Genomic DNA, 121,896 nt, shown 5'->3' with positions numbered 1-121,896 from the left:
CTATCCCCGGACCCATTTTAACAGGCTATTTCCTGCTCTCCATCTTGAATGACTTTCTTCATCTATTTGCATTGACCTGCAGCAGATGAAGTTGAAAGAGATAGAGAATGACCCTGATTACCAGCCCCTGATTTGGCTCCACACCAGATGAACTGGTCATCCAAGGGTCAAGGGAGGTCATATCCATCAGTCCAGCAACGAAAAAGGTCCTCGTGCCAGGGTTCGTCCTCTTTTTCCAGCTGGAGAGTGATGACGGCCTTGTTCCAGATAAGGGACTGATCCATTGGCCTGATTTGTGGCCAGCAGAGCAATTTCAATACCCGTCTTTGCACTGATAGATGAGGCCTGCCTTTGATAAAGGGCCAATTTACCTTAGGGGCAATGGGGATGAAATTGCGGCAGTTGCCTTTATTTGTCTCAACCACAATTCAAAGTGAAGGAAGAAATGGTAGAAAAGAGGAAAAATAATGTAAAGAGTCAAAAGTGACACTGTTTTGACTGGTATCTATGACAGATCTTTCAAGTGTCTACTGCCCAACAGTGTTTCATACACAGCTTTGGTTGGAACAAAGTGTAGAAGTGTAAAGGGGTCCAGTTCACTTTTTTTTAATTAATGTGATTTTTAGCAAAAATATTTATTTTATTATTATTATTTTTTATGTTTACAATTAGAAAAATGTCACAGGCTCAAAACACGTATTTTAAAAACGAATATACTCTTTATTAACATTTAATTTGATGTAATTATTTTGTTTTATTTTATTATATTATTTCATCCAAAGATTTTTGTCTACTATATGTTTACAGTGAAAAAAAGTCATAGGCTTAAAACACATATTTTTTAAAAACTAATAGATTTTTATTAACATTTAATTTAATGTCATAATTTTATTTTATTTTATTTTATTTTATTTTATTTTATTTTATCTAAAGATGTCCGTCTAGCATGTTTACAGTTAAAACATTGTCACAGGCTAAAAACACATATTTTGAAAATTAATATGATTTCTTATTTTATTTTATTCTATTTTATTTTATTTTGATTTGATCTGATTTTTATCTGAAGATTTCCATGAAAATGTATATGATTTTTTAAATTTCATGTAATGTAATTTAATATATATATATGTATATGTATGTATACATTTTATCTAAAGATTTGCATCTAGCATGTTTACAATTAAAACAATTTCACAGGCTCAAAACACGTTTTGAAATTTAATATGATTTTTTTTATTTAATGTTTTATTTTATTTTATTTTATTTATATGTATTTTAATAATGAATGTATGTATTGTTAAAATGAAATTTTATGTAATTTAATAGTTCATGTATTTTTTACAAATTTTATTCTGTTTATTTTATTTTATTTATCCAAAGATTTCCGTATAGCATAAATTTACAATTAATAAAATGTCACAGGCTCAAAACACATATTTTGAAAATGAATATGATTTTTTATTTTATTATTATTTTTTTATCTTAAGATTTTCATCTAGCATATGTTTACAATCAAAACAATGTCACAGGCTCAAACATTTTTGAAAATGAATGTGATTTTTTTTAATTTAATGTTTTATTTTATTTTATTTTATTTTATCCAAAGATTTTCGTCTAGCATAAGTTTACAATTAATAAAATGTCACAGACTCAAAACATGTACTTTAAAAATAATTATACTTTTTATTAAAATTTTATGTAATTGAATATTTTATTTTATTTTATTTTATTTTTATCCAGAGATATCCATCTAGCATATGTTTCCAATAATTTATTTTATTTATCAAAAGATTTCCATCTAGCATATGTTTACAGTTAAAAAAGTAATGTAATTAAATATTTAATTTTATTTTATCAAAAATTATTTATGTAGAATGTTTACAATAAAACAGCATTCTTCCTGTGTGAATGACCTCTAAACTGAGAGTATGCACTGTAAAGTGTAATTTTTGTAGTGAAGAAACAAAGACTAAAGTAATTTCTCTCTAATGGAACCTTAGAGATCATCATGACATTCAGAGTTTCGGTGCAATCTCTCAAATGAAGATGGAAATGACAACTGAGAATTTTCCATGTTGCACTTGATATTTCCTCTGTAATTTTAGATGTGTTGATTGAGCATGATGAGAAACTATAAGATTTACTTCTTATAGGAATGGTGTAAGAGAGAAGAAAGATCAGTAGATCACGTTTTGAACACTTTTGCAACTCAAAAAGCAATCTCTTCCGAAGTGCAAGTTCTCTTGAAATGATTAACAAATTCATCTCAAGACTCAACCGATAATAAAAAACCGAGTGGGATACAACTCACATACTTCTTCACATTAGTGACATTGTTTCAATACAGGCCTCATTATTTTGTTGTATTTCAAATGCAAAATGAGCTTTATATAAAACCAATTACTAACCACATTCACTTGGCACAGACACGGCTCTGAATTAGAGACGAGAAGTTCACAGCTCTTCGTTATTTCTGAGTTTTGCTGGCGCAAGATTAACATTTATTTCAAAAACGGAGCAAATTTGAGAGCTCATATAAAGCAATTTTTACTGATTAAAAAAAAATAAATGATTATTGTTTTTCTAATATTACTGTTACTTATCTAGTCTGTCACAGTGTGTCTGCTAGATGGCAAAATTCTTACCCAAACTGAATAAAAGCATTTGATAGACTGAGACGTACAGAAATATCTGCACAACCCTTATGGCTGATGGACATGACACACTCTTATTACATTAGGCTGCTGTTTGGTTTGTGCTATCGATGCTACTCTGCCTCAGGTTCTTTCTGAAGTCTATTCAGTTTGACAGATGTTTTCTATAGGCTTGCTTTTATTACTCTCTGAATTCCATATCATCACATAGATTTGACATTAATTTACATCCAACTTTGTGAGTTTTATGACTAACATAGTCTTATGTTCCTCTGAATCCTCCCACAGCTGGGCCTGTGGTTCATCCAGCACATTTTCCTCAGATAAACCTAATAAAAGATTTAGGATTTTACAAATTCATAGTTTATGTGAGATGTATAATTCACATGTCGGACTTTGGGAGTAGAATAACAGTATTTTCTAGAGGTATCTTCACTAGAATATTTACACAACAGGTTTAAACCTGACACGTGTTAGAACCAGGAGTTAAATTGGGCTGGAACAATCCGCCACCTTTAGTTCAGATGTATTTATTTTTTATAGATACATTTCTTTTTTAAATTTCTTGTGGGGAAATGTCACTATGATCCAATGAAGAAGGCTTATTGCCAAATTGTCTGATTGTTGAATGCTCTGTTGAAAGATTTAAATGGATTAAAAGTGATTGAGAAGATTGGATCCCTTACTTGAATGTGATATTGTTGATTGATCTACGCACCCGAGACTAAAGTTGAGTGCAGTGAATTTAATTTTTTTATGAATACATATTTTAAAAATTCATAAGTAACTACTAGATTGAGTGCAACAGAAAGCAGGAATTTAATGTAAAGTAATTAAGCAGTAATTTATTAGTCAGTTTGATGTTTTGTCATAAAAAAAAAAGTTGTCTAACTATGCTGTTTGTATGTTAAAATAAAATAAATTCAAATAATTATTAGATTAAATTTTAGTAAAAAGTATATTAATATTGAAAAGTATATTAAAAGTATATTAATTTTGTTACTTTTTAATTAATTCAAAAGTAAAATCAGTTTTGAGACTGTGACATTTTTGAATTGTACATTTTGAATTGTACATTTAATTGGACATCTTTGGATAAAGTAAAATAAAACAAAATAAAATAAAATATTACTTTAAATTTTATAAAAAGCATATTAATTTTTAAAATATGTGTTTTGAGCCTGTGACATTGTTTTATTGCAAACATATGCAAGACTGGTGTGTTTGGATAAAATAAAATAAATAATGTAAAATAACATAAAATACATTTTTAGAAAAAGCATATTAATTTTTAAAATACGTGTTTTGAGCCTGTGACATTGTTTTATTGCAAACATATGCAAGACTGATATGTTTGGTTAAAATAAAATAAAAAATTCAAATAAAATAAATAAAATGTATTTCAAATAAAAAAAATTAAATAAAGTAATTAAATTAAATTAAATTAAATTAAAAAATTCAAATAAAATAAAATGTATTTCAAATAAAAGAAATGAAATAAAGTAATTAAATTAAATTAAATTAAATTTTAATATATTAATATTAATTTTAATATATGTTTTTTTTTCATAAAATATGCGTTTTGAGCCTGTGACATTGTTTCATTGCAAACATGCAAGATGGATATGTTTGGACAAAATGAAATAAAATTTAATTTAATAAAAAAAATAAATGATATACCTGTAGAACAGCAAGTTTTTTATATTTATATTTATTTATATTTATATTTATACTAAGAATTTATATTATATTGATATATTCTATTTAAATCAAGAGATTTGTTTTTCATTCCTTTTTTTTTTTTTTTTTTTTTTTTTTTTTTACAATTAATATTAAAAACGTATATTACAACTTTTTCCAGAACAGTTACAATAATATACAATAATAAATAAATAAATAAATAACATCAGAATCATGACATCTGGAACATAGAAAAAAAATTTAAGTTTTACAAAAAATATATAACATGTCAAACACAAACTCACATACACAGGGAAAGCACCTAAATATTTCTTCATAATATTTAAGATAATATTTATAATGGGATTTGTAAAGGTTTCATAATATATATCTAAGGATTTGTTCTCTATAAAGCAAAAGGAAAATAGAAATGAGTCTAATTCAGTTTTAGGAAGGAGAAAAGATGGGATTCGAATTGCTTGTGAATGAAATATTAAGCATGTACAATAAAAAAAGAACAATATGAGTTTACTTTTAATATCATTATAATAAAAAATAATGTTTTTTAAACTAAAAGAGTGTAACATTGGCGGCGTCGAATATAAAAGAGCCAATGTTGGATCAAAACTGTCTGGATACAGGACATCTATTTTTATTTACATTAGGAAGTTCATTTTTATTCGTGACGTCATTCTCCGCCCTCAGCCTATAGACGGCGCTGTTACAGCGCGAGGCGGACATGACATCATAACCAACGCATTTGACTCTTCTTGGCTCTAAGCGCGGTCTATTGGAATTTACTACAAATATTGGTTTTGTCTTTCTTGCGTGTGAGGTAATCTACTCAGAAACTAGTCAGGCATGTTTAATATCTGTTTTAAGTGGACATGAGATCGACTGAGCGTTTAGTTCTTTTGCAGACGAAAAAAAATAGTGTGCAGGCTACGCAGTTAGCTCATAGTGGAGCTAACGTTAGCTGGCTAACCACTAAGCTGTTACAGAAAAATATATTTTGGCAAATTAAAATGTTATGTTTAAGGATAAGCTAATATGTGTTAGTTAAGCAAACATGAAATACGCTGATTTTTTTTTTCATTGAAAACGTTCACTGGTACTGGAGTGCTAGAAGTAACTGTTACCTCACTAGTGATGCTGAATGTTTTGAAATTGGACTGTTTTATACATTTCAGGTTTGGTGTTGATCTGTGGTCTGATTTTTCATGGCTGCACCCGCCCTGCAACAGCCCAGTTTTCTTCTGGTTAGTACTAGAGCTGTTTATTTATTATATTTATAGTCTGCTTATGTTTATTTCTCTTTCTAACTGTTGTGTCATGATGCCTGCAGGCCAATTTAAAGGCAGACTGGACCAATAAACCTCTTTATCAAAGATGTCACGACTTGAGCAAAATAATAGACGATTATCCTGCAAAGGTACGGTTCTCTGATTTTAATGCATATAGATGTGCTCTTCTTTATTAGTACATTTATGGTTGGTGTTATTATTTACAGAGTTGTGATACACTTTATAGCCTTACACGGAGGATCCATTTATAAAGTTCTTATTCTTGTACCCAACGCAGGCGGCTTTTTGTTAGATTCTTCAGAGAAATCTGTTGAAGCAACTGTGCCGTTGCCCATGTATTAGAGATTAAACGCAGTGTCATTTGCTTGGCACATGGCACTGGACCAGCTGCTGTCCTGCTGGCGCCATTTCCCCCTCACCCTGACTCAACTCAGTGCTGTCTGAATGAATGATGTTTGTTTAGTGCTGAACTCTGTGACCTCCTTTCTCAGATTTATTTGAGCATTTGGGCAGGCCACACATGCCTGTTCTGTCACTTCATTTGTTGGCTTAGTCACTTGTGAGGCCCATGTTTACTTGGATTGCTTAGAGCAGGGGTGGCGAACGTCAGTCCTGGAGAGCCGCAGGCCCTACATAGTTTTGCTTTAACCCTAATCAGATGCACCTGAACAAGCTAATCAAGGGTTGAAGGGTTACTAGAAAGCAACAGGCAGGTGAGTTTTAATTAGGGTTAGAGCTGAACTCTGCAGGGCTGCGGCTCTCCAGGATCGGAGTTCGCCACCCCTGGCTTAGAGGATGGCATGCATGCATGCACCCCTGCTCTTTGTATCAAGAAAGTCATGAAAAGTCTTTTTGGGTTTTAATGGCATATGTCTGATTAGGAGCTGCATGCAGTCTTTCCCTGGTTGGTGGAGAGTGTGTTCGGGAGCCTGGATGGAATCCTTAGTGGCTGGAATCTGCGGTTTCTGCAGGCTCGCTTGGCTGAGTACAAAATTGCCATGGGCTTCCTGGACCCAAGGTTCTTTTTGTTTTGTTTTTGTATTATTTTGTGTATTTGTATGTGTAAGTACAAATCTGATATATATACTGCCATTTGAAATAATTGCACTAAAGTTTTTGAACAGTAATATTTTTAATGTTTTTAAAACAGTCTTTTCTTCTTACCAAGCCTGCATTTAGTTAATCCAGAGCACAACAAAAATAGTACAATTTTGAATATATTTTAAAATATATTGAGAATATATTTCAATAAAATATTTGTGAATATATTTTAAAATAGAATTTATTCCTGTGATTTCATAGCTGATTTTTTTTGTGTCAATACAATGTATCAGTCACATGATCCTTTAGAAATCATTTTCTATTTCAGTTTTCTTTGATGAATAGAAGTTCGGAAGAACAGAATTTCAAAATTGATCTGAAATAGAAATCTTTTGTAACATTATAAATGTCTCTGTCTTAAATTTAAAATTTCAATGTAATTCAAAACACTAAATAAAGGTATTAATTTCTATCATTTCTTTACTTAAAAAATATACTGACACAAGCATTTGAATAGTATAGTGTACAAAAGTATAAAGTTACAAAAGCTTTTATTCTTTCTACTCAAAGATTCCTGGAAAAAATGCACTCAACTGTTTTATATATTATTATTAATAATAATACTAAATGTTTCTTGAACAGCAAATCAGCATATTAGAATGATTTCTGAAGGATCATGTGACACTGAAGACTGGAGTAATGATGCTGAAAATGTAGCTTTTATTACAGAAATAAATTACGTTTTAAAATATATTCAAATAGAAAACAGTTATTTTAAATAGCAAAAATATTTCAAAATGTTTGCTGTGTTATGGATCAAATAAATGCAGGCTTGATGAGAAGAGACTTCTTTAAAAAAAACATTACAAATCTTACTGTTCAAAAACTTTTGACTGGTAGTCAAAGTGAATGGTTTTATTAAGTAATATTGCATGAAATTGACCAAAAGTGACACTAAAGACTTTTGTAATTTTACAGAACATTTCCATTTCAAATAAATGCTGTTCTTTTAAACTTTTTATTAATCCTGAAAACAAAATCCTTAATCCTGAGTAAAAAAAAAACATTGCATTGAAGACTGGAGAGTAATGGCTGCTGAAACTTCAGCTTTGCCATCACAAGAATAAATTACGTATTAAAACAGAAATCTTTAATTTGTTAATATTCAAATGGAGTCTTTTAAATTGTAATAACACAATATTTCTGTTTTTACTGTATTTCTGATAAAATAATTGCAGCTTTGGTGAGCATAAGTGCTTTTCGAAAATATTACAAACTCTTACCAACCCAAACTTTTTAATGGTAGTGTTGATACTAAACTGTTGCTGTGTTTTAATCTTAATTTTAAATGTTTATTTAACAGTGGTCCTATGATGAAATTGGTATACAAACTACAAGCCGAGGAATACAAGTATGAGTTTCCAGTCAGTTATCTGCCAGTAAGTGCATTCATTTAGGTTTTAATGCATCATCCCTAATTAATTTCAAAGTGGAAAAGGTGTTATTACCCGTGTCTGCGTTAACATGTATATTTTTTGCACAGGGTCCTGTAAAGTCATCCATTCAGGCTGGGGTTCTGCCAGACTGCCCACTGTTTCACAATAAAATCCAGTTCCCCATGTCAGGCCTTCTGTTGCTCAGTACGTCTTGGCTCTTTGCACCTTCACTTTTGTATTATGCTATAAAATATATTATATAACTGTTACAAGACTGTTTCATCACTCTGTGTCTTTCTCTCACATAACTATCTCTTTTTAATCTTTCACAGATCCTTTTGAATATTACATGTTCAACTTTGCCTCAAGTCTCATTACACCAAAGGTAAGAGCTCTTCAGCTGTCATTTTCCAAGAACAAATGTAGTTTACTTGATTTTCACACCCCGATGGTTATTTAACAGAATTGCAGGATTTTATTGCCTCATTATAAGTTAATTTAAATGTTGTTTAATAACCTTTTCAGATCTACCTTCCCGGGCAGCATGGGAGTTGCTCAGATAGCGCATACTTTGTGCTTGTCGACACCTACCTCAAGTACTTTCTCCCTACAGAGGGCAATGTGCCTCCATCACCTTTCTCAGACACCAGGGGAACCGTGGCCTCTCCTGCTCCAAGGTATCCTGGTGTCTTTTAAAAATCATTTTCTCAGCAAATAAGCTAGTGTTTTATACGGTTGTATATTCTTACCATCTCAGGTCTCCCAGTGTGCCTTATGTTGGATATGGTGGACACAGCACCAGTTTGTTGAAGCGTCATATTACCCATCAGCCCTCAGTCAACGCTGACCCTGCAGCTCAAGAGATCTGGAGGTCAGAGACGCTTCTGCAGGTAGGAACACGTGTTAATTGTTCTTCGAGTTTACTTTGTTTTGACATGATTTTCACAGTTGTGTGTGTTTCTAAAGGTGTTTGTGGAAATGTGGCTCCATCACTATTCTCTGGAGATGTACCAGAAGCTGCAGTCTCCTCAGGTGAAGGTAAGAATATGATAAGGGCCCTCGGACCTACACACTCCCTTCCGCCTCTGCGCACGGCTGGCTGGCTCCAATCCTTCACTCCCTGCACCGCATAGGGACCGCTGCACGACACCCACCCTGACTCATGCACTTCCTCTCCCTCTGTGAATGACACACATGTGCTCTGTTTACAAATATACCCTTTGTCCTTCATAGCTGGAGTGGTGGTATTTGCATTTTTGCAAGCTTTTTTTATGATGGGAATCAAAAATATTGGAATTTAACAGATATAGTATAAATACCACAATGCCTTTTAAAGCTGGGACTGAATCTGAACTAGTCCTCCACATTTTCACAGGTGTGTTATTTCTAGTGTTATTACACTGCTAATGTTCTTTATTTGACATAAAATTAATAGAATTTTTAATAGGAAATAAAAAATTGTCATTTTAAAATAGTTTATATAGGGCATTATGATTCATGGAATGCAACAGAAAAATTGAATTTACTGCATAACGCGGAATGTTACAGCAGGAATGTAGTTCAGTAAACTTAAATCAAAATGCGATTATGGACTAGCATCTGTGAATATAAAGCTGTAAAAATACCATTTAAATATGAATCATACATGTTCTGCGTCTCTGTATAAATGAATGGTGCATTTTAATGTTTCTCTTGAGAAAAACTATCATCATATTACATAAAACAGAAACTTAAAGGTCTTCACAGCAACCTGTCAAAATAAAAGTTTGGTTTAACTTGAAGAAACTGTGACAGAAAAATATTACTTTATGTAATGATAGTACTACTACTACTAATAAAATTATTATTAAAACTGTTTTTAAGGAATACTTACCAGAAGAAAATATTTACCAGAATTATTTATCATAAAAATGTGAATAGACAACACAGTATTGCTAAAAAATAAAAATAAAATAATTTATTTTTTCATAAAATCAATTAAGTACAGATGCGTTTGGTTGTTAAAATTGAATGAAACCATAAAAATGGAATCCAGAAAAGTAATGGAAAACAGTTTGGTAAAAAAAAAATAAAACTGAATTTGAGTGTGGAAAACATATTTCGTAGATCCTTAAAAATGTAGTTTTTGTTAAACTTTTTAAATTTCTGTAAATTTGTGTTTTATTTTATTGATTTTAGTTAATTAGATATGCTTTTTAAGTAATATTTTTAATTTAACCATTAAAACGGAGTTAAAATTAAAAAACAGAATAATGGTGTGTGTATATAATTTTTTTTTTTTTTTCATGTATATATATACATGAATATAAAGCATATATACTACATAATATACTACAGACAGATAGGTTGAAGTATATTATGTATTATATACACTTCTGCTTCCCTTCTAAAAGGTTTTACATTAAGTTTTTTTCTTTCTAATATATGTCTTTATTGTCTTTATTATGAATAGAATTTTATGAGTTTTCTGACTAATCCAGATATCAGCTTCATTTCAGTTTGCACAAGCTTTTGATTTTAAATGTTAACCTAACATTAATGTCTTTTGTAGCTGGTTGTGGGTACTTTATCATATTCTCGATCCAGCGCTAACATGTTTTAACCATATTGCTGATGTATTTCATGTGATTTTGATAATCTTGAAGGTTACTGAGGCCCCCTAGTGGTTTCTGAACCCTGCAGTTGAGAACTATTTGTGTAAAACATGAATTTCCAATGAAATTTTATTTCCTCTGTGCTCAAAGACTTGGTTAAAATTAACCCAGCATCATATGATTGTTAAACATAGAAGGGGATGAAAGGGAAAAAGCTACAGCTTTTTAATTCATGTTTGCTTTGTTCGCTGTTGTTTGATGATTTGGGCAGAATAAGCATAGTACACACTGGGCATGTGATTGAAGTGGTCGAGTTAATGCTTTATGTTCGAGTCTGCATGATGCAGCCCGCTGGCTCCTTGATACGTCTTCTGTCTTTGTTCTTTGGCTGTGGGGTGTATGTAAGCTTTTGGTGTCTCTGGCTTCGAGTTTGTCTCCCTCTCTGTGTGTTATTTACAGTCAGTAAATCAGTGCAAGTCTCCCTCCAGTCAGCCCAGAGCATATTAAGTCTGGCATCATTTATTTAACATCTTTGTTGTGGAGATTATGAATTGGAAGTCACCAGTTTACTGAGAAGTAGAGAGAGTTCACCCCAAAACTAAAAATTCAGTCATTATTTAGTCACCCTCATGTTATTCTGAACCTGTATGGTGTTTATTTTAATACAACAAAAAAAAATATTTTTAAATTTATTTCTCATTCAGTATTATGCTTTTTTTTATTATTTGAACAATATATATATAAAATATACACACGGGTAGTTGACAAATAAAAGTTTGGCACTATAGTGTGATTATAACAAAAATGTAGAAAAAAAAACTTAACATACAAATAACATAAGAAAAATGTATCTTCATTCTTAGTTACAAATAGCATTGTTAGCATAGTTTTTTTTCCCATCACACCATAGGACACATTGATGCATCAACTACCCACATACATGTACACTACTAAAAACTTTTGAATGTTTTTTAAAGAACTATCTTCTGGTTACCAAGTCTACATTTATTTGTAATATTGTGAAATATTTATATATATATATATAATTTTTCTTTTTCTTTTTTTTTTTAATAACTTCTTTCTTTTTGAATATATTTTAAAATGTAATTTATTTCTGTGATCAAAGCTAAATTTTCAGCATCATTTCTCCAGTCTTCAGTGTCCCATCACAGGATCCTTAAGAAATAATTCTAATTTGCTGATTTGCTGTCCAAGAAGCTTTTTTTAAATATTATTCTTATTATTATTATTTGTTATCAGTATTTAAAACAGTACATTTTTACAGGTTTCTTTCAGTAGAAAGATCCAAAGGTCGGTGTTTATCTAAAAATGAAGCTTTTGTAACATTATACACTATACTGTTGAAAAACTCAGTATAATATAATTGCTGCTTTAAATTGATCAAAAGTGATGAAGACATTTGTTACAAAAGATCTCTATTTCAGATAAATGCGTTTTTGAACTTCTTTATCAAAGAAACCAGAAAAAAATTATACTCAGCTGTTTTTAACATAATAAATGTTTTTTTTAAGCAGCAAATCAGAATATTAGAATGATTTCTGAAGGATCATGTGACTGGAGTAATGCTGCTTAAATTTAGCTTTGAAATCGCAGGAATAAATTACATTTTAAAACATATTCAAATAGTAAATGGTTATTTTAAATGGTTATTTTAAATGGTAAAAATATTTCAAAATTTTTTTTGCTGTACTTTGGATCATATAAATGCAGGCTTGGTGAGCAGAAGAGTCTTATTTTAAAACAATATTTAAAAAAATCTTACTGTTCAAAAACTTTTGACTATATATGTTTATGTAGGAATGAAATGAGGATGAATAAATACTAATTGGATGCAAGTTCACAAATATATAAAGCCATTTGCATGAACTGAAATTATTTAGCAAAAATCAATAATTTGTCTGAAAAAAAAAGTAAATTGGTGACTCCTATCAGTGTATTTCATGGTAGAAACTTTAACGATGCAGTGTCTCCTTTTCTGCTTTCATAAGCTCCATTTGGTTTTATTTGAAATCATAGAGATTAGACAAAATTGCAAAGCCGAAGGTAATATAACATACTTCATCAAAGAGACACTTCACTTGAGAATCAAGGCCTATATTACAAATAATATTCCTTGGTTGTCTTGACTACATTTCCTAGGTGTCCTGGGACAAACAGTCCTACAGTTTTCTGTAGTTTATACTCTAGTGTCATTCCCAAATTTGTGTTGCTTTAGAAAATGTCCATAACTGACACTATTTTCTTAGGAATATAGCCTTTGGTGATACTTCAGTTAGAAAATCCAAAGCATGTAGCCACGTCACTCAACGTTACACTAGAGGTTCGCAATTGGTGCGAAAAGGACAACTGCATCATCTTCATGTTCATTGCATTTCTCTTTTGTGGTCAATATCGATTTGTCTCTTTCTTTCCTTTTTGTACACCCCCATTTCGGTCCTGACTATGTCCAACTATTTTTCTTGGATTGCACTCTGTCCTTTTTTCCTTTCTACTCTCATGTTCACTGCCCTGCTCCTCTCCTCTCCCCTTTTTCTTCCTTTCCTTCCCCCCACTGTGCTCCTCTCTTCCCTCTCCCCTCCCCTCCCCTCCACCCGTTTGTGATGGGTCCTTCAGCTGGCGTTGTTGCAGTACCGCCTCAGTATGTCCAGCATGCTGTGCCAACCCCCCGCCCCACCAGGCTCTGGGACCCTCCACACATACCAAGTACTTTTACCTTTTCATTCAGTTCCACGGGCTTCCTGGAGGTAACCTAAGATTAGACAGGAGTTAGACTAGGGATTGGTTTTAACAGTAATGATTTAGGCCAGTGTTAAATTGGGAGATTTGGTCTGATTATAATGTGTGATTGAATTAATGTGACTAATAAGTCTTGGGATTTACTAAAATATTAGGATATATTGTGATGTTAACAGCTTGTAAATGTGAGAAATGTGTGTCATTTTGTTTTGTTTTAAAGCATGTCTTTTTATTGAGATTTAACACGTTTTATGTGATTTGCACTTTTTTATTTATCTTTACCTTTTTGGGGTGTTTGTTCTTGTGCCTTCAACTATGCAAACACTACTACACTACACAGAATATCCAGACCAAATTGCCCAGACATCTTTTGTTTTATTGTTGAAAGTACTTTGAAGTCATGAAGTCTCAAGTATGATGGTACTGCACAGTGGATGTCATGTAAGGTGTGGTTGTCAATCAATATATGCTGCCTGTTTACACCTGGTATTGACATCCATATTTACACCTGAAGGTGACAAACACCATGAATGTGTTTACTGTTAATTTAATGTTCATTTCTATTTATTTATTTAAACTTCATTTAAACTTTCTTTTTTAAATAAATTCTATTTATTTGTGACCCTGGACCACAAAACCAGTCATAAGTAGCTCGGGTATATTTGTAGCAAAAGCCAAAAATACATTGTATGGGTCAAAATTATTGATTTTTCTTTTATGCCAAAAATCATTAGGATGTTAAGTAAAGATCATGTTTCATGAAGATATTTTGTACATTTCCTACCATAAATATATAAAAACTTCATTTTTGATTAGTAATATGCATTGCTAATAACTTCGTTTGGACAACTTTAAAGGTGATTTTCTTTTGGACCCTCAGTTTCCAGATTTTCAAATAGTTGTATCTTGGCCAAATATTGTCATACCCTAACAAACCATATGTCAATAGAAAGCTTATTTATTCAACTTGATGTATAAGATGATGTATAAATCTCAATTTTAAAAAAATTTACACTTGGTTTTGTGGTCCAGAGTCACACTGTTGTTTAAATAAATACTACTTTTTTGTTGAAAGCAAGCTTATAAAGCAGTTAAAAAAAACAAAAAAAACATTATATCTTAACCTCTCATTAATGACTGCATGTGCAAACATTTAAAATAATTTATAGTTAGTTTATTTTAATAAATAAAATAATAATTATTATATGTAATATAAAATGTTGTTTTAAAATGTATGTTTAATGAAAAAGTTTCGTGTACTAATAATATTACACTTACAAAAAAAAATAAAAACACATTTTATCAATATTTATGTGAGGTTATAATTGAATAAATTGCTGTATAAAATTTGTTAGAACATCAAAAATTAGCAGTACTACTCTGTCAGAATCAATGGATTTAATCAGGCTCCTTATAGGATTAGTTTACTAGTCGAAATAAAACCGTTAGGAAAAAAAAAAATACAGTTTTTGAGGATTACATTCTAGGATTTTTCTTTATATAGTGGACTTTAATGGGGATCAGCAATCCCAAGGTCCTAATTGCAGTTTCAGTGCAGCTTTAAAGGGCACTACACAATCCCAGCTGAGGAATAATGGTCTTCTCTAGTGAAACGATCGGTCATTTTCTAAAAAAGATAAAAATTTAAAGACTTTTATAACCATAAATGCTCATCTTGCACTAGCTTGACTCCACACATTACGTAGTCACGCCGGAAAGGTTGTGTGAAGTAGGCGGAAATACCGACCGAGTGTTTACAAAGCGAACGTGCAAAGAAAGTCAAACGCCCTTTACAAAAAAAGGTAAAACAACGATGTCGGACAATTTTGAAGTTGGAGGAGAAAATGAGATGGAGTGTTTTGCCCTACTTTACATTTTAGAACTGGAGTAGACAGACAAAGAGCTAGCTACGCGTGACTTTTCCAATGTTATTACGTAATGAGTGAAGTTGTAGACGGACGTGCATCGCAGAGCTAGTGCAAGGGGAGTGTTTGTTGTTAAGTATATAAATTGTTTTTGTTTTTTTAGGAAATGACGGATCATTTCGCTAGATAAGACAATTATTCCTCAGCTAGGATTGTGTAGAGCCCTTTGAAGCTGCATTGAAACTGCAATTTGAACTTTGAACCAGTTGATTCAACCCATTGAAGTCCACTATGTGGAGGAAAAATCCTGGAATGTTTTCCTCAAAAACCTTAATGTCTTTTCGACTGAAGAAAGACAGACATGAACGTCTTGGATGACATGGGGATGAGTAAATAATCAGGAAATTTTTATTCTGGAAGTACACTAATCCTTCAAATAAACTTCTCTGTCACGGCATATAAATGTCAGACAAACCAGTTAATACCAGGTATAAATGGGGTCTCAAATGTTATTCTTCTTAAAAATCTGAATTGTGTTTGGATGATGTCGTAGGAGCCCTTCACGCCTTCGGAGGAGCACGTCCTTGTTGTGCGTCTCCTGATCAAGCATCTGCACGCCTTCTCCAGCAGCCTGAAGCAAGAGTCAATCTCCTCCTCACCCTCTGCACACTCCCACAGCGGTCCTCTGGAAGAGCTCAAGCGGTGGGTTTTTATAGCCTGCAAGTCTCTGTCAACTCTTGCAGAGAATCAGGCTATAGAACTAAAACATCTGTAAATCTAAGCTGGCATGTCGTAAAGAGGAGCTATTCGCCCGATCAGGCGCCGGGGACTTGATTGAGCTGTCTTCTGTTTTACTGCTCTGTCAATAAGCCTCCACTCTCTGTCTCCCTTAGTGTGGTGGTACAGAGGTTTGTCCAGCAAAAGCTGTACGTCTTCCTACAACACTCCTTTGGTCACTGGCCTTTGGACGCCTCATTCAGAGCGGTAAATGTCCTTGAGTGCACACTGATGTTTGGAGCTTACTTTTATATATTGGCAGTAAACATTATGCGCTGTTCAAAACATAGTGAGAGCTATGATGCTAAATAGATGTATTCAGTTTCAAGTAATGTGTTTGTTTTGTGGTTTAGGTACTAGAGACGTGGCTTAGTTACATACAGCCCTGGAGATACACTGGAGAAAAAAACAACATGCAAACAGATGGACAGATCAGAACTGTTCCCGATAAATGGTATTTTATATATTGGTTGTTTGTTAAAGATAACTGTGTTAAAACTTGTCACTAATGTTGTAGTTAGTACTGACCTGAATAAGATATGTTACATCCCCTTGATTCTTAATACTGTGGTGTTACATGAATGATCCACAGCTGTGTTTTTTTTGTTTAGTGATAGTTGTTCATGAGTCCCTTGTTGGTCCTAAACAACTAAACTGTTCTTCAGCCAAATCCTTCAGGTCCCACAATTTTTTTGGTTTTTCCAGCATTTTTGTGTATTTGAACCCTTTCCAACAATGACTGTATGATTTTGAGATCCATGTTTTCACACTGAGGACAACTGAGGGACTCATATGCAACTATTACAGAAGGCTCAAATGCTCACTGATGCTTCAGAAGAAAACAAGATGCATTAAAGGAGAAGTCCACTTCCAAAACAAAGATGCACATATAATGTACTCAGCCCCCTGTCATCCAAGATGTTCATGTCTTTCTTCAGTCGTAAAGAAATTATGTTTTTTGAGGAAAACATTTCTGCATTTTTCTCCATATAATGGACTGGTGTGGTGCCCTGATTTTGAACTTCCAAAAGGCAGTTTAAATGCGGCTTCAAACAATCCTAGAAAGAAGGGTCGTACTAGCGAAGCAATCGGTTATTTTCATAAAAAATAATACAATTTATATACCTTTTATTCTCAAACGCTCATTTTGCCTTGCTCTCCCTGAACTCTGTGTATTCTGACTCAAGACAGTTAGGGTATGTTGAAAAATCCAATCGTGTTTTCTCCCTCAACTTTTAAAATCATTTCAAAATCATCCTACATCGCTGCAGAAGTACCAACCCAGTCTTTGGAAAGTGAACATGCAAAGATCATCAAACACCCTTAACAAAAAAGGTAAAACGGCAATATAGGATGATTTTGAAGTTGAGGGAGAACATGAGATGGGAGTTTTTTGACATACCCTAACTGTCATGAGCCAGGCAGAGTAAGACAAGACGAGCGTTTGCCATTAAAAAGTAGATAAATTGTATTATTTTTTTTTTAATAACCGATCATTACGCTAGATAAGACCCTTCTTTCTCGGCTGGGGTCATTTACAACCGCATTTGGGATCTTTTGTAGCCGCATTTAATATGCCTTTTGGAAGTTCAAAATCGGGCACCATATCAGTCCATTATATGGAGTAATGCAGAAATGTTTTCCTCAAAAAAACATAATTTCTTTACGACTGAAGAAAGACAGACATGAACATCTTGGATGACAAGGGGCTGAGTATATTCTATGTGAATCTTTGTTTTAGAAGTGGACTTTTCCTTTAAAAGCTGGGGGCTGAAAACATTTTAAATTTGAAGATCAGGGTAAATTTAACTTACTTTCTCTACTGGGAAAAATCTTCTGTGGCCTCTGAAGGGCAGTACTAAATGAAAAAAATATGATTAGGCAAAAAAAATGCTCTTAATGCATGATTTTTCCTTCTGGAGCATCAGTGAGTGTTTGAACCTTCTGTATTAGTTGCATATGAGCCCCTCAGTGTCAAAAGAAGGATCTCAAAATCATATAATCATTGTTGGAAAGGGTTCAAATACAAAAAAATGCAGGAAAACCAAACAATCTGTGGGACCTGATAGATTTTTCTAAAGAACAGCAGGCAGTTTAACTGTTCAGGACAAACAAGGGACTCATGAATAACTATCACCTTAAAAAAAAAAAAGAGAGAGAGAGAGTTGGGTGTCATTCAGGTAAGAACACAGTATCAAGTGTATGTAAACTTTTGAATAGGGTCATTTTTATAAATTTAACTTTTTTAAATTATTTTCTCTTGTGGACTACATGTAAACATCTTTTATATGAAATATCTTATTCAGGTCAGTACTAAATAAACAATAACATGCATTTTGTATGATCCCTCTAATGTTGGTAAAATAATTAACATTTTTAATAATTCTGAAAGGGGGATGTAAACTTTTGACCTCAGCTGTATATAGAAATTAGTACTTTTATTCATCACGAATGCATTAAATGAATCAAAAGTGACAGTTAAAACATTTATAATTGTACACTAAGTTTCCATTTCAAATAAATGCTGTTATTATTTAGGTTATTTATTTATTGTACTGTACTAATCAAATAAATGAAACCTTGGTTAACATCACATAGAGCATTTAAACATGATTTGTCAGTTTGTGCCATTTCAATCAGTGCTTGCCAACAGGGTTTTTGTCATTCACAGGGCCTCATTTGTCCAAGAGAATCTGCTTATGTACACAAAGCTTTTCCAGGGCTTCTTGAATCGGGCCATGCGCACCGACTTGGTCAATGCCAAAAACGCCCTGATGGTCTTTAGGGTCGCCAAAGTCTTTGTTCAACCAAACCTGTCTGAGATGATCCAGAAGGGTATGTGAGAAAAATTTTATGATTATATGATGTATTGCTTTATTATGCGCAAATCATTGAGAATTTGTATCTCCAGCTGAGCAGTTGTTCTTGGAGCCAGAGCATGCCATCCTGCAACGACAAAACCGTGTCTTCCTGACACCTTCACATGGTGGCAGCTTCCTCTCTTCTCGTCAGCCTGTGGGGACCGACAGCGTCTTCAAAGTCAAAAGTCACGTTTACAGCCTGGAAGGACAGGACTGCCAGTACACCCTGATGTTTGGTCCTGATCTACGGAAGAATGTAAGCTGAGAATTAAAGGGATAGTTCACCCAAAAATGAAAATTATCCCATGATTCACCTTCAAGGCATTCTAGGTGTATATGACTTTCTGCTTTCAGATGAATACAATCGTAGTTCTATTAAATAAAATGTCCTGGCTCTTCCAAGCTTTATAATGGCAGTGAATGGAATTTAAGATTTTGAAGCCCAAAAAAAGTGTCAATCCAACATAAAAAGGGCTCCATATGGCACTGGGGGGTTAATAAAAGCCTATAGATGCGAAAGTGAATAGATGTATTTGTGTAAGGAAAAATATCCATATTTAAAACCCTATAGACTGTAATCTCTAGTTTCCACTAACTGTCATATGTGCGTTCATGAGAGAGTGACGTTCCAGCGGATGACAAAGCTCCGGTGAGAATATGCTAGTCTCACAAGAACCAAGTTTTGTTTAAGTCGAAGGAAAAACCAGCCTCCTCTTGGCTTGTATCGAAATCCTGCGTCATTTTTCTTTACAAATCTTTTTGTACTTGTGACTGGTGTTTTGTTTTGCTATGCCTACATCCTCCACTGGAAAGCCACTCTCTTTTTAACCTGAGTACGACAGTTAGCGGAAGCTAGAGATTACAGTTTATAAAGTTTTAAATATGGACATTTTTCTTACAAAAACATCATATCACTTCAGAAGGCCTTTATTAACTCCCCAGAGTTGTGTGGAGCACTTTTATGATGGATGGATGCACTTTATTGGTCTTCAAAATTTAAAACCCCATTCACTCCCCCAGGAAGAGCCAGGATATTTTTAATATAACTACGATTGTATTCATCTGAAAGAAGAAAGTCATATACACCTAGGATAGCTTGAGGGTGAGTAAATCATGAGATAATTTTTATTTTTAACGCTATCCTTTTAATGCTAGATCTGCTTAGTGCTGAAATCAATGGTGGATGTATTTGATAAGCAGTCATGTTATCATATTATCAATTCCAGGTGCTAAAGCTCATCCAGATTATCGCCCAAGCCCGACAGACAGCTAAACGGATTTCAGATCATTCCGCTGAAATTGCTGCAAACAGCTCGTTTCTCTCATGGTTTGGCGTTGGCTCGTCGGATCATAACAACAGCTTTACCGGAGGAGAGATGGACGATATGGGAGAGGGTGTGAAGAAAACTCATGAGTTTCTTGAAAAAGCCCTGGACTACCTTTGTCAGATATTCCGGGTCAGTCTATAACTGCTTTTATTTAGGATGCATGTCATAAGCTACCATTCGAAAGTTTGGGATCGGTTAAAATTTTTAAAATGTTTTAAAAGGTTCATCAAAACTCCACTTATTTGATCCAAAATTCAGTAAAACTGTGTTTTTATTATAGTTTGAAAACTTGTTTGCTTTAGTGTCACATGATCCTTCAGAATTATTCTGATGCTCATTATTATAGTAGAAAATGAGATTCTTTGATGAATAGAACGAATAGCATTCATTTGAAACAGAAACATTATAAATGTCTTTACTGTCTTTGATCAATTTAATGTCTTTGCTTATTGTAAAGGGATAGTTCACCCAAAAATGAAAATTGTCATTAATTACTCACCCCCTCATGTTGTTCCAATCCCGTAAGATCTTCATTCATCTTTGCAACACAAATTAAGATATTTTTGAGAAAATCCGAGAGCTTTCTGTATAGACAGCAAGGGAACTACCATGTTCAAGGCCCAGAAAGGTAGTAAGGACATCGTTAAAATACTCCGTATGACAACTTTAGTTGCGTTGTGATACTCTAATGAAAGTGTGGCAAAGACTGACGCGGAAGAGAAGAAATTGTTAAATAAAGTCGTTATTTTTGTTTTCTTTCCACACAAAAGTACTCTTGTATCTTTGTAAAATTAAGGTTGAACCACTGATGTGACATGGACTATTTTAACAGTGTCCTTACTACCTTTCTGGGTCTTGAATGTGTCAGTTGCATTGCCGTCTATGCAGGGTCAGAAAGCTCTTAAGTTCCATCAAAAATATCTTCATTTGTGTTTCGAAGATGAACAAAGGTCTTACGGGTTTGGAACGACATGAGTGAGTAATTAATGACAGAATTTTCACTTTTGGGTGAACTATCTTTTTAAGTATTCATTTGTTTAAAAAAATAAATCTTTCAGATCTTTTGAACAGAAATGTTTTTTTGTTTTGTTTTTTTTGTTTTTTTCCCTGTTTTGTTTCATTTGTTGTACAGTTGAATGCTGGGCAGGTGTCTCAGCTGCTGGTCAATGTGGCATCTCTAGATGATGAAGGAGCGTCTAAACAACTGCCAGACTGTATCCCGAGTGAAAATGGGCTTGTGTTAACAGACTTGGGCAGGTTGCAGGTGAGTTTTAGTGTTAATAGTGTTAATTTAGTGTAATAGTGTTAATTTAGCCAGTCTTAACAGTAATATTCTACAAATTCAATTGGATATTTTACAGATCATCAATGGGCTTCGCAGATTTGAAATTGAGTATCAAGGAGATCCAGAGCTTCAACCGATAAGGAGCTACGAAAATGCTTTTTTGGTTCGACTCATGTTCCAGATCTCATCCTTTATTAATGCAAGAGTAAGAATATTGCTTAGCCTACAGTTTTATCCAAACATTAAACTTTATTATGGTCATTAATTCATTTCTTTCTTGCATTTCATTTCAATTAAACGTGACCATATTGGTTGTGTCCTATAGTTTGGAGACCACATGGAGGCGCTGTGTTCTCGACAGGACCTCCTGGGCAGTATAGGACGACACTACCTGAGCAGTTTCCCAAAAGTAGTGGAGCAACGGCGGAAGAGTCCAGTGACGCAGCAGATGAGGGAACGTCCTCAACGAGCCCGTCTCAGCCTGCGGGTGCTGGCCAGCTATCGCACCCTCCTCATCCTCCTCCTGCTCTACATGCTGTTTACACTACTGTCATTCGGTGTTCTCTCCAGCACTGGACTCATTCTCATCGTCAGCTTTCTATATGAGCTCCTGTTGTGTTTCTTTCATGAAAAACTAAAGACTCAGTAAAGGAGGATTCATGATGCCTTTTTTTATATTTTATTTTTTTAATGTCAATACTAAACTTCTAGCAGCCTGTTCTCAAAGGTGCATGAAGGTTTTTATATACAGTATTTGCACTGCGAGTGTATTGGTACGTTTAATGACAGAAAATTGAACGAAGAATGTCGTATCCAATGCACAGTGTTTTTTTTTTTTTAATCCGTGAGAGGTGGTTAATCCAGCTTTTCAGTCATTAAGTTCATTTATAATGGTGTATTTTTGCCAATGTGACTGTCAAAAAAGTTTGCACTTAACTGACTGCATTTCATTAAATGGACATAATGAATGTCTACATTGTGTACTGAATTTTGATTGCTATAGAAAAACTGTGTATCACCTTTTTTTCTGTAAGAAATTTGGCCATTTGTGAATTTTATGGGTCAGGCTTCCAGTCTCATCCACGTCCAGCTATTTTTTTAGCTGTGCATAACGGCTTGTTTAGCTGCTTGATATTGCAAATTGGTGTATATTACCATTTATTTTAATGTATTATCTTAATTATGAGCACAATGGTTTGTAATGCAAAAAGTTTTACTGTACTGTATGTTGTTATTCTTCTCCTCATTTCCCTAACCGGAAGTCTTACCCATACAGGGTTGCCAGGTTTTCACACCAGAACCGATCAATTGCTACTCAAAACTAGCTTAATCACTTCGAGTGGGGTCCCCCATTAAAAATCGCTTCCGGGGTAATTAAAAAATACGTTTTAGCCGGGCTTCCGCTGGCAAATTTACATTTCAGGGGCAAAATATGGTTAATATGACCCCGACATCAAAACTACCCACGGCAATAGCGTAAAAATAGCCAAATTCTGCGTTAAAACCGCGGACTTGGCAACACTGGACCTATAGCATTTCTTAGCGTTTTACGAAAAAGGTGAACATGATCTCCAGGTAATTCTACACTAATTTAAGTATTGAATTGACTTGGTTAATTCTGTTACATTTCAGCAGCATTAGAGGAAGTAGTTCTGTTACCATAGCAGCCACTACAGTATTTAAAGTTCCTGTGGGAGAGGAGGAGTGTACAGTCTTTGAAAACAAATAAGAGAGCCTTTAAAACATGTAAAGGCTGGTGTTTAGATAAAACTTGAGTTATGACGCAACGTAGCAGTGAAACGTCATCCGCGTGAGTAGACGCATGTGACGTAGTATCAGTGCGGGAATCCAGGGAACTTGTTTCACAGCGAAATGGATGTGCGCGTCGCTTCACTGCAGAGAAATATTGACTTCTTACAAAAGCAGCACAAAGAAACTTTGGAGAAATTACACGGGGAAATAGATATTTTAAAGCGGGAAAATAAAGGTACATTTATGATACATTTCCTTACATGTTACAGAAATAATGTTTGGGCCTTTAAATGAACGATACTGATAGGACAACTATAGTTTGCCTTTATTATATATAATTTTCTTATGTTTTATATATAGTATTTGTCCTTGCACCTACAACAAACTTTGTCATTCATATTATATTTGACGTAATTTCATGAAAATATGACTAGGTTAATTAATAATGTCGCCTGTTTTGCTGTTATATTGTCTCTGCTTGCCTAAATGTATCATTTAAAAGCATATTTCAGCCCATTTCGTCTTTTACTCACAGTTATGTGGTTAAAACCCTGTAGCATTTTCTTTATTTTTGAAATGTTGGGCGGAATGACAGCGTTAGTCTCCATTCACTTTCACTGTAAGAAAAATTGCAATGAAAGTGAATAGAGACCGAGGCTGTAATTATCTCTTTTTTTCTGCGCATAAAAGACATGCGGGTTCGGAGACCTAAACCTAAAAAAGGTTGAGTAAATGATGACAGAATGTGCTTTTTCAGGTTTAATGAGGATGGACACTTGCTGTCAGGTGTATCAGAGCTGATAGTCTAGTACAGGTTGCCTGGTGACGTCGAGTTGCTGAATGAGGAAAATGAAAGACTGGCGTTTGCAGCCTCTGTGGGTGGCAAAGTCTCGGTTTACACAGACAAACGTGTCGGTGTTTTGTTTCTGACTGTCAAAAGGAGATTTGTTTGATCAGAGGTAAAGGTATTTTACTTACAACAACGTGGAAGAAATATACCAGAATTACAGTTTTGCTGATGGTAGCTAATAGGCAATACCGGGGCAGGTTAGTTGTCAAAAATGCGATATTAGAGTCAGTTGAGTTTTAGCTCTTGGGTAAACAATGGAACACAACTATGGATAAATGTCAGGTTGGGTTAAATTGTCAAAAGTTTAATCAGTTCTTACTTTATACCGTTTGACAAAACAGTAGTTTGATATTTAGTTGAACATTTTCAGTTTCATGATTTTTTATATAACGTTACTTGTTTCACTGTTTTTTTTTAAACATATTCTGATTGTAACAACTTATCCCAGATAACGGGGCACATTGTCACAAAAAGTAGAAAGTGGAAAATAAATCAAAATCAAATCAAATCACCTTTATTTATATACCGCCTTTAACAATACAGAATTGTGACAAGGCGGCTGTACAGTATTAAATAGGAAATAGTACATCAACAATGCAATAGGCAACGGTAAACACTCAATTTTCAGATAAAGGTAGTTAATCAAATACAACAAAATAAAACACAATATTGTGTGAAGATAAAGTGAAGATAAAGTGTCCCCAACTAAGCAAGCCAGAGGCGACAGCGGCAAGGAACCAAAACTCCATCGGTGACAAATGGAGAAAAAACCTTGGGAGAAACCAGGCTCAGTGGCCAGACACAGAGGACTCGCCAGGTCCCGTGGTCCTGTGCCGACAGCCGTCTAGGTGACGAGGTCTTCACTGGGGATCCGTCTCTGGGGCTCATCTAGTCGATGTGGTCTCCGCTGACATTCAGTGCTGTAGAGGTCGTCTCTAAGTGCTGATCCACCGTCTGGGCTGGGTACGGACTGGATCCAGAGGACTGCAATGACCATCTGATCTGGATACGGACTGGATCTGGTGGTTAAGGTGACCTTGGAATAAGAAAGAAACAGACTAATATTAGCGTAGATGCCATTCTTCTGACGATGCACTGAGTACATCGGGTGTTATGGGAAGTGTTCCCGGTTCTGGCTGACCTAATTAGTGCAGCCTAACAATCCTTTAACGGATTTGAATAATAGAAATGTGTTTATGTGTTATGTGTAAGCAAGGTTAAAGAGATGGGTCTTTAATCTAGATTTAAACTGACAGAGTGTGTCTGCGTCCCGAACAGTGTTGGGTAGGTTGTTCCAAAGTTTGGGTGCTAAATAAGAAAATGATCTGCCGCCCGCGGTTGATTTGGATATTCTAGGTATTATCAAATTGCCAGAGTTTGAGAACGCACCGGACGTGAGGGACTATAATGCGATAAGAGCTCGCTCAGGTACTGAGGAGCTAAACCATTCAGGGCTTTATAAGTAATTAGCAAGATTTTAAAATCTATACGATGTTTAATAGGGAGCCAGTGCAGTGTTGACAGAACCGGGCTAATATGATCATACTTTTTGGTTCTAGTAAGAACTCTAGCTGCTGCATTTTGGACCAGCTGGAGTTTGTTTATTAAGCGAGCAGAACAACCACCCAATAAAGCATTACAATAATCTAATCTTGAGGTCATAAACGCATGAATTAATGTTTCAGCAAAATAAGTAAGTGGAAAGAGTTTCGAAGCTATTGACTTACACCTATAGAGGGCTTGCACTTACGTCACGGTTTGGTCAGTTACACGGACGCGCGGCCATATTGGAGATACTCGGTTGTAAACAACAGCATGGATTTAAGGTTTAATGTACTACTGAATACGTTGTTCAGCTAATTTATGCTGTCTAAACCATGGAAAAAATGTGTGGAAGCTGTTAAATCATATAGAGAAAGACTTAGTAAGCAGGAAATGGCGCAATATTTGAAAAACTAAATTTAATAGGTGTAAAGATATGTACTTGCAGTATTAATTAAGATATTAGCCTAATATCTGACTGGAAATTAATAGAACAAATGATAAAAATGATAAAATCCTGGTTTAAGTCGGCCAACCACAAACACCTTGTTGCTCAGTTTTTTGCACACTTCTTTATTTGTTGTAACTTTTGGGAGTCTATACTCCAAATGTTTTTCCCAATCTGAGCGATTAGTACAGGCCAAAACATGACAATAATTGACCATTTTCAACAGCAGAGATCAGCAAAATTTGCCAGTATTGTTCGGTTCAGTGGCATTGTTTATGTTTAGTGCCACTAATATGGCAGATCGGTGACATATCATGAAAAAGCTATTCTGAGAAATATTCAACGAAGTGAAAAGTATGTCATCTAACTCTGGTCTATCAACAAAGAAACATAAATTTGATATATCATAATTAAACATCATTCTCCACTGTGTATTTGTTATGTAATTATGTGGTTACAGAGTTGCAGTATAAGCTGATAATGGAGCTTCCGAAGTCCAGCAGTAAAGGTTGAGTGACACTTGTAATCATTCTTACATCTACATCTCAACAAAACCATTGGACAGCTATATTTGTAAATACTTAACTTGCACCAAAATTCCATGACAGCATCCAGACGTAGAATCAGTAAGCACCATACAGGAAGAAACAAGTTCCAGACAGAGAGAAGGAACTATCTGGAACATACTTTGGAGGAAACCTGCTCACCACAAGCCACAGAGATCAGGTGCTTACAAGATAATAAGATATTATTATAAACAAGTAAGACGAAACATAGATTTGTAACATTCTTTTCATACCTACAGCAGTTGTGTACAATGTAGAGAAACCAGGTCAAATTCCCTCACGGCTGACAGAATAGAAGGTCCTTCAGAACCCAAAGCAGGGTTCATCACTTCTCTACAGCCTCTGATGATCCAGTGTAGTATATCTCAGGTCCCTCGAGCTCCAACCATACAGGAATGCGAGGTCATCATACGCCAGCTGTACAATGCCAACAGCCTGCAGTCCCAGGAGGTGAGATCATATATTTCTTAATGTCTCTCAACATATTATAAAATTACAATTTTTAATTTCTCCTCTCAGATCCTGCGTGTGAAAGCGGTTCTCAAAGACATTGTATTCAACAAGAAAATAACTGCAGAGAATTACATTTTGACCAAGGCTTTTCTTGCCGATGGTAAAAGGTAATTTCATTTTCGCATCTCAATCCAAAATCAAAGGAACGTAAGAAATTACTTTCCATTAAAGGTTTTAAGTATTACTGTAAACATAAATATAATTTTGTACAATTATTTACTTAAAATCACAAACTCACACACACTCACTCAAAAACACGATACACATACTTTGAAGTGTATCTCTTACATTATAGTAAAAAGATTATGAGAATGATGTCACATAAAAGTTTGAGCAAATATGACATTTTCTTGTTTTCCGAGATACATCCAGATGACCTCTAACCCTTTACCTTCATTTTTTGGCAGAGCTGACAATTCAGACACATTTCCTCAGCTTTCTCTCCAAACACTGCCTAAAGGACTGTAAGTCATTTCTTGTAAATATCTGTATATGACATGTACAGTGGAGATCAAATGTAGAGAACAACCTATAATTTCCGAAATTTCAAGGTCAATTCTTAGTCATATTTGAACTTATCCTAACAGGAGTAGCAGGGCAGTTTATTAAGCATATTTTAGAAGCACAGTATAAAAATTAAATGAGATATCTTAAGATTTCTGATCAAAATTAGAGAACAATTTCAGATACCTCCAGGTTATTGGTGTTAATCTGGCACCTAGTACTCATTTCCTTAATTATATGACAAACCCTATTTAACTGGCAGCAGTCCTCCAATTTTCACTGAGATTGCAAGATGGTGGGCTGCTCTAAGGTGACTGAAACCCTGCAAAAGCAAGTTGTCTAGATGAAGGCCAAAGGGATGACACTTTCAGCTGATGCAAGAGAAGTTGGTCATTCCAAAGCTGTGATTTCTCGAATACTGCAGATTTACAATGACACTAATTCATTCAAGAATTCAGCATGTTTAAGAAAAGTCAGACTGAAAGTACACTCTGCAGTGACCAAAACTCTCATCAATCATAAAGAATCAAAAAGCTAAGCTCACCTTTTTCTGAGAAGCATGTTGTGTGTAGAGAGGAGAACTGGTCCAAAGTTCATTTTAGTGATGAGAGCAAGTTTAATTTACTTGGATCTGATGGGAAACATTTGGTTCGGGGTCAAACTGAGTAAAAACTGAAGCCCAAGTGCGTAAAGAAGTCAAAGGTGAAGGAGGAAGTGTCATGGATTGAGGGATGTTTTCTGCAGCAGGAGTTGGGACTTTTATACAGCTATAAAGCAGTGTGAATGCAAATGTTTTATCAGAAGCTCCTTCAGCAACATGCGGTTCCTTACCTGCAAGTACCTCCCAATCAGCCTGCAATTTTCATGCAAGAAAATGCCCCCGTCACACATCAAAATGGGTAAAGCAATTCCTTGAATCCAAGAACACTGAAAACCCAAAATCCTAACATAAGCTTGACTGAAAATCTCTTGAAAAACTTTGGTGACAAAGTTATGACTACATTTACCAGACTATGGAAGAGAGTGAAAGAAGAGTGGACCAAAATCACACCAGCGCAGTCTGAGAAACTAGTGATGTCCTGCAGCCGCAGATGTCCTGAAATCATTCAAAGCAAGGGCCTCTACACTTCCAACTAATTTTCGACAGTTGTAACTCTCCAAAATTTAAGTTGTAATCTTCCTTCGTGCTACAGTGGTTACTGTTCTCTAATTTTGATTGTGTTTTCCACAAAATAAAGGTTTTTGTTGAAACACCTTGGATATTGAACAGTGGTATAGCCACAGCTAATATTCCTTCAGATTTGAGCAGTGAAGACAATATTTAAGAAAAAAATTAAGTATTTATAGATTCTTTAATTTTGTTCTCCACTGTATATATTGTTTCCCACCTGTCTGACATACACATCAATCTTTGCTTTATTACTTTTTGAACAGACCTGTGTCTCAGGCTAGTAAAGCAGAGAAGGTGATCCTCCCTGCCCTCAAACAGACCCTCAATAACATAGCAGACAGACACAGGAGGACTCAAGCTGTGCAGAGACGTCGTCTACAGAGCACTATGCGCTGACGGACCAGTCATGTGGTGACAACTTATGTGCCACACATTTCAGTTTAAATGTCTTTATTAATGAAGCAATGCGCAAACAGTTAAGGCTTTAGTGTACTGAACTAAACAAACCGATGATAATTCATGTAAATAAAAAAGACAAACAAAGTATTAATATATTGCCATCATTCCATAGAGGTGCAAGGATTATACTAGTGCTGATGGGAAAACATTTCTAAGCAGCTGAAAGGCAAGCCTGCCTCACGCTTTGAGCCCAGGTGTTCAGCAGCGCTGTCACTGAGTGCTTGTCAGGAAGCTGAAGGAGTTTAGAGGTCATGTTCTTATGCACAGTCTGCAAGAAGGGGTTGGCCTCTGAAAACAGAGAGAGGAAGGTAAGGAAGTGATGAGTTAATGTTATTTAAATTGGGAGCTTAAGAGTGTTTGCATTTTAAAAGGCAGCCTAAGATAGTATGCTGACATTTAATGCACAAATCAGGCTTAGACTCACCATACTGCTGACCGTCATCTTCCCAGTGGGGGCTCTGATCAGGGTAGTCTGCTGGAATGCTCAGCTGAAGAGGGGGGACACTGGGAAGATTTTTATCATCTAAACAAAGACAATGACAAGAGTAATTAGTCCATTTAATTTTTTTTTTACATATCCACCTTAATTTTCCCGTAAGAGTGGACATGGCCATTTGTAAATTTTATGTGTCTGGCTTCCGGTCTCATCTGCGTCCAGCTGTTTTTACCTGTACAAAACGGCTAATTTTGCTGTTTGATATTGGAAATTGCTGTATCTTACCATGTTATTGTAATGTATTATCTTAATTATGAACACTCAAACAGTGCAAACAGTTTTACCGTTTACTGCACATCGTTGTTCTTCTCGTTATTTCCTTATAACGGCTAATGAATTAAAGTCTCGCCCATAGGCTTACTTCCGTGCATACAGTGGACACGGGGTTTGAACTGACCTAGTTTACATATGAGATGCACCGTTCCATTGTTGCTGCAAAAGGACGGGTCCAGATTGACCAAGAATTTGGAGTTGAGCCGAGCCACCTCCCCTTGAAGTATGTTAGGGATGGTCTGGCGCTCGTCGTCCTCCAGCTTCCGTTTACGGGAAGGAATTGAAGGGCCCCTGGAATAAAAGAATATGTATTTTAATGTTTAAATTTAGGAGTTAAGGCTAGGTGGTATATACTGTACATTGTTTTTCCATTTTTAAACTCAATATATATTGTAAAAAGCTAAATGGGATTATTAAAAAAGCTTTAACATGTATAACATGGCTACGTAATATAAAATGACTACTATGTTGCTGTACTCCATTACTACTATTGTGATATTTATAATAGATATCATTCAAAAGTATTTGGTCATGAAGATTTTTTTATTACTGTCATTCAGCAATGACACATTTTATCAAGTGTCAGTAAAGACATTTACAATGTTACAAAAGGCTCAAAAAGCTCTCAGATTATCAAAAATATATTAATTTGTGTTCCCAAGATGAACAAAGGTCTTACGGGTTTGGAACGACATGAAGGTGAGTAATTGATGACAGAGTTGTAATTTTTGGATCAACTATCCCTTTAAGGAAGATAACTGATTTAAAGGAGAAGTTCACTTCCAGAACAACAATTTACAGATAATTTACTCACCCCTCTTGTCATTCAAGATGTTCATGTCTGTCTTTCCTCAGACGATAAGAAACTTGAGGAAAACATTTCATGAATCATCTCCATATAGTGGACTTCAATGGTGCCCCCAAAATTGAACTTCCAAAATGTAGCTTTAAATGGCTCTAAACGACCCCGGCCAAGGAAGAATGGTCTTATCTAGCAAAGCGATCAAACATTTTCGAAACAAACTGACAAAATTTATATACTTTTTAACCTCAAATGCTCGTCTTGTCTAGGTCTGCGTGTTTTTTCCGGTTCAATACAGTTATGGTATGTCAAAAAATTCCCATCTCATTTTCTCCCCCAACTTCAAAATCGCCCTACATCGCTGCAGAAGTACCGACCCAGTGTTTACAAAGTGAAAATGTAAAGAAGATCAGACGCCCTTTACAAAAAAAGATAAACCAGTGATGTAGGACGATTTTGAAGTTGAAGAAGAAAATGAGATGGGATTTTTGACATACCCTAACTGTATTGACCCGGATTACACAGACTACGCATGTGCATCGCACAGAATAGACGAGCATTTGAGGTTAAAAAGTATACAAATTGTCCAATTGTTTTGAAAATTACCAATTGACACTTCGTCCTCAGCTGGGATTGTTTAGAGCCATTTAAAGCTGCATTTTGGAAGTTCAAACTTAGAGGCAAAATTGAAGTCCACTATGTGGGGATAATTCCTGAAATGTTTTCCTTAAGAAACAATTTCTTTACGACTGAAGAAAGACAGACATGAACATCTTGGATGACAAAGGGTTAAGTAAATCTTTAAATTTTTGTTTTGGAAGTGAATTTCTCCTTCAAATGAGAGAAAATGTATATATTTTCAGCTGTCAGTCTTACGTGATTGGGGGTCCATGAATTGCTGTCATAGCAGGAGCAAACGTGCGGTAGAGTGAATGGTTGAAAACCGGTGAGCGGATGTTGGCCAAGACAGCGTCCAGCAGCGGCTGGCACAGGTACTGCTTTTTGGTACAGGGCACTGGAGGAGGGGGAGGAGTCGGCTGCAAACCAAAGTCATACGTTATTGTAGAAATTGGATGAAGAATACAACTTAAGTTTGACTCTAAATCTTGAAATGAAAGTTACTTACCACTGCCATGTCATTCTTTAGTTTCTCCAAAGCTATTTCACACTTCTGTAGTGTTTTAAGTGGGCATCTAGTGAAAGAGCAATAACACAAACTTAATCACAAGACAAAGATCCAACACAGGAGATGATATTCAACATGTCTGGTTTCTTACCTTGTGTTGGGATCAGTCAAAATGTTGAGCAAACTTTTCATTTTGCTCAAATCCTTCTTCCTATCTGTAAAGACCAAACATAGACTATGAACTTTAATATCAGGTGGAGGGAAAAATAAATAAATAAATAAATAAATCAGCATCAACAGAGAAGTCGTCTCCAGTACCTTCATTTTTGTCTATTTTGTTAATCATTCTGCGCAGCGGCTCAATGTATTTTGACAGCTGCTTCAGTTTGTCCATGTAAAGCTGGTCCTCAGATTGTGAGGCCCCCGCTGGGCTCATGACAGAGCTTGGATTGCCTGCAATCCAAAAAATAAATAAATCAAATCATTATGGTTGCAACTAAATTAAAATTCTGTATCAACAATCTTTTTTTTGTAGCAAAAATATATATTTACAAATGTAGATGTAAGCAAAATCTTAATAGGTCAATATAACCCTTCTGATTGAATTATATATTACTGTTTCAGTAGTCAAATTTGGGGAGAGGACAAATATTCCAAAACTTTCTGAATTAACTGCACAATTACTATAAATGTGTACCGTGGATATTATACAATTTGCATACATACAAAGGCGTTCCCAACTCTAACATTGGTACAATTCTGTAGAATTGCCCATATACATAGATTGAAAAGAGTTCTGAGTATAGAAAGCTGTTCTGTACCTGGTGTATTGAGAGGTCCAGGTGAAGGTACCTGGAGGGGGTAATTCTGGGGGGTGCGTGCAGATGCAGGACTCTGGGAAGGCTGAGGAGAGGGACTGGGTTGGAAACCTCCTGGAGAAGGGGTCGGACCAGAGCTAGAGCGAAAAAGGTTAAATTAACCCTTTGTAGTTACATCAATAGTTGTAGAAAAACTAAGCTATTTCACTGTACCTCACAGAGTTGGGCTGAGAGGAAGGAGCCTGGGGGGACGGTTGAGGCTGGGGAGGAGGTGGCATCGACTGGGGCGTCTGCACCTGAACTGGGGAGGGTGATGACATCATCTGCTGACCCTGCTGAAGAGAGAGAAAAAATGAAAATGCGTTCAAAGTAACCACGTGAGTGGAGGAAAGCTGGCACTGCATTGTTGAAGCCAGTTACCTAGAGATAACAGACATACGGTCAAGATCAGCTTGCTTTCACTGTACAGCACCAGTAGATGGCGCTATATAACCAGTAGATGTTTGCTTCCTATTAGCTTTCCTAGCAAGTCACATTAAAAGAATCACAAAATCCAGTCTACTTACCTGTGCCACACATTTTTCATTTCAATTTTTTACGCTGCCTGGGTCATTCCTGACTAAATGTTTCTGATTGTCAAACTACTTTGGGGTGGGAGTGGTGGGGGGTAAAGAGAGGCAGATGAGTGTGGATTATGGACAGCCTTCGCTCTAGTGTAAGGCCACAGACGTACGGACCCACTGGGTTGCAGCGCTGAGACCCAGCACTCAGCCCTGCGGTAAATACCTGTGGCATTTGCTGTCCTCCAATGGCAACAGGGTTTTGAGGAATGGCAGAGTTCGGGGTGGCGCGGGGCAACCGGGGTGGAATTTGCATCCCAGGACGGGGCATCATCTTTGAGGAGGACAGAGGGGACAACAGACATGTCACAAGCAAAACAATAAATGCAGTGCATCAGCGGACATGAGGAAGCACATGCAAGAATGCAAACAGAAATAGATTCGACAAGTCTGCAAGCACAGATGCACATACAATCACATTCAATTATGCAAAACAAGGCTCTTCAAAAATAAAAAAGATGTGGCAGTACAGTGAGCTTCCTCTTGTTCCTCTCAAGCATGTAAAAGAATATCCTGGGTTCAAAACAAGTTAAGCACAACAGCAACTTATGCACAAGTAAATGGGGGTAGTTAAAGGGATCGTTCACCTCAAAAATTAAAATTCTGTCATTACTTACCCTCATGTCATTCCAAATGTGTAAGACCATCGTTCATCTTCAGACAAATAAAGATATTTTTGATGAAATCCAAGAGCTTTCTGACCCTGCATAGACAGCAATGCAACTGACACGCTCAAGGCCCAGAAAAGTAGTAAGGACATTTAAATAGTCCATGTGACATCAGTGGTTCAACTGTAATTTTATAAAGCTACAGAAATACGTCTTGTGCGCAAAGGAAACAAAAGTATTCAGAATTTCTTCACACTCGTGAACAATAATTGTTGATAAAACAGCATTTTACTGCCAAGGTTCCAAAAAAAAAAACATTTAAGTATTCAAAATCTTAGATGTTTACTAAGATCCTTCTATTATCTATTGAAACAAATGTCTCATTGTAATCAAAAAGACGACTGATTCACATGAATACAGCGATCTGTCCCGCCACATTAAAGAGCGTCAAAAACAAAAAACATTGCGAGACACATTGTCTGTATTTCGCTATAAAACTGACAGAAGCTGAGACTTTTTTTATGATCTATACTGAAAGTACCAAAAGCACAAAGCTTATTGCTATTACTGGGTGGCTGGCGCACTACAAATAGGCCTAACAAATGCGATCGAACTTACTTCAAGCATACTGTCCCTGTGAGTATAACACATGGTATGATTTCTGCTAATAATCCTACAAATTTTCAAATAAATTCCGGTGGCCTAGCAACTTTTTCAGGTGCTCCCAATTCGGGCCATTTGTACACGCAGTCGATATTCTCAAAATATAATAACTTATAACTTTAATTGCTACAATTTAATTCTCAAAACATTCCGACTTTATTCTCGAAACACTGACTTTAATCTTAAAACATTACAACTTTAATCTCATCGTTTTAGAATTTTGAAATGTTTTATAGTGGCACAAAACGATGCCGTCGTTTAAGACTGACAGGGAAAAGAAAAAACCTGTTGAATAAAGTCATTATTTTTGTTTTGTTTGTGCACAAAAAGTACTCTTGTCACTTCATAAAATTATGGTTGAACCACTGATGTCACATGGACTATTTTAACGATGTCTTTACTACCTTTCTGGGCCTTGAACATGTCAGTCTGTTGCTGTCTATGTAGGGTCAGGAGGTTCCAAAGATGAACAAAGGTCTTAGGGGTTTGGAACGACATGAGGGTGAGTAATTAATGACAGAATTTTCATTGTTGTGTGACCTATCCCTTTAACTTAGTGTGAAAAAAAGTCACTTAAGTAAAGTTACACCTAAAATGGCTATAAAAAGGACATAATAATACAGAAGTTTTAACAAAATAATTAAATGCTTTTACAAAATTATAGGTTTAACATTTTAAATCCTGCAAAAAAAAAAATGGCTCGTTTACTTTTGCTGTAAAAGGCTCACGGTAACTTTTTTTTGGTTGTAGCCAAAATAATGCAGACTGAGCTTAAATTGTATTGAAACTGGAATGTTCCTTTAACAACATTGGTTGTCAAGACAAGGCAAGCCACAGGCCAATGGATTTCATGCTGTCCTTTCATGTACCAGAACCATGCAAGGCAAGAAAAGATGCAATGGGTTGTTCTGCATCTCCAACAAGCCTTTTGACTGAAAATTAAAGCTGTAGTTGAGCTTGCCATCTACTAATGGCTTTCGAAGGGGTCGAACAACACATGGATGCTATCAATACCTTCCTTCAAATACATTCAGGAAATCATTCAATGGCCCGAAGGACAATATTAGATTATGTTACCAATCATTGCGAATTTACACAGCTAACCTAGAAAAGAAATGCATTTCTTGTCAGCTGCATGCAGAAAGTGCTTGTGGATTCAAAATAGCAAGCATGCAGTCAGGCTGTTAGCTGCACATACACGCATAATGCAAATGAGATTAAAAACTAACACTCCTACTCAAACTTAAACTGACTGCTCTGTTGGATTTCACCGCTCTGCTATATAGAGATTTCCATCTCTGGATTTTGTATAAACTATGGCCACATATACGGGACAAGGTGAATGAAAGCAACATGAAGCAAATGTTATCATCCGCCGAATGCTCACAGATGGGAGGGTCACCCTTGAGGGAAAGATCTGACTAAATGTATTTGAGAAAGTAAGAAAGGCAGCTAGTTTAGCTGATATATAGATAAAATGAACTTTATATATACCTGCTAATGACAAGCGCTAATATAGCAGAAAAAGCCTCCAGAATGCATTTGTAGCAGGAAGTGTTGGAGGTTTATTAAGTAAGATTAGCTGTGGAACTAACTACGCTTTCAGCAGTGAATTTTTTTTTTTTTTGTATTAGAATCAGTACCTGTATACCTAAATTTAAAAACACACATATACACACAAACACACATACAAATATATGGGTCTAAGATGAGACATCCGATTTGATGTCCACATCAAATTAAACTTGCAAAAATAATTTTATATACATAGACAACATTAAAAGAATAAGAGAAACATTATCGTTCTTAATTTCTAAATGACTGAAAACTTCTTGCTGAACAATAGGTAAAACCTAGTGGTTTGAAAGGTGTTGGAAAAATTGGTAAAGAAATAAAATTACAACTCATTAGTTTTTGAGGGCTGCACTGTGATCCTTAAATAGAGTATTTTAAAGTCATCTAATGATTCCCTAATTATGTCTAACTTATTGGTGTATGAACTATTGTTACATTTTAGTGGGTGTCTTATGTACACTGCCATTTAAAAGTTTGGAATCGGTAAGATTTTTAATGTTTAAAAAAATCCAATTTAAAAATTCTTTTCTGCTCATCAAGGCTCCATTTATTTGATTAAAAATACAGAAATATTGTGAAATATTTTTGCAATTTAAAATAGTGGTTTTCTATTTTAATATACTTTAAAATAGAATTTATTCCTGATGCAAAGCTGAATTTTCAGAATCATTACTCCAGTCTTCACTGTCACATGATCCTTCAGAAAGGACAGCCAATTCTTTCTTTCTTTCTTTCGTTTGAAAGAAATTAATACTTTTATTCAGCAAGTATGTGTTAAAGTGATAAAAACTGATAGCGAAGACTTACATTGTTAGAAAAGATTTCTATTTTGAATAAGTGCTGTTCTTTTTAACGTTTTATTCATCAAAGAATGCTGAAAAAGTATTACATGATAATAAATGAGCATTTTAGAATGATTTCTGAAGGATCGTGTGACACTGAAGACAGGGGTAATGGTTGAAGAAAATTCACAGAAATAAACTGATTTTAAAATATATTAAAATAAATTTTTGGGGGGATTATTTTTTGATCAAATAAATGGAACTTTTTGAGCCTAAGAGACTTATTATCTTATTAATCCATTACTAAAACATTAAAAATCTTACTAATCCCAAACTTTTGAATAGCAGTGTAAATCATAATAAAAATGTAGAATAGTCATTAAACAGATTAAACAAAATTAAAAAGAAAACATTCTAATTCACTGAAAAATGTTTAAAAAATAAAAAAGGAATAAAGATATGTTCCACATAGTTTTGATGCCTGAAAATCCCTTTTTGTCTGACCCATATTTTATGTATATATATATATATATATATATATATAGACCAGAGAATGAGGTTCATTGCTGTGGCCAAAAACTAAATCTCTGTTGATAAAATATTGATGTACAATCCTTCTGTTGTTATTAGGACATGTGCATTTCACTACAACCCACCACCAGGCAAGGAATAAACAGTTTTGACATCCAAAAGAAATTCAAGTGTTGATTTTGGTAGCATGCAATCACTCCACGCTCAGTCTCTGATTTCAATCCTCACCGCAACTTGCAATTGGGCTTACCTGGCCAGCAACTGCGCCGAGCTGGTTTGCCTGCTGGACTTGTTGAACCTGCTGCTGCTGTTGTTGTTGCTGCTGCTGTTGTTGTTGTTGTTGTTGTTGTTGCTGTTGCTGCTGCTGCTGCTGCATTACTCTCGCCTGCTTGTATAAACACCAGCAAACAGGAAGGTGTATAAGACATTAAAACAAAAAGGTCTCATGTGAACACTTACAATCCCATCAACCAAGACATTGTCAGTAATAGGTTATTATGCATTTTGCATTGTGATTGCATTCTGTTATGGCAGCAGATGCTTCACCTGCATTGCCTGCTGAATCTTCAGATGCTGCTGCTGTTGTGGGGTGAGTGAGCTGAGCTGAGGCTGATGCTGTCCAGGAGCCATTTGTGCTAATGACTGGGGCACCATGACTTGCTGCTGCTGTGAGTGAGGGGGCATCTGCCCTGCCACTCCCTGAGCCTGTACCTGGGCTTGACCTTGAGCTTGGACCTGGGCTTGAAGCTGCTGTTGCTGCTGCAGTTGGGCCTGGGCCTGGGCCTGCGCCTGTGCTTGGGCTTGAGCTTGAGCTTGAGCCTGTGCTTGAGCCTGAGCCTGAGCCTGGGCCTGAGCTTGAGCTTGAGCTTGGGCCTGAGCTTGGGCCTGAGCCTGGGCCTGAGCCTGGGCCTGAGCCTGGGCCTGAGCCTGTGCATGGACCTGCTGTTGGTGCAGTTGCTGCTGCTGCTGCTGTTGTTGTTGGTGGTGTTGTTGTTGCAGCTGCTGCATTTGTACCAACTGCTGCTGCTGCAGTCTTGTTTGATGCAACTGGAGTCAAAATCATTTAAAAAAATAAATAAATAAATAATCAGTGAGAAATGAGACATCACCAAAGGAACTAGGGCTGGGTATTGATACAGATAACATTAGTCCCTTTGATTTCAATTCACAAATTCACAATTTGAATCCAATATTTCTAATAATACTGTAAACTATATACAGGGAATAGTGTAATTTGGTACAATACTGTAATTTTAAATCAGTGGGGTATATGTTGAACTTCCTGTTTTACAGAATATGGAATTTTGTTGTGCATAACCCCTATTGCAATTTAGCTGTATAAAAAACATTTAAACTGCATACAACTTTTTCTTAACCAGCCAGTAATGTAATTTATTTAAAATACATATAAGTTTATTGTTTTATCGTTAAAAAGTTGTTTGACAAATTTAAATGTTTTTATACAGAAAAACTCTGATTACTGGCAGGTTTGCTACAAAAAATATTTAGTGAAGTTCTGTTCGCTCATCAACAGAAAACAGCATAGATGATTCATCTGAAAATGTATTTATCAAAATTGAGATCAATATAAACTCTTTAATCGATATTGATTATCGATATCCCCTCCCAAAAGAGGGGAAATCATCAGTAATTAATGATTACATTTTTTTATTTAATCAAAAAAAAAAAAATGTAAGTATGGTTACAGAAGACTTGGAATAAGTTGTACAATTATTAAAAATAAAAACAGAATTTTCTGTTTAACCCTTTAATTAAAAACGCACTCATGCAGTATTTAATCAATCATCACCACTATTTAAAGGGATAGTTGACACAAAAATGAAAATTCTGTCAATAATTACTCACCCTCATGTTGTTCCAAACCTGTAAGACAAATTTGAATATTTTTGATTGAGATCCCAGAGCTTTTTGACCCTGCATAGACAGCAACACAACTACCGCGTTCAAGGCCCAGAAGGGTAGTAAGGACTTGACTAAAGATTTTTCTTGTTGACTAGTAGTCGTTCATTTTAAGCATTAGTCGACTATTATTTGCACATTTATTAATAAACAATATAAATTACAATAAAGAACCTTTAATTGCCTACATAGCTTAATAAGCGCTCAAGCGCACGCAAAAAAGTTGCCACAGCGCACCGGCAGATATAATAATTATGAATGTGTCTGGGAAAAACGGCAAGGAGACTGCATTAGTTTTAACAATTTATTGATAAACTGGTGCTTTCTTTGTTTTCGGCTTAAGAGATGAACTCAACGATACTGGCTCGTCATCTCCACAGTAGTGATGCGCCTTTATACGGATTACATAAACTGAGAATGTCTGGTTTCTATTTGAATTGGTTCATTTGAAAGTAGACATTTCACTCTCTATAGATACATTTTTCATGTCTGTAAGGCCTATACACAGAGTTTTGAAGTTTCGCGCTCAAGTTCACAGAGACCGAGACAGCAGAAAGCACATCTTGTTTGCTTTCATTATTTTACAAAAGCGCAGTGGGTTTTGTTGTTGTTGTAAGTGAACACAAATAAACGTAGAGTCTTTACTGATTCAAAAGATGTATTCATTTTATCTGTATGACCATAAATGACAATATTTAAGTGCAAGTGACCGCACCGGTGCCTCCATCTGTCATGCAGTAAGAGCACTACTATTCAGCTTCCACACTCCACACAGACACTTAAATAGCTCATATTTTTGTAGGTTAGCATTAGATTTAGTAGCCATGTAAAGTTGCTACTACAAACACCTTTCAGAAGAAAAGCAATATTTGAGGCCAATGAATAATAGGTGAGCGTTTGAATGTCCTGCCCGATGTATTATATTACCACATAGACCAGCCGTTAACGACCTGTCTGTCACGGACTGCGTGACTTTGCCACTTCCTGTGGAATTTTTTTTTCTGTGACTAAGCAACTAATAACATTTTGGTTGACCAAGCCTCTTCTCGTCAACTAACAGTTAGTCGACTATTAAGGGGCAGCCCTAGTAATGACAAATTTGGTTCAACCTTCATTTTATGAAGCTACCAGAATACACAAAAAAAATTAAACGACTTAATTTCACAATTTCTTCTCTTCTTTGTTAGTCTTTGATGCTGACGAGAAGAAATGGTTGAATAAAGTCATTATTTTTGATGTCTATGCTGAGTCAGAAAGCTCTCAAAAATATCTTGACCTGGTCTTACGGGTTTGGAACGACATGAGGGTGACTAATTAATGACAGAATTTATTTTTGGGTGAACTATCCCTTCAAGAGGAGCAAACAATAATCGTTCCATTTTCCATTACCTGGTTCTGTTGTTGCTGCTGAGTCTGCGCCTGCTGCTGTTGCTGATTTTGATGCTGCATTTGTTGATTCTGATGGTGCTGCCTTATCTGTTGTTGGAACTGCATGGCATTCTGCTGCATAGTTGCCGGCTGCTGAGCCTGCATGGCTGCCTGTTGCTGCGACTGGAACTGCTGAAACTGAATGGACTGCTGTTGTTGCTGCTGCTGCATCATCGGCATCTGCCCAGGAGCACCTGCTGAGGTTGATATTGCAATCAAGCAATGTATGGGAATTAAAAAACACACAGTCTCTCTTTAATCCACTGTCTTAATTGACTGAACTTACCAGCCTGCTGGCCTCCCGCTACTCCTTGCATGGCATGTTGACCCATTTGCATTTGCCCCATTGACCCCATAGCACCCATTTGTGCACCAGGGGGCCGTGGTCCTATGCCAATAACTCCAGGACCACCTCCACCTACTCCTGGTAAATTCTGCAGGGCATTCATAGGGTCTAAAAATAAACAGTAACACCATGAAATGTGGCAGAAAATGAATTCTTACAGTTTAATAGTAGACATAAGAAGATTATAAATAGCTCTTTAAATTTACCAGGCCCACCTTGTGACTTTTTATCTGCAATGAAAAAGAAACTGATCAATACACTGTACACTTACTAACATCACAGCAACAAGACATTATTGCTGTGATGTTATTATTTTAACAATGACAGCACAGTGAATTGGCTACTTACGAATGTCTCTGAAATGAATTATCAGTCTTGCAACTAAAGACAAATACTCCTCCTGTTAAAAAACGGATAGGTTATTTATTGCACTTTTAACAACTGCATTCTAACAAATCTGTTCTGTTGGACTGTAGGGTGCACATTTAAAAGTAATACTTACTCTGGTCTTTGCCTTCATAAAAACATGGCTTTCCATGTCAGTACTGGACTTTGTGTGAGCAGTTCCTGCTTTTCTCATGGCTTCATCTCTGCAATATAATAAAGAAGAAGTCTGAATATTTTCATATGATGCATGAGAAACAAGAAGTGTTAACTATTGTTTACTGACTATAAATCATTATCAATCACGAACATGAGTACTATTAGAGGAACTGTTTTCCATGTATACATTACAACGAAGAATAAAACATTTTCTAGCAAAAAGATGCTAAAAATATTTTTAGAACCATTTCAATACATGTAATTCTTATCTTACACCATCCAAAGACCAAAGAATTCAAATATGTCTTTAGTTGTATTTATAAGAGTAACATTTTGCTATAAAATAATTATAAACTTATAGCTTTATTTTACCCAAAAATAAAAATTATGTCATCATTTACTCAACAAAAGCTGTATAAGTTGTTGCAAAGCTATACACATTTCTTTCAGCTGCTGAACACAAAAGAAAAGATTTTGAAGAATGTTAGTAACCAAAGTGTAGCCACTGACTTTCATACTACATTCTTTTGGCTACCAACATTCTTTAAAATATCTTCTTTTGTGTTTACCAAAAGAAAGAAAAATCATACAGTTTTGGAACAAGTGCAGGGTGCATAACTGATGACAGAACATACAGTATTTTGGGTGAACTATCCTGTCTGTTTCTAATCACCAAAAACAAAGTCCATTAAAGTCCATTCAAAACACTGTAATAAAGCGCTCTAAGTAGGTAATGGTTAGTTAAAAGCAAAATGAGCATTTGGGTGACTGTTAGAAGAGCTTATTATGACCCTTAAGTAAAAAAAAAAGAGGTTGTTTTCTTTTGCCCCCTCTGTTAAACAATATTTGTATCTACAGACTTCGCATGTTTATATTTGGACTAACGTTAATATTTAATGAGGCTAACTTTATTTTAGCTAGCCGCGTAGCTAAACACGCTCAAAACAACCTCAAAAAATGCCATCTTACTTAATGAACATAATACCGTGATATTATTTATAAATAGACATACAGTCTATCATTAGAGATTTCGACTGTGTTTAACAGACGTGCTGATAACATGTCCGAGCATCCGCTAGTTAGCAGCTAACTAGCTAGCTGCACTCTGTTATGTCCAGAATGCGCTAATATATAATATACAAAACAAATATGTGTATACTCACATTTGAGCCACTACTTTCTGTCGAAAGGCTGAACTCCTCCAATCACTATCAGGACCGTTGACCTCCATAACTGATAATGCCAAACAACGTTAAACAAGCTGTTTCTAGTTTGAGCTAGCGATGTCTGATTCGTGAATGGATCACTTTACTGAGTCGAATCTCTTCAATGAATCAGTTGAAGCCGCTCACAAAACGAGCGTCGGAACGATCTGTAGAATTGAATTGGTTGGAGTGATTCTTGAGTCAATTCATAAAATGGTAGAGATATTACAAATAAAACTGGAAATATATATATTTTCTGCTTAATTGTTTATCAGTTTTATCTAACACAATTGTAAAAGCTGTATTTCTGTATTTTATTAAACCGTCCAAAAGCTTTTTAGGTAGAGATATAAATGAATTTAAGTCTTTGTATATTATGTAAATGCAAATTATGTAGGTTCAAAGTATCTTATTTATTGGAGCTGGCTGCAATAATGTCAACTAGTACACAATAAATGTCAACAAACCCTCTAGAAACGGTTTATGGGTGACGTGATTGCAATGGAAAGGTTCTTTGAAATGAACTGTTCAAAAGAACCGATTCGCGAAAATGGGCTCGTCTTCCTTAAACAAGTGGGCTACAACTGCTGCTAAATATGAATATAATGTTTATATTAGCTCATTAGCCATTAATTAGATTCACTGCCTATGAACAGCCGTATGTGACTAACAATAAGCTGGTTCTTTAAAGATTATATAAATAATAAACTATTAAAGATTATATATCCCTATTTTAAATCAGATTAATTCATTAATGAATCTGTGTATATAAAATATATATATATATATATACATATACATACATATATATATATATATATATTGTTTTTGTCATTTTTATTTTTTATTTTATTTTTTAATATGTAGTATTTATCATTTTGTCCGTTTTAGTTATTTTAGGAAGTTATTCTTTTAGCAAGATACACTAAATGAAAATAAGAAATGCTGGCTTGGCAACTAATAAAACAGTTTCATTTAAGAGTTTAAATTATTTCATTATATTTTATATTTTCAAGTAACAACAGTGTACTTTATGGTTTCAGTTTTAGTCTTAGTTTTCTATAACTTTGACATGAATTCAATAGTGGTACAAATTTAGTTACAAGATTACAAGTTACAAGTTACAAGTTAATCACTGAATAACTGACTTTTATTTTCATTTTCAGATATGTGTTAGCTCTTGGGGTGCGGTTATTAGGCATGGGTGACTTGTCAAATGATAAACTTCCTTCCGCATTTTTCACACACTGTTGAATGTTGGCTTCTTGCCAAGAGCCTCTGTATTTTTACTTACTGTAGTACTGTAATACTGTATTAATTCTTCTTTTGTTATTTGATGGCCATGGTCAGTCATACTCAATGTTGATGGCAGGCAATTGACCAGTCAAGTCATTGCTAACAAAATATAAGTAGCATGTCAGTTAACCCTTGTTGCATCAGGGCCTTGTAACTTTGGTTGACAACATGTACTTTAAGATTAACAAACATGTTGTGTGATAAACCACATTCATTAATCATATTCTTAACAAACTGCTGTGACTTTAACTTTAAGAGAAGTTACCAAAGTGGGTCAGTAATATTAATAACCAAAAACCTTTATTTATTTATTATTATGAGTTGTTTTTTTTTTTTTTTTTTTGTTGATTTTTTTTCATTGACATTTGTTCTTGCCTGAACAATGAACACATCTTTGTAAAGGATGTGATGTAATAAAGCAGTGTAACAGTTCACAGAGTGTGACTGATGATTCAGTATCCTCTGGTTTTAAAAGGAATTTGAGGATGCACTGAGATTCAGGGTGTGTGAAATATTCAGAAATGTGTGTGTTCATTCATGAAAAGCTAGCTTACATTTTTATAGAGCCTTAACCAGTAAGTTCACTGGTTTTAAGGCATTTTTGGCTTTGTTTGTTCTTAGACACTTTTGGCAAGCAACAGTTCATAAAAGCTTTGTGACTAGGCCTTCTGACCTACTTTTTCTACATTTGGTGTCTGTTTGTGTGAGTGTGTGTGTATGTACTTGATTAAAAGACTCTCTGTGTCCATTCAGATTAATTCTTACATTGCAGGAGTGTTAGAATGTTCCTCTTTTGATAATGTCAAACCAGTTTGTTGCACCACTGATCCAAGGAAAAATTTCGAAAACTGGAAATCCAAGACATTATGAAATAACTCTGAATCTATTAAAATTCAAGACTTCAGGTGACAGTGATGCCTGGCAATGCACCAGTTGGAGTTTCATCGAGCATTGTAACTAAAAGAACTCTTCTTTATTAAAAGAAAGAAAAGAAAATAATCCTTAAATGGCATCTGGTAAGATGATTTCAGTGCAACTGTGCGCTGAATGTAATCTTGTACCTTGCAACCTACTCAAGCAGACTGACAACTTAGGAAATGCAAAATAATAATCCATTTGTTCATAACCAGGTGTGTAAAGTTTCTGAGTAAAGGTCTGTTCACTCCATAACTGCTATATTAGCATCCACATCAACACACAATAATGTTGTTTATTCTAAATGCACAATGATTATTTTCAACCTTGTGTCTAAAACGTCTTGTTTTGTGGGTCCTTTAAGGCTTGTCAGTAATCTGCCACTTATGATTGGCTAACATCATTGCATAGGAAATCGTATCCTCACTACTGCATGTGAGTGTTTTGACAACATGTTCAAAATAAAATGATCATTTTTGTACAAAAATCATCCCATTCTGGTCGAGGCTGCTTTAAATGCAAATGAGCTCTGCTCGCCCCGCCCCTCTCTTCTCTCTGTGGAGTGACGAGCTTGTTTACTTTAGTCACATTTAGCCACGTTTAGCCACTAAACTTGCTAACTAGCACATTATTAGGAAAGGCGATCGCAAAGATTCATAAAAAAAAAAACCTTATACTCACTTCTGCTGTAAGTGAAGCTGGATCACAAATGATTTGTGCGAACATAGACGGATATATGTAGATCGGGAGGCGCATTCCATTCACAAACAAACGTAATCCACTGCATCTTCAGCAGCTCAGATGTCGGGAGTAAATGACGACCACTACATTCATTATTACATCCAGCAACACAACATCTCAATCGTTCAATTTTGTCTAACTTACATCCCTGCACTGGCATCAAAACATGGAGGTTGGACTGTTACAACTTAACTGAGGTAAGACGCTCATGTCAATCAACTATTGTGGGAGCAGCCTCTGACGGTGTGACGGCACAACACGATTTGAAAAAGGGAATATTATTTTTACAGATTAATTAAAAACCACTGCATGGATTTGTATCATTATAGGGTAGATTTGTACATACACTGCCAACACACGTTAATGTTCAAACAACATGTAAAAGTGAACTTAGAATCCAATGACCCCTTTAAGTTATGAAACTTCCAGCATGTATTAAGCATACAAAGACCTCTTTTATGTCAAAAGATCAAGGAAATTTGGTTTCTCATGTCATGATCCCTTTAAAATCTTCACACAATATCTGTCCACCGTTTTCTTCATGGCATATGGGTGAGACTTCTGGTTCATTATCAGCTATAGGGAAATAACGATAAGAATAACAATGTGCGGTAAATGGTAAAACTGTTTGCACTTCAAACCAGTATGTTCATAATTAAGATAATACATTAAAATAAAATGGTATGACACATCAATTTGCAATATCAACATAGGTGTAATTTATGTGTGGGACGGGTGGGACACCTGTCCCGGACACTTTTTGCCATGGTCGATATTATCTCCATCACTTTTTTAAAACATCTCATGGCAAATACATACCTGATGCAGATGAAACATATAGGGTACAACAGGGATAAAGGCGCCCTGGGGTAAATGGCGCCTGTGATATTATTTTCCTTTAAACCACTAAATGGCAGAAAAACATGGCATAGCACTTTCCAAAACATCTGCTTTTCAAGGTACACATGCAAATTTGCCTGATCTTTGACCTAATATTTGGTCTTTTTAAAACTGTTTAGATTAAATAGCAAATTAGAATCGCTAACATTTTTGAATATATCTTGAGACAAAGGTCTTCTTGATGATTTTCAGTTCTGTTTAAGATAATTAAAGCAACAGTTTTTAAATAACAAAAGAATAAAAAAAGGCAAAATAATTAATATGATAATTAATAGAAAGCTGACTTTTCCATTTGTTGACATGACATCATTAGATTCATATGGTAAATATCATATATTATGTTGAGTGTCCATCTTAGAGATAATCACCATGTTTAGAATAAAAAACCATCATATTTAACAACATGATATTAATCATATCATAGAATAAAATATCATTTGTTGTTACTACTGTAAATCTATATTCAGTTACTATGGGATCTCCTTCATTGCTTTCAGAAATTATTTTGTTTCTGTCTTTTAAAATATATGTTTCATGTTAACATTTTAATGACAATATATTTATTGAACAAAAAATAACTATCAAAATAAGCAGAAAATAGTACAAACTTTGCTAAAGTGATTGTTTTGAACAGGTATTAACTTAGACATTATTTTAGCTAAAGTATTTATATCAATACCGTGTCCATTTTACCCTGTGCACTGTAAAAAACAATTTGTTGAGTAAACTTAAAATAATTTGTATCCTGGCTGCCTTAAAATTTAAAGTTTATTCAACTTGAAATGTTAAATTATACTAAGTGACAGCTTAGATATTAGAGTTGAATCAACTTCAAACAAAATTTTAAGGCAGCTGGGTTACTTACCCATCTGTTAAGTTTAGCAAACACAAATATCTAAGTTGTTACTTAGTACAACTTAACATTTCAAGTTGACTAAACTTATTTTAGTTGACTGAACTTAAAATTTTTAAGCCAGCAGGGTAACAAATTATTTTAAGCTGACTCAACAAATTGTTTTTTTGCCCCCTTTGCCACCTCACACATTTACAAGATTTTTAAACAAAATGACTATGATTTATTTTCACACAAAATCTGTTGCTCCATAAATGAATCTGTTGCTGAAGGTTCGCTGCAATGTTTTTAGTGACGGTACATTCTCCTGTGGTTCTTGCACAGTCTCCAGTGCTTAAAAATTGTGGAGACTATCTATTCTACGTGTTAAATCACAAAACCAGAAACTAATTGTGTCCCTGCTCTGCATAAACGATTACTGAGGAATGCTAAAAAAAAAACCCTTTTTAAAACAAAGTTACCCCACTGAATATCAGAATATCAAGCAGCAAAATGTGCTGTTTTGTACAGCCAAAAAATAGCTGGATGCGTGAGACCTGAAGCCAGACCCATAAAATTTGCAAATGACAGCGCCCACTTTCACAGGAAGAAAAAGGTGTATACTTTTATTTAAGTAGGCCTAGTAAAAAAGCATTTTTACAACTCAATCGCTATGCCAACAACAGGTCTCCAGATGAGATGTGGGCCATCTACAACTAGTACATAAATGACTAGTTGTGACAATCTCTAGTCAAGTGTCTTATATTCCTCGTTATCCGCGGTTCAGAGCATTTGAAATGCCGCGCCTCTGCACGCACTCTTTTTATTCTTCCTTTTAAGTAACAGCCGCCCGAGGCGTTCGTGACGGGTGATCAGACAGACCGGGAGCGCGCGCAGATCCGCCCTCCAGACGCCATTTCTCGGACGGTGTGGGGAGCTGAAGCAGCTTTTACACCAATCCTGGGAAGGAACGGAAAACACAACAAACAGAAATTTTAAGAAATCCTCTCGGTCGTCTTGTCGCGTGGCAGCTTCTTGCTTCATATAGGGGAGTGCCGCGCAAGGAGGGAAACTTTCTGTTACGATACAGAATTCGTTGTGTGTGAAGACGTGTTGCGGGCCGCCATTTTTGTTACAGCCTTCGAAGTCTGCTGGGAGTCTGAATAAGGGGCAAAACTCTTCTGTACTTTGGCGTAATACACGAAGAAGGACTCGTTGTTGGACGCGACTGACATATGTCGCCTTGAATCGTCATGCAGAGCGATTTATTAACATATTATGGCGTTGTTTGCCTCATCCTGAGCGGACGGTGACTGAAGACGGCTAGCTGGCTAACGCGTTATATTGTCTCATAAGCTGCAGCTACTTTCACGGAAGAGAGAGCGGAAAGGGGAACTTTAATTCTAAATACGCGTTTTTTGGGTTCGTTGCGAACTTTTAGGGTTGTTTAAACCTGTTCTAATCCCGCCGTGATTCTTATGTTGGTGGAAATTTAGCTATGCATCAAAGTTGGTTGACGCCAGTCGCAGCCTGTCTGGTCAAACGTCAGGTTGCGGATCAGTAGGACTGTCGGATCAAAAATCAAGAAGTGTGTATTCGCTTGTACGAATAGGCATTTGTTGTTTTAATTTATTGCATTTGCCTGTTTTCTTTTTCGAATTCATCAGCTACACTTGTATTTTGAGCAAACATGTCGTCTGCACGGTTCGACTCCTCGGACCGAGCCAGCTGGTATTTCGGGCCGGTTTCGAGACAGGAGGCGCAGAATAGGCTACAGGGACAGAGACACGGGATGTTTTTGGTGCGAGATTCATCCACCTGCCCTGGTGATTATGTACTGTCAGTGTCCGAGAACTCCAAAGTTTCTCACTATATCATCAACTCTTTGCCAAACAAGAGATTCAAGATAGGCGACCAAGAGTTTGATAATCTTCCTGGCCTTTTGGAGTTCTATAAAATACATTATCTGGATACGACCACCCTGATAGAGCCAGCACCAAGGTAAGAGCTTCATTTCGTTTTGACATCGTCACATCATCCACCCCTCTTCTCAGTAATGTACATTTCCCTCCCCTTATGTTCTGTGGCAAGCTATTTAAACATTTTCATTACAAACTAGGATCTGGTTAACCTTACTAGTTCTCGTTTTTATTTTAATCTAATAGTTAAATATCTTTCAGATTCACTATTGACTATTTATTAGATATTTATACTGATTCATAATACTACTGATACTAGTTGCAACTATTCACTGTGTAGATAGTGACAAGTAGGTGCTGGTCACTAGTGCTTTTAGGTTGTTACAACTAACAAGTGTTTTTTTAATTAAACAGTCAAAATGGAAACTTTTTACATGATTGAATATGATAAGTAAAAAGCAGTTGCAACTAGTGAGAAAAGAAATATTGCTAGTAGCAATTAGGAAGATACTAGTATCTATTAAGTGTTGTTATCTTATGAATAAGTACTAGTAGAACTAAAAACAGAAGTTTGTAGCTAACAAAACCATTGCTTAACTTTACAGAAACTGACCCTGTGACCCTGGACCACAAAACCAGTCATGAGGGCTAATTTTTTGAAATTGAGATTAATACATCATCTGAAGGCTTAATAAATAAGCTTTCAATTTATGTAATGGTTTGGTAGGATAGGACAATATTTGGCTGAGAATATATATTTGAGGATCTGGAATCTGGGGGTGCAAAAAAAAAATCAAAATATTGAGAAAGTCACCTTTACAGTTGTCCAAATTAAGTTCTTAGAAATGCATATTACTAATAAAATTAAGTTTTGATATATTTATGGTAGGAAATTTACAAAATATTTTCATGGAATGTAATCTTTACTTAATATCCTTTTGGCTTGAAGGAAATGTATAATTTTGACCCATACAATGTGTTTTTGGCTATTGCTACAAATATAACTTTGCTACTTATGACTGGTTTTGTGGGCCAGGGTCACACGATATAAGTTGATAAGAGTCACATGGCTAGTTAAAGCCATGTAGTCAGTTAAACTGACAAAACTCAAAACTATTAATTGCAGTTTTACATTTCCATCCAAAATTGGCGTTGCCTGAAATCTTGGCAAGCTAATATGCTCATAGTAAATCTGGAAATATACTGATCACTATTGTCTAACTTTCTAGTGATTATAAAATGCTAGTCACAAAAAAATAGTTGTTACTAGTTTAAATGAATTATTGTTGAAACAGCTTGCCATAGCTTTGCTACTTGTTCTTCACATTCATTACTATCCTCATATTATTGTCAAGATAAAAGTGGTCAGTTGAAAATGTCTGTAATTCCCCTCAGTTTCCTTCCTGTGTGTTTTAGCATGTTCTCATTGAGCCATGCAATAAAAAGAAATTCAGTCATTCCTGTTCAAGATACCAGGAAGTTAACTGTACATGTGAAAGTGCACATTCAGTAGTGGATTGAATATTACAAAAGACTAACCGTCTAGCAAGAAGTGGATTTAAGCATTTCCCCTTTGATATCTTGTTAAAAACCTGCCTTTTGTTGTTGATTATTCAAATGTATTACAGGTACCCCAATACCCCTCTGCCTAGTGGTCCTATTCAGCCATCTGGAGGACTCGGAGATGAGAACCAGGAGTATGTGCGGACTCTTTATGACTTCACTGGTAGCGATGCTGAAGACCTTCCTTTCAAGAAGGGTGAAATCCTAATTATTCTAGACAAGCCTGAGGAGCAGTGGTGGAGTGCCAAGAACAAAGAAGGCCGAGTAGGCATGATTCCCGTTCCCTATGTAGAAAAGTTGGTGAGGCCTTCGCCTCATCCTGGTCAGCCCGGCCACGGTTCACGCAATTCCAACAGCTACGGCATACCTGAGCCGGCACACGCCTATGCTCAGCCTCAGACTCCATCGCCCATTCCTCCCAACACACCCGGCGCCGTCATCAACCCGCTGCCTTCCGTGCAGAATGGGCCAGTAATGGCGAAGGCGATCCAGAAACGAGTGCCGTGCGCATACGACAAGACTGCCTTAGCACTGGAGGTAGGCTTAATTATGGATTTCCTTAAACCAAAATTTGCATTTGGCACCAGACGAGGTGAATCTGCAAGTTTTATTAATGAGGGATGATATGAACTTACACATTCATTTATTTTCTTCAGTTTACTAACTACCAAAGGTTTTTCAGCAAGCATAGATTTTTGCTGGCTAATCTATTAGTTGATTTATAGCTATACAAGTTGCAGTACCGGCTGCCGTAGATGGCTAATGAAGATATTTCTTTATGCCTCATAAGATTATAAGACATTAAAAGGGATTTTTACCCTTCGTTACTTTTGGTCAGATGGTGCTGATAGCATGGAAATGTGAAATGACCAATATTTTCTTTTGATGACACACTTGTCAGCTCAGTTCTATGTTTTAGAGGGACTTTCCTTAGACCTATCGAGAAAATAAAGACGTATGCTTTAGGAGAAAATAAAGCTTAATGTCTAAAGTGTTTTTAATACGTTAGATCTTTTTCATTCACTTGCATGAGTTTGCGTCAATTTGCATGATTCTTTATAAGAACTGTAGAGACTCTCTTTTCAGTAACTGATCATTTTTTGAGTGGGGAGGCTTTATTTTGTGTCCATTTCTTTGTAGAATTTATTGTTGGCTGGGTTGTTCAGTGCCTAGAATGAAATTCCATACTTAGTCATCCCACCTGGCAAGTTCCAGCACCCCTCTATCCGTTTCTACATGCAAAGCCTTGTCCATTTGTAGAAAACATTACATAAGTAATGTCTCAGTCAGCCTGAGAATGTGTCATTGAATGTGTTGTTTCAGGTAGGTGCAGGAAAAAGGTGGAGAAACTCATGGATGCAGATTTAGTTTGTCATTTGGCCCCATTTTTAGTGTTTTTTTTTTCTATCTGTCCGCTGTATTTTACATACGAGTGCGGCTTGTATATGGAAGCGAGGATTATGACACAGTTTGTTATGGCCTAAAGCAAAATGATCTGATTTAGAACAGCTATTTAAAGCATTTTGAGTTGGTTAATATGCAAAATTGGTGTCAAAAGGATAATGTTATAATGCTTTTATAATGCCTCAGTAATGATTTTAGATAAGAGTGGTATTTTCATCAGTTTTAATGAGTGTAAACCAGTCTGTGCTGGTTTAATGCAAAAATATTTTGTTCCTTGGATCTGATTTCTGGTGGGTAGGAACGTAATCTTTTCCCCAGGCTTTCTCTGAATTTTATAGATTAGGGTTTGAGGAAATGTCAGAGCTTTCACAGGGCTTTTTAAGAAGCCAATTGCATTTCTCTGTCATGCTAAATGATGAATAACATGCTGCTTGTTCTTTTTGTAGGTGGGGGACATTGTGAAAGTGACTAGGATGAACATCAGCGGTCAGTGGGAAGGAGAGGTAAATGGCCGGAGAGGTTTATTCCCTTTCACCCATGTGAAAATATTGGACCCCCAAAACCCAGACGAGAGCGAATGATCTGGGCCATGCGCTGTCAGCACCCCGTCAGCTCGCCGGCCGCCCCGTCAAGTCACCACCGGTATTCCGCTTGCCTGCCTTGGGGCTCAGCCGTGGCGCGTTTCTCAAGCAAACCATTTGCGTGGCTTCTGACTGTTTACAGCTCCGAAATCAAACGGTTGTTAATCCCCCTCACCTGGTTACAGGCGAATCAGTATTTTTGTTTTTGTGTCTGCCCTTAATATTCTGTTCTTTCCGCACATTGGTGATCTGTACCTGTGACAAGGTGGAACGAGGCCTCCAACGTGACCTGAGCCTTCTTGACACTCTCCTGCAGTTTTCTGTCTTTTGCAAGCTAATTGTGTTGTGTAAAGAAAGGGAAATGCCGATCATTTATACCCTCTGGTTGCCAACTGCTTACCCAAAATTGATCTTTTATTGTTTTTTGTTACTGTCCTAGCAATACTGATCTGATCTTTGGTAAGTCATGACTTGAAGATAAAGGTAGGGTATTGCAATGGCAGGTTTTAGACCTTAGAAACAGACTCACCAGTTAAAATGATTTTTTTCCTCAGCTAGTATGTGGGACTAGTCTACTGTAGCCTTTTTATTTGTGCCATAATAACTTATCTGTAAATTGCAGTAGTAGCATAGCTAGATGGTTGTGGCTAGACTCTCGGGGGATCTTTCGAATGGTGAAGGGCTTGCCTGTGGAGCTTTTTGCATCTGGTTGTGATGCTTTAGATGCAAGATTGGGTCTGGGGAGAGTAAATAACACCTCATTTATTCCTTTGGACAAGCTGGAAATGTCACCTGTGCAATCGTGAGCTCATCTCTTGAGGACTGGATTCAGTGTCTGATTCTCCCACGCAGTAAAGTCTGGATCTTGCTGCGTTTCATGACGTTACTGCACATCAGAGTCAGTGTCTGCCCATATTTGATTCAGTAACCTGACATGAACACAACTTTTAGGTTTTGTCCATCTGTAATCCGTTTATTTTATTAGCCAGGTGTTGAATCTAGCATTTACTGTGTGTTGAAATAAACTGGCGTTTTCTAAAAAGGGATTTAAAAAGCCTGCTGGTGGCCTCTGTGCATGACCTTCTGGCCGAGAGGGGTCTCCCTCTTAGGTTAAATGCTGCTTCATGTCATGTCGTTTATTTCTGTCTGTGTTCCTTTTTGAAATTAATTCACCTTTGTCTGGTTTACATCCCTAGCATCAGTTTAAGGCTAAACCTTCATATTAAGCAATAGACCAACCCATATCTTTTAAAAGTCCTCAAATAATTTAAGGTTTCAAATAAGTTTTTCTTTTTTTTCCTAAGGCTTTAACAGTATTACTGTTTATTGTTTCACATTACAAACTATCTATGTGGGCTCATTCGTTCCAAATGAAAATTTGTGCCTTTTATTTTCTTACATTTACATGTGTTAATAATATTTCCCATGGTTAACACCCATGCTGGTATTACCCATTATGTACAGAACAAGTAAATAAAATTTATGTCTACTTCTCTGTTGAGTATATGAACAACTTTGTGTATATGGACATATGGAAAACCTGGAAATGTTAGGGGAGTCTAACATTTTGATTTTCAAAAATGAAAATATTATAGACTACCAGTCAAAAGTTTTTGAGCAGTAAGATTTTTAGTTGTTTTTTTATTTTAATTTTTTTAAAGAAGTCTTCTGCTCACCAAGCCTGCATTTATTTGATTTAAAGTACAGCAAAACAGTAACATATTAAAATATTTGTAATATTTAAAATAACTCTTTCTATTTTATTTTTTATTTTTTCTATTTTTTCATTTCTATTCTATTTTAATATTTTTAAAATGTAATTTATTCTGTGATTATAAAAAGCTGAATTTCTAGCATCATTGCTCCAGTCACATGATCCTTCAGAAATCATTATAATAATCTGATTTGCTGCTCAAAAAACATTTTATTACTGTTATGTTTAAAACAGCTGAATATATTTTTTCAGGTTTCCTGTATGAATAGAAATTTCAGATAAACGGCATTTATCTGAAATAGAAATCTTTTGTGACATTATAAATGTCTTTATCATCACTTCTGATCAATTTAAAGCATCCTTGCTAAATAAAAGTATTAATTTCTGTAAAAAAAACTGACTCCAAGCTTTTAAATGCTATAGTGTATAATGTTACAAAAGCTTTTTATTTCAGATAAATGCTGATGTTTGGATCTTTCTATTCATGAAAGAATCCTGAAAAAAAAAAATGTACTCAAGTGTTTGAAATGTTAATGATAATAATAAATGTTTCTTGAACAGCAAATCAGCATATTAGAAAGATTTATGAAGGATCATGTGATACCGGAGTAATGATGCTGAAAATTTAGTGTTGATCACAGGAATAAAATACATTTTTAAATGTATTCAAATAGAAAACAGTTATTTTAAATAGTAAAAATATTTACAGTTTTTACTGTACTTTAAATCAAATAATTGCAGGCTTGGTGAGCAGAAGAGACTTCTTTTAAAAAAATAATAAAAATCTTACTGTTCAAAAAAGGTTTGATGTAGTGTAGTTCTAAAATGTTTTGTATATTTTTTAATTGGTATATACTTTTTTTGTGTTTTGTTTTAATTTGAAAGATCTGCTACATCACTTTCTAAAAAAATAGTAATCACAAATGGCTGCTCATTAAAAAGTCTTTAAAATGAACTAATCAAAGGGAAAAATTCATCCAACAATGAAAAATGTGTCATTTGCTCATCCTCAAGTTGTTTTAAATCTGTATGAATTTCTTTCAGCTGTTGAACACAAAAGATGATACTTTAAAAAAAAAAAAAAAAAGTGGATGGAAGTACCATACCATGCTATTTTACCTATATACTTTAAAATATATATAAGAAAAATGTATAAAAAAGAAACTCATACAGGTTTGGAACAACTCAGTGGTGAGTAAATGATGACAGGATTTTCATTCTTGTGTGAACGATGTCTTTAAATAGAATGGGAACCCTGTAAACAGAAGTTCAAGTATCATTCTGGAGCTTTCTGAGTCTTAAAGTGGGTCATTTCAAAGCTTCTGTTTCTACAGACATTTTGTTCAACCAAACGGTGACGTAACAGCCTGTTTAGAGACAAGTGTTCAGTATCTGGAACGAGAGGTTGGTTACTCCATCTCGCTTGAATTTTTTATTAGCACCAGTTGTGATTGTGACTGTGCCCTGGAGACAAGACATAATTAAAGAATTTTAATGAAGTGGCCAAAAAAAGAAACCCCGTACTGTGATGACCTAGAGAAAGTTATGAAGGTCAAGCTTTGCTTTTTCTTCAGTAAATCAGGAGCTTTTCTTTTTGAGTATATAAGTCTGTGACCTTGACATAACGTTTGCATCAACATCACAGCAGTTCAAACGAAATGGTTATGTGATGGCTCAAATGGTTCCTCATGGCTCAGGTTCTTTTCACAAGTATTTGCTTGTGTTTCCTTGTCTGTTGGCATGGATTCATCATGGCAGTCTGCCTCGGCTATTTAAGAGCACTCTGTAGCAACTGGTGACAAAGGAATATTTGGGGAAAAGTCTGTAGACAACCTGGAGGCCAGATAAGAATTATTTAAAGGTAAAGTGCGTCATTTCTGTGCCACTGTAACCAACAAATATGACTCTAGTTTGAACAGATCCATCATTTTCCTATAGTTGTAGTGTGATGAGTCACATTTACAGCTAAATAGATTGCAAATCTTGGATTTCTCACATAAAATGGGTGGTAGTCAGAATAAGTGGCAAACTGGATCAGACTAGTTTATGTCAATCGTCAATGGAGTGACTAAGCGGACGTAACAACATTTGTTGAGTCAATGTAAATGATGAAAGATGGGAGGAATGAAATTATGTTATGGTGTAGAAATTAATCACTTCTCCTCAAAAGTGCTCTCTATGTTTAAACGATGTAATCAGTTCTAAAATAGAATTTTAAATTATATAACCAGCTTTGCAAAGTTTGTAGACATTAATGTTTCTTAAGGGTTTTAGTGGTTGTGTTGGTCTAAAGATTCTTACAAACAGGTGCAGATACACTTGACAGCATCAAACCTTTACCCCAGGACTGTGATCTGTTTTGGAATCCTGACAAACACCGCAATGGAGGAGCTAAAAATAAAGCAAATTGCGCAATTGTTGCTGGGCTTTGATATTTATTTACTAATATTTATTTAAGGGAGCTTGTAGGAGAAGTGGACTTTATGCCAGTTGAATCAGGTTTATAATCAGCATGATATATATGATATATGATATATATATAAAACCCTGTGATACTTTTTTTTAGGATTTTTTGATCAATAAAATGTCAAAAAGAACAGCATTTATTTCAAATAGAATGGTTTTCTAACAATATACACTACTTTTCAAGTTGGGGGTCCATACATTTTTATTTTCTTTTTTAGAAAGAAATCAATATTTTTTATTCACCAAGGATGTTAAATTCATAAAAAGCGATAGCATAGATTTACATTGTTAGAAAAGCTTTATATTTAGGAATGAATGCTGTTCTTTTTAATTTGCTATTTATCAAAGAATCCTGAAAAAAAGAATCACAGGTTACAAAAAAAAAAAAAAAAAAATTGGCAGCACAACTGTTTCCAACATTGATAATTCTAATAATAAATCAGCATATGATTTCTGAAGGATCATGTGACACTTAAGACTGGAGTAACAGCTGATGAAAATTCAACTTTGCACCACAGGAATAAATTATATTTTAAAGTATATTAAAATAAAAGCAACATTTTGTAATATTACTGTTTTAATCTGTATTTTTGATAAAGTAAATGCAGCCTTGATTAGCATAAGAGACTGCTTTAAAAAAACACTACAAGCCTTACTGATCCCAAACCTTTATTTTTTTATTTTGTAAAAATTGCAGATTAGACTCCCAGATTTATTATATATAATTTGCTTGTCAGTCTGTTAAAGGAATAATTCACCCAAAAAATGTAAAAAATTTACTCACTCTCAGGCCCTCAGGTTCCAGATTTGGAGAAATTTAGCATTACATTACTTGGTCCTCTGCAGCGAATGGGTGCCGTCAGAATGAGAGTCCAAACAGTTGATAAAACATCACGATAATCCACAAGTAATCACTTATGTAATGCATGACATGGAATGGAAATATCAATTGAATAAAATCAACAGTACAGCATGTCACATAAAAACTGCAAGTCTGTACACATTTAAATCTATTTTACATGAGCATGCACTGTTGTTGAATATTTTTTAGAAAACTTATATGGTTGTTTCAAACATACCAATATAGAAAGCATGTTTTAAAAGTATAATACAGCAAGACCACAACTTTCACATCACAATATCACTCATTAGGATTGATAGAAATTGATTCTTTTTTTTAAAACCATCACTGGACTACTGAAACAGAGGTCGATGAAGGCCCATTTTAGCTCATTATCAGCATGTCCCAAGGATAATTCTTAAAAATAATAATAAAGCTGATTAAGCTTTCCATTGATGTATGGTTTGTTATGATAGGACAATATTTGAAAGTCTGGAATCTGAGGCTGCAAAAACAAACAAACAAACAAACAAAAAATGCCTTTAAAGTTGTCCAAATGAAGTTCTTAGCAATGCATATTACTAATCAGAAATTAAGTTTTGATATATTTATGCTAAGAAGTTTACAAAATATTTTCACGGAACATGATCTTTACTTAATATCCTAATGATCTTTGGCATAAAAGAAAGCTGGTCCCTTCTGCTCAGGACCAGTTTAGGACCAGTTTAAACCATCTAAGGACCCACATAAACCAGCTAAGGACCAGCATCCATGCTTCAAACCCTACCTAACCAGCACATGCTGTTTTTTTCAACAGGGAAACCATCATTATTCACTTTTTATAGGTACAAACATTTGAACAGTATATTTAATCATCACCTGTATCTTTTGCAGAGTAAATGTTAGCAGAATGCTGTCTTTGTGTTAAATCAATCCCGATCCCTTCTAGAATCTTCACGGCCCATTTGGGAGTGCTGACGATTAAACATTTACAGGACATACGCCGCTGCCTTCTGCTGTGGAAACGAGGCCATGTTGAGTTATCGTGACTCCCCACTGGCTCTCTGTGGGATCTGGGTCAGATATGGAGTCGGAACCAGGGCTTAATTCAAGCCCGAGAGATCTTGCTCATCTCTGCTTTTCTCTCTATACCTTGTGCCCTCACCTACTAAAACAAAATGAGGATAATGTTTTAAAAAAAGCAGGTTAAAAGCACTATTATGATAAAACATAATCTGAAGCCTGGTATTATCTACAGTTCAGTTTAACATATAGATAGAAACCTCCGTGAACACTGAACACAAGTGTTGTACAGTGTATCCAATGTGAGAAACAACAGGCCCAGACGGGAGTCTGATGACTGAAAAGCTGTGGTACAAAAACTAACGACATCTCTAGACTTGTGAATAACTATAAGTGACCCTGGACCACAAAACCAGGGTATATTTGTAGCAATAGCCAAAAATACTAGATATCTACCATAAATATATTAAAACTAAGAACTTCATTTAGACAGCTTTAAAGGCGATTTTCTTAATATTTAGATTCAAGATTCAAATCCCAAATATTGTCATATCCTAACAAACCATACATCAATGGAAAGCTTATTTATTCAGACAGATCTCAGTTTCAACAAATTGACCCTTATGACTGGTATTGTGGTCCAGGGTCACACATGTCCTATAAAAATAGTTCTTATTCTAAACATAGCATTTAAACATACAGCCTGTGTTAATATGATTACGAAAATTAACCATGGTTTTATTATAGTAAAAGTGTAGTAACCATGGTTTTTGGGCGCATTGACTGCCATTTGCATAACCACAGTTTTACTACAAACACCATGGTTGAACTATGGTTAGTGTAGAAAAACAATGGTTAATTTGCACGTGGTTAACGTGGTTTAAATATAGTAATGTTTTTTTGGTTTTATTTGTAGTAAAACCATGGGTAATTTTCGCAGAAGGTGAAGTTATGAATAATAAGTTTATTTATAGCGCTTTTCCACTTCAGGGACACTTTACAACACATCAATGCACTAACGTCTTTTTATTTGAATTCTATATTTAAGCCAGTTTTTGAGACTTGTTAGCTCGTTTATAGAGCCATAGACATTAAGGTTTAAAGAAGAATGTTTTTCAGAACTGTTTTTGATAGAAAACACTCCATCTTACGAGTAAAATGTACAAGCGCCGAAAAAGTCTCGTTTCGTGATTCTCGCGATAGTGCTACAAAACGAGAAATCTTTTAGAAATATCGCCATCTGCTGATGAAAGAACATATTTTCAGTCAGGATTAGGCTACTACTGCTCAAAACAACTTCTTGCACCACATCTTTTATCTAGGCAAGTTTCTCATAACACAGTTTGTTTAGGTATATAACTTATGTTATAGCCTTAAGAGTTTTGGCAAAAGAGACGTTAAAGTGTATAACAATAATAATCGAGCGTGTCATAGCCCCCTTACGGAAATTAACGATGGTTTTACTACAAAAAACATGGTAGACACAAATTAACCATGGTTTCGCCACACTTATAATAGTTTAATCACTGAATTTGTAGTAAATCTGTGGTAAATCTCTTCTCACCCAGACACAATAATCGTCCAGCGCCGCCATTGACCCACAGGCATAATCAATCAATAGTTCAATCAATAATTACACAGCTATGGCACTCTGTTTTCACCACTGTTGGAGATATTAAAATGAGCAAAATCTCTAACCCTGAAAATAATATTGGGCTAGTTAGCAATGGTTTTATACAAACTATCATAGGATCCGTTTATATACTGTATTTTCATTTTTATTGCTCATCCTCATCCTGCTGTCTGGTAACTGGTTATTCTTTTTCTTTAAAGATTTAACCTTCAAAAGAATAAAAAGATTTAAGATGCTTAACTTTTAGGACTGCAAGGAAATTCACTCCATAGCTACTTTAAATGAATACTTAAAATGTAGCCTGTCTGTTTTTCAGATGGTGGCCTTCTCATAATTTGCTGGTTTGAGCTGGTTTAAACTGGTCCTAAGCAACTAGCTTCTGCTTAGGACTAGCTCATAACCAGCTCTTACTTAGCTCGAACCAGTTTAAACCAGCTCATGGTTAACTAAGGACCAATTTACACCAGCTTAATCTAGCTGTCATGCTTCAAAACACACCTAACCAGATGTTTTTTTGTTTTTGTTTTTTTCAACAGGGTAGCCTACTTATTATTAATTCACACATAGATTAGAGACAAACTAATGTAGATTGTGCATATGCTAGCAGGGCCAAAACCACCATAAACATTAAGACTAACATAGTCATCGAAATTGCCTCATCTGAGCAGTCCGATACAAAGTGGTTGACAGGAAGATTGGTTAAAAAGTGGACTGGTTCTCAGAGATTGTATTTATTTGTTGCTTTTTACTGAGCCAAGGCTAATCATTTTTTTTTTGCAATATATGCCAGGGACATGTTATGTGTGGTATTCTAAAAAAATACAAAAATATTGTGCTTATAGGACTTTTAATAGTTTTTCTTTTCAATCTTCTGTTTCTGTCTTTCACACAGGACTCAGGAACATCACAGCAAGTGATTTCCAAGAATCGGCTCACTGAGCGACATGTAGAAACATCTCACCACTCCTGAGGTCAACCTAACCCAGAGAGCTGGAATTCACTCTGTGCCTGAGGAGAGAATTCTTGTCTTCAACAATAATGACTCCACCTATCAAGAACAGTAACTGACTGTGGAAGTAAGAATTTACTGAGAGGAAGTAAGAACGTTTGTGGTTTTCTGTGTGAACAATAACCCACAAAAAACATCCTCACTGTGCTGAACTCACATGGTTTACTTTATGAATTTACAGTGGTTAATTATCCTACAAATCAAAACATTTTTGGCCAAACAAATCTAGTTTTATAAGACTAAAACCTATAAACATTTATTGTAATAGTGTAAATGCCATTTCTTGTTGCTTGCCAGTTAACCGTCATTTCCAGTATTTGTTTTGGCTCTGTAGTTTATGTCTGCCCTCTCCGTAAACCAAGATTTCCCAAATAGATTGAAATAAAACTTATCTCTAAAATTTAAGATATACTTACTCCCAGTGCTTTGTACTTTCTATATCGAATCGGATAATTATGTAATACTCTAGGTTAAACAATAGATGGCAGTATTGGGTTGATTTAGTAAAGCATTTTGGACACACCCATTCTCTTAGATAAATTGTCATTGCACCATGACACTGCTTAACAGTATCAGAACAGTGTAGTTCGCTGTAACACGATTTGCTCTTCATACTTTGCCCTTTTGTAACACTGCTGTTAAAAGTGATGCATCTAAAATTTGATGGCTCGCTAAAAGCCTATTTGTGTCTTATCTCATATCCTAAATTGTGTTTAGGATGGTGATATGCTGGCAGACCTTCATGACTGCTTAGAAACCCAGCTTAATAAGAAAGACTGTTTTAATACCAGCATCAAACCAGCTTAAACTGAAAAAAAAAAGCCAGGTAAAATAGATACAAATTTATATAAAATGTATATAAAAAATATGTATATAATTATATATAATAGGCCAGTATATTTTTGTATATATTGATAACTAAAGTGTTAGGGTAAAATATATACAAATTAATATAAAAATGTATATGTTTATATTAATATATAATAGGCAACTATGTGATATTATATATGTATACAAATTCTATATACTCTACAAGTCAAAATTGTTTTAAAGTTTTTTTTTTAAAGAACTCTCTTCTGCTCACCAAGCCTGCAATTTTTATATCCAAAATACAGCAAAACAGCAGTAATATTGTGAAATATTTTTACTATTTAAAATAACTGCTTTCTATTTGAATATATATTTAAAATGTAATTTATTCCTGTGACCAAAGCTGAATTTTCAGCATCATTACTCCAGTCTTCAGTGTCACATGATCCTTCAGAAATTATTGTAATATTCTGATTTGCTGTTCAAGAAACAGTTTATTATTGTTATTATCAATATTTAAAACAGTTGAGTACATTTTTTCAGGATTCTTTGATGAATAGAAAGATTTGTCTTAAATAAAAAGCTTTTGTAACATTATACACTATACCATTCAAAAGCTTGGAGTCAGTATCATTTAATTTTTTTTGGGAAAGAAATTATAGAAATTATAGAAAGTATAGAAATTAATACTTTCATTTAGCAAGGTTGCTTTAAAGCAATGATAAAGACATTTATAATGTTATAAAAGATTTCTATTTCAGATAAATGCTGTTCTTCTGAACTGTTCTTCTGTTTTCAGTATATTAATAACAATAATAAATGTTTTTCTGAGCAGCAAATCAGAATATTAGAATGATTTCTGAAGGATCATGTGACTGGAGTAATGATGCTAAAAATCTAGCTTTGAAATCACAGGAATAAATTACATTTTAAAATATATTAAAATAGAAAGCAGTTATTTTAAATAGTAAAAATATTTCAGTATTTTACTGTTTTTGCTGTACTTTGGATCAAATAAATGCAGGCTTGGTGAGCAGAAGAGACCTCTTTAAAAACATTAAGTATTTAAAAATTATGTTCATTTTATTTTATTTTATTTTATTTTGTTTTATTTGTTGGTAATATAAGTTTTTTTTTTTTTTGGATGAATGCTTAAATAATAGATTAAAATAAAATTACTCTATGCTAGACCAGCAACAAGCCAACAATAACCAGCATAATATAATTCAGCAACTGTCTCAAAGCCAGGTAAAATAGATAGAAAAAAAAGATATATATATATATATATATATACTACTAATGCTTTTATTTCTTTATTTTTTAGTAATGTAATTAGCTTTGTATGTAATGTCATTAGCTTTTATTTTTGGATCAATGCTTAAATAATATATTAAATTATAGGTTACTCTATGCTATCAATACTGAAGGCTCATCCTAAAATTAGTCTTCCTGCATAATAAATTAGTCCCTGAGCAATTTTGGGCTACTGCGACTGTCTAGTTCCGTCTTTGTCCTTTTCCAATCACAGAGCATCACACATGCACGTCCACACACCCCTGTCCTTTTGTCACAAGCAAACCTGAGCTGCTGCTAATTGTGGTGCTGGCGGGATGCCATAACCATTATGGGCCGTCTGTGCAGCAGAGAGCTATGGCTAGATGAGCCGCCACTGCACCACAGTGCGGGACAGCTGCCAAAATGAACTCAGCAACCTCTTTGGTGTGCCCTTTGGGTCAGCTTACACAGCAGCGCACCGTTCTGCTGAAATCCCTGAACTAATGCAGAGAGGGGGAGGAATGACTCAAGCGAAAAAGGAGGTACACAAAATGGTGCTCACTTTTATTTGCTGTGTCAGAGTGGGGCAGTCCAACACAAGGGGGTTTACAAATGGTGATGAAATGTGAGAATGTTTGGGAGGGAGGGGTGATAGTCGTGTCCGTGTCGTGTGTTCACTTTCATTCATTTGGTGGGCTTCAAACAGACTTGGATTCAATAGTGCACCCCTTTCTTTTTTGATTTCAGTCTCTGCGTTTGTGTTAACCCTTCACTTTTTGACCTTGCCCTGGGCGGCCACGGCCTCCATGGCTTTGCGCACCGTTTCCTCATCTCCCAGGAACTGCATGGGTTTGATGGGCTTCAGGTCCTTGTCCAGCTCATAGACGATGGGAATGCCTGTGGGCAGGTTCAGCTCCATGATGGCTGCATCTGACATGCCTGTAGAAACAGATGAACCAGTTTTAAAAGGCTTGACCTTTGTTTGACCTCTGTGACCTTTATTTCCTACAGTGCATCACTCTCGAGGGAGAATGCAGAACCTTTCTGCTGAAAGGTTGTGGCTGTAACAGGAACCTCTTCATCTCTTCTATGTATGAATGAGGGTTATAAATAGTCTCTGTGTCATGTGGGATCATTGAAGCCTGGTGGTCAGACACGTTCTGTGTCTGTATGCTATATGCTCAGCTATTGTTCTATTATGTAACACGTCACTTGGCCGTTTGAGTCCCTGAATGGTCTTTTAACTAAATGCTTGGTGGGATGATACTTACTCTCTAAGTGCTTGACAATGCCGCGGAGGCTGTTTCCGTGGGCTGCGATTATGACGTTTTTGCCGGCCTTGATTTCAGGTACAATAACATCGTTCCAGAAAGGCAGGGCACGAGCGATGGTGTCTTTCAAGCTCTCGCAGATGGGAAGCTCACCCTCTTTCAGACCCTTGTATCGTCTTGACTGGTGAAAGATAAGAATGGAACATGATTGAACTTGCAGGCAAGCCAGCATTAGTGTTTACATGAGTGACGTAAAAGCAAAGTGTCATATGCATCAATGAATTATGTCAGAATTAAATAAATAGTTTAAGATTAATATATATATATAAATAAAGTAATATATATATAATTTTAAATGTTAAATGTATTTATATAATTTTAAATACATTAATGTAGTACTTTATAGAATAAAAATAGAAAAAATAATAACATAAAATATGAAATAATTAAACTAAAATACAAAATATATTGTTACATTGTAAAATATCTTTAATATTTATTGTATAATATAACATACAATGTATATTATAATTCTAAAATACATTGTTATGTAACATTGTGCAAACATTAATTAAATATGTTTTATTACACATTAATTGTATTATACTTTACACTGTATCTTATAAAATATGATAATAAAATGTTATTCTAATATATATTATAATTATAGTATTATTGTAATTGTAATTATTAGAATAATAATTAATTATTATGATATAATAATTACATATTAATTATATTATAATATATAATATATAATAATTTATTATAATATTATAATTATAGTAATATTGTTATTATATATTATATTATATTATTATATTATAATAATTACATGTTAATTATATTATAATATACAGTGTATTGTTATTATATATATAAATGATATATATAAATATATATATATATAAATGTATTATAATATCATAATTATTTTAGCATGTATAAATTTATTATTGTATAAATGTATTGTTATTATGTAATTTATATATATGTATATAAATTATATTATAACATACAGCATATCAAATAAAATGTGATTATAAAATATATTGTTATTCTATAATAATTCATATTTATATATTTTTTGTAATTTATTATATTACAATTATTATAATATATAAATTGTAATTACTATAATTAATTTATTATATTTATTTTAGTACATATTAATTATTCAATGTTTTAATATTTATACAATAGGTACAATTATTTATTATACAATAATATATATATAAAATGTATATTTAAATAATTTATTAGAATTTATTATAATATAACTATTACCATAATTGCACAAATACTATATATATATATATATATATATATATATATATATATATATAGTGTTTTTGCCCAATTAATAATTAATAACATTTATTTAATATTTGTAATATTTAATATTTCTCTTTAACATCTGATCTCTTTTTCTTACCTCACTGATGATCTTGTGGTATGGATGGTCCTTATCCATAGTAGGAGGGGGAATATCAAACGATCTGCGCCAAATCTTCACCTGCTCCTCTCCGTGCTTGGCTGCCGTCTCTGCCTTGTTCAGACCGGTCAGACCACCGTAGTGACGTTCATTTAGACGCCAGGTGCGGACTACAGGCAGCCACATCTGGTCTGTGATCTCCATGATGGTCCACAGAGTCTTGATAGCGCGCTTCAAAACGGAAGTGTAGCACACGTCAAACTTCATACCTGCATCTTTGATGGCTTGAGCACCACGCTTGGCTTCCTCCAGACCCTTTTCACTGAGGTCTGCATCAAACCAGCCACAGAAGCGGTTCTCCTGGTTCCAGGAGCTCTCGCCGTGGCGTACAATCACTAGACGATGAGCAGCAGCCATTTGGGTAACACTACAGTATTTTCCAGACTAAACCCACCAAACTCAGCCCTCCTTGCTGTTGTGCACACACTCTGTGACAGACAGTGAGCCCTGCGTGCCAATGCTATGCTCTTTTTATAGCATTCTGGTATGTGGCCCTTCATGAATGTCATATCTGTTCTGCTTTGAACCAATCAGAATGTTTCACTTATCAGAATGACAGATGAGCTGACCTACTGACTCTCATGTGTAAGAGCGAGGACCGGATATCTATCCACTGCTCGAAGGGCAGAGGTCATGAACAGATTCAAAATAGCAACATGACTTTTAAACTGAGAAGTGTGGAATAAAAGTGCAAAGATCAGAGTAAGCTTTGGATCACAGAGGCTGGTAAGAGGCCATCTGTAACTGTGAGAGAGAGAATGCAGAGGCCCCATTATGTATAGTACAGCACTGAGGATTTAAAGGGACAGTTCACCCAAAAATGAAAATTCTGTCATTAATTACTCACCCTCATGTCGTTCCAAACCCGTAAGACCTTCATCTTCAGAACACAAATTAAGATATTTTTTGATGAAATCCGAGAGCTTTCTGACCCTGCATAGACAGCAACGCAACTACTACATTCAAGGCCCAGAAAGGTACTAAAAAAATTGTTAATATAATCCATGTGACACCAGTGGTTCAAATGTAATGTTATGAAGCTACTAGAATACTTTTTGTGCGCAAGGAAAACAAAAAAGAACGACTTTAATCAACAGTTTCTTTTCTTATGTGTCTCCATTGCGCGTTCAGGAGAAATTGTTGAATAAAGTCATTATTTTTGTTTTCTTTACGCAAAAAACATTCCAAGTGCACACATCCAGTAGGCAAAAAGCTTAAAAAAAATAAAGTTGGCACACCACAGCTCCAGAGATAGAAAAATATTTATTTATGTTCTCGCCACAAGTGACGTTTCGAGCTTAGATGCTCTTCATCAGTTTTCTTTATGCACAAAAAGTATTCTTGTTGCTTCATAACATTACGGCTAACCCCCGATGTCACATGAACTATTTTAATAATGTCCTTACTACCTTTCTGGGCCATAAAACATTTCAGTTGTGTTGCTGTCTGTGGTGGGTCAGAAAGCTCTAGAATTTAATCAAAAATATCCTAATTTGTGTTCTGAAAATGAACGAAGGTCTTACAGGTTTGAAAGCATGAGGGTGAGTAATTAATGACAGAATTGTCATTTTTGGGTGAACTATCCCTTTACGAATTCTGTTAATCTTTTAATAGCTAGCTATAATGAACTTCGTAATGTCTTTAAGCAATATTTATATAATGTTTTAATTAAAGAAATTAACATATGTGACCCTGGACCACAAACCTAGTCTTAAGTAGAATGGGTATTTGGCTATTTGTAGTAATAGCCAAAAATACATTGTATGGGTAAAAAATTTATGCTAAAAATCATTAGGATATTAAGTAAAGATCATGTTCCATGAAGATACTTTGTACATTTCCTAACATAAATATATCAAAACTTAATTTTTGATTAGGGATTATGCTTTGCTGAGAACTTAATTTGGACTACTTTAAAGGATTCTCTCAATATTTCGATTTTTTTTTGTTGTACCCCAGATAACAGATTTTCAAATAGTTTTCAGTTTTTTTTAAAAATAGATATATACATATTCTGAAAGCGGAATAATTAAGCTTTCCGTTTATGTATGGTTTGTTAGGATCAGACAATATTTGGCTGAGACACAACTATTTGAAAATCTGGAATCTAAGGGTGCAAAAAAATCTAAATATTGAAAAAAAAAAACCTTGAAAGTTCTCAGCAATGCATATTACTAATCAAAAATTAAATTTCAATATATTTGCGGTAGGAAATTTACAAAATATCTTCATGGAACATGATCTTTATTTAATATCCTAATGATTTTTGGCATAAAAGAACAAACAATCATTTTGACCCATACAATGTATTTTTGGCTATTCCTGCAAATATACCCTTGCTATTTGACTGGTTTTGTGGTCCAGAGTCACATATTGCCCTGTGTTAACAAACCATACATCAAAGGAAAATGTATTCAGCTTTCAGATGATTTATAAATCTCAACTTCAAAAAAAAATTGACCCTTATAACTGGTTTTGTGGTCCAGGGTCACATGTTTATGCAACATTTATGAGTATTTGTTTACAATGAAAATACCCTTTTTTAGCTTATTTGTAATATTATGAAGTTCATTATTGCTAGTTCTTGAAGTGTTAACTTTATTTATACACTATTTAAATCCTAAATTAGACACACACACACACACACACATATGAAAAGAAACAAAAAAAAATTCAGCCTGCATAAGGAAAAACATTCACTTCTTTGCTCATGTGTTTCATATTATGTAATACCTCTCATATCCAGTGGAGGCGATGGTGTGTTTCTACAGGTAAAGCACTGAAAATAGAGCTGTAACCATTCCTCACTTCTTCCCCCCTCCCTCCCTTCCTCCAGCTTTCATCACCATATCTGCAGTGAAAACTGCATGTGATATGTATATAATTTAGCCATTTACATACCATAATTAGATTCATAATTAAATAACATGTTAAAATAACATGATAAGACACAGTGCAAAGCATGATTTGCTTAATTTTTAGCTGGTTATGGAAATAACGACCTTGGTGGCAGTTGCAATGTGTGTACTTATGTATAAATGTAGCATTTTGTTTCATGATAATTTCAGAACAAAAATCTCATAATTTCTGTACAAAACTCTATTATACTCCTTTACTTGCACATGCAGCTGCACATAGCTCTCTCTCTCTCTCTCTCGCTCTCGCTCTGCTATTGATACTGCATTGTCAGAGTTTAGAAAATCACTTGCGTCAGAGCTCCTTTCTGGCTATATAAGCAGCACCGACTGCGGTAGGAGCAGCAGATCAGTTTGAAGGCTGATCGAGCTGACTGTGGTACTGAGGCACAGAGCAGCTTGTCCTTGGAGCCATGAGTGCCATCGGGTTTGACCCCTACTTCTCGTCCTCTTACAAGCGCTGGTATGTGGAGAGCAGCCCCCGGGTGTCTCAGCGCGGTCGGTCCCGCACCACTTTCTCCGCCCATCCCCCTTCTCTCTCCTCAAGCCGCCTCCACTATGCCTCCCCCGGCCGGACTTCCGCCGGTCTGCTGATGAGCAGCCCCGGCCGCTCTGTGGACATGGACATCAGCCACGCCGCCCAGGTAAGCTCCGAATTCCGGGCAGTCCGAACTCAGGAGAAGGCCCAGATGCAAGAGCTCAATGACCGCTTCGCTGGTTACATCGAGCGCGTCCACGAACTAGAGCAGCAGAACCGTGCCCTGGAGGCTGAGCTGCTCCTGCTGAGGCAGAGGCATGTTGAGCCTTCCCGCTTGAGGGGCCTGTATGAGCAGGAGGTCCGCACTCTGAGAGCCGCCGTCGAGGAGGCGCGCATGGAAAGGCAGGCTGCTCTGAGCCATCGGGAGACCATGGAAAATGCCTTGCGGAGTCTGCAGGCCAGCTACGAGGAAGAGGTGGTCGCTCGCGAGGATGCCGAAGGCAGGCTTCTGGAGGCCCGCAAGGAGGCCGACGATGGTGCTCTGGCTCAAGTGGAACTGGAGAAAAAGGTTGATTTGTTGCTAAACGAGCTGGCGTTCCTGAAAAAGGTCCACGAAGGTGAGATCTCAGAGCTGCAGGCCCAAATTCAATATGGAGCCCAGATCGCCATTGAGGCGGAAGCCGCCAAGCCTGATCTGTCCAGCGCTCTACGCGACATCCGAGCCCAGTACGAGAAGCTGGCAGCCAAGAACATCCAGTCAGCTGAAGAATGGTTCCGTGGGAAGATGGGCCACCTGACGGAGAGCGTGGTGCACCATACTGACGCAGTGAGAAGCTCTAAGGATGAAGCGGGAGAGTATCGCCGCCAACTTCAAGCATGTGTCCTTGAGATCGATGCCTGCAAGGGCTTGAATGAGTCTCTGGAGAAACAGCTCAGGGAGGTGGAGGACAAGCAGAGTTCAGAGATTGCTGCTATGCAGGTTAGTAGTAACCACTATTTTGGGTCATTTATGTTCTCAAACGATCATGTTGACATCCATCTTTCTCTGTAGGATACAATCAGTGACCTTGAGGATGAACTTCGAGCCACTAAGGGTGAAATGGCAAGATATCTTAAAGAATACCAGGATCTTCTCAATGTCAAGATGGCCCTTGATATTGAGATTGCTGCTTACAGGTAGAACCACTGATATGATAGATTTTTCGATTTTTAGTCCATGCTTCCCTTCACGTGATTTTTTGTTTTTGTAGGAAGTTGCTTGAGGGGGAGGAGTCTCGCTTCAACGTGGGCATGGGAGGTTTGGTCGGTGGCTACTCTGTTGGTCCCGTCTACTCCCGACCCATGTTCTCACTGTCCACCTTGAGCTCTGGCTCCCCCTACCTGCTTGGATCTCGCCTGGTTAGTGCATCCCTCTCAGCCGATGAGGCCATCACATCCAGTCAAGCTCAGGAAGCTGCAGCCAGTCCTAGCAAGGAAGAGGAAGAAGCAGAAGAGGAGAAAGAAGAAGAGGAGGAAGTAAAGGAAGAGGAAGCGGAAGAGAAGGAGGAGGAAGAAGAAGAAACAAAGGAGGAGGAAGAGGAAGGTAAGATTCAGATGCTTTTGTCGTAATTAAGAATTCTAAATACTGACAAGAAGAGCATTACTAAATTACTGTTTTAAACAGGTGCTGAACAGGAAGAGGAAAAGGAAAAGGAAGAGGAAGCTACAGCAGAGGAAGAGGAAGCTGGAGCAGAAGAAGAGGAAGCTGCAGCAGAGGAAGAAGAAAAAGGAGACAAGGAAGAGGAGACTGAAGTAAAGGAAGGGGAAGAAGAGGAAGGTGGGGAAGAGGGTGAGCAGAAAGAGGGAGAGGAGGAAGAGGGAGAGAAGGGTGAGGAGGAGGAAGCGGCTGCAGAGGAGGATACTGAGACAGAGAAAACTGAGACAGAGAAAACTGAGGAGAAAGCTGACACAAGTGCTGATAAGGCCAAAGAGGAAGATGCTAAAACAGAAAAGGTAGAGAAGGAAAAAGTCGAGCCTAAGGCTGAAAAAGCCAAAGAGGAAGTCAAACCTGAACCAGCCAAAGAGAAAGCCAAGGAGAAAACTGAACCTGCACCTGAACCAGAGTCAAAGGAAAAAGTGAAGGAAGAGCCAGAAAAACCCAAAGCTAAAGAAAAGGCAGAGCCAGAAAAGCCTAAGGAAAAAGACGAAGGTGACAAAGCCAAGAGTGAGAAAAAGGAAGCTGTGAAGCAGGAAAAGGGAAAGGAGGAGGCTGAGAAACCCAAGGGGAAGAAGTGATGAGTCAGATCTTTTAACAGCACAAATATCAGTAGCCTGACCTGCTTCTCTAGTTCTCCTTCAGTCTGTAACTATCAATATGCCTTGATCAATGGTGCTCAGAGTAAATTGCAGTACAATGTTTGAAACCACAGTCAACTTTATCAGCTTTTAAAACATAATGATTGTCTGATGTTACTGAGATGATCTGCATATCTGAGTGAATGTATGCTTGTGAACTAGATTATATTTTTGAATGAAGCATCAGTCTTGCAATAGATTGTGAAAAGTGAAACTTTGCTGCCAGTGCAATAAAAGCGTGCTTCTTGATGATCAAAAAGTTTTACTGAATTTTTTCATTGACATTATGTGTGGGTGTAATCATTTTAATAATGTCATTACTTAGACGTTCTCTAATGTCTTCTGAATTTTATGAATGCCTTTAGATATTTAAAGCCAATTTGAAACTTACACTGAAAATGTAAAGTGTGAATATGCAACACTTTTAAGTGTTATACAAAAAAGGTTGTGAATTCAATTAAGACGGAATGATGCAGAATGCCTAATGTGGGAAAACTTCATAAATAGAAAATGCAAGTGAAACATCTATTATCCTATCATGTGATCTGTTCGTTGTACTTATACACGCCTCTAAAAAAGTAAAACTTTATTTAAATTGAACCATTTAAACAGTGCTTTGCAGAAAACATATATGTACATAAACATGCACATACATCATGTTATATTTTTCTTTTTTTAATTGCAATTTTAGAACAATGAACATACAAGGGCAATAACACATAAATTACATCAAAACAAATACAATAATATACCAAAACAACATAAAAATTACATTAAAAAAAAATATAAAATAAAATAGGGAAAGCAATAAGATGTCCATAAGCAAGTACAAATAGTTACAAATTATTCAAAGAATAGATTTAAGGCTTTAAAATAATTTACAGCTTTGTTATTTTTTGTTTCTTTTAATGTGTACAACAGGGTTGCCAACTTTTAAGTTCAGCTTGGAGTGTGATTTTTTTTATTTGTTTGTTTTGGAATGGGGGTTTTGGGTTGGGTTGGGGGGAGGGGGTGGCAATCTCGATTCCATATCTATTTTATATATATATACTGTACATATAAGGGGATAAAAATGCAGCTGAATAATTTTAGCACCATTTTAAAAATTCAGTATTTGCTTGTACTTGTGTGTACTTATATGAGCATCATTTAAAAAAGGATGTAAGGTATTAACTTTTTCAATTTCACATTTAAAAATATAGTGTTTAATCATTTCTAAATATTTATTCAAATGAAAAAACTTAAAAATAAGTAAGCAGGTATGACCTGCAATATTCTATATACATGTATATTTAGTAAAGAGCCATACAGGTACCTAGTGGGTAAACCATGGCATTACAAATGAAAATTATTTTTTTCCAGACTCTAATTTGCCTCTTTGCATTGGAATTTATTTTCTCTATTTAACCTTAAATATTACACAAATTGTAATATAAGTAACAAACATATAAAATATATATTTTAAGTCATTAATGGACCATAATTATTGGATAAATAGTATTTAGTACTAATTAATCTCCTTAAAATTAAATAAATATTATTGAACTAAAATATAGAACATTTATTTAACTGAAAAATAGTTATGTATATGATTATAAGTAAGCAATACCTGAGGGTTAAATATAAGAAAAAAAATTAAGTATTAAAAAATTAAAGAAAAATCAAGAAAATTAACCATGGTTTTATTATAGTAAAAGTGTAGTAACAATGTTTTTTTGGCGCACTGATTACCATTTGTATAACCGTAGTTTTACTACAAATACCATGGTTAAACTATGGTTAGTGTAGCAAGACCATGGTTAATTTGTGGTTACCATGGTTTAACTGTAGTAACCATTATTTTTTGGTTTTGGGTTGCCAATTTGGCGTGAGATTTACATGGGCAGAGTGAGAGCGTGAGACAGAGCCTGAAAGCGTGTGTGAGAGTTGGCAACCCTGGTGTACAAGTAGTGACCTATTTCTATTTTCAACGCGGAAGTAAGGCTATTTGCGAGACTTCCGGAAATAATGTGAAGAATGTCAACGTGCAGTAAACGGTAAAACTGTTTGCACTACAAACCAGTGTGTTCATAATCAAGATAATACATTCAAATAATATGATAAGACACACCAATTTGCAACTTTAAGCAGCAAAACAAGCTATTGTACAGCTAAAAATATCTGAAGGGGGATGAGACCAGAAGCCAGATCAATAAAATTTACATATGGCTGCACCCTTGTGGGGAAAATAAGGTGAATAAGAATAAAATAAAAGTACAAAGAAACCACACAGAAACTAGATGGCAGCCGGGTCATGTTGTTGAAGACATTACTGTCATTACTATCTGTTAAATGTAGGATATTTTCTTCGAAAAGACTATTTTACTTATTAGCAGTTTGTTAGATACAAAGATAATACTGCAGTATTGAGAACTACGCCCAAATGACTAGTGAATCTGTATACATTTACATACTGTTGTGTCCTAATTTCACAAGTTGTGCCGCACAAATAGTTCACAAAACTTGAGGTGCATATTCGGAGTCCTTTGTAGCAGTATCAAGGAAATATGCCCTGGGCTGAATATATAAATACTTCTAAAATGTCTTTGAATAGACAAAAAAGACAAAACACTGCACGAATGCAGTTTTATCACGTTAGTTTTTTAATTATGTATAATATTTAATGGAATGACAGCCAGTTCACAATACTGATGCCTGGAACACCCCATTATTAATGTTGCAGTGTATTTGTGAGAATTATGTGTCATATATCTCTGATGGTGCACTCTCAGCCTGCAATGCAGCAACATTTCCTCAATAAATTCTCACATAAAGCTGCTAGTATGGGCAATTATTGTCATCTAATTGCATTCAGCGGATGTTTCACAGATAAAACATTCAATAAAAATAAAGGGATATAGATGTAAATAATTTTAGGCAGACTTTAATTTGCTGATCTTGTAAAGAAATCACATGTGATGAGATTTATATATATATATATATATATACTGTCACATTTTAGTCATCTGACCTGTCCAACAGTTTGGTGTCTTGTGAGATGGCTGTTTTTTTGTTGAATAAATCACTTAAAATGTATTTTAGAAAAATAATTTCCATAAATTAAAAATTAAGGATATATATGACACTTCCATCCACTGTTTTACATTATTTTTAATATCTTTGATGATCTTATTCACTTTTGAACTTGATGACTGTAATTTTTAGCACAAAACTTCAATATGTTTTTCCATAGGATATCAATCAGAACTGAACAAAAAGTGCTTTAATAATTTTTTTCATTGCTTACCAAGTATGCAAATATGTAAACCACACTCAAAAAGAATCTACATGCACACTTGAGGACAAAAGACAAGACAAAGTAAATAGTGTGTTTTAATATGGTGTTTATTGAGCAAATGCTGCTGAGAAATTCATTCAGATGAACAAAGACATGGGACTGCAAACGGTAGCACCTCATTAACGGTAAGTAGTTGAATTCAAGTCAATCCTATGCATACAAGAATGTATGTGCGCACTGACAGGTTTATTTTCAAATGCACTCATCAGGTAAACATAACTGACAACAGTAAAAAGCATGTTTAAGGCTAAGAGTTTCTTAGTTGCTTTGTGTACTGAGTGTATATGACCATGGGCTATTTTCACCATCATCTCCGTTCTTTTTTTTAACATTTTTGGCTCAGTTGGTGTCCTCGCGCTAATATTTATAAGGCTACTGTGTCAGAACACATGTCTCTACATCCCAAGTAAATGTCATACCCCACCGCTCTGTGAGTATTTTATATTACTGTCATACATACAGTAGGGTGGTTATTTTTCTATCTCAAAAGACGAGGAGCGCGCTCCCCCCTGAGCTGGCATGCAGATGCCACATTCAAGTGACCGCCCCCCTCCCCCAGGTATTGCAGTTTGAACGAAAGTGAAAGTGAGTCCCCGGCGTCCCGGACCGCATATGCAGCAGAACCCATTTAAAGCTGTCACTCAACATGCATTTTTTAGCTGGCCGCATCTTATGGCTTCTCTCTATGCTTGTTTTTGTTTCAGTGTGGTTAATGTAATACATCTGTTGAGCTTTATGATTTTTTTTATGTTAGTTTTGTGTTGATTGCTTGATATGCGTCCTCCAAGGTTCCTCTTCACTCGGTTATAGCTGGACGCTCAGGTCTACTCTGCTTCGGTGGCCTTCACGACCTGCTTCTCCACGGTTTTGGAGACCACCTTCTCCTGGACGGTTTCCTCCACCGCATCTCCTTTCTCGGTGACGGTAACAGTTTTTGTGACTTGTTTGACTCCACCTTCCCCAGTGGTGATGGTCTCCACCGTCTTGGTGATCACCACCCTCTGGCTCGTTTCATCTTTGGTTGGGCTCTCGTCCACTCCGTTGGAGATCACCTCCTTCTTATCGGACTCTTTCTTGGCCGCATCTCCGTTCACGGTCGCCTCTTTCTTTTTGTCTTCAGGCTCTTTTTCTGGTTCGCTCTTTTTGGTGGCTTTCTCATCTGCTGGCTTTGGGGAATCTTCTTTAGTTTCTGCTTTCGGTGGCTCTGATTTTGGAGCTTCTTCCTTGGGTGGTTCTGCCTTAGGTTCTTCTTTCTTAGGACTCTCAGTCTTAGGGGCTTCCTTTTTTGGAGCCTCTGTCTTAGGTGATTCCTGCTTCGGGCTTTCACTCTTTGGACTCTCGCTCTTTGGAGATTCTGGTTTGGGTGTCTCTGTCTTGGTTTCTTTTTCCTTCTCAGATTTGGGCTCCTCCTTCTCCTCTTTTCCTTTCTTGTCTTCCTTTGCCGGCTCTGGTTCTACTTTCTTAGGCTCCTCCTTTGCTTCTGGTTCTTTTTCTTCAGCTGATCCTTTGTCGCTACCTGCATCTCCGTCATCTTTCTTATCACCCTCTTCCTCTGCTTCTTCTTCTCCTCCGCTGGCCTGCTTCTCCTCTGCTTTTTCACTCTCAGGAGAGGCCTTTGCTTCAGGTGCTTTAGTTTCTTCTGCTTCCTCCTCTGCATCATCCTCTTTCTTGTCCTCCTCAGCTGCCTCCTTCTCCTCTTCTTTCTCTTCCTCTTCGTCACCCTTTCCAGCTTCTCCTTCTTCTTTTTCTGCTGCTGCTTCTTCACCTCCTTCTTTCTCTCCCTCCTCTTCATCCTCAGCAGGGGCTTCAGAGGCTACTTCAGCCTGGGTAGAGGCAACCACCTCTTCTCCTTCTCCTTTCTCCTCACCTTCACCTTCCTCTCCTTTCTCTTCTTCCTCCTCACCACCTTCTTCATCTTTACCCTCAGCTTCTCCCTCCTCCTCTCCTCCTTCTTCCTCCTCCTTGGCAGCGGCCAACTCTTCTGCCATCTCGGCCAAAGCCTCATCCATCTCAGTCTTCTCATCCTCCACCCTGGTCTCCTCGATGATCTCCTCTACAAACTTATGTTGCACTTTAAGCTTTGGAGGCTCACTTTTGACCTTGGGGCCTTTGGTGACGGTCTGGCGGTATGGGAAAGTGCTAAAGTGGCTTTCCTCTCCTTCAAGAAGTTTTCTACAAAGAAGATACAATTGCATTTAGGCTATTATTAAAATGATTTGCAAACATTATATGTAAACATTTCTCTAAAATATGTATGGCTACATAATTTGCCAAAATACAGATAATTAAGTGTTAAATAAATGCTTTTTAAAATAATAATATATATTCTCATTCTGATATATGCATTAATAAATATTTCAATAATATTTTAAATGTTAATTATTAATAAATATAAAATAATACTTTAATATTGATAAAATATTACATATTAAATTAAATATTAAACTAAAATAACTAAAAATAAAAGATATTTACACTATAATTAATATGCAAAATATATCCTAATCTTACCTGTATGCAGCAATTTCTATATCTAGTGCCATTTTGACATTCAGGAGGTCCTGGTATTCACGCAGATGCCGTGCCATCTCCCATTTCGTGCTCTTGAGTTCATTCTCCAGCTGGTGGATGGTTTCCTAGTGCGTCAGACACAATATTTTGACAGTTTAGTCAAATAAATCTGTTGCTGAAGACAGAAAAAGACTGTGATATTCTCAAGATTTGTGTATATAATAATTCCTGGCATGCAACAAGGAACTTTGTGTGTCTGTGATGCAAATGCTCTCACAGCACAGCAGAGTCAAATCAATTACAATTCACTGTATGGCTTCAAGGGCAACCACTAGGCGCATTCGGTCTGTGTATGAGGTGATTCCAGGACATAGCCAATGAGCGAACCCTGCCTCTGCTCTGACTCAGCAAAGAGTGGGGAGAGACTGCATTGTGGGTGTCTGCCTCTCCTTAACCCTTTCTAACACCATTCCACTGCACCTATGATGTAATGAAGCATCATATGCAAATCCTCTTGTGGATGACCAGTCAGTTTTTCGGCTTTCCATAGAGAGCTCAGAAGAATTACAGAGCCATGCAAACTTAACTGTGACTTGATTATCATTATTGATTATAGCTGCAGCACATTTTAAAAGCCAGATTGATTTATGATGCCACTACTGTAAGTGCAGCAACACAATATTTAGAGTACTGGTCAAGCATTATGAGTTATTTTCCACAGTTATATACAAAAACACACTTTTAGATGCAGTACCTGTTTTATACTTGTTTTTCAAGTTTAAAGCACTTTTAAAATGCGCATATTCTTGCATACACGCTCCCTCGTTGTTTAAATGTCAAAAACAAATGCTATACTTATTGTTTAAAGAAAATGCGATTGTGTACCTGAAGGCTGGCAAGGTCATTGTTGTGTCGGTCCTCTATGTCGTTCAGCTGCCTCTCCAGAGACTCTTTGGTTCCTCGGACAGACTCCAACTCGATGGTTTTGGACTGTAACTGGCGACGATAGTCTGAGATCTCGTCCCGTGCGGATTTGATGGCGCTTTTATTTTGCTCGGCGGCCTCCGTGAGTTTGGCGTAGCGGCACATGAACCAGTCTTCCACCTGCTGGAGGTTTTGCGTCGAGTGGCCCTCCAGCTGGGTGCGAATCTCCCGCAGCGCTTCGGTGATATCCGCCTTCTGGTAGTCCCTCTTCTCGACGGTGATCTGCGACGCCTGCACCTGCGCCAGCAGATCGCTGATCTCCTCTTGGTGGTTGTTGCGGATAAAGGCGATCTCGTCCTGCAGGGACTGCACTTTCTTCTCCAACTCTGCTTTGACGAGTGCTGAGTCACCCATGTCCTTCTTCAGGGCACGGACGATCGCTTCCGTCTCTTCCCTGATGCGGGCTTCCTCGTCGAAGCGGTCCCTGAGGCGCTGGATGTCTTCATCGATGTGGTCGGTGTCCAGTTGGATCTGCGCCTTCTCGTGATGGATCTGCTCCAGCATGGAGCGCAACTCCTGCAGCTCTTGGTCGTAAAGTTCGCCCAGCTGAGACTGCGACACCTGCTTCTGCCGCAGTGCCTGGATCTCCGCCTCGATCTGCTTGTTCTGCTGCTCCAGAAAGTGCACCTTGTCGATGTAGCCGGCAAAGCGGTCGTTGAGTCCCTGGAGTTGTTCCTTCTCATTGGAGCGCTTGTAGTCTCCATTGAGGATGGAGGTCTGAGTGAAATCAAGGCTGTCGGCGGAGCTCAGAACTGTGGAGCCGTAAGCTCTCGCCACCGGGACGTTGAAGGTCCTCTTGTAAGAAGAAGAAGTCGGGCTTGCCCGTGACCAGGTCTGGGAGCGGAACCCGCTGGACGGGCTCGAATAGCTCGTCCTGGTGTCCATCATCCTCCGGTAGGGGCTACCTATAGTGTCTATCGGATAACTCATCCGGACGGACGGGGTGTGAACGTGCAGATGAACAGAAGAGTGAGGTAAAGTAGTGTATAGGTGCAGGGTGTGTGGCTCTCTCAGCGCTGGATAGCCGCTCTACCTGCCTTTATATACTCAAGGCGCTGTTGCGAAAAAGCTCAGGCTTGTTTTGACTGGACCATTGATCCGACGATGTGGGAGGGTTCTGCTTGCTACACTCATCTTTATCAGTGTTTCAGCTTCCTGGTCACACATAACGCGTGCTTGGGTGGCTAATCTAGTGTGCGATATATTCAATATTTTATAAAATAGCTTTCAAAACTGGTTTTTGTTAGTAATTGTTCTGAAAAATTACTTTTAAAGAAATATTGTGATGTTTTTTGTGGTTTATCTAAAGTGAAACATAATCAGTAGGCTACTTATGTTTATTATCAGCCATCAAATGTTTAAAAACTCATTCAAAATATACATATACACTTTTGTCTAAAACAAATACGTACTTTTAAGACGCTCCCTCAGCAGTCTTTTTTGTTAACACGCCCTAAAGCTCTATTATGCGCGTCATGAGTGGATATTAAACGCTTAACGGTACAATTTCTTACAGAATATAGTAATACATGTGTTAGTTTGGATAGAATTACAATATGGTTATAGGGCTACAGTTGCAGTCGACGTGACATCATTGGTACTCCGGACAGAGTCTGAGCACGCAGCCCAATCACTGACTGAGCGTCTACAGTCAGCACCAAGGACAGCGGCCCGTATCAGACACATTCAAGGGCGTTTCGCTGGACTGTAGTGTGCTAATCTTTCTATGCAGCGACACTATTTTCTTATTTAAAATTTGGCATCTCCGAGTAGGCCTATATATAATTGAATGATGCTTAAAGTTAATTTTATTTCTTACAAGAAATAACTAAACAGACGTTTGTTTTTTATTGAGCACTGTACTGTAAAAAAAGTGTTTTTAAAACGTCTTTTCTGAACATAAAATGTTAAGATGCCGTGCTATTCCTGAAAGTTGTGAGTTTGCTAGTAATGAACAAGTTAGTAATATTGTAAGTTAACAAAGAAACTACAAAGTCAAACAATAACAAGTAAATACATTATTTAAATTATTTGATTTTAGTATCTTTTTACAGTTGTGCTTGTTTTGTTTATAATTAGTAACATTATGGCTTAAAACAGAATTATTAAAATAATTCAGCTATAATGTATATTTTATTTACATTATATTATGTTGTATCTTTTTTTAAAGTTTTTGGAATCCCCATCTGGTCTGCTGCAAAATATTATTTGTGGTACAGTTCTAACTTTAGCTTTTTGTGCTGGTTGATAAATTACTTCTTTTCTATTAACTACAATCCTGCTTTTCCGGAATAGACAAAATATTTGTGTCGTGTTGGACTGGGACACATCAAATAGTGCTGACTGCCTCTAAAAGAACTGCTACTATGCACAGAAAGCACTCAACTTCTTACCCTCATTTGCTTCACATGGCAAAGGCTTTGAATATATACTATAACCTAAAGGATATATAACAAATCTGCTTATCCATTTTTCCGTAAGAGCGGGCGTGGCGTAATTTAATGTTCACGGCTTCCGGTCTCTTCCGGTACAAAATAGCTTGTTTTGCTTCTTGATATGACCAACAGGTGTGTCTTGCCATATATATTTTAACGTATTATCTTAATTTTGAACACAGTGGTTTGTAGTGCAAACAGTTTTACCATTTACTGCACTTTGTTATTCTTCCCACTATACAGCTGGTAATGAACCGGAAGCATCACACATTCACAGAAAACGCTTTATCTCAGCGTTGAAACATAAGTTGGATAATGAGCTGGAATGCTGTAAATAGGCTCAAAATATTCAAAAAATATCAAGAATGCACAATGCTTTTCAAAAACATTTTAAAGTTTTAGCATTATTACAATATACTAAATATTATTATGATTGATTCAGAACTGCAGCTGCTGTAGATAATTAAACCATTTGTAACTGTGCAGTGCTGAAAGTCATTTTGACCTTACACAGACATCTAGCATTAGCAGCTGCTAATTTCCTGTGTCTCCCATCTCTCAGCAGAGTTTAATCGTATCACCAAAAATTCTAAATGATTCATTGCAAAGTTCCAAGCCATTCTTATTGAACCATGAGAGGATGATGAATTTGTCCTTCTGAGTAGACTGAAATGAGATATGTCCAATTAATTATAAGCCTTATTTTATTTGCTTTGTCATTGGATTTGTGTCCGAGCATTAATGTGAATCTAAATTTAGCTTGCGAGTTCCTGAACTCAGTGACCTTATTTCTCTACTGTCCAGCACCAAGTAAAGACCATGCCTTCAAAATGTGCAAATCATCCCTGAGGAGCAGAGCGCCTGTCGCTCAAGGTGCTTTTGTGGCCATGCAGAGCAGTGCAGTTTAAAATTCAATGCAGGCCACCAGTAATGCTGCAGAGCACGCCCTTACAGTACCAGCCTACTGTGATGCATTATTGGAGATCCAGCTATAATGTGACTACATTACGGGCAGTAAACTCCGAATCAGTATGACAGCACTGAGGCACGTACGCAGGGAGAGAAGCCTATGATTTATTAATAAACAAAGCTTGAGGGAGGTATGCCTTGCAAAGTGGAGAGAGATGAACAGAAACGTGAACGTAAGGAATCAAATGGGACCAGTTGCAAAAAAGTAGGATGCAAGATAAGCCCTGGTGCAAATCCAGAGTAGCGGTGCATGAAATAGAGTTGATGCTGATTTAAATCTCTTGAGGATACTGTTGTTAAATCAGCCCTGAAGGGATTCTTTTGCTCGGTTCCTTCCCTTGGCGAGACCGGATGACTCAGCAGTAATCTGTAGACAATGTGAGAAGTGCTTTATAAATGAAAGCATTTGGAAAATACATTGATCTGCGTAATTCATGACTCATTCAAGGTCCCACCTAACATCAGCTAAACATTTTCCATTCCTTGCCCTCTCAATGTGTTTTTCTGCTCGCCATGTTTTATTCATGGGGGTTTGAGAAAGGGTTAATGTGGGTGTGTTGGCACTGGAAGTGTGTGTAAGAGATAGAGAGACCCCTGCTGGTGTCTTTTAAGCTGTGATTTATGGCCGTATTCTCATCAGTCCCCTGAGGTGGTTAGCAGAACGAAGATGTTTGGAGTCAGCATATCGATGTGGAAGCAGAGCAGCATCATATGAGCAGAGAGCCTTAACGATCTGTGTCATGGACAAATTCCAACCCTCATTAGACACACCTTTAACATGTGTATATACTCATGCAGTCAATGCACTTGAGAGTTGAGAGAGCTTCAATTTCATATTTGTATATGTAGTACTCTACTGCAGTAGAGGTTATCCACTGTATTGTTCAATGTGGAAGCCTACGGGTGAGACTTACGGTTTAGTAGCCGCTATAGAGAAATAAAGAGAAAAATAACAACTTGCAGTAAATGGTAAAACTGTTTGCACTACAAAACAGTGTGTTCATAATTAAGATAATACATTAAAATAATATGGTAAGACACACCAATTTGCAATATCAAGCAGGGAAGTGAGCTGTTTTGCACAGCTAAAAATAGCTGAATGCGGATGAGACCTGAAGCCAGACCCATAAAATTTGCAAATGGCCACACCCACTCCTATGGCAAAAATAAGGTGGATAAGGATCATGAGTAAAGTTCTGTAAATCTATGAGCCTGATAACACCGTAATATACACTATACTTTTCATTTAAAATTAAAATTGTTTTTTTAAACAAACTTTGAAGGATGCTAAATTGCTCCAAAGTGATAGAAAAGACATTTATAATGTTAAAAATGTTGTTCTTTTTAAATTTCTTTTCATTTACATATTAGAATGATTTCTGAAGGATCATTTGACACTGAAGACTGGAGTCATGGCTGCTGAAAATTCAGCTTTGCCTTCAGAGAAATAAATTGCATTTTAAAATAAATTGAAATAGAAACTATTTGCTTAAAATTCTAATACTATTTACAATCTTACTGTTTTTTACTGTATTTTTGTTCAAATACATGCAGCCTTGGTGAGCATATGAAAATTTTAGGCCTTGTTTACACTAATATGATTTTTTTTGAAAAAACACTTTTTTTCTCACCATTTTGGACTTCCGTCCACATTGAAATGCTGTTTTTGTCAAGGAAAACCCACATTTTGAAAATGTATTTTTTTATGATTTTCCCCCTGTGAAACACAATCATGTTAAAAATCCTTTCAATTTTACAACAGTTGGCATGAGGATGGTCTGTCAAGTTCTAAAAATGGACGAAAAAAGCCAAGTTTTTTTTTGTTTGCAGTTTTTAAAGGCAAAGGACCCTCAAATATGATCATACTTGAACAAGGGACCCCCATCCTAAAATTTAAAAATTTAAAAAGTATCTGTATTAAAGGGATAGTTAACCCAAAAATGAAAATTCGTGATTAATTGCTCACCCTCATGTCGTTCTAAACCCATAAGACTTTCATTCATCTTTCAACACAAATTAAGATATTTGAAATCCAAGAACTTTCTGATCTTGCATCGACGGGAATGCAACTGACACGCTCCTTGGCCAAGAAGGTAGTAAGGACATCGATAAAATAGTCCATTTGACATTCAATAGGCCATTGAACATGTCAGGATGAAGGTCTTACGGGTTTGGAACGACATGAGGGTGAGTAATTAATCACAGAATTGTGATTTTTGGGTGAACTATCCCTTTAAGACCCAATTTATACTGTGAAAATGGAATATTATAAATGTCATCGTACGGAAAATATTTAAGTTACATTTTTAACTTTTTTTTATTCCTATTATAGTACTGTTCTGTTATATTGCTATATTTTATTATTTTAACTTTTTTTTTTGCACTTTTTCTTTAAACATTTCCACATTTCATGTGTTATAAGTCTTCTAAGTCTTATGAAGCCATGATAGTATTGTGTATTGCTGCATATGGCAGTGTTTCTCAACCCTGGTCCTGGTCTTAATCAAACAAACCTTAATCAAACAAACCTTTAACTCTTCAGCTAAATAGCAGAGACTCCAGTATCTGAAATTAGTTTGTCAGATAAAGGAGACACCCAAATAATGGCTGCATCCAAAAACCTAGACAGCTGACTTGCTGCCTCACTGCCTTATCAGACAATGACTTTGCAGACAGTGTTTTTGCACGAAGGCATCTCATGAAACTGATTTCAGACAGGCTTCTGAGGCAGCGTAATGGTTTAATGATTTACAACAAAATTGAATGAGTTTAGGAGACAACTAAACAAATCTGTACATACTATAACTAGAAATTACATCAACCCTAGTTTCACAGACAAGGCTTAAGGCTAGACTAAAATGTAAGTCTGAGCTGTTTCAGCAGAAAGAAACTTGCAGTGATTGATCTTGAAATATGTCAGTGGCCTTGTTTTGTCTCAAGATGCACGCCAGTAATGTTTTTTCTAAGGCATGTTTACAAAATTTATTTAATGTCCTAATTGAACTGTGGCCTAATCATGCTTAGTCTAAGCCCTGTCTGTGAAACCAGTCCTAAAAGTTAGTCAGAAATATACATTTACACACAAACTGACCACCAAACGCAACTTTCAGACACCATCTTTATTTCTATTTTTTTTTCCATCACGGAATCAATTGTGGTATATTAAAGGCAGCGAAGGATATAAAAATCGATCAGATGAAGGTATCTCATGAGACAGGAAGTGAAGCTAAACTTTGGATTCAGACTTGCATTGATGCCTTCCTACCTTGGAATGCGTCCTCCAAAGGCAGCATTTTTCAGTTTTCGGATGCAGCAGCCAATGTCGAAAATAAGAAGTTTAGTCTGCTCCTCACATAAAGCTATCATATGTTTTCAGTACACTGGGAATGTGAAGCAGAGGTCCACTACAGAAGACCAGGACTACTTTTATGATACTTTTATCCACCTTAACTTCGGAATTTAATGGGCGTGGCTTCCGGTCTCATTTGCTTCCAGCAATTTTTAGCTGTACAAAACAACTTATTTTGGTGTTTGATATTGCAAACTGGTGTCTTACCATATAATGCATTACCCTAATTATAAACACTGGGTTGTAGCACGAAGAGATTTACCATTTACTGCTCTTTTTTTTATTCTTCTCGTTATTTCTCTACAGCAGCTAATGAACCAGAATTTTCACACATTCACAGAAAACGAGTGCGGTCACAGGAAATTCTTCAATATCTTCAAGAGTTATACGAGATTGGAACACAATGAGGGTGAGTAAATGATGACAGAGTTTTCATTTACAGATAGGGTTGGGTATCAAGAACCGCTTCCATTTTAGAACCAGTTCCAAATTTCCAAGAACCGGGTATTCGATAAGGCTCATTTCGATTCCGCTTAGCGATTCCTGCGTTCGCATTTTAATGTGATTTTAAACGATTTACGCACCGGAAGGGAAAGAGCCTGAGCACTTTTTGTGTGCAGTGTACACATCCGAAACGCGAGCACAGAGAACAGCGGTCCCGATCATGGTTGCCAGGTTTTCACAACAAAACTCGCCCAGTTGCTACTCGAAACAACTCCAAAACTAGCTCAATCGCGTTTTGAGGGGGTCCTGGGGGATAAAATACACGTTTTTTGTCGGGGTTCCCCTGGTAAATTCCACCTTATTAGGGTCACTTTAACCCGTGGACATCAAAAACAATAGTGGACTTGGCAACACTGGTCCCAATGCGGGTTCCCGGCCTGTGTCCGTTCTCGAACCGTTCTGTGCATTTCCACTGCAGAAGATTTGTTCTGTTTCTCTATCACATTTACAGACCAGTATGCACAAAAATACATCAGTATATGATCATAAACACCACCGTTTTTGTCTTAAGTGAACGTAAATAGAAAACACACGTGTAAAAAGCATTTTTAGATCTGACAGCATGCGTTAAGTGTTAAAGAGACAGCGGCCCAATAAACGTGTTGTCTGTCATTAATGTTAATCGAAGTACAAAAGACAATCATTCACTGATCTTGACTGAATAGTAACTTTAGTAACTTTCATGACAATTAGTGTATATAATATTTATGAAAAGAAAACTATATGTTCTGTAAGCTGCTTACTCAAACTGCAGCAGAACACGTTGTAAAAAGTCAGAATAAGTATGTTTCACATCTAAATGTTTTGCTATCACATTTTTTAAAATCTTATTGGAATCGAACTAGAAATGCATAAGAATCAGAATCGATGAGCAGAATCAGATTTGGATACCCAACGATACCCATCCCTATTTACAGGTGAAATGTATCTTTAAACTGAATCAGATAGAGGCGGCAAGATTCTGACAGCCATTATTATCACCCCATCCTGGAATATCAGATCAATTTCTCTCTCTCACTCGCTCTCTTGTGCACTTGGGTGTCACAAAGCCAAACAGATTTGTTAGATCAGAATGCTTGCTCAAACATCCCAGTAGGGGCCTTTTTATTGAGCTAAAATGATGACAGGAGAAACTGTGTGTTCATTTAGCTCATCCCCAGGAGCATGAACGACTAGTTGCAGTTTTCCACACAGTTATTGAACGCATTCCCTGACCCCATGCCTGCAATGGATGAGTAGCACAAATCCGCTCCCACCCTGCAAATACAGAAATGACTGTAACAAAGCAAAAAAGAGTGTTTTAAGCACTGTCAAACATATAGATTGCTTTGGCCTCAGTCTTTAAAGTCTCAGTGAGTCAGCTGTCATCTTAGCTTCTTTATATCTTTATACAGTACTTTCAGAGCAAAAACCAAGGTTGAGGAGTAGAGGTTAAGCTGTGGCTGTATTTTAGGGTTGCCAGATCTCACACAGGGGGGCAAAGGCTTTAGTCTGAGTCACGTCTCCCTCACGGGGCATCATCAGGTTGGAGGATGTGATGTGATGATGTCATATAAAGAGAGGGAGGAGGAGGGGGGTGCATGTGGATAGAAAAGGGAGGGGTTGCCCAGGATACGCAGTTTATCTGCAATGCATCAGCAGCTTCCTCTTGCTTTTTCCTTCTCCCCTTTCTCTCTTTCCGATTTTAATACTTGGTAATGCAATACATGCTTATATAACAGTGTATATTTTTCTAGGAATTTGGCATATTTGTAATACTGGAGGGAGTTTAGTATTTTATTTATGTCCCAAAGTTAGCCTGCTCTATGGGTGGACCCCTTTGTCATGTGACCTAACTAACCAATCCAAACTTGAGTCCTTCATCAGGTGAGAGCGTTCAAGGAGTGTCGTCGCATCACTGATGTCTGTGTCGACAAATTGTCTCTCCCAAGGGACAGGAAAGGAGAGCGCTTACCCTTCATAGATTAGATTAGCCAACAAAAGATGACTTTCAGCCAAAAAGGACCGGGATGCATGCATGCAGCACACAAACATCTAATCTAGTTGTTTTGATTGCACCTCTCTAAATAGTTGTCTCCACACTTTTTTTTTTTTAGTGGCTAAATACGTGCACTGATCACTCATCGTGTCATAAGACTGAAAGACTTGCTTTACTTTTTGATGAAATTACTTTATGTAGCAGACTAAAACAAATGACAGCAATAAAGCATTGATGAATGAGAGAAAGTCTGTGGGATAAAAAAGTCTCTGCTCTGAGATGTCTAGCCTGGTAATCAGATTCTGTCACGCATACTGCTTTTGGGCCCATTGCTGTGGTTGTGTGTTTGTGTGTGTAGCTATTCCTACTTGGACTATGAGCCAATTCTTTGGGGTATTATATTATGCAGAAGCAGTTCTTAGTTCTCTGTACTATAAAAATAGATCTGAAAGACGGATTTGTTGCATCATTTGCTCTGCAGTTTTGCTTGTAAGTCTTTTCCTGCCTTCTTCTGCAAATTTATTTTCATGTTTAATTTTGTTACTGTTTTCAAATTAATTTTTAATTATTTTATGTATTTATGTATTCATTTATTGCAATTAACTTTTTCTTTTTTTAGATGCACAATAGTGTTAAAATGTGTGGAGTTGGTAAGATTTAAAAAAAAGTATATTCAAGGCTGCAGTTATTTAATCAAAAATAAAATGGTTAAATATTATTAAATTGTTAAACATCTGTTTTCTGTCATATTGTTCTAAAATGTGATTTATTCCTCTGATGCAAAACTATATTTTCAGCATCGCTGATGTCACAAGATCCTTCAGTAATCATTCTAATATGCTCATTTGCTGCTCAAGACACATTTCTTATTATTATTAATGCTAAAGACAGTTGTTGCTTAATATTTTTGTGGAACTAGTGATACATTTTATTTAGGATTCTTTGAACATAAAGTTCAAAAAAGCAGCATTTATTTAAAATAGAAATATTTGTAACAATGTAAATGTCTTTAGTATGACCTTCAATAAGTAGAGGTGGTTGGCGACAACAACATGGACTGCACGGTTAATGTACTACTTAATATATTGTTCTAATTTATGCTGTTTAAACAAGGGGAAAACTGTGTGGAAGCTGCTAAATTTATATAGAGAAGGAGTAAGCAAGAAGCAGCGAAATATTTTGACAAACTAAAGTTAATAGGTGGTAAAGATATGTACCAGCAGTATTAATTAAGACATAGCCTAATACTTCACCTACGTGACCAGAAATGATAAGAACAAACACGAATGTTGTCAAGATTCTTGCTCTGGAAATCCTGGTACAGTTTGGCCAACCACAAACACCTTTTGTTCCTCAGACAGTTTTTTGCACTCTTTTCGTTTATTTGTTAAAACCTGAAGTCTATAGTACTCCAAAAAATTTTCCAGGCCCAACCGATTATTACAGCCCAAAACATGACAATAATTGACCATTTTCAGCAGCAATGATCATATGCAAGTTTTGTTCAGTTCAGTGGCATTGTTTGCGTTCAGTGTCGCCAATATGTCAGATTAACGACGCGTCATGAAAACACTCTATTTAACACATCACTGCTGAAAAAAAATATTACTTTCTTTTAAAAAGAATAACTTACTGATCCCAAACTTTTAATCCATAGTGTGTTTTAGTGTCTATTTTAGTAATTATAGCTTTAAAAAAATCATTATAAAACTTTTAAGCCCAAAATATATTTCGTTTTTCGAACAAGCCTTTTTAAGTATGTAAAAGTGGGCGTGGCCATTTGTAAATTTTATGGGTGTAGCTTTCTGTCTCATCCACATCCAGCTATTTTTAGCTGTACAATATCTAGAAAACTTCATCAATCTCCAGTGTCTGCTTTATTTTTCCCCATAAGTTATGACCAATAACAAATATTTTTGAAATCTTTTTTAAGCGAAACTTTTTCAGATTAACGGTCAACACAACAGTCTTCGTGCTCGCAGTGTCCCAAAGACAAATAATTTTTTATATTTATTTATTTATATTTATATTTTCATTGTCTGGCTATCTGGGGTTTCGGTATGGAGTTAAAAAGTAAGATTGTAATTTTTTGGTAGTATTATATCACATTGTGAGTGTATAATTAGCACTGTTTGTTGTTTTCTTGTGTCATAGAGCGTTTGAACCCGGAATTCATGGAAGAGGTGACGTGTGACGTCAAACTTAACAAGCGAATACTGACCTTCCCGTACTTGTAAAAAGTTAGGCTGTACACTGTAATGGAGGCAGAAGCTGCATCTGGAATATATACTACAAAAAAGGTAAATTTACACCAAGGGATCGTTATTTAAACCGCAACTATTTTATAAAATGCTGAAAAAGAGCTGAATGTGTTCATTACTGATGTTTCAGTGCGGCCTACTATTCACTCTAACTGTAATATGAGGCCATGTTTTTGTTTATTTTGCATCAAATAACCCGTGAAATAGTGCAACTAGAGAAGGTCCGCAGATAGAAAGTGCCTCAGCTGCTTCTCAGAGCTGCTGTCTGTGCCAGGATCAAGTTCAATACATTTGTCATATAGTCAGCCTTAATCATCATCCCAGAAATGCCTAGAAACACAACTCACCCACACCAGTCACCCCTTGCATACCAAATTGCTTTTGACTAATAAGATTAATAATTAATTATACTGAGAAGATGGATAAGCTATTGATTATATAATATAATTAATTTGTTCAACTCTTTAAGAAACCACAAACAAGGGCAATGAAATGGAAAGCATGGGGATTATAAATCTTTGCTCTTCTTGTTTTAAACAGCTGGGGGTCCAAAGACTCCACAGACTGTAAGCAGATTTAAATACATGTCTAAAGCTATGCAATAAAACATCTATGTAATAAAACATAAGATAATTGATTCCTTACAGCAAATGCATATAAATTATTCTTTATACCACAGTCATTTACAACGTTTTTAATAGTTAGAGGGTGTGTGATCCATGCTTAATATATTCATATAAGACTTCTCCTGTGCAATCTTGGACTTTGGCCTAAGACAAGGTTCTCTAATTCAGTTATAAAATAATCAATACACAGCATAAGCCAGAGAACAAAAATATCCTTCTGAATCTGTATGTACAGTGCTAATATGCAGAAAAGGAAGCAAATGAGTTTGAGAAGCAAACTTGACACAGAAAACCTAGTTTTGCAATGTAAACTGAAATATAAACAGAAAAATCCTTGCTAGGATTTAACATGCTGTGATTCTGATTCAGTTTTATTGGACTCAGTTTTTTTGATTCTTGAGAAAAACGAAAATAACGCAACTTTCAATAAACATTCCAATTTAAAGAATAATTCACTATGATTGATAACATGAATGACAAGATACCTTGACTAACACTTGTGATTTTTTTTTTTGAAATTTGTGACAGGTTTGAAATGAAACTTTAAAACTTTAAAATAAAAAAGTGTCTCTTGTCGTTTCTTCCTCCCAATTTGAGTCTCTGACTCAAACTCTCTAGTGCCACCAACAGGCCAAATTTGCACTCATATTTATACCAAAATGTACAAGGTCAAGATTTTTTGCAGTTTTGAATTTCCTAAAAAACTACTTTTTCAAAGTTGTCCCTTATTCAGACAATGCTGGCAAAAAGTTATCAAAAGCTTTTTACTATACCAAACCGTTTTCGTAAAGCATGTTAACGAATTTGACGGAATTTGTGCAAAAATGGACATGAAGCTATATCTTTGCAACACTTTAGCAGGTTCAGACCAAACTTAGTATGTGTTATACCAAGCATGACTTGAGGGTGCGTGAGTAGTTTCAGCACAGCGCCACCTACTGGTCAAATGATATAAAAATTGACATTTTGTTTATATTTTTATAACATTTTGACCAAAAATCATAAAACTCAAACTCTCTAGCGCCAACAACAGGCCAAATTTTCACTCATGTTTTTGCTTACAACTTTTGAGTTCTAAAGCAAGTTCTAAAAGCAAAAGTTTTTCTTCTCATTCCTTGGCTCATATCGAGTTGAATGCATATGAAATTTTTAATTTCTACAGGTCTTGATTTTTCGCAATTTAGAATTTTCTGAAGCATCTACTTTTTTAAACTCGTCCAGTGTTTACCAAAATTGGCTCAGATCATCTTCAGAGCATTCTGGCAAAAAGTTATCAAAAGATTTTTAATATACCAAACCATTTTCATAAAGCGCAAAAGTTTGTGTAAAAAAGGACATGAGGCTATATATCTGCAGTGCTTTACCAGATTCTGAGCAAACTTGGTATGTTTTATAACAAGCATGACCTGAGGGCTCACAAATAGTTTCAGCACAGCGCCACCTATATTTTTAACCAAAAATCATAAGAGTGATCTCGTTAGATTTGGAGTAGCATACCAAATCAAACTATATCAAATCTTCCTATGACAGCCATTTTGAGCGTGGACCATTTTGAATTTTGTAGTAAAATGCTGTATTTTTCAAACACTTTAACATATTGTTATGAATCTTATAGAATCGCTTGTGAGAAAGTTATAAAATTTGGCAAACAGATAGAGGATAGTCTCATCATTGACCACAGCAAATTTGGAGTCTCTAAACTCTGTAGTGCCAACAACAGGTCAAATTTCCACTCATGTTTTTGCTGTTAACTTCTGAACCATAAGTTCTAAGGGATTATTAAAACTCATTATTCCTTCTGATTCCTTGCCTCATACCATGTTGAATGAAAATTTTAATTTCTACAGGTGAAGATTTTTCGCAATTTAGAATTTTCGAAAATACCTACTTTTTTGAAATCATTCTAGACAGTTTGTTTTAACCAAAAGACTCAGATCATCTTCAAAACATTCTGGCAAAAAGCTTTTTGATATACTAAACCATTTTCGTAAAGCATGCTCTTTGAAGAAGTCTGTGCAAAAATGGACATGAGGATATATCTCCGAATTGTGACCAAACTTGGTATGTGTTATAACAAGTATGACCTGAGGGCACATAAGTAGTTTCGGCACAGCGCCACCTACTGGTCAAAAGATATAAACTATTGACATTTCTGCTTTGAACTTCTGACCAGTTTGGCCAAAAATCGTAAGATTGGTTTCATTAGATTCAAAATGACATGCTGAATCGAAGAGTATCTAATTCTTCTATGTTGACCATTTTAAGTTTTGTAGAATAATTCTGTAACAACAAATGTCTTTAACAGGGGTGTTCAACCCTGCTCCTGGAGAGCTACCTTCCTGCATACTTAAGTTCCAACCCTGATCCAACACACCAGGACCAGCTAAACAAGGTGTTCAAGGCTACTTAATTACAGACAGGTGTGTTGAGGGACTCACTTACAGTTGCACTGGTCACCACTTGTTGATGCATTAATCTAAAAAAATTCTAATTTGCTTACCTGAATAAGCAAGATAATATTATATTAATGTATAATAACAAGTTAACTTTTTGGGGCCACTGTATTATGCTGTTTTATTGCATTGCATTTACTGCTCACCTCATGTGCTGTGCAGTTTTATGATGTCCTGTATTGTATTGAGCTGTGTTGCACTTTCTGTATGTATTATATTGTGCTGTGCTATACCATCCTGTGCTTAACTCTGCTGTGCTGGCCTGTCTTGTAATTGTTGAAGAGGTGGCCTCATTGTCTCATACATTCTCAGAAAAAAAAATAGTACAAAATCTGTCACTGCGACAGTGTGAGACTGTACCTTATTTATTCTTAACCTAAGAACAAATAAGGCACAGCTTTTGTAACCTAAAGCATACATATTAGTGACTATTAGTCACTCCAGTAGTCTGTACATTTTTAGTACAGGCTCCCTGCCTGCCATCAGCATTTAACAGTACGTAACAGAACAGACAGTTTCTCCCACTTTCATCTTAGTAATTTGTTTTTGCATTAGCTAGAGCCAATTAGATAATGAATGTTTACACAGACAAGCTCAACATGCCAGGAGTTTCTGAAATGCACTTGGACTGCGTTCTTCAACTGCCTCTGCAGGATCCAAACTTTTCTTGTCAGCCTGTATTACATAAAACTGATGTCAGAATTCAAAACATTCTCATATCCGTGTACGAAATCTCATTTTCCGAGGAGCAGAAGGAGTATGTGTGAATTAGATCACTGCAGAAACAGCTGAGGCGGAGACATTGAATTTTCCATAGGGTGACGCCACTGGACAGGTACTGTACCGACTTTAGATATTTACATTCTCTGTCTCCTTCCTGCAGGCGCAGTATCTGATATTTAATCAGAAGCTGTAATGCAATGCTGTCTCACCTCATGGGGTGAGGGAGATATATGGATGTTATTAGTTTTATGGCAGCGAGGGCCAGCCAGCCTGTCTCACTGCAACCCAGAGTTGCACCCAGAAACTCCGGCCGGCCCACAATAACTTGCAGCTTAAGAACAAATGGAATCAGAGAAACATAACATGATTTAATGCAATGTGAGTCATGTTGAAACAATAAACCACAGATCAACTCCACAATAACTAGCCACTGCATGCCTGAAAAAATATGGCTTCCAAATTGCATTTTAAAAATTACCGCAGAAAAAGAGACTTCACATCGTAACAGTATATAAAAATATTTTGTATATATATTACACATCCATTAAGGGGACACACTAATATACACAGGGGGTTCAAATATGGGAAATTACAAATGTATTATATATAAAATATGTATATAATAAATTAATGGATAAATATGGAATATACATAGACCATATATATATATATATATATATATATATATATATATATTTCAAAAAAATTTTTTTCAAATATGAAAAAATACACATTTATTATATAAAATATGTATAAAATAAATCATAGATAAATATGAAAATGTATACATTTGTGGCTCTGACACATTATTTTTCAGTCATGTAGGATATTATATATAGGGAATATACTAAAATATGCTATATATAGTAATATATAGTTATACAGGTATATAGTTAGATTTATATATATTATTATAGTTATTATAATGTATATTATATATATATATATATATATATATATATGAAAAAATACACATTTATTATATACAAATTATGTGTACAAGTAAATAAATAGATAAATATGAAAATGACTAAATTTCTGGCTCTGACAATTTACTTTTCAGTCATATGTATATATATAGTGTTTATGTAGTTTAATATATATATATATATATATATATATATATATATATATATATATATATATGTAGTTTTATTTATTATATTATTTAGTAATTTTGATGGTTTAAATATGAAAAAAATACACATTTATTATATATAAAATATGTATACAAATAAATCAGTTAAATAAAAAAAATGTATGAATTTGTGGCTCTGACAAATTATTTTTCAGTCATGAAGGATATCATTTATAGGGAATATACTAAAATATGCTATATATAGTAGTATATAGTTATACAGTTATATAGTTAGATTTATATATTATTATAGTATTATTATAAATGTTATAATATTATAATATATTATTATAAATATTACACATTTACTATATGCAAATTATGTATACAAGTAAATAAATAGATAAATATTAAAAATGAATACATTTCTGGCTCTGACACTTTACTTTTCAGTCGTGTGTGTGTGTGTGTGTGTGTGTGTGTGTGTGTATATATATATATATATATATTGTTTATGTAGTTTAATTTATATAGTTTAATTTATATAGTTTATATATATATATATATTATATATTATTATTATTATTTATTAATTTAGATGGTTTAAATATGAAAAATTACACATTTATTATATATAAAATATGTATACAAATAAATCAATAGATAAATGTGAAATTTAATACATTTGTGGCTCTGCCATTTTATAATATATATTATTTGTTATAGTTTTATAAATGCAAATATGGAAAATTACACAAGCATATATATATATATATGTATAGGACGTTAAAATACAGAAAAATTCACATTGATTATATATAAAATATGTACAAATAAATACATTTTGACATTACTACTTTTTCAGTCATATCAATGTAGGGTATTATATATAGGGAATATACTAAAATATGCTATATATAGTATATTTATTTTATTTTGTAATTATATGGATTTTTTCTATATATAGTGCTATATTGGTGTTCCAAATGAACATATTTAGTAAAGTGTAGTGCAGTACTGCAGAAATCCCCTGCACAGGGACCCTGTGAATTGGAACCCAGCTAAGGTTTCTGCTGCCGTTGGCTCCGGACTGGGCCGGTCTGGGGTAAATGTGCTGCGTCCGCAGGCCCGCTAGCTGATATCCGATGTGAGATGGAGGTGTAATTGATAATGGTGCAGCCTCTTTTCTGCACTGCAGAACTGCTTTACTTCCTGTGTGTTCATCTGAGCGTGTGTTTGTGTGTGTGAGATTTTGTTTTGGTGGTGCTCTGTTACATTCAGCTACAGATAATGCTGCCCTCTGTTGGGCGGCAAAAACACAGGGGCACTATAGTGCTGACTTGCAGACTTGAAAATTTCTGCTGAGACAGCTGCATAAGAAGAGAGCATACTGGCTTCATCTCCAAAATTGTTTCTCAATACATAGCTGCATATTTCTCATAAGAGCCATAGCTATAGAGCTGTCCGTGGGCTATGAGATGATGAGAGGTGACCTTGGGAAAATGCGTGCTGTGTAAGAATGGACAGAGGGAGGAATAGTGCTTAGTGGAAAACATGTAAGAAACTGAGAAGAAATGGAAAGTAGAGGGCAAAAAGTAAGAAGGAATAAAAAAAGGTATTGACTAACTAATTATTAAGCGTTGTTGTTGTTTGTGTTGTTCTGTCTCCTTGCTTTGGTACTCAATATGGAGGTACAGCCTTTCTTTCTTCTTTTTTGAAGAAAAAAGATGGGCTGTTCAAGTGCTTTAAAAATAATAACAATATATATTGTTATTATTATTATATAAATCCCTATATAAATCCTTTTCATTTCTCTCATCTCTCATTCAATAACAATAATAATAATAGTAATAACAACAATAGCAACAATTTGGTAATCATTTTTTAGTAATAATAATAGTAGTAGAAGTAGTAGTAATAGTAAGAACAATAAATGACCTTATTTTTATTACTAAATGCGTAAAAAATATTTTTCTTAAAATATATTTATATTATTTAGATCTTCTCCAATGACATGCTAATTGTTGTTTATTTATGCAGTTCTCAATAATAAATAAAAAAATATTTTTTTTTCTGACGTAATAGTAACATCCAAAACATAATAATAATAATAATAATAATGTTATAATTGTAATCATTTAGTTTTTTAGTAATAATAATAATAAGAATAAAAATGACCTTCCTCCAATGAGAGTTCTCAATAATAAATCAAAGTTAAAAATATTTTTTGCCATCATAGTGTTTATCTGAGACATAATAATAATAATAATAATAATATGTTCTAATTGAAATAATTCATGTTTTGTAATAATAATAATAGTAGAAATAATAGTAACAAGAATAATAAATGACCATATTTTTATTTCTGATTGCGTTAAAATAATTTTTATGTAAATGTTTTTGTATTATTCAGTTATCCTCAATGCCATGCTAATTGTTGTTTATTATGCAGTTGTCAATAAATAAAAATGTAAAATATTTTCTGACATCAGTGATCATCTGGGACATTATTATTATTATTATTATTGTTGTTGTTGTTGTTGTTGTTGTTAATACATGTTATAATTGTAATAATTTAGGTTTTTAATAATAATAGTAATAATAATAATGATGATGATGATGATGATGATAATGGCAAGAATAACAATTTTTTTTTTTTTAAATAAATTTACTACAAATTAACAAATATTTATTTCTGATAGTGTAATTTTTTATGTAAATATATTTATATTTTTAGTGGTCATCTGAGACATTATTATTATTATTATTAATTACTGTAATAGTTTAGGTTTTAAATAATAATAATAATAATGGCAAGAATAACAAATTTACTAAAATGTAAATGTATTTTTTATGTAAATATATTTATATAATTGTTGTTTATTTATGCAGTTCTCAAAAATAAATAAATGTAGAAAGTGAAATATATATATAAAATAATAATAATAATAATAATAGCAAGAAGGAATAAAACAATTACCTGATTTTTATTTCTGGTTCGTAAAAAATATTTTTATTTAAATATATTTATATTATTTATCCTCAAATGCTGTCACGGTACGTGCTGGATAGATGAGTCGAGAGACGAGATACGATACAAATAACAATTTAATATAACTCTTAGTAGGAACAAGTAGGAACAGGCAGGAACAGAACGATAATCCACACACATCCAAATAACGTCAAGGACCGACAGCAAACTCAAATCACAAGCAGACTTATAAAGGGTGGTGATAAAGACACAGACAGGTGTAGTAAATAAACTAATCAGGACAAAATGAGGACTGGAAGAACCAAATATGGGCACAATGGGAAAAACAAACATAAACAGTCCAAATGGCACACAGAACTCTGACATTACTCCCCCCTCCCGGAAGGCGCGACCTCGCGGCGTGGAAAGGGAGTGAAAATAATAAAGTCATTGTGGGAGGAGGCTCTGGTGGCGGACGGTCTTCCGGGAGGAGGACAATAAACAAAGTCCAGGGTGGTGACGACGGAGGGAGGAGCCAGGGAGAACTCAGGAGGGACCCGGAGCAGGAGGAGCCATGCGAGACCCAGACCACAGCCATCATGACGACCCACGGTGGAGCCGACGGAGGGAGGAGCCATGGTGGAGAAAAGGCTGACGACTCCAGGGGGCGACCGACGGAGGCGGAGCCGCTGGCGGAGGAGCTGGCGGAGGAGCCCGAGGCGGAGACGGAGAGCCGAAGATCCAGGGCGACACCGAGGATCCGGAGGGCCAAGGCGGAGCCCTAGGCTCTGGCGACCGAGGCGTAGGCGGAGATCCGAAGGTCCGCGGCGGAGCCGGAGCGACAGAGGATGGAGGCTGTGCCAGAGGGAGGAAGGAGGTCCACAGAGCCGGTGGGACGGAGTGACGAGGCGCAGCCGTAGGGACAGAGTCCTGAGGTGATGAAGGGCCGACGACCGACCAGGGCGGAGCCGGAAAGACGAGGGAGCCCGGTGGAGCTGGTGGACCGATGGGCGACGATGGAGACGAGGGCGCTGAGAGCCGTGGTGAAGCCGCAGGGTCGGAGGGCTGAGGCGGAGTTCTGGACTCTGAGGCTGGAGGCGGAGATGAGGGATCCTCCAGCCCTGACGCCGATGGAAGCTGGCAGACCCGCGGCGCACCCACTGCACAGGTGGTGGGCTGAGGGTGAGCAGAGGGGCTGTCAGGGGACAGCGGTGAGCAGACAGATGTTGACATAGGCAGAAGAGGGAGGGTGGGTGGGGATTCCATACAGGCAGGCATAACGAGACAGGTAGATACTTCTGTAAAGAAGTCTATTAAATCCCCAGAGTTATTCTCTAGATCTTCCGTAGAAAAGTCAATCAAGTCCCCAGAGTTATCATCCAGCTCACCCCCAGCAGTGGTGCAGTGGGCAGGGCTCTCCATAGCCCTCACACGCTCCATCTTGCACTCCCCCCGTCATGGTAGATGTAGCCGGCTCTCGCACCTGATCGGATGTGTAGGGCTCTGGCTCTGTGGCGATCTTTAGCTCTGTCGCTCGTGGCTCTGGCTCGTCATCCGCGGTGGGCTCGGGCTCAAACTCCGCGTGTCGGGGTGCTGGTTGGCTGGGCTCTGGGTCTTGAGTGGGGCTGGTGTCATCCTCCGCGGTCAACGAAGATCTACAGGACACCAGCACCCACTCCATGTAGTCGGCGAAGCTCTCTCGTGGACCCTCCCCGGACAGCTGCGCTTTCGTGGCGATGTTCAGTCCTGCACGGTAAAATGTGCAAAGGCTGCTGTCCGGGAAGTGTGTGAGTGGTACGAGGTGGACAAAGTCTCTAGTGTGGTCCACGAGAGAGCGATTCCCCTGCTCCAGGAGGAGGAGGAGGACGGCAGGGTTATCCATAACGAAAAACAAACAAAAAAAAAAAAACAAACACTGAGAAAAAAAACGGAAAAAATAAAGTAGGGAAACGCCGGGGATAAACTGTCGGTCGGTCCTTCTGTCACGGTACGTGCTGGATAGATGAGTCGAGAGACGAGATACGATACAAATAACAATTTAATATAACTCTTAGTAGGAACAAGTAGGAACAGGCAGGAACAGAACGATAATCCACACACATCCAAATAACGTCAAGGACCGACAGCAAACTCAAATCACAAGCAGACTTATAAAGGGTGGTGATAAAGACACAGACAGGTGTAGTAAATAAACTAATCAGGACAAAATGAGGACTGGAAGAACCAAATATGGGCACAATGGGAAAAACAAACATAAACAGTCCAAATGGCACACAGAACTCTGACAAATGCCATGCTAATTGTTGTTTATTTATACAGTTCTCAATAATAAATAAAATTAAAAATATTTTCTGACATCACAGTGTTCATCCAAGACATAATAATAATAATAATAATATGTTAAAATTTTACTAATTTAGATTTTTCATTCCAAATTGTACTATCATCATGTCAAAAATGTGTTATGAATGCGAAACTCCACAGGTTTGATGGTCATGTAATCCAACAGAATGAACAAAAGAACATCCTAAATTTCAGTGGAAGAACATCTGACATATAGCATACGTAATATTTAAGATTTCTTATCACTTTTACATAGTAAAGTTCAGTTGTTAAAAATGGTAAAGCTTTCCATTTATTTCCAGGTTTGAATTACATACTGAATCCCAGATTTTCAGTGAGCTCTGAGACTTTTTGACCGCACAGTCAGACTGCATTGACTAGCCCTTATATTACATCACCAAAGAAATGCGTTCGAGTTCTGAAACATAACAGCATAAATAGAGGCTTCATTCTAAGGCGGAGCTTTTTCAGATGTGAGAACTTTTTCGCTTTCATCCCACATAGTTTGCCTGCTGTTTAATTCACCCTGCATTGCTTTGAGATCAAAGACATGGCAGTATCATAGGCCATAGAGCACTTCTCGCTCTCTCTGGGGAGATGTGAGCTTTGTGCTCCTCCTCTGAATGCTGTGCTAGTGAAGAACTATGCGTGCCTCTGTTAGTCATGGTGCATTTGGCTGAACCTCATGAGATCGGCCCAGTCCTTGATGAAAAGCCCTTTGCGAATGTCCCCGAGCAGCTCCTGCGGTATGATGAATGCAGGCATCTAGTCTGGTCTCTGCAGATTCCTCTCATTAAATATTTAAAAGTCTAAACGCAGCTATTAGTAATCGAGATACACAAAGCTTCCTGTTTCCCTTACCAAACCCCTGTGCTGGTAAAATCCCAGCAGGGTTGCAGAAACTTTCAGAATTTCATGCCACATAGAAGCACTACTGCATAGTTTGAGCACGTAATTAAAATAAAAATCGCATTTCGTTTGGGAGTTTGGTTTGAATCGTATTTAATGATGTTCATTGTTCGTTAAGGCGTTTCCCTGTTATTTCACTCCGCCATTATTCTTTGATGATGCAATATCTTCATGCTGACCAGTAAGACAATATAATCTTTCTTTTTATTTCGAAATTTTTTTCAGATATTTTGGATGAAAACCGGGAGGCTTGTGACTGTCCCATTGACTGCCAAGTAAATACCACTGTGAAGACCCAGAAAAGTATGAGAGGCATCATCAACATAGGGATAAGTGATTAATGACAAAATTTTCATTTTGGGGTGGAGTAACCCTTTAAGGTGCAGTTTATGTAAATTCATATTTTTATGTTTTTTGTTATTGCACTGACCATGTATGTATTTATATTTTCTGCAAAACATAATAATAATAATAATAATAAGAAGAAGAATAACAACAACAAAATCAATGTTATAACTGTAATAATTTAGGCTTTCAATAATAATAGCAACAACAACAATAGCAAGAATAACAAATGACCTTATTTTCTTTCTGATTTTGTAAATATATATATATAATTTAGTTATCCTCCAGTGCCATGCTAATTGTTGTTTATTTGTGCAGTTCTCAATAGTAATAAAAAAATTGTGTTAAAAATACTGACACAATAGTGTTCATCTGAGACATAATAATAATAATAATAATAATACAACCATGTTTTTCACTGACTGTGTATGTATTCATATGTTCTACAAAACAAAACAAAACAAAACAAAACAAAACATAATAATATTAACAATAACAATAATAATATTAATAACAACAACAACATTATAATTATAATAATTTAGGTTTTCAATAATAATAATAATAATAACAACAATAATAATAATAATAATAATAGCAAGAAATAGTAAAGAGTAAAAATTGTATTTAAATATATTATATTATTTATATTATTTAGTTTTCTTTCAATGCCATGATAATTGTTGTTTATTTGTGCAGTTGTTTATTTGTGCTCAATAATAAATAAAAATAAAACACTACAAATATTTTCTGATATCATAGTGTTAATCTAAAACATAATAATAATAATAATAATAAAAGCCTTATTTTTTTATTTCTGATTGAGTATAAAATTTATTTACATTTTTTTATATTATTAGTTAATGTATTATTTTCCAATGTTGTGCTAGTTGTCATTTATTCATGCAGTTTTCAATAAATGAATCAATCAATCAATCAATCAATCAATCAATAATTTTCAATAAATAATAAAAAAAATCTGTCATCATAGTGTTCACCTGAGACATTAATAATAATAATAATAATAATAATAATAGTAACACGAACATGTTTTTTACTGACATTGTATATATTTATGTTCTACAAAACAAAACAAAAATCAATATAATCTTAATTTCTAGGTAAAATTATCAATAATAATAATAATAATAATAGTTTAGCCTTTTTTAAGTATAAAAAACTTTAAGCATAAATTTAAGTTTTTAAGTATATATTATTATAATTTAAGTATATATTACTAGTTAATGTATTATCCTCCAATGCCATGCTAGTTGCTTATTCATGCAATTTTTAATAAATAAATAATATTTAATATTAATATTAATATTTTTTTCAATAAATAAACAATAGTTTTTGTCATCAGTGTTCATTTGAGACAGTTCTGCATTGTAAGGGATGTTTCATCAAAGCTTTATATTATAAACTTTTTCATATAATTTTGTGATTTATTCTTCAATTATTGTTTGTTATTTGCAATAATAAATATATTTCTTTCTGATTAATCATATTGTTCAACTGAGACAGTTCCCCAGTCTAAGCTATTTACTGATGAATAATAAACATTAATTCAATTTTTCAATATTTTTTGTCATAAATTATTCCTCCATGCCATTATTCATAATACGATAATTTTGCTGTTGCTTTACTTTTTAATATTTATTACATGCATCTGTCCTGTATTGTATGTAAATGGTTAATTGATACCACAAAGGTGAAAGAGGTCACTGAAAATCATCAATAAGCAATTAAATGCTCATTAACTGTTGACTTAAAGATGTCAGTTGCAGTCTTTTCACAGCAGTACTGAAGTGTTAATACAACCTCTTCTTAGCTCTCTCATTCTCTCTCTCTCTCTCTCATACACACCCTCACTCCCTCCAGCATATAATCCTTCCCGTTTTATCTCCTCTTTTACATTCAGTCGTTCCACTGGGCCTCATTTGTTCACCGTCTTGCATTACTCCCTCTCCTCAAATTCATAGCCAACGCCCAGCTTCTGCAGTACTGCAGTCTCTCCTTTTCCAAAAGTCTCACCCCTCCTCTTGATCACTCTCTAGTTATCTGCAGTGAAGAGGAGGGAGAGGAAGAGAGATGCCGTGAGGAAGAGCACACCTCACGACTCCCGCTGCTGCTGCAACACACCCAAGGATCACACCGACAGGCAGTTCATCACAATTCATTCCACCGACAGTCACTCAGGCTCTTAAAGTCTTGTACATTTACACGGGAATGCAATTCATAACTCACGCTCGCTCTCTCTCTCCCTCTTGCTTGCATGATCGTCCTCCCTCAGGCCTGTCATTAATCAGAGCTCTCTAACCCACTGCCCTCTCACAGGAGAAACAGCATGAAGACCTTGCTTCTTCAAGCTAGGATGGGATAAGAAAAAACTCTTGGGATCTGTGAGCTGGCCCACTGCAACAGTTTTGCCTGATTTAATCCTTACGAACTTGCATAAAACATTAAACAAGGCTAAATTGCCTTTTGCTGTAAAGAAAATATCTTTTCAAGAATTCTACCCTGTAAGGTTCAAGGAGAATGCATCGATTTCTGTGATTTATTAAAGCATAAACTTACATGAAACATTAAACGAGGCTGAATTGCATCTTGCTGCACATTATTTATAATATATAATTTATTTATATAATATAAAACATATAATCTTCATATAAATATTGTATTAATTATATTATATTATATTAACATATAGAACCAATTATTTTTAGTATCAATTATACATTATTATAGTATTTATTCATCATTTGAATTTGCCTTCATTTTTATATTTTCAGTTTTCATTTTAGTCTTAGTTTTGGTAATTTTGTATTATTATTATTATTTTTTTTTTTAATTAATTAATTAATTAATTTATTTATTTATTTTTAATATTTACCCCATTGGGTAAGAATGCTTTGGTTTCTTTTATTTATTGAAGCATAGACTTACGTAAAACATTAAACAAGTCTGAAATGCATCTTGCTGCAAGTTACTTAGAATATATGATTTATTTATATAATATAAAATATATAATCTTCATATTATTAATATATCTATTTTATTTTACAAAATATTTACATTTTTTTTAGATATAGAACAAATTATTTTAATATTAGCGATACACGATTATAGTACTTATTTATCATTTGAATTTGTTTTTATTTTTAGTTTTGGTGTTTATTTATTTTTTTATTTTTTTATTATACTTTTTAATATGTACCCCATATGGTTCAAACAGAATGCCTTGATTTCTTTGATTTATTGAAGCTTAAACTTACATAAAATGAGCAGCAAATTATCTATAATATGTTTTACATAATATAAAAAAAATATAATCTTCATATCATTAATATATATTGTATTATTAAATTATATTATATTACAAAACATTTATATTTTTCACATATAGAACCAATTATTTTAGTATCAGTGATACACTATTATAGTATTAATTCAAAATTTTAAATTGTATCTTGCTGTGAATTATTTATTATATATTATTTATTTATATAATATAAAACATATAATCATAATATAATTAATATATATTATATTATATTATATTACATGATATTATTACAAAACATTTACATTTTTCACATATAAAACCAATTATTTTAGTATCAATGATACAGTATTATAGTATTTATTCATAATTTGAATTCTCTTTTATATTTTCAATTTTCATGTTAATTTTAGTTTTGGTAATTTTCTATTATTATTATTTTAAATAATTTTAGCTTTATTTGGCTTTAGTAATTTTAGTAAAACGTTTTAGCAATTAAACTTATTTTATATATTAAATATAAATAATAGTTTTAGTGAACAATAACAGTACTCTCTTTTTTACACACACACATCCAAATTGTGATTTTACTCTGGAAATAAAAGAAAATATTTAACTATATAGTAACCAAATCCTGCTGGGCGATTGTACTTAAAGTGTAAAGTAATATTAAATATGTGTTCTGAGTTTGTCACACCACAGAAAAATGTGTTATTAACCACCCAGCCAAATTTAAATGATAAAAAATGCCAAGTAGATAAAATAAGTTATCAAAATCTTGGAAAAATAAACATTTCTCCGCTCTCACGCTGGGGGCGTGTCCACTCGCTGCACGAAACCACGCCCGCTCGTGGGAAGCTCCGCCTCTCTCAACTGTCAAATACTTACAACCTGAATGGATGACCGAGCTGTTTAGTAAATCATATGCACTTAAGCAACAAAGGCATAGGTAGCTAGCAAACTAACGCTAATGACAGTAACGTGCGACTCTAGTTATTATAGTGTTATAGGGGCAGGGCCATGCTCACCAGTGTGTCACCGAGACGTAATTTCAGCTCCGCCCAAAAATAAAAAATAAAAATCCTGAACACAAAAATCGTGAAAAGCTGTTTTAACGGTCTCCACAATTCAGTACTACATAGTTCACAGTCTTGGTAACGTGTTTTCAGCAATACATTTATAATTTGTTTAGAAACATCTCTCTGAATTGCCTTTAAACAGACTTCATTAACTTGATATGACAACGTCTGACTTGTAGTTTAGACAGGTGGCCTAGAAGTTCTAGAAAACGCCATATGATCAGTCCAACCTGGGATGCACTGAACTGAGGGCCTCTTTCCGACTGGGCCTAAATTCAATCAGCAAAATAAAGAGCCATCAGTGGAATGGAAAACCGCTCAAGATGTTTCTGGAGATGTGATTAGAATAGATCGTGCAATTCTTAGAAACTCCTATCTGACAAAGACAAACGTATTCGACTACAGAAGGTTTCTCTGGAAATATATTGAGGTTTTCTATTTAAAAACAGGAAGACTTTAGAAAAATGCTTGAGTGAGTAGGACAAGGTACCGTGAGGATATGACCGAGCAGAAACGAATGCAGTGTCAACAGCATTCAAATGTCCAATATGTAGCAAAATACTATATAATAGAGGAAAATAAGATATTTGATGAGTTCAGCACACGTAAGCCTTATTAACAGAGGTCTACAGGTTTAACGGATCAATACATTGTTGTCGCACTGAACAAGCTCATGCAAGGCTAACAAATCTGCTGTAATGTAATGCTGGGTACACGTCGACCAGTCGCGGCACTAACATCATCCTGAAGTTGTTCTCAAGGGGCGTCGTAATTTAACCTGCATGTGAGCTTCAGCAGATTTCCGAGCAGGATACAAGAGAACCGGTTCGATACTGCGGAGCGGGAGGCTCCAAAACCCACTAGATGCGTTACCTCTGTGCAGGTAAGAGTCAGCAAAAACACAAGCATCTTAATGGGAACAACATGAAACTCTACAACGTGTACCTGGCTGTGACTGTAACAGACAGCTCATGTCCACTGTCTCTCACTCCAAGAGCAAAAGCACTGCATTAAGGAGAAACAAAGGAAGTAAAGATGAATGTCTGACTGATGCAGCAGCAGTATTCGTTTCAGCAGCTTTTTACACACTGAGGGAAAAGTGAGCTGGCATTATTCCTCCTGACAAGAAATGTGGCTGCAATATTGAGTTTTTGACTCGGGCTACAAGTCTCATAAAGGTTTTCTGAATTCTTGCCCAGGGTTTTGTGCCAAATGTACGCTTTGACTGATGCAATGGGGTTACTGCTGCAGAGTCTCATTTTCCAAGCTATTACTTATGACAGTGGGCAGTTTCATCATGCTATAAATGACAATTGTATCTCTTTTACACACACTTAAGTCCTTATTTGTACAGTTACAGACAGCAACTGACTTATATGTAACTCATTTAGAATTATAGTAGATGGCTGAATTATCAGTATAATACATGTTCATTACGATGTTCTAATCACATGCTCTTAATAATTGGATTTAAAATGTTAACCATCATAACTAATTACTGAAGTTATGTTTCTTAATTCTTCCCCAGAAGAATGCATTGATTTCTGTGATTTATTGAAGCATAAACTTACATGAAACATTAAACGAGGCTGAACTGCATCTTGCCGCACATTATTTGTAATGTATAATTTATTTATATAATTTAAAACATATAATCTTCATATAAATATTATATTATATTATATTATAAACATACAGAACCCATTATTTTTAGTATCAGTTGTAGACTATTATAGTATTTATTCATCATTTGAATTTGCCTTCATTTTTATATTTTCATTTTATATTTTTGTATTATTATTATTATCATCATTTATTTATTTATTTACTTTTTAATATTTGCTCCATTGGGTAAGAATGCTTTGGTTTCTTTGATTTATTGAAGCATAAACTTACGTAAAACGTTAAACAAGTCTGAAATGCATCTTGCTGCAAATTATTTAGAATATACGATTTATTTATATAATATAAAATATATAATCTTCATATTATTAATATATCTATTTTATTTTATTTTACAAAACATTTAAATTGAATAAAGAACCAATTATTTAATATCAGTGATACACTATTATAGTATTTATTCATCATTTGAATTTGTTTTTATTTTTAGTTTTGGTAATTTTGTATTGTTATTGTTATTATTATTTTATTGTATTTACTTTGTACTATTTATCCCATATGGTTAAAAAAGAATGCCTTGATTTCTTAGAGATTGAATTGCATCTTGCTGCAAATTATTTATAATATGTGTTTTTTTTATATAATATAAAAAATATAATCTTCATATAATTAATATATATTGTATTATTACAAAACGTTTACATTTTTCACATATAGAACCAATTATTTTAATATCAGTGATACACTATTATAGTATTCATTTATAATTTAAATTTACTTAAATTTTTATATTTTCAGTTTTCATTTTAATTTTACTTTTGGAAATGTTTTATTATTTTATTTTATTTTATTTACTTTTTAATAAATAAAATAAACTCAAGTGTCAAACTTAAGCCCTCAGTAACTGATACATTGAACCAAAGTTTTGCAGGCCATTCAGGTTCCAGTATTCACAGTTTTGTCCTGTGCTGCCCTCTAGCGCTGACAGCATTATTATTATTTTCTTAATTTAATGAAAAATGTGTTAAGTAAATAATAGTTTGATTTAAATAATCATTTTTATTTATTATATATTAAATGTAACCCGTACACCTTTATGTACTATTTTACTGTTCTTTAATAAATCGTTTTTTAGCTGTTTTATATAGACAATTCATCTATATTTTTTTATGATATAGGCCTAAACCATAATATTCCATAATATTCATATATATATATATATATATATATATATATATATATATATTTTTTTTTTTTTGAAAATGTTATTTGTCAAGATTTCAGCTAGTCCAAAGCTAGTCATAAACTGAATCATCAGAAGAAAGGAAGTTGTAATTTGGATACAGTCATGAGAGAGCAGCTCTCTGACACTCTCTGAAGTTTTATGATTTTAAAACTTACTTAAAAAGTCTATAAATATAAGGCCTACAGATGACTTTATAAAAAAGTCTTTAGAATAAAGAAATGACATTGTGGACATTGTGATATCATGGGGTTTCAGTCCTGCTATGAATTATGAATTATCCAGCTATGATCATCCTGGTGCAAAGATCCTCATGCTAAAATTTAAAAGGCAGCTATATATTTTAATGTATAAAGACCTGATTTCTAAGTTGAAAAATTAATATTATACATTTGCATAAAATAATCATAATAATCAATATGACTATACTGCCGTTCAAAAGTTTGTGATGAGTAAGATTTTAATGTTTTTTTGTTTTTTTGTTTTTTTAATCTCTTATTCTCATCAGGACTGAATTTACTTGATCAAAAATAATGAAAAAACAGTAATATTATGAAAAATAATTACAGTTTAAAATAATGGTTTTCCATTTTAATGTATGGTAAAATATAATTTATTTCTGTGATGCAAAGCTGAATTTTCAGCATCATTACTCCAGTCTTCAGTGTCACATGATCCTTCAGAAATCATTCTAATATGCTGATTTTTTATTATTTGGAACCTGTGATTCTTTTTTCAGGATTCTTTGATTAATAAAAGTTTAAAAGAACAGCATTTATTTAAATATTTTCTTACAAGATAAGTCTTTGCCATCACCTTTTAGCACATCCTTGGTGAATAAAAGTATTAATTTCTATCAAAAAAGAAAGAATAAAAATGTAATGACCGCAAACTTTTACATGGTGGTTTATATTGTTACAAAAGATTTACATTTTAAATAAATGCTGTTCTTTAAAACGTTTTATTTATTAAAGAATCCTGAAAAAAACTATCACAGGTTCCAACAATATCTTAAGCAGCACAACTGCTCCAATATTGATCATAAATCAGCATATTAGAATGATTTATGAAGCATCATGTGACACTAAAGACTGAATTTCATCACAGGAATAAATTCTATTTTGAAGTTTATTAAACTAGAAAACCACTAATTGCAACAATATTTCACAATATTGCAGTTGTTTCTAGATTTTTGATCAAATAAATGCAGCCTTGATTAGCATAAGAAACATTTTAAAGAAAAAAAAAAAACATTAAAAATCTAACTGGTCCCAAAGTGTAGTAATGTAGGCTGGCTGATATTTAGGCCTATTATTTAAATCATTTTTTAAACTCTTTTATTTATAAATTATATTTTATACATTTATACATTTTTAAGTTATGTTATTCAAATGTATTTGTTTATTTATTTTAATCTTATTTTTATTATATTTATATTTACACTGCTTTCTCTAAACGCTTCTACGTACACCCTAGCACGCCTTTAAATGTTGTCGTTTATTGTATCACAATCATCTCTGTTTTCGATGAACTGATCAGTGATCCTCTTGGCGGCGCTACCAATTTATCAAAGCGCACGTGTCTACAGCTCACGTTCCCACGAAGAAGCAAGAACGGATTTGATCTCCCAGAATGCCTTTCACTTCCTCTTCCCTTCCGCGGCCTGAGAACGTAAGTGCCCATACGAATCCCACTGCGGTGATGGTCAAAATAATCCCTTTTGTATCACCATCATCACGATTTTTTAAGTCCAAATAACACATTGACATGTTTACTTAGTTTATATTTAACGTTTATTGAGAATATGGCTCGTCGTAAAGTTTAAATTCTTAATATTATGTTATAACATACATGGTCGCCCGTGCTCTGCCATTTTCTAGTGTCGGCGTTGCACAGAGACTTTTGTTTTTATATGAATGTAGCGACATGTGGTAAAGTTTACGAATGAAAAACAAACTCTGGATTGTAAAAACATAAAATATTGTAGGCAGAAATGGAAGTTTCTGTCAATGTGTCGATACATGTTGTATCATGCGGTGCTATTGCTATTTATGCTAGCGTCAGAGTGCTTCATTTGTTCTGTTCTTTTCTAAACAACGTTTTTTTTTGTTTGAGTTTGATATCTTCTACGCCTGTTCTAACCATTCAGTGTCATTCTTTCTCTCTCCAGATCTCTCAAAATGGTCCGCTACTCACTCGACCCAGAGAACCCGACTAAATGTGAGTTGGCAGCTACTTTTTACCATACGGCTGCTCGGTATTGAACATGTGTAGTAAACGTTTTTCTGTTCTGCAGCATGCAAGTCGAGGGGTTCCAACCTTCGTGTTCACTTCAAGGTAAGAATGAACGTCTTCATGCTACATTCCGAGTGCTTGACACGACGCTGACGTTCACTGTCATAGAGCGCATCCTTGTTTATACAAAGCTGTTTCTGAGTTTTCTCCATAAGAGTTTAAAAGTTCTCACTTGTGAGAATTTTATGACCAAACTAACCAACTCTGAGAATAAGTTAGAAATGGTTTTGAAGCAAAAAAAAATTACTTATTGGTTTTTGAGGGAGCTGTGCACCCAAGAGCAAAGCTAATAATTCATAGATGTTTGTTTTTTTTAATGTGTGATCAATACACTGCCGTCCATAGTTTGGGAACGTCCTAGAAAAGTGGGGTTTTGGACAATATTGGCATGAATTCTTTGAATTTGTGGTGATTTTGCACTGATAAGGGACAACACGGACTACAAAAATATATTTTATTACATACACCGTTTATACATAGAAAAAACTTACATTTTAAATCAGAGCTATTACAGCTCTGCACAATCTGGGCCTAAATTTGTGTTCTAAACCTAATTGGCAATCAATTGTTAAAGCTATTAAGGTGTGCTGACCCAAAAATCTTTTAAGAACCTGGGCCAAGTTTAAACCAGTAACCAGGCATCACAGCTGGCAAAGGGGCATGTCTGACTTTTACGTGTGTATATATTGTCATTATTATGTAGTCAAAGTGAAATTTATTATTGCTGGTCTTCAATAATAATGTCAAGTTGCACCAAAAAATAAGGATTTATGCTGATATTGTCCAAAACCACACTTTGCCAGGTGTTTCCAGACTTTTGGAGGGTAGTGTATATAGCAAGAATGTCTAATATTTACGAATGTTGTATTGATATTAACTTGATTTGCGTCCTTTGGCATGCTTCAGAAGTGTTGATAACATGATTGTAATGTACATTGATAAATTCCAATAGTAGCTTTGGTTATGAAAGTATAATTCTTCACCCGAGTTTTAATTGAAATGAAAATTAATGCAAATGTATTAATTAATGCAAAAGTTCACTTCCAGAATTAAAATTTCCTGGTCATTTCCTCACCCCCATGTCATCCAGGATGTTCATGTCTGTCTTCAGTTGAAAAGAAATTAAGCTTCAATCAAGGATTTGTCTCCATATAGTGGACTTCAATGGGGACCAAGGGGTTGAAGGTCCAAATTGCGGTTTCAATGCAGTTTCAAAGGGCTTTACACAATCCCATAAGGGCCTTATCTAGTGAAACGATTGGTCGTTTAAGAAAGTACAATTACAGTGTTTACAAAGTGGACTTGCAAAGAAAGTCAAACGATTTTGAATTTTAAGAAAATGAGTTGGCCCTGTTAACTGTGTGTGACTTCCAAAGTGATTATGTATGAAGGCTCTCATCGCAGTGCAGGACAATCATTTGTGGTTTAAAAAGTGTATATAAATTTATTTTTAGAAAATGACAGATCGTTTCGCTAGATAAGACCCTTATACCTCGGCTGGGAATCGTGTAGAGCACTTTGAAACTTGTTTTTGTACCTTCAACCTGTTGTCCACTTCATGGAGAAAAATCCTGGAGTGTTTTCCTCAAATGTAATTATTATTTTTTTTTTTTTTGGTGATTTGAAGGAAATGAACATCTTGGATGATATGGGGGGTGAGATAATTATCAGGAAACTTTCTTTCTGGAACTGAGCTTTTATGGTTGCACTCTGTATCTGAGTATAATTAGTTATTGGTTGAGCAGGTAGTTCGCAAATGTAGTGTGGCTACAATAATGACCAAATTAGGACACTTTTGAAGTGTTAATAAAGAGAATCATATACTTTCTGAGTTTCTAGTTTGTAACATGATTGAGACTGACTTGCTTGGTGACCTGTTGTTAAGCAGTGTCTTCATGTTTGGTCCTCAGAACACCCGTGAGACCGCTCAGGCCATCAAAGGCATGCACATCCGCAAGGCAAACAAGTACCTGAAGGATGTTATGATTAAGCACCAGTGTGTTCCCTTCCGTCGTTACAATGGTGGTGTTGGCCGTTGTGCTCAGGTGAGATTTTGTCTGGTTTTAAAGCTGACCTTTAAAACAAATCAGTCTGTTGCTGTGATGACCATCTTAGGACACCTTTGGATTCAACCATGAAAAAAACACTTAATAAACTGAGCAACATATACATTAATGTTCAAAAGTTTGGGTTTAGTGAAAAGTCTTGTTTAAAATAACTTATGTTTGAGTATTTTAAAACGTAACTTATTCCTGTGACATCATTACTCCATTCTTCAGTGTCACATGATCCTTCAGAAATCATTCTGATTTGCTGATGTTAAAGTTAAAAGTATTAATTTCTTAACTTGCTGTCCCAAACTTAAGAACATTAGCATAGCTCAATGTGTTAGTCAAATTAAGATGACTTCAACTCACTTGTGATGTTTTCCATTTTTAGGCTAAGCAGCATGACTGGACTCAGGGACGTTGGCCTAAGAAAAGTGCCGAGTTCCTGCTCCACATGCTGAAGAACGCAGAAAGCAACGCTGAGCTCAAGGTAAGACTGTATGAGCTGTTAACGCTTTTTTAGAATTGACAACATTGTTGCTTCAGTGTATGATTGAAGTAGCTTGCATGCAGCTTTCATTACTATACATGCTTTATCATCATCCTGCTTTGTGATCTTGCAGGGTTTGGATGTGGACTCTCTGGTGATTGAGCATATCCAGGTGAACAAGGCTCCAAAGATGCGCAGGCGTACTTACCGTGCGCACGGACGCATCAACCCCTACATGAGCTCCCCATGCCACATCGAAATGATCCTTACTGAGAAGGAGCAGATCGTTCCCAAACCAGAGGAGGAGGTTTCTCAGAAGAAAAAGGTATTCTGTTTTTTTCTGAGTTAAAGTACAAACTGTAGACGTGGCTGTAATGATGACATCTTAGGACACCTTTGGATTAAAGATGAAAAAACTTTATTTCTGATCAGCTGTCGTGCATTAAATCTTAGTAACTGCTGTTAATGAATGCTCATTAACCAGTAATTTTTTTTTTTTTTCCCCACACAGGTTTCTCAGAAGAAACTGAAGAAGCAGAAACTTATGGCTCGGGAGTAAATGTAAATAAAGTCCAACATTCGTACTACAAAATGACTCTGTTCCTTTTTTGTGGTTTGTCTAAAGATGACAGAAGTAAGCTTGTGCTTAAAGCTGCTGTCATTTTAAAAGTGAAATTGGTTGTAAAGAAATTTCTAAAATGAGCTCCAATAGTAAATTAATGGTGTATTAAGCAGGGCAGCAGCTCAGTGTGCTTTTATTTGATTTAAAACACTCTTTACAGTGTTTAAACCTCTATCATTGAGAACTTAAGTGCTCTGACAAAAACGCGTCTCATGTTTGGCTTGGTGATTAAAGATCAGAGTTTGTTACAACTTTTAGTTACTCAGTTACTAAAGAGAGTCTAACTTATGAGTTATGTTGCCATTCATTTAGTAGATTTTACTTGTTCAGTCAAATATGTAGACATGAACTATGCAAGCAGCAGAGTCAACCAGAGTATGTGTGAGGAATATATGCGGTTAGATATTTCAAAGATTACATTATATATGTTGTAAAAAATAATAAAAAAAACTTTTTCCCAGCCTGCATTTAGTTGATCTGAAGTATAGCAAAAACGGTAACATTTTGAAATATTTTTACTGTTTAAAATGACTTCTATTTGAATATTTTTAAGAATGTAATTCCTGTGAGTTCAAAGCTAATTTTTTTTTTAGTATCATTACTCCAGTCACATGATCCTTCAGAAATCATTCTGATATTTTGATTTGCTGCTCAAAAAACATAATTTTTGTTAAACGGCTGAGTAGAGTTGTTTGTTTTGTGTTTTTTTTTTTTTTTTTTTTTTTTTTTTTTCAGGTTTCTTTGAAGTTGAGAACGGCATTTATCTGAAATGGACAACTTTTGTAACATTATAAATGTCTTTATCATCACTTTTGATCAGTGTAAAGCATCCTTGCTAAATAAGTTTTAATTTCTTTATAATTCCCCCCTCCAAAAAAAAAATACTGACTCCAAACTTTTGAATGGTATAGTGTATGATGTTACAAAAGCTTATTTCAGATAAATGATCTTTGGATCTTTCTGTTCATCAAAGAATCCAGAAAAAATGTACTCAACTGTTTTAAATATTGGTAATACTAAGAAGAAGAAGAAAAATTCTTGTACAGCAAATCAGCATGTTAGAATAATTTCTGAAGGATCATGTGACGCTGGAGTAATGATGCTGAAAATTTAGCTTTGATAACAGGAATAAATTGCATGTTAAAATATATTCAAATAGAAAGCAGTGTTTTGAAACCAATAAAATACAGGCTTGGTGAGGAGAGACTTCTTTAAAAAAAATATTAAAAATCTCACTGTCCAAAAACGTCTGACTAGTAGTGTATCTATAAAAAAATGTTTGTATATATGTATAGGGAACATATTTGCATACACACTTTTTTGGAGACTGGGTATAATTACGTTCGGGCTCTTATGAACTGATCATGTCACAGTTCTGCACTTTAAGTATTTTAATACCAGAGGAGACAGTGCTTAGTTTCACCACTAGAGGTCAATGTAGCACTGTGAATCCACATCACATCTGCATCTACAGGTTCTTGATGCATATTTTTACAGTTTCTGGGTTTGTTTTTATCCCTCAAGGAATTTAGTAGTCTAATCCTTAATATTTAGGTAATATAATAGTATTCAGTGTTGGGAAGGTTACTTTGTAAATGTAATCAGTTACAAATTACAAGTTACGCTTTTTGAAATATAATAGTGTAACTACTTTATTAAAGTAACGTAACAGATTACATTTTATTACTCTTTGAGTACTTTTTACAATTTCTAATGAATGCTTTCAACTGTTATTAATTTTCAAACATTTAAAGCAGGCATGGTTAACCTTATAACGGTGCTCAACACTGATTAATCTCAGACTTTTATTTTGAATTAAGATTATAAAAATAAAATTTTAATAAACCAACCAAAGCCAAAAATCAGACATTAGCACCTCTTTGAGATCGAAAATACTCAGATTTTAACTCCTTTTGTAATCGTTAACCGTTTCTTAAGTAACTGTAATTTAATTGCATATCTCTTCTCAGTAACTGTAACAGATTACCGTTACATTTATTTTGTAATTACATAATTCCGTTACATGTAACTAGTTACCCCCAACGCTGTACGTAAATAAATTACTGTCAACATGAATTAAGGAATTATAATGCAACAGGAGGCTTAGCTGCCACATCCTATTATATGCTGTTTTTCTTTTTGGCCACTAGGTGCTGCAACACATTGCACTTTGCTTTTAGCTGGTGGTTTGTTATAGAAAAAAGGATACACTATGAAACAAAAATAGTTTACATTTGATTGTCTTGAATATTTTTTAAATTTATATTCAGCCACTCCAAATCAACCTCTTTCTCTTTAATGAACAAAACTGGTGATAGTGTATTTTACATCTCTTAAACTGTAGATATAGCCTCCTGTGACTGGCATACACAGAACCTTTAAGACCTCAGCTGTGAGTTTCTAATATTTCACATGTATTCAATTGCCATTTAGGCTAGTTTATTCAGACGAATCCAAATAATACAAAAACAATACATTTGAGAAAAGTGGCATAAGAGGTTTTGATGAGGAAATAGGAAACATATTTATCTCAGAGCTGAAGGTTGACGTAAAATGATAGTGTTTATTCAAGCTTCATCGTTCCGTGATTGTATTGTGATTTATCTGTGGAGTGTTTAAGCCCTGTCCACAGAGACTTTTAAGCTCATAAGATATCCGACTGCCTCACATGACCGGCACGCATGCAGATGTCCCTTTATTTAAGAAATAGATCTCAAATTGACTAGATTGATTTTGTCCCCTTTTTGTATTTAATAGCGGGTCGGATGGCAGCTCTTTTAATGTGCAAATGAGAACCAATGAGGACAGACTCCTAAATTCAGTTCAGACACTCAGCTGACACGGGCCACGTCACTGCGGGCCCGAGCCAATCACATCCCACCGAGCCCCTCTACTTTCCCAGGCACGCTCTCAAAGTTTTGACTTTTTGCAGCAAAAGACAGCAGGTTGATGAAAATGTTTTATTATCTTCCAGATCTTCATGTGAACTACCCAGAAAGACTCTCTTTTTATTTATAGATTTCACAAACACTCTCTTTGAAAGGACGGCGCTCTGTTGTAACATGCCATATTTGCAAGAACTGAATGAAGGGAATGGATTTTGCCACTGGAGATGGGTATGAAGCTTCGGTACAACTGATTGGGATTTTTTAGAGAAAACGTTATTTTTTTTCTAAAGGCTTGAGTGGTTTTTCCCTCCTCATTTGCTGTTCTACGTTTGTTTTTGCGTTTTGCTCGGGTCTCCGCCGTCTTGCTTTTTGCGCAAGTTGTAGTTAAAGTTGTAGTTTCTTGGTTATGTTAGCGGTGGGGCAAATGGACGGGTCTCGCCAGAGCGCTTTCCTACTCAATACCCCACCTTTGGCTGCTTTACACAGTATGACCGAAATGAAGACACCACTTTACCCAGCCTACCCGTTATCTTCCACTGGACCAGCATCCTCCACTTCACCGACAGCTACCTCTCCGAATCCAGGTGGTATCCCGGTCTCGTCCCCGGGGATCAAAACATCCACTGGACTTTCGACTCTCGTATCACATCAGCAGTGCTCGGTCGCCACACCTCACGGAATAAACGACATCCTCAGTCGACCCTCGGTGGTCGCCGGAGCAGCAGCGGCGGCGGCGGCATCTTCCCCCGCTGGAATCTTGTCTGGACTGCCCCGTTTCAGCAGCCTGAGTCCTCCGCCTCCTCCAGGGCTGTATTTCAGCCCCAGTGCCGCGGCCGTGGCGGTGGCTCGCTATCCGAAACCTCTGACAGACCTTCCAGGCAGAACCCCGATATTTTGGCCTGGAGTTATGCAAAGCCCTCACTGGAGAGACGCCAGATTTGCGTGTTCACCACGTAAGTGCACCATTAACTTTCTCCACGTCTGTTAGCCATACAAATATTACAATAAGCATTTATAATAGGATGTAATAATAACATAAGATGAATTTTCTGTCTTGCTTTCTGTCTCACAGATCAAAACTCAGTGCTGCTGGACAAAGATGGGAAAAGGAAACACACGCGACCGACGTTTTCCGGGCAGCAAATTTTTGCTCTGGAAAAAACATTCGAGCAAACGAAATATTTAGCTGGACCTGAGAGAGCACGGTTGGCCTACTCTTTAGGAATGACAGAGAGCCAAGTCAAGGTAAGACAGTCCTGATAGTTTATGTATGACAAGGAAAAACCTTGACTCGATTGTTCTAATTCAAAGATAATTTGATGTGGGATCGGCTTAGTAAAAGTGTTTATTTAAACCTTTCTATATGTCTTTAATTTAGCCACAACTTTTAACACATCAATTTATTTCTATACAGCAGGTTATTTAAATTTAATGCAACCGACTTCCATATCAAATTTATTCACGCATTACAATCATTTAAAGTTATTAGAGTTTGTTTGAGAAATTGCAGTGTGCACCACTGTTATGTTAACGCCATAGAACCTTGTTAAAATATTTTATTTATTCTCACAGACTGAAGATGGTTATATTTCAGATATTTGAAGAGCTATCTCTTCATGATATTCTTATATAAGCTTTTTTTAATCTAGGCAGAAAAATGTTTAATTTGTTTAACATTGTTAAATGTAATCGTTATTAGGCTATAACTTCTATTTGGTATGCCGACTTTTTGATTGAGATAAATCTATATTTCTGTGTGGATTAAAAAAACGTTTCTCTTATTTTCGTTGTAAAGGTTTGGTTTCAAAACCGAAGAACAAAATGGAGAAAACGGCATGCGGCTGAAATGGCCTCGGCGAAGAAAAAGCAAGATTCAGAGACCGAAAGGCTGAAAGGGGCTTCGGAAAACGAAGACGACGACGACGACTACAACAAACCTTTAGACCCAAACTCGGACGATGAAAAAATAACCCAGTTACTGAAAAAACACAAACCGAACTCAGCTCTTATCATTCACACGTCGGAAAACGAGAGCTCGTAAAATGGAAACGGGAAATGGGTTGTCAAATTCTTCAAGAAGTGTCAAAAATAATAATGTAGGCTACTGTTTTTCACCAAGTTTGAGCTCTGGTTTGAGAGGAAGGATGCAAATCAGAGGAATATGCACTATTGGTGGAGCTGAACGTGCGTCAGTGTCTGCAATAGACACGTTTCGACAAAAAGACAACGGTACTTTTTTTGTAAATTAAAAACGGCGTGAGTTGTATCGCATAGGAATTATATTACTGTGAATATTTATGTGTAAAATATTTTGAATAGTAAACATGGCAGAATTCGTTTATTTCGCTTCAGTTTAATTTTTGGTTTAGGCTTTGTGATTTGCATTTTCATATCATTAATTTGTAGGTGCTGTTCACCCTGAGTTATGATTATTTTTTTTTCTATGGGTGTAAACTGCCTCAGCCCTTTGATTTTTAAAAAATAATCAAATATAGAGTAATTTTCAGAATTTACCACTAATGGTAAAAGACATCTGAGCGACAGCCTAAAATTGAGGCTCAGTCAAAAGATTGATCTGGCCATAACACGTGTAAATAAACAAACACCTAACCATATATTTGTAATATAATGCATAGTGTTCGTCTCCCAATGTTAGGATGTTTCTTTAATTTTTTTTTCATGATTAATTTATGATATTTTAAGTTTGTAACAGTGTTGGAATCCTGCAAAATGCGCCTTGCAGGTTCGTGTGTATTGCACTTTTATTTAATAAAATGTTAAACATATGGGACATTTTTCTTTTTGTTATTATTAAATCGAATATAAATATTTTGTGAATAAATTCCAACAACATTTTCAAGCGTTAATAAATATGCTTGCTGATGATTGATCAATTAGTTTTGAAACTGTCTTTCGCTTCGGTAAGCAGTGCTTATTCAAATACATTTTTATGTTTATTATCATTATTAATCGTTTTTAACAGCTGGAACACATTTCAATTTTTAATTTCAGTAAACGAATAATCACGTTCTCCCTTATTGCTCTGTGTGAACACATATTTTACCTGATTGTTTTATTATTGAGACACCATTACTCTGCGCACTTACATTAAAATGTACTAAATTCGCTTAAATTTCTATCACTGAGAAATGTCGATAAAAAAGTCCACAATTATTGGCGGGATTCTGACAGTAGAAAGCGGTTTTTGGCGGTCTTCAACTGATAGCGTCACAGCTTCAATATGTCAGCTGATTCGCGCGATTAGATCACCATGTTCTTTGGAAATTGGAAATCACTCAACCGATTTGTTCTCAACAAACCAACAGAAAAATGTAATTTATAAGGTGAGATGATGCACCATGCACGGTTGTACTATCAGAAAATATTTTGAGCTGGTATTTTTTGAAGGACAACAGGTCCAGTGCTTCTCCACAGGTTACTCAAACCAAATGAATCACTTTTTGGAAGCGATGCAGCATTATCTATTAGGTTACATTTATCATTGCAGGCCGACCTCAGGTTAACCTCAAACGTAAATTCATTTCGAAACATTCTAAATTTCATTTGCTCGCATTTAATATTCGAACACATTTATTTATTTAGATTTTGATGCACAACTATAGCTGCCAAATAAACGGTTTAAAACTGTTATTAATCTTAAAAAGATAAAAGAAGAAAAAAGACACACGAGGCAGGACAGCCTTTAGCTGTTCAGCATTTTACACTTTATCGAACTGACAAAGGCGACTAATTTAATCTGCCTCATGCACTTGATCATGGTAAATCGTGTTTGAAATGTAATATTTTAGACTGAATTAATAACTGGAAATTAATGCTACTAATCAAAGAAAAGATATGAACTTTAAAGCATCTCAGGAAGCAGAATGCCTGATGATTTAGTGCATCACAAAATGAAAACTGTCACGGTTCTGATATAAATGGCATTTTAACAGTTTTTCGAATTAGATTTGTTCGCGCAAATTAAACGGTAAAAGAAAATGATCATTTACA

At 35.4% G+C, this 121,896-nt stretch overlaps 9 protein-coding genes, 1 long non-coding RNA gene and 2 other non-coding genes across 20 annotated transcripts; 9 read left to right on the top strand and 3 right to left on the bottom strand.

Moving 5' to 3' along the window:
- Window positions 1-5,060: 5,060 nt before the first annotated feature.
- Window positions 5,061-22,554, top strand: smpd4 (sphingomyelin phosphodiesterase 4). Of its 2 annotated transcripts, XM_051092562.1 has the most exons (20): window positions 5,061-5,169; window positions 5,525-5,593; window positions 5,680-5,766; window positions 6,520-6,656; window positions 8,043-8,118; window positions 8,223-8,319; window positions 8,448-8,500; window positions 8,641-8,792; window positions 8,873-9,005; window positions 9,082-9,153; window positions 13,344-13,433; window positions 15,885-16,033; window positions 16,225-16,315; window positions 16,462-16,562; window positions 18,780-18,943; window positions 19,020-19,225; window positions 20,196-20,426; window positions 21,430-21,561; window positions 21,659-21,787; window positions 21,908-22,554. In XM_051092562.1, the coding sequence occupies exons 2-20, from the start codon at window positions 5,555-5,557 to the stop codon at window positions 22,229-22,231; spliced, it is 2,463 nt and encodes an 820-aa protein (XP_050948519.1). In that variant the 5' UTR covers window positions 5,061-5,169; window positions 5,525-5,554; the 3' UTR covers window positions 22,232-22,554. The 2 variants fall into 2 exon arrangements, with proteins under 2 accessions (XP_050948519.1, XP_050948520.1); XM_051092563.1 differs by lacking the exon at window positions 13,344-13,433 and having other exon boundaries at window positions 5,071-5,169.
- Window positions 22,555-23,146: 592 nt separating this feature from the next.
- si:ch211-222n4.2 (uncharacterized protein LOC101885505 homolog) lies at window positions 23,147-29,339 on the top strand. Of its 3 annotated transcripts, none has more exons than XM_051092564.1 (7): window positions 23,147-23,569; window positions 26,635-26,682; window positions 26,783-26,900; window positions 26,980-27,190; window positions 27,260-27,360; window positions 27,661-27,717; window positions 29,192-29,339. In XM_051092564.1, exons 1-7 carry the CDS (start codon window positions 23,455-23,457, stop codon window positions 29,322-29,324), a joined length of 783 nt encoding a protein of 260 aa, XP_050948521.1. In that variant the 5' UTR covers window positions 23,147-23,454; the 3' UTR covers window positions 29,325-29,339. The 3 variants fall into 3 exon arrangements, with proteins under 3 accessions (XP_050948521.1, XP_050948522.1, XP_050948523.1); XM_051092565.1 differs by lacking the exon at window positions 23,147-23,569 and adding an exon at window positions 24,129-24,293; XM_051092566.1 differs by lacking the exon at window positions 23,147-23,569 and adding an exon at window positions 24,324-24,381.
- On the bottom strand, window positions 24,673-43,234 carry med15 (mediator complex subunit 15). Of its 6 annotated transcripts, XR_007825043.1 has the most exons (19): window positions 43,082-43,234; window positions 41,878-41,965; window positions 41,724-41,775; window positions 41,582-41,605; window positions 41,316-41,483; window positions 40,991-41,226; window positions 38,228-38,728; window positions 37,932-38,066; window positions 33,689-33,796; window positions 33,116-33,237; window positions 32,906-33,039; window positions 32,403-32,537; window positions 32,236-32,299; window positions 32,085-32,151; window positions 31,835-31,995; window positions 30,281-30,447; window positions 29,812-29,910; window positions 26,974-29,675; window positions 24,673-26,873 (listed from the first exon to the last, which is right to left on the bottom strand). XR_007825043.1 is itself a non-coding variant. In XM_051092556.1 (18 exons), the coding sequence occupies exons 1-18, from the start codon at window positions 43,147-43,149 to the stop codon at window positions 29,539-29,541; spliced, it is 2,463 nt and encodes an 820-aa protein (XP_050948513.1). In that variant the 5' UTR covers window positions 43,150-43,234; the 3' UTR covers window positions 29,091-29,538. The 6 variants fall into 6 exon arrangements, 5 of the variants coding, with proteins under 5 accessions (XP_050948513.1, XP_050948514.1, XP_050948515.1 ...); XM_051092556.1 differs by lacking the exon at window positions 24,673-26,873 and having other exon boundaries at window positions 29,091-29,675; window positions 33,116-33,234; XM_051092557.1 differs by lacking the exon at window positions 24,673-26,873 and having other exon boundaries at window positions 29,091-29,675; window positions 40,991-41,223.
- Window positions 43,235-48,676: 5,442 nt separating this feature from the next.
- crkl (v-crk avian sarcoma virus CT10 oncogene homolog-like) lies at window positions 48,677-54,769 on the top strand. Its single transcript, XM_051093295.1, has 3 exons — window positions 48,677-49,808; window positions 51,355-51,826; window positions 53,140-54,769. Exons 1-3 carry the CDS (start codon window positions 49,498-49,500, stop codon window positions 53,272-53,274), a joined length of 918 nt encoding a protein of 305 aa, XP_050949252.1. The 5' UTR covers window positions 48,677-49,497; the 3' UTR covers window positions 53,275-54,769.
- Window positions 54,770-64,588: 9,819 nt separating this feature from the next.
- Window positions 64,589-67,268, bottom strand: pgam2 (phosphoglycerate mutase 2 (muscle)). Its single transcript, XM_051094060.1, has 3 exons — window positions 66,752-67,268; window positions 65,317-65,497; window positions 64,589-64,984 (listed from the first exon to the last, which is right to left on the bottom strand). Exons 1-3 carry the CDS (start codon window positions 67,166-67,168, stop codon window positions 64,815-64,817), a joined length of 768 nt encoding a protein of 255 aa, XP_050950017.1. The 5' UTR covers window positions 67,169-67,268; the 3' UTR covers window positions 64,589-64,814.
- Window positions 67,269-69,656: 2,388 nt separating this feature from the next.
- nefla (neurofilament light chain a) lies at window positions 69,657-72,813 on the top strand. Its single transcript, XM_051093070.1, has 4 exons — window positions 69,657-71,183; window positions 71,256-71,380; window positions 71,455-71,786; window positions 71,868-72,813. The coding sequence occupies exons 1-4, from the start codon at window positions 70,140-70,142 to the stop codon at window positions 72,476-72,478; spliced, it is 2,112 nt and encodes a 703-aa protein (XP_050949027.1). The 5' UTR covers window positions 69,657-70,139; the 3' UTR covers window positions 72,479-72,813.
- Window positions 72,814-75,901: 3,088 nt separating this feature from the next.
- On the bottom strand, window positions 75,902-80,400 carry nefma (neurofilament medium chain a). The gene is made up of 3 exons (XM_051093069.1): window positions 79,272-80,400; window positions 78,387-78,511; window positions 75,902-78,047 (listed from the first exon to the last, which is right to left on the bottom strand). The coding sequence occupies exons 1-3, from the start codon at window positions 80,298-80,300 to the stop codon at window positions 76,700-76,702; spliced, it is 2,502 nt and encodes an 833-aa protein (XP_050949026.1). The 5' UTR covers window positions 80,301-80,400; the 3' UTR covers window positions 75,902-76,699.
- Window positions 80,256-94,775, top strand: LOC127152425 (uncharacterized). The gene is made up of 4 exons (XR_007825071.1): window positions 80,256-80,344; window positions 86,430-86,532; window positions 90,760-90,905; window positions 93,798-94,775. It is a non-coding gene; the product is annotated as an uncharacterized LOC127152425 (long non-coding RNA).
- Window positions 94,776-111,155: 16,380 nt separating this feature from the next.
- On the top strand, window positions 111,156-114,967 carry rpl17 (ribosomal protein L17). The gene is made up of 7 exons (XM_051093616.1): window positions 111,156-111,213; window positions 111,713-111,762; window positions 111,839-111,879; window positions 113,748-113,882; window positions 114,277-114,375; window positions 114,509-114,700; window positions 114,887-114,967. Exons 2-7 carry the CDS (start codon window positions 111,723-111,725, stop codon window positions 114,932-114,934), a joined length of 555 nt encoding a protein of 184 aa, XP_050949573.1. The 5' UTR covers window positions 111,156-111,213; window positions 111,713-111,722; the 3' UTR covers window positions 114,935-114,967.
- LOC127153090 (small nucleolar RNA SNORD58) lies at window positions 113,932-114,001 on the top strand. Its single transcript, XR_007825179.1, has one exon. It is a non-coding gene; the product is annotated as a small nucleolar RNA SNORD58 (small nucleolar RNA).
- On the top strand, window positions 114,745-114,808 carry LOC127153091 (small nucleolar RNA SNORD58). Its single transcript, XR_007825180.1, has one exon. It is a non-coding gene; the product is annotated as a small nucleolar RNA SNORD58 (small nucleolar RNA).
- Window positions 114,968-117,935: 2,968 nt separating the features above from the next.
- On the top strand, window positions 117,936-120,614 carry nkx6.1 (NK6 homeobox 1). The gene is made up of 3 exons (XM_051093509.1): window positions 117,936-118,838; window positions 118,958-119,130; window positions 119,681-120,614. The coding sequence occupies exons 1-3, from the start codon at window positions 118,292-118,294 to the stop codon at window positions 119,924-119,926; spliced, it is 966 nt and encodes a 321-aa protein (XP_050949466.1). The 5' UTR covers window positions 117,936-118,291; the 3' UTR covers window positions 119,927-120,614.
- The last annotated feature ends 1,282 nt before the right edge of the window (window positions 120,615-121,896 follow it).

The sequence above is a fragment of the Labeo rohita genome, chromosome 21 (genome assembly GCF_022985175.1).
Source record: "Labeo rohita strain BAU-BD-2019 chromosome 21, IGBB_LRoh.1.0, whole genome shotgun sequence".
NCBI lineage: Eukaryota > Metazoa > Chordata > Actinopteri > Cypriniformes > Cyprinidae > Labeo > Labeo rohita.
The sequence above is the reverse complement of the archived record's forward strand: the minus strand, read 5'-3'. Positions and strand labels throughout refer to the sequence as shown.

Bases quoted from the DNA above. Each gene is read 5' to 3' on its own strand.
- nefla (XM_051093070.1), top strand. From the start codon at position 70,140: ATGAGTGCCATCGGGTTTGACCCCTACTTCTCGTCCTCTTACAAGCGC. The intron at 71,184-71,255 runs GTTAGTAGTAAC...CTTTCTCTGTAG, and splicing joins CAGAGATTGCTGCTATGCAG to GATACAATCAGTGACCTTGA. The intron at 71,381-71,454 runs GTAGAACCACTG...TTGTTTTTGTAG, and splicing joins ATTGAGATTGCTGCTTACAG to GAAGTTGCTTGAGGGGGAGG.
- si:ch211-222n4.2 (XM_051092564.1), top strand. From the start codon at position 23,455: ATGGATGTGCGCGTCGCTTCACTGCAGAGAAATATTGACTTCTTACAA. The intron at 26,683-26,782 runs GTTGAGTGACAC...ATTCCATGACAG, and splicing joins TCCGAAGTCCAGCAGTAAAG to CATCCAGACGTAGAATCAGT. The intron at 27,191-27,259 runs GTGAGATCATAT...TTCTCCTCTCAG, and splicing joins ACAGCCTGCAGTCCCAGGAG to ATCCTGCGTGTGAAAGCGGT.
- med15 (XM_051092556.1), bottom strand. From the start codon at position 43,149: ATGGAGGTCAACGGTCCTGATAGTGATTGGAGGAGTTCAGCCTTTCGA. The intron at 32,300-32,402 runs GTACTGGAGACG...TGGTCTTTACAG, and splicing joins CAAAATAGACAAAAATGAAG to ATAGGAAGAAGGATTTGAGC. The intron at 31,996-32,084 runs GTAAGTAACTTT...TTTGGTTTGCAG, and splicing joins TAAAGAATGACATGGCAGTG to CCGACTCCTCCCCCTCCTCC.
- rpl17 (XM_051093616.1), top strand. From the start codon at position 111,723: ATGGTCCGCTACTCACTCGACCCAGAGAACCCGACTAAAT. The intron at 111,763-111,838 runs GTGAGTTGGCAG...TCTGTTCTGCAG, and splicing joins CCCAGAGAACCCGACTAAAT to CATGCAAGTCGAGGGGTTCC. The intron at 114,376-114,508 runs GTAAGACTGTAT...GTGATCTTGCAG, and splicing joins AAAGCAACGCTGAGCTCAAG to GGTTTGGATGTGGACTCTCT.
- nefma (XM_051093069.1), bottom strand. From the start codon at position 80,300: ATGAGTTATCCGATAGACACTATAGGTAGCCCCTACCGGAGGATGATG. The intron at 78,512-79,271 runs GTACACAATCGC...CTGACGCACTAG, and splicing joins ATGACCTTGCCAGCCTTCAG to GAAACCATCCACCAGCTGGA. The intron at 78,048-78,386 runs GTAAGATTAGGA...TCTTCTTTGTAG, and splicing joins ATAGAAATTGCTGCATACAG to AAAACTTCTTGAAGGAGAGG.
- pgam2 (XM_051094060.1), bottom strand. From the start codon at position 67,168: ATGGCTGCTGCTCATCGTCTAGTGATTGTACGCCACGGCGAGAGCTCC. The intron at 65,498-66,751 runs GTAAGAAAAAGA...ATCTTTCACCAG, and splicing joins ACCACAAGATCATCAGTGAG to TCAAGACGATACAAGGGTCT. The intron at 64,985-65,316 runs GTAAGTATCATC...CTGTTTCTACAG, and splicing joins CATTGTCAAGCACTTAGAGA to GCATGTCAGATGCAGCCATC.
- smpd4 (XM_051092562.1), top strand. From the start codon at position 5,555: ATGGCTGCACCCGCCCTGCAACAGCCCAGTTTTCTTCTG. The intron at 6,657-8,042 runs GTTCTTTTTGTT...TTTATTTAACAG, and splicing joins ATGGGCTTCCTGGACCCAAG to TGGTCCTATGATGAAATTGG. The intron at 8,119-8,222 runs GTAAGTGCATTC...TTTTTTGCACAG, and splicing joins TTCCAGTCAGTTATCTGCCA to GGTCCTGTAAAGTCATCCAT.
- nkx6.1 (XM_051093509.1), top strand. From the start codon at position 118,292: ATGTTAGCGGTGGGGCAAATGGACGGGTCTCGCCAGAGCGCTTTCCTA. The intron at 118,839-118,957 runs GTAAGTGCACCA...TCTGTCTCACAG, and splicing joins CAGATTTGCGTGTTCACCAC to ATCAAAACTCAGTGCTGCTG. The intron at 119,131-119,680 runs GTAAGACAGTCC...TTCGTTGTAAAG, and splicing joins TGACAGAGAGCCAAGTCAAG to GTTTGGTTTCAAAACCGAAG.
- crkl (XM_051093295.1), top strand. From the start codon at position 49,498: ATGTCGTCTGCACGGTTCGACTCCTCGGACCGAGCCAGCTGGTATTTC. The intron at 49,809-51,354 runs GTAAGAGCTTCA...AATGTATTACAG, and splicing joins CTGATAGAGCCAGCACCAAG to GTACCCCAATACCCCTCTGC. The intron at 51,827-53,139 runs GTAGGCTTAATT...TTCTTTTTGTAG, and splicing joins AGACTGCCTTAGCACTGGAG to GTGGGGGACATTGTGAAAGT.